The sequence below is a fragment of the Xenopus laevis genome, chromosome 5L (genome assembly GCF_017654675.1).
Source record: "Xenopus laevis strain J_2021 chromosome 5L, Xenopus_laevis_v10.1, whole genome shotgun sequence".
In the NCBI taxonomy this organism is placed as follows: domain Eukaryota; kingdom Metazoa; phylum Chordata; class Amphibia; order Anura; family Pipidae; genus Xenopus; species Xenopus laevis.
Genome location: NC_054379.1, coordinates 17,762,382 through 17,890,118, shown reverse-complemented (window position 1 = coordinate 17,890,118; position 127,737 = coordinate 17,762,382). Strand labels below are relative to the sequence as shown.

General features: G+C 41.2%; 3 protein-coding genes across 6 annotated transcripts; 2 read left to right on the top strand and 1 right to left on the bottom strand.

Moving 5' to 3' along the window:
* The first annotated feature begins 22,214 nt into the window (after nucleotides 1–22,214).
* On the top strand, nucleotides 22,215–25,297 carry lefty.L (left-right determination factor L homeolog). The gene is given in 4 exon segments (NM_001085745.1): nucleotides 22,215–22,549; nucleotides 23,091–23,334; nucleotides 23,660–23,899; nucleotides 24,259–25,297. Coding segments are annotated over 4 exon segments (1,101 nt in total). The 5' UTR covers nucleotides 22,215–22,269; the 3' UTR covers nucleotides 24,596–25,297.
* Nucleotides 25,298–34,967: 9,670 nt separating this feature from the next.
* Nucleotides 34,968–79,918, top strand: tmem63a.L (transmembrane protein 63A L homeolog). 4 transcript variants are annotated; one of them, XM_041562570.1, is made up of 24 exons: nucleotides 34,968–35,653; nucleotides 49,561–49,776; nucleotides 50,488–50,567; nucleotides 51,768–51,834; nucleotides 52,116–52,153; nucleotides 53,878–54,020; nucleotides 54,551–54,602; nucleotides 55,859–55,967; nucleotides 57,923–57,993; nucleotides 59,025–59,105; nucleotides 60,160–60,283; nucleotides 61,005–61,138; nucleotides 61,993–62,130; nucleotides 63,121–63,274; nucleotides 63,663–63,769; nucleotides 64,391–64,477; nucleotides 64,974–65,039; nucleotides 65,486–65,648; nucleotides 69,305–69,410; nucleotides 69,923–70,090; nucleotides 71,810–71,925; nucleotides 74,802–74,864; nucleotides 76,689–76,875; nucleotides 76,932–79,918. In XM_041562570.1, exons 2-23 carry the CDS (start codon nucleotides 49,585–49,587, stop codon nucleotides 76,839–76,841), a joined length of 2,412 nt encoding a protein of 803 aa, XP_041418504.1. In that variant the 5' UTR covers nucleotides 34,968–35,653; nucleotides 49,561–49,584; the 3' UTR covers nucleotides 76,842–76,875; nucleotides 76,932–79,918. The 4 variants fall into 4 exon arrangements, with proteins under 4 accessions (XP_041418504.1, XP_018118145.1, XP_018118144.1 ...); XM_018262656.2 differs by having other exon boundaries at nucleotides 34,969–35,653; nucleotides 76,689–79,918; XM_018262655.2 differs by lacking the exon at nucleotides 34,968–35,653 and adding an exon at nucleotides 45,459–45,645 and having other exon boundaries at nucleotides 76,689–79,918.
* A 9,602-nt stretch (nucleotides 79,919–89,520) lies between these two features.
* Nucleotides 89,521–110,486, bottom strand: ephx1.L (epoxide hydrolase 1, microsomal (xenobiotic) L homeolog). The gene is made up of 9 exons (XM_018261834.2): nucleotides 110,161–110,486; nucleotides 104,417–104,601; nucleotides 102,238–102,418; nucleotides 97,462–97,689; nucleotides 96,198–96,327; nucleotides 93,775–93,989; nucleotides 91,663–91,771; nucleotides 91,392–91,517; nucleotides 89,521–90,877 (listed from the first exon to the last, which is right to left on the bottom strand). Exons 2-9 carry the CDS (start codon nucleotides 104,594–104,596, stop codon nucleotides 90,676–90,678), a joined length of 1,371 nt encoding a protein of 456 aa, XP_018117323.1. The 5' UTR covers nucleotides 104,597–104,601; nucleotides 110,161–110,486; the 3' UTR covers nucleotides 89,521–90,675.
* Nucleotides 110,487–127,737: the final 17,251 nt, after the last annotated feature.

Below are 127,737 nucleotides of genomic sequence, written 5' to 3'. Positions count from 1 at the left end.
GAGCAACTGTTTTACTTCAGCTAAAATAATTTAAAATTTTAGGGTAAATGTTAGGAGGATTGACTTTGCACGTCACATCCTTTTCACGTGTTTAAATTTTGTTCACGGCTGTTTTTAATTATGCCTATAAGTATCCTCGGATACGAAACGCGTAAGGATCGTTTGTTTTGGCTGTTTCTTTAACAAAGGCTTTTAATAATATCGACTGGCTCTTGGAGTGCGTGCTTCTTTGCTATCTATCTTTACTTATAACTTTGCTATAAAGTATTTGCACAATGCTTTTACATTACCTGTCTGATGCCCCATGCTCCTGTATGAGGGGGCTGCCATATTTGTGCAGCAGGAATCCGTTGGCATTGGAAACTTTAAAGGAAAACTATACCCCCCAAACAATGTAGGTCTCTATAAAAAGATATTGCATAAAACAGCTCATATGTAAAATCCTGCTTCATGTAAATAAACCATTTTCATAATAATATACTTTTCTAGTAGTATGTGCCATTAGGTAATCATAAATAGAAAATTGCCATTTTAAAAAATAAGGGCTGCCCCCTGGGATCGTAGGATTCACTGCACTCACAAACATACCAACAAACCATACAAGTTAGGTCACATGAGCCAATTAACAGACAGAGTTGTGTCTTTTGCTTCCTCACTTCTTCCTGTTACAGTTAGAGTTGTAGTATTTCTGGTCAGGTGATCATCACATAATGGTGGCTCAAGGCAAGAGATGTAAAAGGGCAATATTTACTTAAATATATATTCCAGTTTGGTAAGATTCTTTAATATGCCACTTAATATAATATGAACTATCTGTTGCTTAAGTGTTCATTTTGGGGGTATAGTTTTCCTTTAACTGACAGGCTGAGATGGGACAGTGAAACAGTCAGGTTTAGGAACTTCAGCTAACAATAAATTACAAAAACAAATCTCTCCGCAACAAAACGATCAATATGACCTATAGGTAACTTTTAATATACTTTCATATTTTAAAAAGTAGTTTTTTAGTGTCATTATCACTTTAATGTGAAATCACGGGTATAAATGACATGTATCCGACTGTCGGATGGAAACCATGCACGTGTCATCCAATGGCGACGTATCAGCTGTATGCGCGCGGTGGAGTTCAGCCCTATGCGTGCACAGACTATAAGCATGCATGGAGCCAATTAATATGTATGCAATCATTTAGTATACATGCAGCCAATGAGCATACATGCAGAAAATGAGTATGTACACAGTCAATGAGTATATACCCAACCAATAAGTATGCATGAGGCTAATAACTATGTATACAACCAATTAGTGACTGCAGCCTATGAGCACACAGATAGTCAAAGATTTCACAACCAGTCTATAACACAGCTATGAGCATACAGCAAATAGGTATGCACGCAGCCAATTAGTATGAAAGCTGCCTAACTACTGCCCAGGCAGGGCACCCCACTGCAACTCCTCTAAATAAAGGAGTCTCCATACTTGCAGTTTATTTAGAGAGGCACGTGTTGATTGTTCATTCACCACTCTTCGGGATTAACTACATAGGGGCAATTACTCTCCCTCTCGTTAGGTTTGTTTAAGGCTTGTTATCTCCCCCCGTGCAAATGATCTGCTCTGATTTTTTTAGTTAATCACTTCAGCGCTGTTAACATCGTGTTAGGTAAACAGGCATCAGGGGGTTAATTAACACTGCCGTCTTATTATTTACCAGCACAGGTCTTATCAATATCAATTAGATACACCATGAGAAACGAGGGAAAAATAGGTAAAGACGTCCCACAGTCCATGTCTACTAAATGGGATAAATGTACGGCAGGACTTTTGGAGCAATCATGTTCATTTTGGTTTTCTGTGGTTAAAAAGAAATTAAAAGGAGTTGGACTTATTTTCTAATGTTGCCTTAGATGAGTGGCAGAAAGTATTCATTATATACAGCTAATGTTTAAACTTTATTTAGGGGTGAGTGGGCGAGGGTGCAGCAGTTCCTTGTGCATCATATTTGCCCAATTGTGCAAAAGGAACTACTACAATTGTCAAGTAGTCAAATAGTATTTCTGCCCAAGTCAATACTAGTTAGCAGCAGCAGTTCCTCGTGCACCACAGTGAAAGTATTGTCAAACCTCTGGAATATTGCATACTTGTCTTAGTGCAGCTAATAACCAGGGTTAGACTGGTCTGCGGGACACCGGGAAAAAACCTGGTGGGCCCAGACCCACTCCCCACGGCCACCTGAATTGTTGCACATCCATCAGAAGTTACGCACTGGCTGGTGGAAAGAGGTGAGGTGAGCAGGCCCCTGATGCGGCAGCCCCAGAACCCCGTAGTCTGTCTCTGCTAATAACAATAAAAATGAACCTCGTAGAACAGGGGTCCCCAACCTTTTTTAACCATGAGCCACATTCAAATGTAAAAACAGTTGGGGAGCAACACAAACATCCAAAACATCCTTGGGTGTAGAGTCCTGCGCGGGTCCATTTTTTGGAACCCATACCCGACTCTACCCGCAACCCGCATTCTTACCCGCTACTCGACCCGCAAGTACCTTATCCGCAACCTGCTGACCATCAAGAATCAGGACGTGCTGTCATTGTAAACTGGAAGTGACATCATTAGAAGTAGGAGTGATCAGAAAAAAGGAGTAAAAATCGATATTGTGAAGAACCGCCGACCCACATTTACCCGCACTCGGAACTTCTACCCGCAGGGTACCGCAGGTTTTTGCGGGTAACCCGCAGGTACCCGACCCTCTGCAGGACTCTACTTGGGGGTACCAAATAAAGGCAGTGCACCTGGTTTTTATTCAACCAAAACTTGCCTCCAAGTCAGGAATTGAATGATAAGCACCTGTTCTGCGAGCAACAGCCAAGTGGTTGGGGATTAACATGCTGCTCTCGAGCCACTGGTTGTGGACCACCACTTTAGAGAATGATCGGTTTCTTGGTTGCCAGGGAAAGTGACCCCTATAATAGAAAACAATAGACAACCCTCTTTATGGGGCTTCACTAGACTTGTATTTGAAAGGGATTCAAATACATCAATTTCCTCTTAATTGTACCTGGTTTGCTGTTCAAATCCAATAAGAATTATCCCCAAGGGCCCTGGGGGGAAATTGATATATTCTTAATCTTTGAATCCTTTTTAAAGGGGTGGTTCACCTTTAGGTTAATATTTAGTATGTTATAGAATGGCCAATTCTAAGCAACTGTTCAATTTGTCTTCTTTATTTTTGAATAATTTGCCTTCTTCTTCTGCCTCTTTCCAGCTTTCAAAAGGGGGGTCACTGACCCCGTCTAAAAGACAAATGCTATGTAAGGCTAAAAATGTATTATTATTGCTACATTTTATTACTTATCTTTCAATTCAGGCCTCTCCTATTCATAGTCCAGTCCCTACAATGTATGGTTGCTAGGGGAATTTGGACCCTAGCAACCAGACTGATGAAATTGCAACCTGAAGAGCTGCTGACTACAAAGCTAAATAACTCAAAAACCACAAATAATTTTAAAAAATGAAAACCAATTGCAAATTGATTTAGTGTATCGCTCTCTATATCAGGGGTGTCCAACTTTTGGGCATCCCTGGGCCACATTGGAATAAGAAAAATAGTTTGGGGCCACGTATGAAATACACAAACACTTTTGATTTGTAAAAGTAAAGAAAATACACAGAAAAGAACTACAGTATCAGTTGGATAACCAAATGGAGCTATACACTGGGACACCTGGATATTAAATAGACTTATTATTACATTATTATGATGTTTCCTCGGGAAGCGTTTCAAGCTGGGCCACATTCATATCCATCCTCGGGCCGCAGGTTGGACACCCCTGCTCTATATCATACGAAAAGCTAACTCAAAGGTGAGCAACCCCTTTAAATACAAGTCTAGTGTAACCACAAAAAGAAGGTTTTCTATTTTTCTTTGTTATATAGTTACATCCTACGTGATTATAGAATTTTAGGGTTACTTAAAATATGATATAGAAGAGTTCTGTTTAGCCTTTTCCCTTCTTTATTTTAAGGGTAAGTGATCCTGTCAATCACTTATTGTTATCAGTTGCAGTCTGGAAATGAAACAAAAGGAACACTAAAGAAAAATACACAATGCAAGTAGGGCACACCTGGCATTAAGCTTCTGCCATAGAAACAACCCGCAGGGCACTTTTGTTGTACCGTAATGGAGCTAAAATTTGCCCATGGCTGCTACTTACCTGCACACCCGCAATGCATGCTGAGATATGGTAGGCATGGGGGGCATTTTTATCATCTAGTAAAATCTAGAATGCTGCAGCAGGTGCAAACATTTGTATTGTTTCCCTTAGTTTGTGAGCTGTAGGAGCCCTCATGTGTTCCTGTTACTTGCCCATAGCAGGGGGTTTAGCCGATTTATAAATTGAGGAGCAAGGGTAGCACTAGACCTGAGTTATTCATTGAAACGCAGGTGGCCTGTCTCTGTATTGGGATGCCTCCCTGCCGAGCCAAGGGAAATAACCTAGGTGCGTGTGTGAATAGGAGCCGTGACTTGCATTTCTGTAACTATTGACATTGGCTTCTGTCCCACAGGGGTGCCCCCCATACTACTATGTACCCTGTACAGTTCATTCCAGCACCAGGAAGGTTAAGGAGATATTTGTGTTTATTTAAAATCCCAATTCCCCCTGCTTGTCCTGGCATTAAATTTGAATTATTCTCAGGCCTAAGCTCTTCCTTCCTCCCTTAATTCTTCCAGAAAACAGTCATTAGTATGTGCATCTCGTTTGCAGGTATGGCCCGGGACACACAGGAAAGCAAACACCATTAAAAGTATTTAAAGCCAATGCAAAACGTATGCCTGCTTGGATTGCACTGGGTAAGGCTGCTCACAGCAGAGCAAACAATTGTCAAGAGCACATTTAAAGAGCAGCTCAAAAAAACTCACTTTAAAAAATAACACAATGTATACTGCTGCCATAAGCCACATTAGCAACCGCAGTCTGAAATGTGTAATTATAGCTTCCTGCATAGCTGCCTATTACCTCTGGCAATGCCACCGACTATTGGTCATTGTATACAGAAGCTGTTCAAATAAAGTCTATTTCAGATAACAGTGAAAATAATATATCAGTTTATATCAGTCTACTGTATATATATATATATATATATATATATATATATATATATATATATATATATATATATATATATATATATATATATATATATGTCTGTATGTTCCTTACCTGATGGCACTGATCATTGGAGCCAGAGCAAGTTGCAAGATCTTCCCCAGATTTTTATTTCAGAGCAAAGCACAGCAAGACCCTGCATACAATTAATTCTTGGATTAAGTATTAAGGGGTGCGATTTTGTGCCCATTGGTACTTGTGCCCGTAAAATCTGCCTGCTATAGCAAGTAAAGGGATTTCCCCGAGTCTGCGGCATAACTAAAACATTTGTATTAAAGTTCTTTATAAATTGGAGGAAATTAAGATACCTAGAAATTAAAATTTTGAGTTTAAAATTTGCCAGTACTAAATCCTACCTGCTTCCTTTACAGCAGGTGCCTTCTCGTTGTTGAGCTCTTAAAGGGAAACTATACCCCCAAAATGAATACTTGAGCAACAGATAGTTTATATCAAATTAAGTGACATTTTAAAGAATCTTATCAAACCGGAATGTATATTTAAGTAAATATTGCCATTTTACATCTCTTGCCTTGAACCACCATTTGGTCTGTGTGCTGCCTCAGAGATCAACTGAACAGATTACTGCAGCTCTAACTGTAAGGGTCAGGCCACACGAGCAGATTCGGGGAGATTAGTCACCCCAACAACAAATCTCCTCTTCTTCAGGGCGACAATCTCCCCGAATTGCCTTATCCCTGCCCTCCACCGGCTAAAATGAAAATCGCCATGAGGGAATGCACACGCGGCACTTCGTTTTCCGAACTCGGCCGAAGTTTCCTCGTGAGGCAACTTTGGGCGACTTCAGAAAACTAAGCGCCGCGTGTGCATTGAACTGAGCATTTCAAGCTGGGCCACATTCATATCCATCCTCGGGCCGCAGGTTGGACACCCCTGCTCTACATCATACTAAAAACTAACTCAAAGGTGAGCAACCCCTTTAAATACAAGTCTAGTGTAACCACAAGAAGAAGGTTGTCTATTTTTCTCTGTTATATAGTTAAACTACATCCATACTTTACAAGTACATTAGAGGACATTATAGACAAATAGCAGGGGACCTTTTTACCCATAAAGTGGATCACCGTACCAGAGGCCTCCCCTTTAGACTAGAAGAAAAGAACTTTCATTTGAAGCAACGTAGGGGGTTCTTCACAGTCAGGACAGTGAGGTTGTGGAATGCACTGCCGGGTGATGTTGTGATGCTGATTCAGTTAATGCCTTTAAGAATGGCTTGGATGATTTTTTGGACAGACATAATATCAAAGGCTATTGTGATACTAAGCTCTATAGTTAGTATAGGTATGGGTATATAGAATTTATGTGAAAGTAGGGAGGGGTATGTGTATGGATGCTGGGTTTTCATTTGGAGGGGTTGAACTTGATGGACTTTGTCTTTTTTTCAACCCAATTTAACTATGTAACTATGTAACGTGATTATAGAATTTTAGGGTTAATTTAAATATGATATAGAAGAGTTCTGTCTAGCCTTTTCCGTTCTTTATTTTAAGGGTAAGTGATCCTGTCAATCAATTATTGTTATCAGTTGCAGTCTGGAAATGAAACAAAAGGAACACTAAAGAAAAATACACAATGCAAGTAGGGCACTTCTGCCATAGAAACAACCCGCAGGGCACTAATCTCCCCGAATCTGCTCATGTGGCCTGACCCTAACAGGAAGAAGTGTGGAAGCAAAAGACAGAACTCTGTCTGTTAATTGGCTCATGTGACCTAACATGTATGGTTTGTTTGTGTGCACCGTGAATCCTACAATCCCAGGGGGCGACTCTTAATTCTTAAAATGGCAATTTTCTATTTAGGATTACCTAATGGCACATACTATTAAAAAGTATATTATTATGAAAAAAGTTTATTTACATGAAGCAGGGTTTTACATATGAGCTGTTTTGTGCAATATGTTTTAATAGACACCTCATAGTTCGGGTATAGTTTCCCTTTAATTTAACTACATGTTAAGCCTGATAAGGAGAGGGTGGCCTATTATATAGTGAATAATGTAGCATCTATTCTAAAATATAAGGATATTATAAGTCATTGACGGGTTCTGTGACCATATAATGGCACAAGGCTGCAGGCTGAGTTATACAGGGAACTCTGAGTATCACTCATGTATTATAAGGGATAATGTACCTACTACTGTAAATGATAAGGATATTAGAAGTCACTGATGGGGTTCTGTGACCATATAAAGGCACAAGACTGCAGGCTGAGTTATACAGGGAACTCTGAGTATCACTCATGTATTATAAGGGATAATGTACCCCCTACTGTAAATGATAAGGATATTAGAAGTCATTGAGGGGTTGTGTGACCATATAAAGGCACAAGGCTGCAGGCTGAGTTATACAGGGAACTCTGAGTATCACTCATGTATTATAAGGGATAATGTACCCCCTACTGTAAATGATAAGGATATTAGAAGTCACTGAGGGGTTGTTCTGTGACAATATAAAGGCACAAGACTGCAGGCTGAGTTATACAGGGAACTCTGAGTATCACTCATGTATTATAAGGGATAATGTACCCCCTACTGTAAATGATGAGTCACAGAGGAGTTCCATGACAGTATAAAGGCACAAGGCAGGAGACTGAATGCTTTTATACAGGTCATGGAAAGCCAAAGTGACTGCCAAAGTGACTTCTAATATCCTCATATTTTATAACAGCCGTATGTTATGTTTTGGGTAGCCGAGGATGACAAAATTTCACTTAATATTTTAATGGTGTAAATAACTTGTGGATAACAGAATCTTTACTATGTTTTCACATTGCCTTTTACCTGCTGTTTCACTGAATTTGGTAAATTAACATTTACATATTTAGCTCTGGAAGGGCACTTAAAGGAGAAGGAAAGCTACGGAGGCATTTTATTGCCAATTGATTAGCTGCAATAGTGCAAGCTAGAATGCTTTATTTATTCTGTAGAATGTTTTACCATACCTGAGTAAAAAGCTCTAGAAACTCTCAGTTTTTTTTAGAATAGGAGCTGCAGTATTAACATGGTGTGACATCACTTCCTGCCTGAGTCTCTCCCTGCTCTGGGCTCAGATTACAGTAGAAAAGGGAGGGGGGCGGGGGAAGAGGAGCAAACTGAGCATGCTCTTGCCCAGGGCAATGAGGTTTAAGCTGAAGGCAGGAAGTCTGATACAGAAGCCCATGTGTACACAATAGAAGGAAAGAAATGCAGTGTTTCTTTTGACAGGGGACTCAGAGCAGCACTACTTTGGGGGTTCACTGGTATATTTAGATGGACCTTTCTGATAAGGCTTACTCAGTTTTAACCTTTCCTTCTCCTTTAAGGGCCCATATGGGCATTTCAGCCAGGTGTGTTCCCGTGCATTGGCTTATTAATGACTTACAGCACATGGGAACACAGACATTAACATAGCCCATTATTTTCTATGAAGGTTCTACTGACGCTGCTGAAATGATGAACACAGGTTAGACACATCATGTAGCATCTCAGCTGTATTTGGTCAGTCAGCAGGGCCCTGTCAGTACAACCAACTTGGAAAATAATGGATTCCCTTGACTCTTGTGTCCCCTTTTTTATGCACCCTACCGCATTGTGACACATATTTAAACACCCATGTGTAAGGGCCCTTAAGATCCTTGCCTGGACAGCTTATGTTTTTGACTGACTACAGGTTGGTTCTAATCTTGCCCATTGGCTACCAACATCAATTGGAATAGGTGATGTAAAACTCTGTGTATAGAATTTTATATTAATAAATTAAATAATGATATTGCAACCCCAAACTATAGGGTAGGGTTGCCACCCAGCCGGTATTTCCCCTGCCTAGCCAGCAAAACACCTGCCAAGGTGGTAAATTTGTAATACCCTTAACAAAACCCCTGACCAGCCCCCAATCCGCTTGAAACGTAACTTCTGGCCATCGTGTGATGTGGCTCCACCCCCTTTTACATCACAACATACTCCTTTTATGTCACACCCCACCCCTTTTGTTCCCGCCCCCACCACCAGCCGGCAGGTGGCAATCCTAACTGTCGGACTGTTACAAATTTTAGACAACAGGCCTGACCCCAAAAAATCTGCAGACTTCTGCTGTAGAGGACAGAGACATATTATGCACAATCAAAGTAGAGTATATAGTTATCTCTCAAACCTTCTGTACACCTGTGAACACAAACCTCAGCATAAGGGCCGCTGTCCCCATGTAAATTCCTAGTTGCCCCCCACAGTGCAAATAAATAATCCTCCCTAATGACTAGACTCAGCAAAGAGATCTGGATTTTATGGTTTAACAGCCTGGGCTCCTGACAAGTAAATAGGTTATTCCACTGGCTGCTCACTTCCTCCATGTAACTAGATTACAGTTACAATCCACATCCCTTATCTGCTGCTGATGCGAAGTCACAGCAACTGGCTATGAAGAGCTTACAATTCATAACTCTAGGTATGGCCACACGAGGAGATTCGGGGAGATTTTGTCGCCTGGCGACTAATCGCCTCGTCTTTTGCGCGACTATCTCTCGTAACTGCCTCGACGTTTTTCCCCATAGGCTAGAATGAAAAGTCGCCTGCGCTAATGCACACGCGGTGATGCGTTTTCTATAGTCGCATGAAGTTGCCTGAGGCATTTGTACTCTCTTGACCCTCCCAGTTCTTATATAAAATGTGCTGGCCCTGAGCAAGTAGTGAAAGCTTACGCAATATCCTGTCAGCCATCTTGTGGGCATGGCTAGGCCACTTTCCTCTCAGAATCATCTTGTTTTCAGAGTTGCTTAGAAATAGAAGTTTACATAAGAACAAAAATATTATTAAGAAATCTTTCAATCCAAAAACTATGGATTTGGTAGATTCCTATTTTCTTATAATAATGCTTTGCGAAACATTTGTAGAAAAAGTTATGTTCAAGTGGAGGTCTTTTTGATTTCACAAAACCAGCATTTCTCGTGCTTTCTACAACCATTGTGGCAGTGCACATAAAGTGCAAAGTGTGGGTGTCGCAGTCAGTCCTACCAAAAGGCATGGGCTCCAAAAATTCAGAAGCCCTAGGCCAAAATGCATTAAATGGGCTACCTTTACCTGAAGGATAGGGTAGGCCCAGGCCTGGACTGGCAATATTTGGATTCTGGCAAATGCCAGAGGGGCTGCCATAAGATGCCATAAAAAATAACTATTTAGTGGGCTGGTGGGGAGCTGATTGGGCCTCAGGTCCGACCTGATATTCACAATAGGCCCTGCCATTTCAGGTACACAGAGGCCCAATCAGCCCACAGAGAGGCCCAAACAGCCCCACCAGCCCACTAAATACTGACTTTCTATGGCACCTTATTGCAGCCCCCTCTGGCATTTGCTAGAACCCACAGATTGCCAGTCCGGGCCTGTTGGGCTTCTCTGTACTTGGAATGCCAGAGCCTATTTTGACTCCCAGTCCAAACCTGGGTAGGTCCCAAATCCCCTGGCACATAAGGCACAGATGTGGAGCAACTGTTCAGACTCTCCTTCGCCTCGCAGCTAGGGAGAGTCCCTTTAAAGGACAAGGAAAGCCATTTCTTACTTCCTGCATCATTTAAACAGCTAGCTCCTGCTCTAACAGATCTTTGTTTGTCAAAATACCTTTCGTAAACGAAAAAAATTAGCTCTGAATGTTTCCCCTTCCCCTAAGCGATCGAGTCCACCATCTTAAAATGATCTGCGCTTGTGCAATTTCCCCCACCCAGCTGTGCTTGCTCCAGAGTGTAAGATTGATCCTATATAAGAAAGTACGCTTGCAGCAAATACAATGTGCGCATACTCCTCATTCGAACCCTACCAATTATGCATCTTGGTCTTGGAAGCAGAGCGATGCAATTTGGGTAGCGCTTTCTCTATACTCATCGGTTTGGAGAAATCGGCAGCATCAGATCTACACGACTGCATTCTTCTTCAAATTTACAGCACTATCATCAAGAAGAGGCTTTGACACTGAAAAAAAACAAAGCCTGAAAAAATTGAGCGATTCGAGAAAAAATTGTGAACAAATTGTATGATTCGGATTTTCACTTGATTTTATCGAGTTTTTTTGATAATGTCAAACCGCAGATTCTCGTTTGATCAACTTTTTTAAATAAAATAATCAGATTCTAGTTTTGATAAATAAGTCGAAAAGGCCGAGAAGTGATTTTTCCACGTGAACCCCCCCAAAACTGCTGTAGGTTGTTTAGTTCAAGCATATGTAAATTGATTGTTAACTGGACTGTACCATGTGGAGAGTTGATGGGGTGCCAACATTACAGAATGGGAATACATGGCAGCCAGTCCCCACACTACAGGTGCTACATCCTGGAACCTTGCTTCATTAAATGTTATGGTTTGTACATTTTGTACATTACTTGCCATTATACGGCTGCAAATGGAGCTTTGAAAGAAGCTATTTGCATATCCTTTTGAAATGCCAAGTAGGGATAATTGAGTGAAAGCCCCATTAGAAAATCTTTGTTATTCAAGAGCATTAACTGCAATTCAGGTGTCAAGATGAGAACTGGTGTAACTTGCCTGGCAGTGTCTCATGCAAAAGCAGACTCTATAGGATCCCATTATTTAGACACAGTAGAACTGTGACCCTTTAATTCTTGTTAACAATAACTCTGCCTCCCCCCCCCAACTTAGTCTCATTATACCACTGACAGTTAGTTTATGTAAGGACAATTGGTTCAAAAGTAATAGCTGTCGATACAAAACAGCGCAGAGGTTCTGCTGCAAAAGTGCCTTTATTAACACGACATGTTTCGAGCACCAATGCTCTTTATCAAGTGTACACTTGATAAAGAGCATTGGTGCTCGAAACATATCGTGTTAATAAAGGCACTTTTGCAGCAGAACCTCTGCGCTGTTTTGTATCGACAGCTATTACTTTTGAACCACTATTACTGGCTTTGGATGGAAGCAAGGTGCTGCGATACTTAAATCAAATCACGGAGGAATAAGTACCAGTTCTTTACAATTTATGTAAGGACAACTAACTAAAGAAGTAGCTAGAAATGTTGTACATTATATTTTGTGCTTCTGTACCAGCCCAAGGCAACCACAGCCCTTTAGAAGTAAAGATCTGTGTCTCCAAAGATGCCCCAGTAGCTCCCCATCTTCTTTTCTGCTGATTCACTGCACATGCTCTGTGCTGCTGTCACTTACTGAGCTTAGGGTCCCACTCGTAATATACAGTACACATAGAATAGAAATGTCACAATATAAGGCTGATTAGTAATTAATACAGATAATTACTACATGGCAGCACAGAAACCAGTGCAATTAGCATCAGAATTTAATAATCAGTCCTGTAGCATCAGCTTATATTACAGGGGAAGCTCATTTTCTGCTGGATAATTAGTGACGAGCCCTAAGCTTAGCTTCTCAACAGCTGCTCAGAGCCCACTGAGCATGTGAGTGTCACAGACACTTTCCAAGATGGTGACTCCCTGTGACAAGTTTGAAGTCCTGGATCATTGCTGCTATTGACAAGCTGAAACTTTAGGCTGGTGCAATAAGTTCAGTATATAAAATACGGCATTTTTAGCCACATAAATTTTTAGGGTTTAGTTCTCCTTTTAAAGAATTGTTCAGTGTAAAAATAAAAACTGGGTAAATAGATAGGCTGTGCAAAATAAAAATGTTTCTAATATAGTTAGTTAGCCAAAAATGTAATGTATAAAGGCTGGAGTGACTGGATGTCTAACATAATAACCAGAAGACTACTTCCTGCTTTTCAGCTCTCTTGGTTTCCACTGAATCTGAGCTGAATGGTGAGGATCAATTGCAAACTCACTGAACAGTTATGTCCCATGTGCCTCCCCCTTCAAGTCGCTAAACAATATGGCACTTCCCATCCATTACTGATAAATACAACAGAGAAGAAATATTAACAACATATAGCTTAATGGCGACCACCATGCTCTATTTTTACGCAATATTTGAAACTCGAATGGAAAATACAAATAAAGCTGTGATGACATCACTATGATATGATGACATATTATGCAGCAGTTGAAAGGAATTGTGGGTGCAGATGCAGAAGTGTGGGATTATATTACATTACAGGGGATTGTGGGAATAGCATCATGCGTGTGATATGTGACCCCCTGCTGGGGCTGCTTGTAAAGGTGTCTGTGCCTATTCAATGCACTGGGTGTTCCTTTACATTAGTGCCAGATCAACATTAATACACATTAGAGAATCAGCCCTAATGAGGCCAAACAGACAGGCAGTTGCGTTAGATCTGCTCAATAGCCACAGTGAAGGCACTTGCGGATATTTAAAAAATTGTCCTTCCTGTGACCAAAGATTTCTCTTTCTATTTTTCTATAAAAAATCAATGCAATTCTTTAAAATTAAACTGAGGGGAGAGGGAATAACCTTGATACACACACATATATATATCCTTGAAAAAGGCCCTAATGTGACATGCACGTAATAAAAACAATTTGATTTATCACAGAGTGAAGTGTGGGTCTTTCAATAAATGTATGGCTTTAAAGTGCTGTAGAATAGGGCTACACTATATAAATGAACAATAATAATAGTAATATATAAGGACCTTGCTGACGTATTCACCCCCCATCTGTGCAGCATTCTCCATGTGTGACCACAAGGAGTGCTATTGCTATCAATTCTATTAGATATGCACCAATTCCACTATTTTGGGATTCGGCCGAACCCCTGAATCCTTTGTGAAAGATTCAGACGAATACCGAACCAAATCCAAATCCTAATTTGCATATGCAGATTAGGTGCAGGAAGGGAAAAGTGAACCACGCTCACAGCGTGCCATAAATATGTTTTACTTCCTTGTTTTGTGACAAAAAGTCACATGATTTTAATGATTCAGATACGATTTGGCCAGGCATGAGGATTCCGCTGAATCCAAATCCTGCTAAAAAAAAGGCAGAATAACGAACTGAATCCTCAATTAAGTGCATCCCTAATTCTATGACAGATTTTCAGAATACATCCTCCTCCCATATGTATGAATGAAGATAAAGAATGAGTATACTGTGGACACAATACTCTATGCCAGACATGTCCAAAATCAGGCCTGGGACCAAATGCAGCCCGTTTTCAAATTTACACTGGCCCTCAGCCTCCATCATGAAATTAATAATAATGTGGCCCGCCAGCACAGTGCAATCAGGAATCACCTAGCCGTAATATTTGGGCACATTAGTGAAATGATCTGCCCCTTTGTCTATACTGCTGCCTGTGTGCTGAAGGTGTTAGGTGATGCGCCGCTCTCACATACTTCTATAGGGCTGAACGTGTCAATAGACATACTGACGTGCCAGTACAATAAACTAAAGAAGTATGTGAGAGCAGCTCTGAATGGACGGCCCCTGCACATTTTCACCTGCCACCATCAGGGGGGCACAGGGGGTACAAGTGTACACGGCCCAGGTCTGAAGGGGGGCCCGGCAGTGCTGAACTTTCGAAAGAGCCAGGCCCCCCTTGACAGCGCCAAAGCCGCGCGTCTCCTTCCAAAGTCCCGAACAGCCAAAATGCAAAAGTGCTGAAAAAGCCGAACAGTCGAAGTCCCAAATACTCTGTAGGCCCCTGCCACCAATGTTTTTTTTTTTTAAATATTCTTTGGGGCCCCAATTTTTTTTTAACTTGTAAAGGGGGCCCTGGCGCCAATGTTTTTTTTAAAAATATTCTTTAGGGCCCCAATTTTTTTTTTAATTTGTAAGGGGGACCATGGCGCCCTGGTCCCTAATAGCTTTTTATAACTTGTGTGTTTGGGGGGTTACCTTTTTTAGCGCTGATCTCTGTGTGGTCTTTCAACTGTGATGTGGAGTGGGCGGGATCTGGGGTGGGGCTTGTGGGATGGGGTGGGCAGGGCCCAGGGGCCCCGAAAATTTTGTTGTACGGGGCCCCGTAATTTCTAACGGCGGCCCTGGCTCCCACACATATATATAAATACAAATATACAGAGAATGAACGTTCTGGGTCCAAGAGAGAGAGAGAAAATACATTTTTCTTGCATTATAAAAAAGATCTAGAATGCTGGGCACATTGATGACCAGCTATTTAGTATTACCCAGATGGGCTCTTAGGAAAATGAGACTTTCCAGTGTGTCCCATGAGCAGCGATGACAGGAAAACAGAGGGGATATCTCTGGAAAAGACAGTGAGATGATAAAGAGGAATGCAGCAGCAGCCAGATCTAAACATCCCCACTATATCCCCAAGCTGTTTCCCTGCCATATTTCAGTTTGTTCAGCCTATTTAATCTCCTGTCTGACAAGCTAAATGCAGCCAGTAGCCCCCAATACACAAACTGCACAAGGGCCCCTTTTACATTCCTGCCGGCTTGTTTGCATGACAAGCAGAGAAGGGCAAATCCAGCGATTGGAACACCACACTGTGAAAATTGCCCAATACACATCTTGCCTCTGCCTGGTCTGTTTGCTCAGTCATTTTATGCTATTTGTGGAGCCTATAAACCTGAATTACAATCCACAACCCTGGCCTACAGGAATAAAAGAACATACGTGATCTGGAACCAATAAGTCAGCCATTTAGCCCAGGCCCTGTGCCCCCAGAAAGGCAAACAGGGGGAAGTGCTAACAGAACAGTGTCCATATAGTTAATCGTCTGGATGAATCAGTCTGGGCTTTTCAAAAGGAGACCTACATTATACCAGTTACACAGCCTCCCCATTATAGGCAATCAACAACTGCTGTTTGATGGTCCTCTAGATCATCCTACGTTAAACCAATGACATGGCATCATCATAAATGGCATTTATCAATCCAATTAAGGTTATACCCTATAATATGTCATATCCAGAGGAGTAACTATAGAGGAAGCAGACCCAAATATTGCTGGGGGCCCAGGGGTATAAGAGCCAAGCGGGGCATTGACTCGGTTCAGATATGTGTTTATGAAAAATGTCTTATCTCCAGATTTATAATGTTCCTAATATCTGAGACAAATTGGTTGTGCACTCACTGAACATGCTATCTTTACATATTTGCGTTTACACCTATGAGTAGGAGTTTCCGAACTGTTTGCACCCTATGTATGCACAAATTAAAATGAACCAGTATTGTTTATTAATAAATAGGGCTGTTGCTCTTAATATCTGTGGAGCATCTCTGAGTGGAAATATATGCAAGTATGGGACCTGTTATCCAGAATGCTTGGGACCTGGGGTTTTCCAGATTATGGATCTTTCTGTAATTTGGATCTTTCTAAGTCTACTAGCAAATCATGTAAACATTATATATCCAATAGGCTGGTTTTGCTTCTAATAAGGATTAATTATATCTTAGTTTGGGTCAAGTACAACGTCCTGTTTTATTATTAAAGAGAACATGCAAATCATTTTTAAAAATTTGGATTATTTGGATAAAATGGGGTCTAGTGGAGACGGCCTTTCCATAATTCTGAGCTTTTTGGATAAGGGGTTTCTGGATAACGGATCCCATGCCTAGATATATTCATTCTCATATTGCATACTGGGACTATTCTATGCACCCAATGATTTCATATGGAGAATGAAAGTATGGGGAATGCCTCAGATAAGCCATATAGTAGATGCATGTATAATTGTAGGAATGCAGTAAAGGATGTTTGGTACTGACCAATGAAAGTGTAAAACGTAAAGGAAAAGAAGCGGATTGGATTGTGATGGGAAAAAAAATGACAGGGCCTAATGTATTGTGAGTGGTACAGATATTCCATATACACTATAATAATGAGAATTTATCCCACCCTGAGCTAAACTGACTTAATCACATATTTCTTAACGGAGCATCAGTCAGATCCCCCACTGGGCCCCCAGCTACCACTGTCTCTGCTGCCTCTTTTGTTATGCCCAAACCTATATGGACACAGGTGCAAATACCAATATTTAACTTGCTGTACTAGGTTGACCCATTACAATGTCCTGGCTCAGACGTCTGCATTTTAAACATTAAGGACCACAAGCCTACAGCTAGTTTGTTTGCTCTTTTTTTTGTGGATGGGCTATATAATGCAGAATAAAAAAAAATGTTCTTTTGCTTCCCTGTAAAGGGGCCAATGCTGGGGGGTCACAAAATAATTATCTAATATCTATCTATCTATCTATCTATCTATCTATCTATCTATCTATCGTCCATCTATTATCTATCCAATATCTATCAAATCTACAAATCATCACTCTCGTTTTATCTGTCTGACTATCTATCATCTAAAATTGTCTCACTATCAGTCTTTATAATCTATCTAATAACATGTGTCACAAATCCGGGCCTGCTAATATCCTCATATTTTTCAACAAGGGCTACTTTATTTATTAGAATACACAAGCTTTAGTGAGTCATATGACAGAAATGACATCACTACTCACCGTTTATAACTCATGACATTACGAGTCACCGTTTATAAGGATATAATTTACAAGATATTCATGGCTTTTGTGTATTTTATATATATATATATACGGTATATATACGGTATATATACGGTATATATATATATATATATATATATATATATAAGGTAGTTTGAAAGCCGGCACAACACGTCAAATAGTTATAGCTGCCTGGGTGCAAAAAGCCCAAAGGTTAGGTAGAACGGTAAAGAAGCTCGCACTCACAGGACTTGTCAAGATCAAAAATGGTGTTTATTTAGTATTTAGTATTAGTTGTTGTTTTTTACTAAATAAACACCATTTTTGATCTTGATAAGTCCTGTGAGTGCGAGCTTCTTTACCGTTCTATATATATATATATATATATATATATATATATATATATATATATATATATATATATATAGTCCAAATCCACGTGAACCATTTATCGAGAGTATATATTATTTATATATATATATGTATATATATAATATATACCATCTATCTATTATTATCATTTATTATGACAACTCCAATAGCTTTACAGTCTATTATGCTTTATGAGGCAACTTCAGAACCAAAGGCATCAAACACATACAGACCCAAGTAAATCAAACAGACAATGCCTTTGATTTTACTGTTTGATGTCCAGAGAACTCATTGATATCATCAATGTCTCTGATCCTATGGTGGCCTAACAAGTCCATATCTTAAATCCAAGATGGTGGCACACTATAATATAGGTATACCATGGTGAATAAAGGAATACTAAATGCAAATTATTTAACAGAGCCACTAGTAACATTCATGGAGATTCGATTATGGGTTTCATATATATATGCTTTAATTACTGCAGAGGCTAGCATGGCATGGGGGCTCAGAAAAGCCCAGGCTACAGGCACTCATATGTGGCTAACTTAGCAAGCACCGGCTTTAACTTGGGGAATCACTTGGGGAATCACTAGACAGATTTTGAAAGATGCAACTGAACCCAGAGGCCTGATAAGTCCCCACAGAAAACAAAACATATACAAAACAATTATAGTATAAAGGGACACTTGTACAATCGGACATAATGCCGTCTAGTGAATCTGATATGTGATGCCTATTGCACAGCAGCTCTATGACCCAACATATGGAACATATAAACATATGGAGACTGAATTTGTGGCTCCCAAAAAAAGCAGGTGCCACAAGCATTGTGTGGTCCGATATATTATGTGAACTACAACTCTGGCTTTTATTTGCTCACCACCACAATAACATAATCAATAAAATAAACCATATATGGATGTCAAGGTTTATGGGCAGTCGAGAAACAGGAAGTCCTGTGAATCACATACATCAGCGATATACCATACACTGAACAGGGAGGCAGACCCATTTATTTGCAGATAAATTATCCACTTCCTATCTTTACAAACCGCAGACTTGACAAGTCCCCCATAGAGTTAGCACTTCAGCCACTGCGTTAATAATAATTAAGCATGCATTGGGAAGTGCAGCAAATGGTAGTGTGGCTGGGAGTACTGGCAGACTAATGTCTGTGGATAGGGCATGGCATCCCCTAATAGTGAGTGGTACACCCCTCTGCAAGTCCCACCATGGAAAGCTGCACCAGGGAGAAGGTAGAGAGACTCCCACCCCGTGGCCCTGCTATTGTTTAAATCCCTAATGTACTATAATCCTTTACACTTAGAGAAAAATCTGTGTCCTTTATTCACACAGATCTGTAACCTGTAACAGCAGAACCGCCCAATGTAACACATTATCTTACTACTGGGATGCAGCTACACCCCGCCCCCCCCTCCCTTCCTGCCTTTCCTCACTTTTCTCTTGCAAAAAAATAATAAAATATTATATATATATATAAGGAACATGGAGGCACACTTACCAAACAAAACACAACATGGTAAAATGTGTACAAAATAACAACAAAAAAACAAACTCAACAGGCTCAGTTAGAGTAACTGATTTTTATAGAAAGCAAAAGAAAGTCCAACGTTTTAGATGAATCTATCTATCTATCAATCTATCTATCTATCTATCTATCTATCTATCTATCATCCTTTATCATAATGGCTATATCTATTCATATATATATATGTACGTATGTGTATATATATATATATATATATATATATATATATATATATATATATATATATATATATATATATATATATATATATATATATATATATATATATATATATATAGTTGCAGAGACAAAGCCGCACTCACAGGACTTATGAAACTATAGTCAATTTTATTGGCACGACTGACGTTTCGGTTGGATATTTCCGTGTAAGCTGGCGATTAACTTATTAAGCTACATTGTATAATGTTTGCTGACGAGCGCTGAAGTCCTGAAAACATACGGCCCCCAAAACACACAGGTTGTACGCTCTTAATAGATTTAATTATAATGAATTTTACACTAAGCAAAGGAGAATTGTAGAATTTATTGCATTAACAATTCGAGCGTGTTCGAGCGCGTTCAAACGGGAATAAATGGAGTCTATACCCCAGGCCCGGACTGGCAATCTATGGGTTCTGGCAAATGCCAGAGGGGCTGCTGTATGGTTCCATAGAAAGTTATCATATAGTGGGCTGGTAGGAGGCTGTTTTGGGCTGGTAGGGGGCTGTTTGGGCCTCTGTGTACTTGGAATGGCAGGGCCTATTTTGACTCCCAGTCCAGGCCTGCTATACCCTTACATATTCTCTATGTTTGTTACTTTGAAATTTTCAATGTTCTTTTTGTCCCGTTCTCTTATTTCCTTCTTGGACTATTTTTTGGTGTTTGATGTGATTTTTAAACAGTGCTGGGTCGCTTACTCTAGTGATCAGCACAATTTGTTGTTTTTTTGCTTTACACTGTATGTAGTTTTCACATTGTATGTATTTCTCACACGGAAGTATACCTTTCGGTATACACATCACATCACATCACTTCTTTGTTTTTTTCACTGGTTTCCTGCCACAATATATTTTTAAACCGGTGTTTTCAGTTCCGTTTCACTTTGAGAAAGGCTGGTGTTCCAGCCGAAATGTCAGTCGTGCCAATAAAATTGACTATAGTTTCATAAGTCCTGTGACTGCGGCTTTAAATTTCCTTTTGGAGGACAGCACCCAGGCATCCCTTACTATGATTTTGTGAGTGCTGATACCTACAGCTTTGATTTATATATATATATATATATATATATATATATATATATATATATATATATATATATATATATATATATATATATATATATACTCACACTCACAGGAATTATAAAGAAATAAAGTGTTTATTTGACAAAGACAACTAACGTTTCGGCTAGATTCAAGGCTAGGGATCTAGCGGAAACGTTAGTTGTCTTTGTCAAATAAACCCTTTTTTTGTTTATAAATCCTGTGAGTGCAACCTCTGTCGAGCCTGCATACAATTTTTCAAGCTTTGCTCCCAGGCACCTTATTCCTCTACACGTGTTGTGCCAGCATCCCACTACCTATAAATATATATACAGTATATCTATTGTCTTATCTATTGTCTATTATCTGGTACCTTTATCATAATGCCTATATCTGTCTGTCTGTCTATCTATCTATCTATCTATCTATCTATCTATCTATCTCTATCTCTATCTCTCTATCTATAATCTATCTATCTATCTATCTATCTATCTATCTATCTATCTATCTATCTATCTATCTATCTATCTATCTATCTATTATCTATCTATCTATCTATCTATCTATCTATCTATCTATCTATCATCTTTCAGTCATCCTGTTTTGTCTCTGTCTGTCTCTACCAATCACCTATCTACCTTTTTCACCCTGTCTATCATTCTTTATCACAATCTTATCAGTCTATATATTTCTATATTTCCATCTGTCCAGTCATTTATATATTTATCTGTTATCTATTTCAGTTTATAGTGATCCTTGGCATTAATTAAATTAACTCTGTTATACACATAAGCCAGACAGTGGCAGCTCCCTAAATCTCGCTGACATACCTTTATAGTGAACATAACATGTCTTGATTGTAAGCTCTTCTGAGTCAAATCTGTATGATCATTTACAAGATACTTATATTAATGTCTCTGCGGTCTGTTACCCTTTGCAAAAAATGCTACTGATCCACAGTCATCCACTGGCTACTTCATAATAATAGAATTGGTTGTGCACTGTCAGGAGTATAAATCAAGGGTATAGGGCATATTGCTACATTTTATTATAACTAGGTTAATATGCATCAATTTTTAATTAATACAGAAATAATTTAGCACTTATTCTGTGTGGCTTATTCTAAAAGCATAAAACATAGATATAAAGTATCATATTGTAACATTCTGTATGGGTAAACTTTACAATGCCAGCTCTATATTGATGCTATTATATTTTTCAAATTCAAACTGGGTATACATATTTTCATATTAATTAATAATACTTTTCGATTTATTGCTTAATATTTCAATATGCAATAAATCTATTGGATATTAAGGTAAGTGTGCTTATTATAGTGTATTAGTAGTCTGGGGGGGGGGAGAAAGGTACAGAAAGTGTCAGTCTTCTAATGGGAATGTTGTACTCCTTTTGTCTGAGTTGCACAATCTAGTTTGCATTATTGGTTCAGCCCAGTGGGGGGTGAAGTGGCTGCCATATAAGGGGCACGTTTTCAGGACTTTACAACAGATACCTTGAGGGAAGGAAGAAGTGATACGCACTTGCACCCTGTAGACTGTCACATCAGAATGGGTGTCACTACCAAATCTTTGAGGCTCTGCTTGATCTTCAGCACCCTGTGCCTGGCTGCCATCAATGGCTTCAACCCTGACAACATCAGAGATGCTCTGCTCAAAAAACTCAACCTCCAAGAGGTTCCCAAACTGGAGAAAAGAGACGTTGAGAACCTGGTGATCCCTAGGCACATCCAAGCCAAATACATGTCTATGCTGCACAGTCACAGAGAGAGGAAGAGGAGATCACTGCCCAGCTTGGCTGGCATCCTCAGGGGCATCTCAGGCAATGCAGGTACGACAAGCCCTCATTTCATCATTTTATTATGACAATAACACATTGCTAATTATAATATTAGTATAGTATTAATTATATTACACAATCGAAGTTCTTGATATTGATTGAGTGAGTGCGTTAGGGTTGTAGCTAGGGTTCCAGCCATTGTAGCCCCCGATTTATTCTTTATTGCCGGATACCCTCATGAATCATTTATCTGCCTGTCTGAAATTGAGGGAGTTTCCAGACAGGGGGTTATTTATAGTCTGGGGTATTAGTGAATTGCATAGGTGAATTTTGATATTTTGGCCTCTTGATGTTTACAGCCAGAATGCATTTTTTGTGTATAGGGGGATTTATTTTAATTGACCCTTTCATGTCTGGGATCCTGCTACCTGGAAGTCGTCAGTTGTTATGCTAATGCACATGTTGATGTTCCAGCAGTACAATAACTTGATCGCTCCACCCTGACTGTAGTGACTGGAGTTCATGACACATATATATGTAAACCATAATAATATTAATGAGTTTGCTAATCTCCTTGGTTTTTTTTCATTAGATATTTCTGGGGAGATTCTATACTCAGACTCCAGCAAGCAGACCATGGTCTTTGGAATGGAGTCCCGTATTCCAGAGAACAGTGAGGTGACCATGGCTGAACTCAAGCTCTTCAAGAAACCCCCTAAAATCATGAACGTCCCAGAGAGGAGATTCCACCGACCAGTCAGCAATGCCAGAGTCAGTGTGTATTATGTAGAGATATTGAAAGATGGGACCAACAGAACCTCCCTGGTGGACTCTAGGTAGGTAACCCAACCATAAACTATATCACATGTTTCTGAGATACTTGGTATCTTCCTGTAATCAAATCCATTTAAATATAATATTCATAATACTCTTTAGGATCAGCTGAAAGATAAAAAGGAGTTATCTTGGAAATGTGATCTTTTTACTACGCAGCTACTATGATTCTTTGATTCTGGTTGCTAAAATCAGATTCATTGTCCACATATATAAATTTCAGTGTTGTTCTTAGTATCTAGACCTAACAATATGTGATTGTTATGCTAATGAGACTGGGATTCTCAGGATGTTTAAAGAACTCATGTCCTCACTTAATATTTTCAGGCTTGTGCCAATTATGGAGTCAGGCTGGAGGAGCTTTGATGTGACCCAGGCTGTGCATTACTGGATGAAAAGTGGCGGACATTCATCGATGCACTTAGAGATCCACGTGGATGGTGAACGACATGGAAGTCATGCATCTGAGATGGCAAAAATGGTTCGTTTCACCACCCAGAGCCCATCAGACAACTCTCTGGGAAAACCAGAACTTGTCTTGTTCACTCTCAACCTTGATGAGCATGGGTAAGTCCCTTTTTAGTTACTTCTTCTTTGCCTTAAAGTTTCTTAGATATGACATGAGCTGATATGTTCAGACTGTCATCCACTGTTTTTGAACAGCACCCCCAAATGGACATGCTGAAGAAACGCAATGTCCTGTGCTAAGGGAAACACCATGATATATGTATAAATACAAATATACAGAGAATGAATGTCCTGTGCACACAATATAAGATTAAACCCCTTCAACTGATAATGAAGTTCTATTATTTATGGCCAGTTCCTATCATTAATAAATGAAATATGCAAACAGACTATGTAGAATAACATTAAAACCGATATAAAATGTAATTGTTCTGAACCAATTTTGCTTTTACTTGCAGGGCCCGTGGAGACTGTTCAGCATCAGGTGCTAAAAAAGACAACATCTGCTGCAGAGAGGAATATTTCATTAACTTTCGGGAGCTTACCTGGACACAGTACTGGATTATTGAGCCAGCAGGATATAATGCTTTTCGGTGCGCAGGAAGTTGCAAGCAACCAAAGTACCCCTTGTCTCATCACTATGGAGAGAGAATGTGCGCCGTGGTGGAAAGTGCCCCACTGCCCGTTATGTACCTGGTCAAAAAGGGAGACTACACGGAAATCGAAGTGGCAGAATTCCCCAATATGATTGTGGAAAAATGCGGTTGCACAATGGACAATATCGCTATAATATGAGGAATGGCAGCACTGAGTTCTTGCAGATCTGCTGTGTGTAGTACTTGCAAATGTGCTCTTAGTAAGCAGGCATGTCTGTAGTGCTGGCAGGAGCCCATTATATATAGTAGAACTGTGCACCTTTTGGCCTCTCCAGCTGTCAAAAGGGTGCTGGGAGTTGTGCTTTAACAGCAACTGAAGGGATGCCGTTTGGCCAAACGAATGTAATGTGTGCCCTACTATCACCATCTTGCCTTACTGACAAGTGTTACTACTATAGGTGCTGCTGCACATTAAAAAAAGTTGCCTTCCCCAGACTTTATCTGCTTCAAAGGGATGTGGAAGGCACAGGGCAGATGCCCCTGCTTGCACCCACCCTGATGAACGCTCTGTTAGTAACTGAACCATAAACCTATGGTTTAACCTAGTGCAAATATCACCGCTCCTTCTGGGAGTTTATAAAAGCAACGACAATTTCCGATCTCAGTGATCAGAATGGCAGAATGATAGAAGCATTTAGAGAAGCACTTACCTGTAAATAGACTGATATAGATATTTATCTCTCGTTGACTTGGCCACACTGCGGCATGGAGATGGCTCATAAAATATGAATTTGACAGAGGTATTTCTATTGGATGATCATTGCAGCATATTTTTTCAATTATATATATATATAAAGAAAACAGAAACTTTAATCAAACAATAAAGTTTGTGATGAAACTATTCAGTTTGTGTCTCGTGTGTGTTAAACTGTGACAAATATAAGCAGGGTCTCCTCTTCAATTTCTTTTCTGAGTATTAAATATATCATTGTGTGCACATACCACACTTCTTATGTACACAATTCCATTAATATACAAGTGTGAAAGCTGCCATATTGCTTTCCCTAGACAAGTACACTATGAGTGAATAATATACTGTGTGCCCAAAACTTTCCCTTCTCTGTATTTATACATAGGTTTGGGAGCTGTCACATTGTTTCCATTAGACAGTACAGTATAAGAGTGTGCCCAGAACATTCCTTCTATGTTTATATATATGAGCTGTTATATTGTATACTTACCCATTAAAGTATAAGCAGAATGATAACTCCCATTCATATAAATTACAATCTGGTTGTAGTAAAATAATATTCTATACACAAATAAGGTATTCCCTCCTATTTTACCATCATGTTAAGGTCAAAAATATGGAAGATAAACACACAGACTGGGTATAGGGGACACGTACTCTAATAAGTAAAATTGATCGGACTGCCCTTCTGAGCACTTTTGCTTTTTTTTTATACATTCTTTTTTTTTTAGATTTCATGAAATTAGTAATATTTTCACTGCTAAGGCCAGATGGGAAAAGTTGTGTGTGCCACTAGCCTAATATCATGATGGAGTTCCCTAAATGCCCCCTGCTTCTCTTGATGCTTTACTGCTCAGTTCTATTGTGATAGGAGTGATAGCACAGAGCAGGAAAGCATTGGGAGACGCTTCCTGCATCAGTAAATGAAGCTTTTGTTGTTCTGTCTGGCCTTTGTCTGGGCCAAACTGCAGGGGGCACTCACACCTTCCTCATATCTGTAGTGCAAAAAATGCTCATATCATGAAATCTAAGAAATTAGTAAATTGAAAAAGTGCTCAGAAGAAGTATACCATTACGTTATACATAGGATATGTATTCCCTTTAAAGAGGTTCACTTGGCCCCCATGAAACCCCAGCAATTGCACTGCAGAATATGTTGGCACTATAAAAATAAAGGATAATAACAATTCACAAATTTCAAACTGCAGTTCTTTAAATCTGTGGCGTGGTTTAGTAATTACCACTGTCCAATCAAATGTCTCTTGTGTAGCCTGGCAGTTATTTAAAGGGGACAGTCATATCCAATTTGATGGTTGTACAGTGGTTGGCTATGTGGATTCCTTACGGATTTAGTACATTTCATCAGATACAAAATAATAATAATTGCTAGCCTCACATTCCTCTAAATATTGTCCCTGTGGTCCTGTCTGTCAGGAATATTTATAGTATTTGTGCTCTTGTAACAGCTTTACAGCTTGGCTAATCCCTGGGCAAACACGGCTATTGAGCTGAGGGAGCAGCATGTGTAAAGTCCTCCCTCTATCTCATTGCTAGAGTAAATATCCATTCCACATCCCGGGCCTGGGACTCCGGACTCATCACTTCTGTGGGCTGTTGCAGTGAACTGTGCCAATGCCAGTGGGTTTAATAGGAAAACCCAGTAGTAATGCGTAACTTGGGACTGGTCAGCTGTGTAATGTACCCATCCTAATATAAGTCTTAAATATTAATATGCAGTAATTACACTCATCACAAACTGAGATAAAAATACGAAACAGTCCTGGTTTGTATTTACTCGCTAAGTGTTACCTCCTGTGTATCTCAGCCCCAGGAGCCCTTTTCACAGGATTTCAGAATATACTAATAACCAGCGTTGCTGCACAGTATCTAAACGTCCCCCACATCTCTCTCATGCCCCTTCCAGTCAGTGGTGTAACTAGAAGTTACTGGGCCCCACAGCAAATTAAATTTAGGGCCCCAACATATCCAGAGGTTGTCCTTTTTACCAATATATGTTGAAATAGTTATTCATTCATATTATTATAATCATCATTTAGGGCCTCATTAGGTCTGCTTCCTCTGGTGAGCCTACCATACCTTTTACTGCTTGGATCCGTATGTTTGAAAACTACATTATTGCTGCTGACCAAGGGGAAATTTCTGCTGCTAGAAAGCTTTACTTATTCACTGCCTGGGAGCAGAGGGGCAGCGTATATTGTATACATTACCATTACCTGATGAGACTTATGAAACTGCTCTTACTGCTATAAAGAACTTTTTCATGCCAAGAGTAAATGTGGTTGCTGAAAGATATAAATTCCGCCAACGTGGACAACGTAATGGCGAATCCACAGAACAATTTGTAGCAGCTTTGAGAGAGCCGGTTGTTACCTGTGAGTTTGGGAATCTAACAGATGAAATGCTAAGAGACCAAATAGTGAAAAAAACAAACTCACCTCGCATTAGAGAGAGACTGATCCTAGAGCAGGATTTAACCCTTGCAAAGGCTATTACAGTTGCTAGCCAAATTGAAACAGCAGTGGCAGAGGCTAAAATTCTCAGTCAGGGAACTGCTGGGAATGTACAGATTCTGAATTCAGCACTGTGGCCTAATAATGCACAGTCACAGGCAAAATACAGTGCTAAGGAAAGGGATTCGCCTACACTGCAAAACAGTGCAGCAAATACAAATAAAAAATACTGTTTTTCCTGTGGTTCAACACAACACACTGCAAATCATGTTACGTCTTGCAAAAGCTGAACAGTGCCGCAAATGCACAGAGTTCCTACATAACTACAGAGCAACGCACCATGCAACAACCCAATCATCTCCAGCTGAATTATTACATGGCAGACAGATTCGCACTAAGTTACATGTTACAGACATCAAACTTCCACAAAATACTGTGCCTACAAAATCATCTACTGCTGACATTGTGAAACGTCAACTGACAGAAAACGTGGTGCAAGAGAAGTGCACTTTCACCCTGGATCTTTAGTCAGAATTAAGAAACCAGGAATACTGAAACAAGGACAATCTAAATTTACTACACCACTTGAAGTGAGACGCTAGCGAGGACCATACACATATGAACTGTCTGATGGACGCATATGGAATGCAAGTCGTCTTGCTCCTTTTGGAAATTACTTTGGAGAAGCTCCATTTGATGAAGGACATTTTCCTACTCTTGATGTCAACTGCAATAGGCCTGAAGAAAGTGAACATATAAGGCTATAAGAAAACTGATGTGAAGGATGTATAATATTGCCTTAATATGTATACTGTTTTATTATTGCTGTTTATTACATTTGTCCAATTGCTTTCCTACTATAGGGGGAATATGTGGTTTTTAAACAAATGGTCTGCCGGTGTCACTGTGCACAGGACTTGTACTGTGCATACACAAGACTTTCTGTACAGCTTGAGAGTGTTAGAGTTTAAGCTTACTGTTGTGTAATGCCTGCATAACTCTGCTACTCTACTCATCCTCGGCTACCCAAAACATAACAGTATCCAGGCTCAGATTTGTGGAAAGGCCACAAAGGCCCGGGCCTAAGGAGGCATGTCACCCAGCCACATTGCGATGGGTTCCGAAGCACTGGGGACATGTGTACATAGCTCTTTAAATCTCCTGTGCACCAATTCCCATGCTCTGGACCCAACAAGATAAGACTTTGCTTGTGCATATGAATGGGGGAGGTGGAAGGGAGAAAGTGGGGTGACAAGTGGCCCCAGCCTAGGGACGCTCTATGAATAAATCTGGCCCTGCTAGTATCACCTCCAGCACCGGACATCTTTCTAGTGCCCCCTCCAGTGCCTCACATCTTCCCAGCACTCCCTCCATTGCCTCACATGTCCTCCCTTCAGTGCCCCATAGCTCCCTAGCCACCCCTTCAATGCCTCACATCTCTCTAGTGCCCTCCCCCCAGTGCCTCACATCTTCCATGTTCCCCCTCTAGTGCCTAACATCTTCTTAGTAGTGCCTTTTCCAGTGCCGACTTTGGAAAACAAAGCGCTTCCTAGTGCCATCCCGCCTGCGGTTTACATTCTAGCTAGCGGGAAGGCAGTTCGGGGAGATTAGTCACCCCATAGACAATAATGAGAATTGCCTCTGCTAAAACACACGTAGTGTTTTAGGAAAGCAAATTATCACTATTGTCTATTTTGTAGCCGCGACAAGAAGTTGCTACTAGTAGCTCTGTGTGTCTTCATAATAATACTCTATTTTGCTTCTCCGCTCCACCTTGTGGCACAATGTAGGAATTACTGCTTACTGATCCACTTGTGTGACAATCTATAACACAGGAACTAGAGGTGGAGAAAGAGGGGTGCTTGGGAGCAACCATAGTTGTGTAAATTGCCATTAGGCTAATAATAGGGAAAGGGGGTCTCCTATTTGCCTATACATATAAGAAGGTTAAATTATGGTTATCCAACTTCCTCCCTCTCATTAAAAATGATTGTATATTTTTTTTAGAAAGTGTTATATCCGTAGGCCTATTACATACCTCCTGCTGAACTGCTGATCCAAAGTCAGTCCAAAACCGTGGCCCCTGCCCGCTTATTTATTGCTTGACTCCACAATGGAATTCAGACTAGGCTTCCATTCCTGGACACACAAATGTAATGTTTTAGCAGTATTCTTATACTAATAAAGGGATAGCTCCCTGTCTCCAATGGATGCGCTTATGGCACTGCTTCTGCTCATGGCTGAAATAAGGCAACTTGATAAGTTCCAAATAAATAAAAGAATAAAGTACAGCAGGGCAGGGCTAAATGGGTACAAAGTTGGGCAATTATGTGTATAAAAACAATATAAAGTTTCTAACATTCATTTTAGACCCTGGAATACATTATATATCCACACTACACCCAACCATAACCCTAGTATTTGCACACATTCTAGGGCACACGCTAAGATTTGGGGAAATTTAGTCACTTTGTTTTCTGAAGTCGCCCAAAGTGGAAACTTCAGGCGACTTTGGAAAACGAAGCGCCCTGAATGCCATCCCGCTTTTGGGGATATTAGCCGCCCGAAGAATGGGCGATTTGTTACTAAGCGACTAAATCGCCCAGAATTTTAGCATGTGCCTTAACCCTAAGGCTTCCCCTGTCTGCTGTCCACATTACTACCACTAAACAAGTATAGGTAAGTACTTACTGGATAGAAGGTTAGATCTAGTCTTCTGTCCTCAAAGGCTTTCCAGTTAATTGTATGGAAATGAATGGGCCCTTCTGGTGTGTACAAATCTCACGCTGAGCAGGGTTTCTGTACATATGAAATTAAGAAAGAATCAATAAGTAGGTATCACGTCGGGGTATAAGAACTGTAGTTTCAGGTTGGGGGCATGACAGAGCTCATGCTAATTATATGTATAGCAGCAGATAAATATATAGATAATGAGACATGGGCAGAGCACTACAACCTTTGCCAAGAGACTGAGGGGGTGGTCTAGTGTTCTAGCCGCTGACCCGAAGGAGGGCAATTTTAAGTATCTGTAAATGAAAAATAATGAATTGTGTTAATTCCCACACTCCTTTGGGTGATTACACCATAACATTGGCCCAAATTTTGGTCTCTGGAGTTCTACTTCCATGGAAATAAGCAAAAAAAGTATAACCCTGCTTGTTTAATTTTATCTTGTTAGATGTGTAAAAAAAACAAGGAAAACTGTTTCTTATTGATGAATAAATATGTGGAATCAAAGGAATCTCATTCCACAGATGATTTCTATAACCAGGAACCTAATCAACGGAGAAAAGAAAGAATATGAGAATATTTAAGAAAATCCCTTCTTGTGCTGTTAGTATTCCCATTAACCTTTGTTTTTTGTCTGAGGTTAAGTGACCAAGATGTGCCTTTCACTGGTTGGGAACCTTCATATTTTATAACTGGTAAAGCCCATGTGCCTACGATTACTGTAAATATTGTATTCTTGGTAGGTTCTGTCCTTGGGTTTTTCTGTTGATAAGTGGCTACCAGGCCCAGATTTGTGGGCAGGCAACAAAGGACAGGGCCTAGGGTGGAAAGAATCTGGGGGCAGCATTGGGGCTGATTATTGGCCTGTGCTTTTCCACAGGCCAAAATCAGCCCCGTGTGGCATTTGGGGCGTACATCATCCCTTATTCTATAAGCCTTCAGCCTTATGCCTTTATATGGTCATAAAACCCCTCAATGACTTCTATTATCCTTATAATTTACAGTAGGGGGTACATTATCCCTTATAATACTCAGAGTTCCCTGTATAACTCAACCTTCAGCCTTGTGCCTTTATATGGTCACAGAACCCCTCAGTGACTTCTAATATCCTTATCATTTACTGTAGGGGGTACATTATCCCTTATAATACATTAGTGATACTCAGAGTTCCCTGTATAACTCAGCCTGCAGCCTTGTGTCTTTATATGGTCACAGAACCTCTCAGTGACTTCTAATATCCTTATCATTTACATTAGGGGGTACATTATCCCTTATAATACATGAGTGATACTCAGAGTTCCCTGTATAACTCAGCCTGCAGCCTTGTGCCTTTATATGGTCACAGAACCCTTCAGTGACATCTAATATCCATATACAGTAACTTATATATATTGCCTATATATTTCCCTTTTATCTAACTGTGCAAATAAGAACATTCTTTGCAGTGTTTAATCAAGGACTGGGAATGTACCATCAGCAAACTGGTTGTGTATTACAAGAGAACAGATTCTGATTCAGTGCTTGGTCTACCATTCCCTATCTACTGTGTTCTTTTGATCTCTGGGCTGACTATTTGTGTATTAGGCCTGGGAATAGCATGTAAACTGCAACCCAGACACACCCATTTGTCTGCCTCCATAGATCCAGTTCTGTCCCTTTCCACCCCCAATTGGGTACAGAATGTTGACACCACCATCTTCCTAATGAAAGGAGAGAGGCAGGAGATATCACACAGGAGCAGCAGCTGACTCAGAAGCTATATCTGGGGGGGGGGGGGGTTGTTAATTTACAAGATAACTGAGATGTCACAATAAGTAACTCAGATCCTGATCAGGTCTAGACAGGGGATAGGGAAGAAAACTGTTAAAATGTGCCACTTTCCCTAATCACTTACTAATTAATATATTTTACTTAAGGGCAATGGAATACAGAGCATTTTGTTGCCCAAACAATTTCTAGTTTGGCTAGCGGGCAGCAAAACATGTCCCTTCTCCCCATTCATTCCTATGCCAATCTCCTGCACCCTTGGGTGCACTCATGGGCCAAGTTATTATCATTCTTACTACTGTCTATGCCATACACACAAATACATTTGACTTATCAATTTTTTTTCATTCTTCCTTATAGCTTTTTTCCTTGGAGTGCCTCATTTTTTCTCCTGTTGCAAATAAATGCTGTGTGTCAGCAATGCACTGAAAAGTGCTGATTCATGTAGGAATTAGCCAATGAAAGCAGATAAAATCTGACTCACAGCATGAGTGTTTTGTAGCGCTGGGGAAAACCATTGAGTTGAGGAACTCCTGCATTATAAAACCAACAGATATATTATAGCCACACTGACAGACAGCTTTTAAAATTGATGCACTGGTACCATTCCCAGTAGCCAGGGTCATAGGGTTGGCAATTTGTCTCACCAGTATAACTAGAGAAGTGTAAAATACCCCTCAGGAGTCAACCCCAATCGAATGCCGCCTAGAGGTAAAAAGACTAACACCTCATGGACGTCTTAGATTCTGCATCATAAACGTATTTAAAGGGATCCTGTCATCGGAAAACATGTTTTTTTCAAAACGCATCAGTTAATAGTGCTACTCCAGCAGAATTCTGCACTGAATCCATTTCTCAAAAGAGCAAACAGATTTTTTTATATTCAATTTTGAAATCTGACATGGGGCTAGACATTTTGTCAATTTCCCAGCTGCCCCCAGTCATGTGACTTGTGCCTGCACTTTAGGAGAGAAATGCTTTCTGGCAGGCTGCTGTTTTTCCTTCTCAATGTAACTGAATGTGTCTCAGTGAGACATGGGTTTTTACTATTGAGTGTTGTTCTTAGATCTACCAGGCAGCTGTTATCATGTGTTAGGGAGCTGTTATCTTGTTACCTTCCCATTGTTCTTTTGTTTGGCTGCTGGGGGGGGGGAAGGGAGGGGGTGATATCATTCCAATTTGCAGTACAGCAGTAAAGAGTGATTGAAGTTTATCAGAGCACAAGTCACATGACTGGGGGCAGCTGGGAAATTGACAATATGTCTAGCCCCATGTCAGATTTCAAAATTCAAAATTTTGAGAAATGGATTTCAGTGCAGAATTCTGCTGGAGCAGCACTATTAACTGATTCTTTTTGAAAAAATGTTTTTTCCCATGACAGTATCCCTTTAAGTTTAAAGGGGTAGTTCACCTTCACTCAAAACTTAGGGGCAGATTTATAAAAAATTTCAAAATTCGAACATCAAATTTAAATACTTCGAATTCGAATATCGAATGCGAACTTTTTTCATCAAATTTGTGTATTCTGCGGCCAAAGTACGATTAAATCCTTTGAATCGAATGTTTTGAAGATTTTATCGTACGATTTTACTTCGACTTCAAAAAACTTAGAAAAATGCTGTAGGTCCCCATAGGCTAACATAGCACTTCGGCAGGTAACATCTTCTGCTGTTCGTATTCCAAAGACAAAATTTTGGAATAATTATAAGAATTTTGTACATCTAGCTATTGCTGCTACCCGTAAATCCATTTTTTTTATATTGGATCCAGGAAACTTCTCCAGATCTAAAGGTTATTTTATCCTATCTTAAGTCTCTCTGCATAGATGAAGCAATAGATTTTAGGTATGTTGGTTTTAGAGAAAATTTTATTGCGCTGTGGTCTCCCTATCTTAAAATTCTGGAGTCTGAAGATAGGGTTTATATAGAAAAAATGTATGAATAATTCTGGCGAAGACTCCTCTCTTGCTCATTGCAATTCCAAGATTGACTGAAGATGTGATCATTTTGTTTACTATTTGGGTAAATTCTTTTGGTTGGTAGAGAGTAAAATTTTATCTTACTTTATCTTATTTTATATCATTTTATTTTCATTGATGAATTTTGTTATTATCTTTATTTGATATTTGGTTATGAATGAATTGTTGTCTAATAATTCTCTTCTTATTATGAAATTGATGAATGTTTTGCTGAGTTATTGCTTTGCTGCTTTCTGTTCTTTTTGTTTATTCAAAAATGCCAATAAAAACAATTGGAAAAGAAAGACAGAGCAGTCAGCGAGTCTGTCTCACACAATTACCAGCAGGCCGCGGGGTTAAATAAATCCTGGGAGTTGTAGTTTCAGGGGGCAGAAGCTGGCAGGTATCAGGTACCCAGATCCAGGTGGTTTGGGAAAAGAAATCAATGGAATTGTAGTGATCGATTGCTGGTTTGTGGCAAGCATCATCAAGGCTGGATAGAGGGCTGTTGGGAGTTGTGGTACAAGGGAAGAGAGAGCTGACAAAGACTGGCATAACCATAGAACCAATATAGCAAGGACACTATGACTCCTGGGAAATGTAGTTGTATAACACAAGGATAAATAAACATATGCATCAGAGTGGCTGTGGAGACTGGAGAGAGGGATGCTGGGAGTTATATAGCATCAGAGTGGCTGTGGAGACTGGAGAGAGGGATGCTGGGAGTTATATAGCATCAGAGTGGCTGTGGAGACTGGAGAGAGGGATGCTGGGAGTTATATAGCATCAGAGTGGCTGTGGAGACTGGAGAGAGGGATGCTGGGAGTTATATAGCATCAGAGTGGCTGTGGAGACTGGAGAGAGGGATGCTGGGAGTTATATAACATCAGATTGGCTGTGGAGACTGGAGAGAGGGATGCTGGGAGTTATATAGCATCAGAGTGGCTGTGGAGACTGGAGAGAGGGATGCTGGGAGTTATATAGCATCAGAGTGGCTGTGGAGACTGGAGAGAGGGATGCTGGGAGTTATATAGCATCAGAGTGGAGAGGTGGAGAGGGAAGCTGTGAGTTATATAGTTGTATAGAGCAGCAGGATTGTCACCAGGGGCCATTACTGAGGAAAGAAATGCTGAAAGGCAAATACGAGGATCTATGTGTGCTCAGTCCATGGAAGAGGAGATTTGCAGAGAGTAAAGAGGCTACAGGATGACACATAACATCCCACACAGGCCGCACCTAATTTCTGAACTTCTGAGTTTCACTTCTCGCTAACAGACTCTGGCAGATTTGTGTCCAGAATGCCACGTAAAGGTCAGGATTGGCCTGAAGTCAAAACCACATGATTTACGCCCTCCCAGAGATCCGCGCGCTTCCTCTGAATCTGACAGGACACTAGTGCGCACGCGTAAATCTCGCAGGTGTTGAACTTTTAATACCCCGCCCCAGTGCCCTGTAGGTGAGAGAATCCAGACTAACTGCGAACTGACGGCTCTCCAGCACCTCGTCTCCTCCTTCCTCATGTTCCCCGGGATCCATCCACTGTGTGTTCCCTGTCTCCTCATAACCCCGCCCTTTACTCTGGTAAGAAGTTATGTCTGTGTATTTCATCTGTGGCACTGCTGTCTGTGGCCATCATAATAGTCTCTGGGAAGGGAGTGTGACTGTGGGATAGCAGATATAGTAGGGAGAGATGGTGTCTATAGTAACAGTGGGATAATAGTCTCTGGGAAGGGAGTGTGACTGTGGGATAGCAGGTATAGTAGGGAGAGATGGTGCCTATAGTAACAGTGGATAATAGTCTCTGGGAAGGGAGTGTGACTGTGGGATAGCAGGTATAGTAGGGAGAGATGGTGTCTATAGTAACAGTGGATAATAGTCTCTGGGAAGGGAGTGTGACTGTGGGATAGCAGATATAGTAGGGAGAGATGGTGTCTATAGTAACAGTGGGATAATAGTCTCTGGGAAGGGAGTGTGACTGTGGGATAGCAGGTATAGTAGGGAGAGATGGTGTCTATAGTAACAGTGGATAATAGTCTCTGGGAAGGGAGTGTGACTGTGGGATAGCAGGTATAGTAGGGAGAGATGGTGTCTATAGTAACAGTGGATAATAGTCTCTGGGAAGGGAGTGTGACTGTGGGATAGCAGGTATAGTAGGGAGAGATGGTGCCTATAGTAACAGTGGATAATAGTCTCTGGGAAGGGAATGTGACTGTGGGATAGCAGGTATAGTAGGGAGAGATGGTGCCTATAGTAACAGTGGATAATAGTCTCTGGGAAGGGAGTGTGACTGTGGGATAGCAGGTATAGTAGGGAGAGATGGTGCCTATAGTAACAGTGGGATAATAGTCTCTGGGAAGGGAGTGTGGCTGTGGGATAGCAGGTATAGTAGAGAGAGAAGGTGCCTATAGTAACAGTGGATAATAGTCTCTGGGAAGGGAGTGTGACTGTGGGATAGCAGGTATAGTAGGGAGAGATGGTGTCTATAGTAACAGTGGATAATAGTCTCTGGGAAGGGAGTGTGACTGTGGGATAGCAGGTATAGTAGGGAGAGATGGTGTCTATAGTAACAGTGGATAATAGTCTCTGGGAAGGGAGTGTGACTGTGGAATAACAGGTATAGTAGGGAGAGATGGTGTCTATAGTAACAGTGGATAATAGTCTCTGGGAAGGGAGTGTGACTGTGGGATAGCAGGTATAGTAGGGAGAGATGGTGTCTATAGTAACAGTGGATAATAGTCTCTGGGAAGGGAGTGTGACTGTGGGATAGCAGGTATAGTAGGGAGAAATGGTGCCTATAGTAACAGTGGGATAATAGTCTCTGGGAAGGGAGTGTGACTGTGGGATAGCAGGTATAGTAGGGAGAAATGGTGCCTATAGTAACAGTGGGATAATAGTCTCTGGGAAGGGAGTGTGACTGTGGGATAGCAGGTATAGTAGGGAGAGATGTTGCCTATAGTAACACTGGGAATAATAGTCTCTGGGAAGGGAGTGTGACTGTGGGATAGCAGGTATAGTAGGGAGAGATGGTGTCTATAGTAACAGTGGATAATAGTCTCTGGGAAGGGAGTGTGACTGTGGGATAGCAGGTATAGTAGGGAGAGATGGTGTCTATAGAAACAGTGGATAATAGTCTCTGGGAAGGGAGTGTGACTGTGGGATAGCAGGTATAGTAGGGAGAGATGGTGCCTATAGTAACAGTGGATAATAGTCTCTGGAAGGGAGTGTGACTGTGGGATAGCAGGTATAGTAGGGAGAGATGGTGCCTATAGTAACAGTGGGATAATAGTCTCTGGGAAGGGAGTGTGACTGTGGGATAGCAGGTATAGTAGGGAGAGATGGTGTCTATAGTAACAGTGGATAATAGTCTCTGGGAAGGGAGTGTGGCTGTGGGATAGCAGGTATAGTAGGGAGAGATGGTGTCTATAGTAACAGTGGATAATAGTTTCTGGGAAGGGAGTGTGACTGTGGGATAACAGGTATAGTAGGGAGAGATGGTGTCTATAGTAACAGTGGATAATAGTCTCTGGGAAGGGAGTGTGACTGTGGGATAGCAGGTATAGTAGGGAGAGATGGTGCCTATAGTAACAGTGGATAATAGTCTCTGGGAAGGGAGTGTGACTGTGGGATAGCAGGTATAGTAGGGAGAGATGGTGCCTATAGTAACAGTGGGATAATAGTCTCTGGGAAGGGAGTGTGACTGTGGGATAGCAGGTATAGTAGGGAGAGATGGTGCCTATAGTAACAGTGGGATAATAGTCTCTGGGAAGGGAGTGTGACTGTGGGTGTACATGTGAGCCTGACTGCAGCCTAAATCTAAACTATTACCAGAGGAAACTAGTAGCGTTACTCCCCGGTTATATAAAGCTGAAATAGTGAAAGAGGTTGTGGGTTGCACTTGCCTGAAGTTGACATACATGAATGAAACACAAACAAGACTGGTCACTAAAATATGTTCATTTGAATGGTTCTCTCAGACATGATATTAGGAATCAGATATTTTCACCTGTTTTTCTGTAATCACATAACCAGTGCCATGTACTGGCCTTTGTCCATTCAGACTTTGATGTTAAATTTAGGACGGCTTTTTTTGTTTGTCATTAACCCAGGAAGCTGCCCAGTTTAGTTTACTGTACCTATTGGAAAGTCAGTGTGTGCAGAGCTGCAGCTAGAATTGCAGATTTGAGTAAAAAAAAAATGTGAAGGGGCCCCGATGATGATGATGCCCTGTATATGTATCACTAACCCTCTTGCTATACACAGTATTGGAATATGTGGCGAAACTGTTCCAGCTGGAAAAAGAACGCAACGGGTATCATTTAACAATCTTATACAAACCACAATGAGCAACAGCCATCAGCAAACATTGGCTCTGGAACAGTGACGTGGTCCTTATCACAAAAGCAAGATTAAAGGGAAAGTGCTACCTGTAAATCAGCAGGGTTTGTCAACCCCCCGAACATTGTACCTGGAGTATTTCTACTAACTGCGCCTGATACATAAGGTGCCATAGTCAGTTATATTGGATTCACAATGGCTTCTGTTATCTGTGTATTGCTATCTAGCCTCTAGCTGACAGGAGAAATGCTGTGGGTTGTAGTTTAGTAATTTTTACTTTGTAAACTGCCTTGGGCAGGGACCTCCTTCTCTCCTTTGTATTGTAAACATGTGCGTTTCCATCTTTGTTACTTAGCATTTTCACCCCTATTTGTACTGGGTTTTTTTTTTTATATAAAGTGTATATCAGGCCTGGACTGGCATTCTGTGGATTCTGGCAAATGCCAAAGGGGCAGCTGTGAGATGCTATAGACAGGGGGCTGTTTGGGCCTCTGTGTAATTGTCATGCCATATTATATACAGCTATGGAATCCATTATCCAGAAACCCATTATCCAGAATAATCCAAATTGAAAAATGATTTCCTTTTTCTCTGTAATAATAGAACAGTACCTTGTACTTGATCCAAACTAAGATATAATTAATCCTTATTGGAAGCAAAACCAGCCTATTGGGTTTATTTAATGTTACATAATTTTCTAGTATATTTAAGTTATGTAGATTCAAATTAGAGAAAGATCCATTATTTTTGCTATGGCAATGTCTGGCCACTGAGCCATATTTACATTAGGAGATGCTATCATAGAGCAAACACTATATACTGTACATACCATTTAACAAGCACATTCCATAGTCGAGTTATTCCTTTACTAGCAGCTTAAGATAAAGTTATTGCTGCAAATTCCTTAGGATCTTTTGCTCTGGCTCAATCCTTTTGCCACAGATCCCTGTTATCTTCTGATCTGTTCAAGCCCCCTAATATTGATTATTATTATTATTAACATGTAATTTATATAGCGCCAACATATTTCGTAGCATTGTATTGATGTTCAATATTTGGTCAGAGCCGGCTTAGTAAGGCTCGAAACACGGTTACAAATAAATTAATATAATTTTGTATCAGCCATAAGGGGCTTATTTACAAATGTAGGGCAGTGTGCAAAATTCAGATGATAATCACAGCATTTTTACCCACAATTTACCATTTTACCCCATAATTCCCTTCTAAGTATGTGAATAGCATCACTTCTGGCTCATGTCATTAAATGGGTGGTTCACCTTTAATTTAACTTTTAGTATGCTATAGAATAGTCAATTCTAAGCAACTTTTCAGTTAGTCTATTTTTTATAGCTTTCTAATTATTTGCCCTTTTCTTCTGAATCTTTTCCGATTTCAAATGGGGGTCATTGACCCCAAATTAAAACAAATGCGCTGTAAGGCTACAAATGTATTGTAATTGCTACCTTTTATTACTCATCTTTCTATTAAGCCTCTCCTATTCAAATTCCTGTCTCTTATTTGAGTGCATGGTTGCTAGGGTAATTTGAACCCTAGTAACCAGATTGCTGGAATTGCAAACTGGAGAGCTGCTGAATGAAAAGCTAAATAACGCAAAAAACAAAAATAATTTAATGTGCACAATTGCAGGGTCACTTTAAGGCTGGGCTGTTACTAAAGGCTAGTTCCTCAACCCAAGGGAATGTTGCAACAATGTATTGTACCTATACTGATACAGCGTAGTATATTGTAACCCTTTCAGCACAACAGAATAAGGCAGAATAAGGTGGAAATTAATGTGTATACACACATTCTATCTCTGGTCATTGTATGACTGCTCACAGCTCCTATTCTCTGAACAGTCTGACTGCTGAAACGATGTAGCATGTAGTGTAGAGTGTATTTTGTCTGGATTTGATTGACCCATTAAGGATTCGGTTCAGGATTCAGCCAGGATTCGGCCTTTTTCAGCAAGATTTGGCCGAATCCTTGTGCCTGGCCGAACCGAATGGAAATCCTAATTTGCATATGTAAATTAGGGGCTGGTAGTAAAATCATGTGACTTTTCATCACAAAAGAAGAATTTTTTCCACTTTTTCATTCCCTGCCCCTAATTTGCATATGCAAATTCAGATTCAGTTTTCGGCTGAATCTTTCATCAAGGATTCGGGGATTCGACCGAATCCCAAATAGTGGATTCAGTGCATCCCTAAAATAAATAAATAAAATACACCATTACTCATGGGGGAATCAATGATAATTTCTCCTGTGTCCAGTGACCATTTGTGCAGTGGCGGAACTACCGGGGGAGCAGGGGGTGCGAGCGGGCCAGGGCCCGCACCCCCTCAGGGCCCCCCGGCAGTCAGTTCGCCGCTGAAAATGCGGCCGTACGGAGGGGGGCGGGGCCCGGCTGCGTGTCACGCACCAGGGCCCGCCCCCCTCTAGGATCGCTACTGGTTATAGGGGAGTGTGGCACAAGCCTGAGTGTTGGAAAGAATAAATCACATGGGTAGTGCCAGGTGTTTGTCTCAGGAGTTAGTTGTCCTTGGGATCATTTGCCAAGAACTGCTCCAGTAGATATCAAACCAGTCAGACTCACAGCTCTAGGGCAAACAAACCCAAAATATCTATATACAGTGCCCTAAGGGCAGAGACAGATGAGACGATTCGCGGAGATTCAGTCGCCCTGTCGACAAATCACACTCTTCTTCGGGCGACTAATCTCCCTGAACTGCCTTTCCATTGGCTACAATCTAAATCGCCGGGGGGATGGCACTCGGAGCACTTCGTTTTCCGAAGTTGCCCCAAGTTGCTTCACGAGGAAACTTCTTGCAACTTCGGAAAACGAAGTACTCCGAGTGCCATGCCGCCGGCGAATTAGACTCTAGCCGACGGGAAGGCAGTTCGGGGAGCTTAGTCACCCGAAGAAGATGCAATTTGTCAGTGCCATTCCGTCGGCAATTTAGATTCGAGCTGGCGGGTAGGAGAGTTGCCCGAAGATTAGTCGCCCGAAGAAGACGTGATTTGTCGCCGAGCGACTAATCTTCCTGAATCTCCATGTGTGTCTCTCTCTGCCCTAAAGCTGGGAATACAGGTATATCTGCCTATTTGGCAATTTCACCAAAGGAGTGGATCTTGGCCTAAGTTACCCACCCAAATTAGGCTCATTCATAAATGTGGCCTTCAGGGCAATGATCAGATCACAAGAGGTGCCCAATGCAATACGATGCCTCCTCAGAGATTATTGAAAGACAACAGCTTAAAGGGCTTCTATCTACCCCAATGTTTGCCCCACTCGAGCTGCAGGCTAGCACACCAGGAAGGGTATGGCTGTACCTAGCCACTGCCCCAGATCCCCACTATAAGGGGCAGGTTTATCAAAGGTTGAATTAAAAATTCAAATTTGAATTTTTTAGTTTTTTTTTTTTTTTTATCAAAACTGTCAAATTTGACTAGGGAGTTACTCAAATTCGATTAGAGTTTTTTAAAAAATTTGAATTAGATTTTCGAGATTTACCATACTCTAAACCCTAAAACCTAGCGAATTGCTAGCGAAAGTCAATGGGACACGTCCAGGGATCAATTTGGAGTTGTTTGCAGCCTTTCTGACATTCTGAATTTTTTCTCCAAAAAAACCTTAAATCAAGGTTTTTAAATTGTAATTGAATTCGATTAGAGTTTTCGGGTCGATTCTATTCACCCGACCTTTAAAAATTCGATTTTATTAATACATTTCGATTGGTCGAAATTTGAGTTTATGGGAGTTTTAAAAATTCACATGAATTCGAAATTTTACCCTTGATAAATGTGACTCTAATTGTCTAACAAGGCCTGCGCTTGTGCATATGTCATGATCTCTGACCATTTTATTAGTCACTAAAGTAATAGTTCCCTTGAAGCCTAGTGCACTGAGGGGATTGCAGAATGTATAAGGTATAGAAGTAGTTGCTTGTTTGTATGGCGCTATATATCCACATATGAGTGTGAGCTGCCATACTGCTTCTCATAGAAGGTACAGAGTAACAGTGCAGCTTATTGTTTGCCTTTAGTGTAAAACCTGTTGCTGTTGCTAGGCCTTGTTCTATATGACCTGGGCTGGGTCATACGTATCCGGACCACCGGTGATCCAATAACAGTATTTGCTAATCTGGTCCTGTGATTTATCTGTGAGTACAGAGAATGGTTTGTGTGATACCTGTGGCGTCCTCTGTAGTATCAGGCCTGGGGCCAATACCCAACCCACCTCAATGCCAGAGGCGGGCTCAGAAAGCATTCTTGGGCTGAAAAGCTCCTTTGACAGAGATTTCAGGAATTTACCATTGAAGTACAGGGGGATTCAGGAGGTTCTCTGCGGTTATGTGTTATAGGGGTTGTTCACCGTCAACACTTTTCCAGTTCAGTTGCTTTCAGATACTTCACCAGAAATAAAGATGTTTTTCAATTACTTTCTCTGTTTTATTTGTGACCGTTTTTTTTCTATTATTGAAATTGAAAAATTGAAAATGTCTTTCTAAAGCAGCGATGGGATGTGGGAGTAGCTGACTCAAATCCGTTCTCAATTTATCAACATAAGTTGATAAATGTTTATGTTTGGCCCTGCTGAACAGAATCCCTGAGTTTCATTAAAGGAGAAGGAAAAGCTAATATTTAAAAAAGCTTTATCAGAAAGTAGAGTCCTGCAATGGGTCAGGTACCCACGGGTTACCTGCATAAACCTGTGGTACCTCTACTTCCAATGATGTCACTTCCGGTTTACAATGACAGCACTTTCTGATTCTTGATGGTCAGCAGGTCTCGGGTGCGGATAAGGTACTTGCGGGTTGGTTCCGGTAGCGGGTCCAAGCGAGTAAGAATGCGAGTTGTGGGTCCGGGTTGCGGATTGCAGGTTGCGGGTATGGGTCGGGTACGGGTTCCAAAAAATGGACCCGCGCAGGACTCTATCAGAAAGGTCTATATAAATACATCAGTAAACCCTTTCCTTCTATTGTGTACACATGGGCTTCTGTATCAGACTTCCTGTTTTCAGCTTAAACCTCCAGGGCTAGGGCTTGAGCATGCTCAGTTTGCTCCTCTCCATCTCCCCCTCCCCCTCCCTTCTACTTCCTGCTGTAATCTGAGCCTAGAGCTAGAGTCTCAGGCAGCATGTGATATCACAACAAGCTAATATGGCTGCTGTTATCTTACACAAACAGAGAGAGCTTCTAGAGTTGTTAACTCAGGTATGGTAAAGCATTCTGTATAATAAATACAGTGTTATAGCTTGTACTATTGTGGCTAATCTATTGGCAATAAACTGCTTCGGTAGTTTTCCTTCTCCTTTAGGGTAAAGCCACACTGGGCGTTTTGGGGAGATTTGGTCGCCTCGTCTTTGCGGCGACCAATCTCCCCAAACGCCTTCCCTCACTCTGCACCAGCTGAAATGAAAAAAAACGCCGGCGCTAATCACACGCGACGGTTCGTTTACCGAAGTTGCCTCATGAGGCGACTTTGGAAAACTAATCGTCCGTGGCCAAGCGGTTGGGGACACCTGGTTTAGAGAGTCAGTCTGCTTTAGAAGGTGAACATTTTTACTTTACACTTCAATACTAGAAAAATGATCACACATAGAAAAAAGAAAGTCATTGGGAAAAGTCTTTATTTCTGAAACCAACTGAACTGAAAAAAGTGTTGGAAGATGAACAACCACCCCTTTAAAGGAGTATTCAACCCTAAACTTAAAAACCCTACCCTACATAGACCCCCCTCCCCGCAGCCTAAGTGTTACCCTGGACAAATGCCCCTAACAGATGCAGGCATCACAGTTCACAGACGCCATCATCAGGCGCTTCGGTAGTCTTTGCAATGAGACCGTCGCTTCGGTAATTTTTGTGAGTTTCGGCGCATGCGCAGTTGTCGCGAAACAGAAAATTACGAATTACGAAGACTATTGAAGCAGCTGAAGATGGCACCCGTGAACTCCGATGCCTGAATCTGTTAGGGGCATTTGCCCAGGGTAACACTTAGGCTTGAAAATTCTCCTTTAACTAATAATATGGCTAAAAATGACATATTTAATATAATAAAGTTATTGCACCAGCCTAAAGTTTCAGCTTGTCAATAGCAGCAATGATCCAGGACTTCAAACTTGTCACAGGGGGTCACCATCTTGGAAAGTGTCTGTGACACTCACATGCTCAGTGGGCTCTGAGCAGCTGTTGAGAATCTAAGTTTAGGGGACTTCGTAATTTTTCAAGAAGAAAATAAAGTTGGCCTGTAATCTTGCTATTTCCAACCAGTCTGCACAATGTGAGTCACTTTGGATTTCCAAAATTTCCTCGTGAGGCAACTTCGGAAAATGAAGCGATATGCATGCCATCCCGTCGTCGATTCACATTCTTGCCGGCAGGAAGGTATTTTGGGAGATTAGTCGCCCGCAGTAGAGGAAAGTTGTCGCTGGGTGACTAATCTCCCCATGTTACACCACCCTTAGGGGACAGTCTTGCCCTTGTGCCTTTTTTTTCTCAGACTTTCCTGGTCGTTCTTGCTATTGTTTTTTTTTCTTGGATAGTCCTTGCCAAACACAGGGGGCTGTTGTACTTGCAATTATGTTGCACTGTATTGCAACACGTAGCTTTGATATATTTTTGTCTTTTTAAATAAATACTATCCCTGTCACATCCCCCACCTGAATTTCTGGTAAATGCAACTGTGACTGGATCTTCAGTGCAAAACTGGATTGACCAGTTGGATTGCAGTTCTCAAGAGTAAAATGTGACATTTCCGCCATCGGAGAAAGATGATCTGATTATATATAAGCTATAACAGACATTGTTACTTGCAAGAGGGAGCCAGTCTGTCAGACTTGATGAATCGCTCACGATACACGTCCTATATCCGCAATGCATTCAGTTATTCTGTGCGTTACCCGTTGGCTGAGGAATATGAGATTCATGAATGCCATTGGCTATGAGAAATCTGACTTGTAGGGCTGTTGGGCAGGTTGTTCCAGGGCGGGGCATGGAATACAAAAAAAAAAAGGGGGGGGATAGGACACATTCTTCTTGGAATCTGGAATTACAGGATATTAGTAGATTTTCTGCACAACCAGAGCTTTTAAACAGCAAATGAATGGATTATTTGGCCAGTTTTGGCCAAAGTGGCTGATAGCTGCAGACCATTCTGTGGTTGGACCCCGTTGAGCTGATTTCTCCGTCTAACAAGGGCATGACTACCTGATGTGGTCGCTCAGAAGACAACTGAATGTAAGGGTCCAAGCCATTATTGGCCATTTTTTTTCATATTGTATCTGTACCCACCATTGGTCCCTGGGTCCTTCACACATGATTTTCTACTCCAATGATTATGGCAGCGGTTTCCAAACTGTGGGGCTGGTGCCCCAGGGATCAGGACGAGTGGCTGGGGGAATTAGCCTGATTAGCCCGAACTCCGGGCGACTTCGGGAAAACGCATTGCCGCGTGTGCTTTAGCGCAGGCAACTTTTAATTTTAGCCTATGGGAAAACACGCTGAGGCAGTTCGGGGAGATTGTCACTCAGAAGACGAGGTGATTAGTCGCCAGGTGACAAATTCTCCCTGAATCTCCTCGTGTGAACTCACCCTAAGGGAGAGAGTTTTGGGGACTGGGATGCCAGGGGCCCACCAGAAAGCCTTAGACTTTGGGCCCACCAGAAAACCTAAAACCGTGAGCCTGCCAGAAAACCTTAGACAGTGGATCTTTCCAAACTATTATTTCTCCTCTACTCACTCAACCTCTTTATTCTCCTAGTCTTTTATATCTACTTACAATATTCTCCCATTATTAAGCATGTTTCCCCATAAAGAAATAGGGAATGACCATGAAAAGGCCAAATGTTTAGAGACAAGAGGGACCACTAACACCTGAGCCCACCAGGAGTTTTCCTGGTATCTCGGTGGGCCAGTCCGACACTGCCTAAAAGCTCAACTTGGATTTGGGGTGTGTTCAGTGTTTCAAATGTTTTCTCATCTGTATCCTTATTATGAGCTAAGAGGGTCAGATGAAAAAGTCCCACAACAGCTGGAATAGGGTGTTATCCTTGCTCAGTGTGCCCCTTGGAACAAGGGCATACGGTAACTGTAGAGGAATTAGACCATGTGTCTGCTGGGAGTCCAATCTGGCCCTCAGATTATTTTGTTGGGCCAATTAACGTCTAGTTAAGCCCTGGCTGTTTGCGTTGTTATAGTGCATTCTCAAAACCATTTAGTATTAATGTACACCTGCTCGTGTGCAAGTGCTGAATATATATAAGGCTGTCTAAGAAACCCTATCACATGCGGAGTGATGAGAGGGAACAGTGGAAACCAGCAAACCCAAATATTGCTTTATGCGGCACATGACTTTAAGGAACAAACAAGATAAATTGCTTGGTGTAACTGAATAAAGCACATAAGCAACCATGCTTAAATGAACAGTAACATCAAAAAATTAAAGTATTTTTTAAAGTAATGAAAATATCATGTCCTTTTGACTGCACTGAGTACAACTGGTGTATTTGCTTCAAAGACACTACTATAGTTTATATAAACAAGCTGCTGTGTAGCCATGGTGCAGCCATTCAAAGCTGAAAAAGATGAAAAGACACAGGTTAAACAGTAGATAACAGATAAGCTCTGTAGGATACGATGGGATTCTTCAGAACTTTTATCTACTATATATCCTGTGCTTGAATGGCTGCCCCCATGGCTACACAGCAGCTTGTATATATAAACTATAGTAGTACTTATATGTTCTATGCTGTGTATCCTGTGCTTGAATGGCTGCCCCCATGGCTACACAGCAGCTTTTTTATATAAACTATAGTAGTACCTATCTGTTATCTACTGTGTATCCTGTGCTTATATGGCTGCCCCCATGGCTACACAGCAGCTTGTTTATATAAACTATAGTAGTACCTATCTGTTATCTACTGTGTATCCTGTGCTTATATGGCTGCCCCCATGGCTACACAGCAGCTTGTTTATATAAACTATAGTAGTACTTATATGTTATCTACTGTGTATCCTGTGCTTGAATGGCTGCCCCATGTCTTCACAGCAGCAGCTTGTTTATATAAACTTAATCGACACCAGAGGTCCCTTAGAATTGTCAGGGCTAAACCCCTGGGCGGAGCCAAAGCAGCAGTAAAGGGAGTGCCTGAACTGATGGCCGTTTAGGATAAAATTCAGTACATCTCTATCAAAACCACTTCCTTACATAGTAAAAGTGAGAGATCTATGATGATAAAACTAAACTGATGATATCCAGCAGTTATATGAGCAATTCTGAGCTGAAATCCTTCCTTTGTGCAACACTTTTACCCCAAAATCTATTAGTGTCATAGCACAGCACCATACCTCCCAACTGTCCCTTTTTCAGAGGGACAGTTCCTCTTTTGACAGCTCAACCCGCAGTACCTCATTTGTACTGGAAAGTCCCTCTTTTCTCTGCACTGAACAGCCAGAAAAAGAAACAAAGTTTCTCACTTAATTGGCTTTTAGCAGAGAGCCCAGAACAGCTAACAGGTGCAAATAAGATACTTTGTAACAAATTTGAGACACAAAAACACAGTTTAGATAAGGAGAAATATTTTCAAACTTTCATAACCTGCCAAATTTTGTAAAACAAACATGGTAAGTAGGGGGTGTGGCCACAGAAAGGGGTGTGGTCACAAAATTGGTGCGCTACATGCGGAAAAAAATTTTTTTGTCCCTCTTTTTACTTCCAAAATGTTGGGAGGTATGCAGCACTGTAATTCTTAGTGAGGCAATGAGTGGATTTGGACCACAGATTCTTACTGGGGCTGTAAATTAAATGCAAATCTCAAATGTTGTGTAACTTGGGGTACTTTGCTCCTCTCACTCCCGTGTAATCAGTCTGGGGAATTGCAGTACAAGTGCATGGGAGAGGGGTTTTTACTGGTCCCTCTATCTCTGCATCCACAGTGTCTGCTTCCCCTACAGTTGTGACACTTAGGGAGCTATTTACTAAAATCCAAATTTAGCAAAAAATTTTATCAAACAAATGTCCCATCCACTATGTAGCCTTATTTATCATTCAAATAACTCGAATAAATTGGATCAGGGGAAAACTCAATAGAATTGAGCGAAAACTAGAATCATACCATTTTGTCTGACTTTTTTTCCGGTTATTGTCGAAAACCCAGATTTTCAGAATTATCAGACTATTTCAGACTAAACACAGGTATCTTCAAATTGGGATAGGCACGTCTGCCATTGATTTATACAGGACCTCGGCAGGTTTGAGATGGCGGATTTTTAGATTCAGAGCAACGGGGTAGAATAAATAATAAAAATAATATATAATAAAAATTCAAGTTTTTTTTTTTTTTTTTTTTTGTATGAAAAATTTTTGTTTTTGCCCCAAAAAGCCCAACCAGAAAAATTTATATTTTAGTATATAACCCCCTTAATCTCCCTTTTTTCAGTCTGTTCTCTCAGATACTCCATTCCCTTCATTACCTTGGTAAATCTGCTTTGAACTTATTTCCATTTAAGCACTGGAGCCCAAAACTGCATTGCATTGTCCAGACGAGCCCTTACCAGTGCTTTGTATAGGGGACAAATTACTCTCCCCATTTAATACAGAATAGTGACCCTTAGTTTTGTAATGTATTACAATATAACTATACCAATACAAGTAGTCACTGTCATTATACACATAAGTTTTAAAATACTATACTTATTTTGGTTTATGCCACATTGTATAACTCAATCAGAGAAGGCAAACGGCACCTAAATAAAATAAAGCGCATTCTATTTTACACACCCACTCACCCAAAATTGAACATTGTTTTTTGAACCTATTTGACCCTATAGGGTTTGTGAAGTTGCTACGGTTGGTCTTGCTGTAGAGAAACTAACTCTATGCATTTGTTGATGCTGCAGAGTAAAGCAAGGGAGGGGTGCTATGCTCACATATGATAGTTGTTATCACATTACACAAGTATGCACGGCCCATTATATAGAGTAAAGGGAGTATGTCATTACAACCGAGGCTACTTATCATAGGGCTATAATTGAAAGCTTGGGGTTACTCATTAGTGAATAGACTCTATACTGTGTGGGGCAGAACAGTCTTCTCTTTGTCCCAAAACCCTTCATCATTCAGTTTCTAACAGCGGTTTCTTCCTCTCATTCCAGGTATCACCGGTCTCCTAACCCAGAATGGAGTTCCCTTCTTTCAAACTTGCCTCAAACGCCTCGTCCTCCTCCTACTGGATCAGTGGTCCCCTTTTTAACCAGTCCAATGATAGCGAGTCGACCTGTTTCAGCGGGCCTATGGGAAGCACGGTGCTGCAGGGGGTGACATTCGGAGGGATCCCTACAGTGTTGGTGCTGGACGTTGGCTGTTTTGTGGTAGGAATGGCTATTAAATCTGTTGGTTGAGCCCCTAACTCAATATCATTGCTCTTTAAAAGCCAAATTTCAAAAATGGATTTCCATGGCTCGTTTTTTGTGAAATAATAAAAGCTTCTTTATTTATTGTTATATTAATTGCATGTCAGCTTTGACACAGTGCACATTGTCATTACTACTGACCGGTTTCGTACCTCACGGTACTTCCTTAGAGTATACATTTTTTCACACAATACACAACTTTATAGCTAACCTTGATTACAGACAAATATCACACTCATTATCTTAAAGGGATATACCCTAGTTCTTATATCAATTTATTGTCACACTTCTCTATTTTAATTTTAACAAAAACATTTAAAAACAGATGAATGCTATAAACATCGTAGATCCATGTATGCTTTTCTGGCTAATGTTTGAATTACAGGGATGCTTTACATACACTCTTATATAGTACCTCTCACTATTGCAAGTTACAAGTTATCCCAATTAAATTTACCTATTTTTCTCTTATTCAGTATAGAATTTGATTTCGCAATCTTTATTGAGGCCCAAAGGCTTTTCTGTTTCTAAAGTAAACATCCACCATGCTCTTTAAAAGCCAAACTGATCCCTTTGCAGATGGTTAAATAGGAAAGTCATGTTATTTTCCAGGAGAAATGTAGAAATTGTATTGTACTGACTCCTTTTATATCTCCTTTCTCTACCCAGTTTCTGCTGTTGACATTTGCAAGTATACGGAGATATTTCTGGGATTATGGCAGAGTTGCCCTGGTGTATGATGCTGACAGGTATTTCAGTCCACAATCTACTGCATTAATGTAATCAGACATTTCTAAAATGTATTGGTTCTCTACACATGGGAGGCCAACCACAGGTCAAATACCTTTTCCCAACCTAGTCTTTCTGGTCCGTCATATATTTCTGTCTTGCTAAAACCATGACCGCTCTCTCATTCCTTTCTAATACAGGTATGGGATCCGTTATCAGGGAACCAGTTAACTAATTAATCCTTAGTGGAAGCAAAACCAGCCTGAGTTTTTTTTAAAGTTTATATGAATTTCTAGAAGACTTAGGTAAGGTATGAAGATCCAACTTATAGAAAGATCTGTTATCCGGAAAACCCCTGGTCCGGAGCATTTTGGATAACAGGTCCCATGCCTGTAATTGTTCTGATAAGGCACCTTCTTAATTAATATCTGAAAAACGTAATAAAGGCCACCCTATAAACTAGATAGTATGCTGAATGCCAGGCACTGGAAGTGAAAATAAAGCTCAGCAGGTTGTTGATTTATTATGTGTGGCTAGTGATACTCTATATTTTGTATCTTGCTGCTGCTTATTGCTCCTTCACTAGTAGCCTTCCTATTTTTGTAGCATAGTATACTTTTAAAGTGCCAAATGAAGTAAATGCACAGGGGTGCTCAGTGAAGGTGCAGCAGATCTGTGAAGGCCATAGTCAGGTGTCTATTGCTCCTGGGTGACCTGGATTAGACACGGATTAGACATGTGGATTCTATCTGCTGCTTGATATGAGCCTCAGTTAAACAGATTTGTTTAGCCTGTCCCAATGATAACTAAATGAGTCTAGCCCCAGATCATTAGATACTGCACTGTTTGGCTGTATTACAGACCATCCCACAGTCTCTCTCTCTTCTTTGTTTGTGAGCTACTGATTTTTATGTCCCTTTCCAATTTGGCATGCACGCCCGTAACCTACAGCAGACTATGGTTTAGGGGTAGAGGGTATAAGTGAGCTGGACTTGGAAGATATGTGTTAGCAGGGGTGTACATGGCAATCCGTACAATTGCCTCGTCCATTAATATTTCCAATAGGTTGCAGTTTCTCGTAACCCTGTCATAGCCTCACAGTTATCCTGGAGGAGTAGTAAATGTCCTGTAGTAATATTTACAGGTTTTGTGGGTTGATTGCTTGTTTGCTGACTGTGTAGATTTCTGTATAATGAGAGGCTGTGTATCATCCTTTCCAGCTCTCCGCACAACCGGTACCGGAGACTCTCCTCATCTTCCGGCAGCGAAGAACTTGAAAGGGACAATGTAAGTAATCAATAACTTTGGCTGTTTATATAGCTGAAACAGTTATAGCAAAACTGATAGAAGTTAATGTTCAAGCCTTTATTTGTTCAGGTCCTTCAGGGCCAACTGTAGTATTGCTGTGTGTAATGTCTTTATATGCTGCCTGCATGCTACAGTTAGTATGAGCATCTTTTAAATGGTTGACCCTTGTGGTCCCCAAACAATTGCAAATCAAAGTGAGAATATATGTACAAAAAAGGAGATGATTTCACATGATTTCCTTTGCACTTTTTTACTTCTAGGGTTTTTGCTACTGGGTGACTTCTACCTTTCAAATGAAGTAAGTCAGTAACTGTGTTTAATTTAACCCAAACCCAAGCTTTTGCAGCATTCTATAGAAAACAAATCATTTCTATGTATCCATAATGTATATCCCAGACAGCTACAGAACTCCATGGAACATATATGCCAGGGGGCTTGGGAAAGTGGGCTCTGTAAGGCTGCCTCTACTGATAAACATTGGTATTAGAGCTCCTGACAGTTTTTATTAGTACAGGTGTGGGATCTGTTATCAAAAATCCCATTATACAGATCCGAATTATGGGAAGGCCATTTCTCATTTTATCCAAATAATCCAAATTTTTAGAAATTGTTTCCTTTTTCTCTGTAATATAAAATAGTATCTTGTACTTGATCCCAACTAAGATATAATTAATCCTTATTGAGGCAAAACCAGCCTATTGGGTTTATTTATAAATGATTTTCTAGTAAAATTAAGGGATAAAAATCCAAATTATGGAAAGATCCATTATTTGGAAAACTCCAGGTCCTGAGAATTCTGGATAACGGGTCCCATACCTGTTTAGGCTAGTTTATAAATAATGCCTTTTCACTTTTTAAAGGAGTCATATTGTGTGAAAAACAAGAATGTGTCAAAGCATTTTGCTTGTTTAAATGCTGAAGGAAAGTGCTTGAAGTAGTGTTTTGGGCTGATTTATTGAAAATTTCTGCAAAAACCCTACTAGTCCTGCCCATATTGTCCGCGTCCTGTTGCCTCTTTTCCCAGGCTGTGCAGCAGATCAATGGGGAGCTTCAATAAAGGGGCTATTTTTAACGCTAATGATCATTTTTAGCTCAGATGTGGGGAAGATGCCACTCACTACCTCTCTTTCCAGCGCCACATAATCTGCCTGCTTATTGACCCTTTAATGTTGACCCTTTAAAGAGGCAGTTCACAGTTAACTTTTAGTTGACAGTGATATACTAAGACGATTTGCAATTGGTTTTCATTTTTTTATTTTCACAGCTCTCTTTCAGCAGCTATCTAGTTGCTAGGTCAAACTTATCATAGCAACCAGGCAGTGGCTTGAACGAGAGACTGAAATACTGTATGAATAGTAGGGGACTCAATAGAAACATAAGTATTAAAAAGTAGCAATAACATTGTAGCCTTACAGAACATTTTTTGTTCTGGGGCCAGTAACCCCTATTTGAGACCTGGAAAGAGGCAAAAGACAAAGGCAAATAATTCAGTTATACAGATACAGTAGCTGTAATATCGGCCATAAAGTAGGGCAGAACTGCTGCTTACAGTGGGGTTCAGATAGGATCTCTGCAGCCAATGGAACAGAATGCTCTGTTATACAGATAGCTAGAATCTCTGCCATAAAACAGGATGGGACTGCTGCTTACAATGGGGATCAGATAGGACCTGTGGAGCCACTGGGGCAGAATGCTCTGTTATACAGATAGTTAGAATCTCAGCCATAAAGCAGGGCAGGACTGTTGCTTACAATGGGGATCAGATAGGATCTGTGCAGCCACTGGGACAGAATGCTCTGTTATACAGATAGTTAGAATCTCAGCCATAAAGCAGGGCAGGACTGTTGCTTACAATGGGGATCAGATAGGATCTGTGCAGCCACTGGGACAGAATGCTCTGTTATACATATAGCTAGAATCGCAGCCATAAAGCAGGGCAGGACTGTTGCTTACAATGGATATCAAATTGCATCTGTCCAGAGTAATGTATGTGCTTCACTCTGTGTTCGTTTTGATTTTCAGTGATGAAGATATCTATGACAGATGTGGGGAAGATGCCACTCACTACCTCTCTTTCCAGCGCCACATAATCTGCCTGCTTATTATCGCCAGTATCCTCTCTGTGGCCGTCATCCTCCCAGTGAACTTGTCTGGAAATTTACTTGGTAAGGGCTGGAATTCCAGAAACAAAAATAGTGACATCTGTAATAAGGTTTACATTTTAGGCATTTTTGCTTGAAAAGTGAGCAGTCCTCTTAATCAGTCAAATTCTATCAGGATTCACTTATTATTCCAAGCATATTCTGTAGCTTTTTTGGGGTTTTTGCATTAAATTTTTATCGTGCATCCAAACTTTTAGGAAAATATTTGCATGAAACACACAAAACTCATCTTTTTGCAGGCTTTAGTTTCGGGTGACTGTGGCTGGTCAACTAAATGATAAGCAGGCGGCGCTGTTGTGTCAAAGTAATTTGATTAGCAACGTAAAAACTGCTAGTATTTTGATAACTAGAAAATAAATGAATGTGAAAGTGCAAAAGTGATTGCATTCATTTGTTTCGAGGATTTAGGTGTCCTTTAGGATAAATTTCTCATATTAAAGCATATGAACCAATTACATACAAATAAAACATTTAAAGCTAAGTACATTCAGACTGTTTGCAGTACAAGGCTGATATTTTGTTTGCATTTCAAGACAAGGACCCCATGAGCTTTGGGAGGACCACAGTCGCAAACCTCCAGCATCAGTGAGTAGAGGAACACATTTTCTTGGTTACAGGTCTGCTATGCCATATATATGCCATTTTTATAGGAATTCCCTGCATCTTCTGCACCAGCAAAACAGGGTCTGTCCAGCATCCTTGTCTGGACTAGAGCTAAACATGTCATCTCAGAAACATTTGTGGTTCAGGCTAGTCAGGGGTAATGAGAACCCAGAGTGTTAGGGTCTGGCCACACGGGCAGATTCGGGGAGATTAGTCGTCAGGGGACAAATCTCTTCTTCTTTGCGACGACTAATCTCCCCGATCTGCCTACCTCTGCCTTCCGCCGGCTAAAATGAAAATCGCCTGGGGGCAGGCACTCGGAGTGCTTCGTTTTCCAAAGTCGCCTGAAGTTTCCCCGTGAGGCAATTACGGCGACTTCGGAAAACGAAACGCTCCCAGTGCCTGCCCCCCGCCGATTTTCGATTTTCACATCTCAGGTCATTTTGCCTGGTCTTGTGCTTTCAGAAAGAGCCAGCACTTTAGTGTGAAACTGCTTTCTGGCAGGCTGTTGTTTCTCCTACTTACTGTAACTGAATGTGTCATAGTGGGACCTGGATTTTTATTCTTGAATGCTGTTCTTAGTACCAGGCAGCTGTTATCTTGTGTTAGGGAGCTGCTATCTGGTTACCTTCCCATTGTTCTGTTGTTAGGCTGCTGGGGGGGAAGGGGGTGATATCACTCCAACTTGCAGTACAGTAGTAAAGAGTGACTGAAGTTTATCAGAGCACAAGTCACATGACTGGGGGCAGCTGGGAAACTGACAATATGTCTAGCCCCATGTCAGATTTCAAAATTAAATATAAAAAAAAAAATCTGTTTGCTCTTTTGAGAAACGGATTTCAGTGCAGAATTCTGCTGGAGCAGAACTATTAACTGATTCATTTTGAAAAAAATTTTTTTTCACATGACCCTTTAAGTGTTTTGCTGAGCCAAATTTATACCCCAAGGATTTTAGATTTTATTTATTATATATTATTGAATACATCTTTTTTAATATCTTTTAGTGGATTGATATTGAGCAACACTCCTATAAGATTTAGCCTCAAAATATTCAGACCTTATTAACAGCTACCGGGGGGGGGGGGGGGGGGGGGGTCATAAACTACCGCTTTGGCTGCCCTCTAGTGGCAGGTATGTTATCTGTTTGTTCCTCTATAATAGTGTCTATGTAAAGCAATATATCTATTTTCTTTCTGTATCTGGTGCTTGGGAAATGACGTTCTAGAAATGTTTTTCAGTGATCGCCTCCTGTGGTTGCACACAGTGGTTGCAGTTGTTTATCTGATCCTTACTGTGGTTTTCATGCGCCATCACATTTCTGCTATTAAATACAAGGAGGAAAATATGGTAAGAACTCACTACACTGCAGGGGATAGGTGAAATGCCTGATGTCTGGTTTGCATTTCTCATTTCCTGTTTTCATTTCAAGTATCAAATTTAGCATAACTGTCATTTCCTATTTTTAGGGATGCACCGAATTCACTATTTTAGGATTTGCCTGAAACCTTTGTGAAAGATTTGGCCAAATACCAAACCAAATCTGAACCCTAATTTGCATATGTATATTAGGGGAGGAAGAGAACTGCACAGATAGGGGAACTATCGAAAATGAAAATTTAATATAAGCTTCAGCATACTGAAATTAGAGACTTTGTAAATACAATCAATTAAATATTCAGCATCGTTTCTGAAATAATCAAGTTTATATTTACTATCCCCCGCTTAGCATCTGTTTCTCTTCACTCTCTCTTTATGCAGCAGTTGGGTGTCAGTTAATCATTGACAGTTAGATCCAATATATCTTATAGGGGGGGGCTAGCAGATGAAAGATAAAAGTACTATCAAATAACTGATTCCAGTACAAACAAAATCTAACAAAATAATTGCCTTTTGCACAAATCCTGCATGTAGAGAGACATGATGTCTGGTGATTTTAATAGAGTGAGCTCTAATACATCTTCTAGGCAAAAGGAGCCCCCCTATAAGATATATTGGATCTAACTGTCGGTGAATATCTGACACCCAACTGCTGCATGAAGACAGAATGAAGAGAAACAGATGCTGAGAGAGGAATAGTGAAGATGAACTTGATTATTTCAGCAACATTGTTAATTGATTGTATGTATTTAGAAAGTTTCTTATTTTAGTATGCTGAATCTTATTAAATTTTAGTTTTTGCAATAGTTCCCATTTAACAAATTTTGAATTCCTTGTTTGTGTGACTAAAAAGTCACATGATTTTTTTGTATTCGGATTTGGTTCGGCCAGGCACTTGGATTCGGCCTAATCTGAATCCTGCTGAAAAGGACGAATCTTGGCCGAATCCCTAACCGAATCCTGGATTCAGCGCATCCCTACTTTCTATATCCGAGAATCTAAAGACATGGTCATAGTGCCAGTTCTCTGCTTATACTATGCAGCTATTTCCAGCCACACTGTATGATCATGATTTGATCACTCAAAAGGAGAGTTTATATTATCTTTATGTACTTTCACCTTATTTAGCTTTTTATTCCGCAGCAATCTAGTTGCTAGGGCCTAAATTACAATAGCAACCTTTCACCAATTTAAATAAAAGACTGGAATATTGAAAGGAGAGGGCCTGAATAGAAAGTTGAGTAATAAAAATATATATATTCAGAGTCAGATGAAGACGGCAAATAATTCATAAACTGTGAAAAAGAAAAAATGAAGGCCAAATGAAAAGTTGCTTAGTATTAGCCATTCTATAACATACTAAGAGTTAACTTAAAAGTTGAACCACCCCTTTAAGCATATTACAGTTACAGACCAGCAGCGTTGGTTCAGAAAGATTCCTCTTAGCTCTTTTCCTATATGTGAATATCTGTTTAGCTTAAAGAGATACTGACATCAGAAAATAACCTTTTTTATTATCTATCATAACATTGTCTTTGAATGCTATTTATAATTATGCCATAAAAGCATTTACCTGATGCTTTTACATTACCTTTCTTACTACCCTGTTCCTGTATGAGGGGGCTGCCATATTTGTGCAGCAGGAGTCCGTTAGTATTAGAAACTCTAACGGACCGGCTGAGATGGGACAGTCAGGTTGGCAAAACAGTCAGGTTTAGGAACTTCAAATAACAATTACTTACAGAAGCAAAACTATCATTGAAAATCGATGACCTATAGGTAACTTTTAATGTAGATTAATATTTTCAACAGCATATTTTTAACGTTAGTATCACTTTAAGTTAAGTCTACTGGAAGATGCTTGGAGTGCTTTGTCTTGACTATGCATTATACTATATTCCCAAAGACTAGTTTTTATTTCACAGGTGAAACAGACCCTTTTCATCACTAACCTGCCCAAGAACGTAGATAGAGAGACAATACGCCTTCACTTTAGGTAAGGAAAACTGTGAAATGAGATCTTTATGTACAATTTGTGTCTTTTTGTGAATGTACACCAGTACACAGACAACCCACACACATTAGTTAGTTGTTTTATAAGGCAATGGGCACACAGGCTGAAGACTCGGGCTGTTGTCAGCCTGCATATTTTTTGCAGGCTGAGAGAAGCAGATCTGCTCCCTGTCCCATCTCCATTGATTTGAATCTGATCTGGCTAAGCGATGATAGCAATTTGGATCCATTGCCCTGCTGCTCCCCTTGCCTTTTCAACGGAGGATGGATTTCGGTGCAAAATACAAAACATTGCATTTCAGTGCTGAAATCCGCTGCGTCTGCCAGCACCTGAGCGGAAACAATGCTTCTGGGTGCAGGCAGACCAGGAGCAGAAGAGTAGCTGGGCAGTGGATTCTCGGCCTTCAGAGAAACTCAGGCCGAGATCCACCAACATCTGTCCCTGACCCGGAGATGCCTTCTTTCGCATATTTGAGCTAACCTGTTTCAGCTCCACTGTGTGTGAGCGCACACAGGCTGATTGGAGTCAAATCAATGGAGCAGGGGCAGGGAGCGGATCCGCAGGGGCAGGGAGCGGATCCGCAGGGGCAGGGAGCATATCCGCAGGGGCAGGGAGCGGATCCGCAGGGGCAGGGAGCGGATCTGGAGGGGACAGGGAGCAGATCTGCTTCTTTGTCATGCAAAAATATGCAGGCTGACAACAGCCCCTGCTCCATTGATTTGATTTCAATCAGCCTGTGTGCCCATAGCCTTAAGGGGTAAATTTATAGCGCTGTCGGAATTGTTTGGTGCTGTGTTTTGGAGCAGGCTAGAGATTAAGAGGTTACTGTGTCCCTTTTTTAAATGTTAACACCACATTTTTTTTATCAGAAATTGACTCATACTGTATAAGGGTATTTCCATTTTTCTCTGTTGAGATTTCTCTGCGGATTATATCAATATTATTTAAACTAACATATCACAATTGCTTTAAACAAGTCTCTTAGCACCAAACATATTTTCCCTCTATCCTAGTGAGGCCTATCCCAGCTGCCAAGTGAAGGAGGTTCACCTATGCTATGATGTTGGAGACCTGATCCGTCTTTCCAAAGAGAGGTACTGCGAGGACATAAATAAAGGCAGTATTGCTCAAAAACTTACATTGATCTGCACAGCATTGTTGGGCAAAAGCCTAAACTCACAAAAGTCTTGCCCAAATATGATGTACCACCAGCCGGTCAGGTTTTTGCCCTGCCCAAGGCTCTATGTGGTGGCTGCAGCAACAAGAATAGTGTCACAGTTTGACATGAGCAGGAGCTGAGTGAGCGCATGGAACTTTTAACATTTAAGGCATTCTGTCATGGGAAATGTTTTTTTTTTCAAAATGCATCAATTAATAGTGTTGCTCCAGCAGAATTCTGCACTGAAATTAATATCATAAAAGAGCAAACAAAATTTTTAGTATTTAATTTTGAAATCTGACATGGGGCTTGACATATTGACATTTTCCCAGCTGCCCGTAGTCATGTGACTTGTGCTCTGATAAACTTCAGTCACTCTTTACTGCTGTACTGCAAGTTGGAGTGATATCACCCTCTACCTTTCCTCCCCAACAGCCTAACAACAGAACAATTCGAAGGTAACCAGATAGCAGCTCCCTAAAACAAGATAACAGCTGCCTGGTAAATCTAACAACACTCAATAGTAAAATCCAGGTCCCACTATGACTCCTTCAGTAACATTGAGTAGGAGAAACAACAGCCTGTCAGAAAGCAGTTCCATCCTAAAGTGCTGGCTCTTTCTGAAAGCACATGACCAGGCAAAATGACCTGAGATGCACCTACACACCAATATTACAACTAAAAAAATATATATAGTTGCTGGTTCAGGAATTAAATTTTATATTGTAGAGTGAATTACAATGTAATTTAGAAATAAAAACGACATTGTAAAAATCAGGACAGAATCCTTTTAAAAAGGGCTAAATTGATACTGTAAAAATAATTATATGTGTCCGTTTAGCGTCAAGGGCCCATAAACTTTATTCAGTCTATGCTGAACCCTAAGCTTTGTAGGTAAATAATAACCAATATATTGTTTACTTTTTTTCTCTTTGTAAATGAATGAATCTTTGCTTTTGTGACAATTACTTTTGGGGTTTTTTTTGTAGGAAAAAGGCAGAAAAAAACTTGGCATATTTTACAAATCTGCTTAACAAGACTGGGAAAAGAGTTTCAATAAACCCAAAGCCCTGCGGTCAATTCTGTTGCTGTGTTGTCCGTGGATGTGAAAGGGTTTGTACCTATTTATAATAAAATCCTTCAGAATGTAGCTTGCCTTGCCTCTCCAAAAAGAAATCAGCTGCTGTATATTAAAATACATACTAAATAAATGTATACTAAGGGGCAGATTTATCAAGGGTCGAAGTGAAAATTAGAATTTTTTAGTTTTTTTTTATGGCCAAAACTGTAAAATTTGACTAGGGAATTGTTAAAATTCGATTCGAGTTTTTTGTAAAAGATTCTAATTAGATTTTCAAGATTTATCATACACAGGCCCTTTAAGAACTCAATTTGACTATTCGCCACCTAAAACCTGCTGGATTGCTATTTTAGTCAATGGAAGACGTCCTGGGATCAATTTGGAGTTGTTTGCAGCCTTCCTGACTCAAGAATCGATTCAAGTTTTTAAAACTCAAATCAAATTCGATTCAAATTCGATTTCAGTTTTCGGGTCAATTCTATTCACCCGAGTTTCGAAAATTAGATTTTTTTTAATAAGTTTCGATTGGTCAAATTTTGAGTTTATGGGAGTTTTTAAAAACTCACCTGAACTTGAAATTCGACCTTTGATAAATGTGCCTCCCCATATGTATACTGTATTAAAATATGATTATAAGTTCTTCACACACATTTCACCCTCCTCCTCTGATAATGTTTCTATTACTACCAGGGTTTATATTTGGTTATATGACTACACTGTTCCCTCTTACTTACTCTGTCTGTTCCCATGCAGGAGGATGCTATTGAGTACTATTCTAAAGTTAGAGATAAAGTGATGGACGAGCTTGCAAGAAAGCAGGAGGTGGTTTACAGCGTTCCTCTGGGAATCGCATTTGTTACATTTGCAGACAAATCAATGTCAACTTTGTAAGTGCCATTTCATTTATTTATTTACAAAACACTTTAAGGGATACTGTCATGGGAAAAACATTTTTTTTTCAAAACGCATAAGTTAATGCATAAGTTCTGCTCCAGCTAGGGTTGCCACCCGGCCGGTAAAATACCTGTCGGGGCCGGTATTACAAATTTACCGGCAATGTAGTTGCCGGTAAATTTGTAATAGGATCAAAAGGAGCCCTCGGCCTGCCCCCAATCCCCTGCAACTTACCTTTTTCTTTGCCTCTTCTGGCATCCGCGGGTCTCCGTCACGTGGCCCCGCCCTTTTTGACGTCACGTCCCGCCCCTTTTGACGTCACACCCCTCCCATTTGAGGCCCCGCCCCCAGCAGCCGGTAAAATTTTTTATAAAAGGTGGCAACCCTAGCTCCAGCAGAATTCAGCACTGAAATCTGTTTCTCAAAAGAGCAAACAGATTTTTTTATATTTAATTTTGAAATCTGATATGAGGCTAGACATATTATGGGTTTCCCAGCTGACCCCAGTCATGTAGTTTGTGCTACAGTGCTCAGTACTGTACAGTAAATTGGAGTGATATCACTACCCTCCCTTCCCCCCAGCAGCCTAAAAACAGAACAATGGGAAGGTAACTAGATAGCAACTGCCTAAAACAAGATAACAGCTGCCTGGTAGATCTAAGAACAGCACACAATAGTAAAATCCAGGTCTCACTGAGACAGTGTAAACCGTGTAATCTAGAAATAAAAACGACATCATAAAAATCATGACAGAATCCCTTTAAATGACTCATTTGGATAAAAAGAGTGAGTAAAAGGGTTGAAATGCCTGATAGACGCATCACTTTGCCATGTTCCTCATTTCCAGTATTCTGAAAGATTTCAATGCTGTAAAATGCAGTGGAAACCCGTGTGCACACGAAACCCAGCCGTCCTCCTACAGCAAAGAGCTGGGCACATCCAAGTGGAGTGTGACCTATGCCACCTATCCAGAAAATATATGCTGGTGAGTTTTGATGCCAACTCTAGTTGTATTAGTAATGTAATAAATATATGTATAATAAATTGGTAATAGATTAAAATTGACCCATGGCACATGTGCGGTGAGGCTCTTCTACCTACCCCTGTTCAACGTGTCACTCTATTAACATAATTCACATACAGATATGAGACCTGTTATCCAGAATGCTCGGGACCTGAGGTGTTGAGGATAACGGATCTTTCTGTAATTTGGCTCTTCATACCTTAAAGGAACAGTAACATCAAAAAATGAAACTGTTTTAAAGTAATAAAAATATAATGCAGTGTTGCCCCGCACTAGTAAAACTTCTGTGTTTGCTTCAGAAACACTACTATTGTTTATATAAATACAGCTGCTGTGTAGTAATGGGGGCAGCCATTCAAAGGAGAAAAGGCTCAAGTTACACAGCAGACAGCAGATAAGCTCTGTAGAGCATAATTTTATCTGTTATCCACTATTTAACTTGTGCCATATTGCCTTTTTTCAATTTCCGCCATTGCTAAACAGCAGCTTGTTTATATGACTATAGTAGTGTTTCTGAAGCAAACAAATCAGTTTTACCAGTGCAGAGCAACAGTACATGATATTTTCATTACTATACAACACTTTTATTTTTTGGTGTTACTGTTGCTTAAGTAGTAGAAAATCATTAAATAAACCCAATAGGCTGGTTTTGCCTCCAATAAGGATTGATAATATCTTAGTTGGGATCAAGTACAAAGTATTGTTTTATTATTACAGAGAAAAAGGATATCCTTTGTAAAAAATATTATTATTTGTATAAAATGGAGTCTATAGGAGACACCCTTTCCGTAATTCGGAAATTTCTGGATAATGGGTTTCCGGATAACTGATGCCATACCTGTATAATAAAGCACTTTTTTTGTTTTTATATTAAATTAGCTGGCCCGGAAGTACTCCATCTTCGTTCATTTATCTTTTCATTCATTGTTTTATTTATTTTTCTCTTTAAAGGGGAAACCTCTCGTTACAGGGTGCAAAGTGGTGGGCCCGATGTTTGGGCATCAACTTTTCCCTCTTCATCGTTCTCTTCTTTCTAACAACACCTTCCATTATTATCTCGACCATGGACAAATTCAACGTCACCAAACCTATCCAGTCACTAAATGTAAGTACCTGCCATTTTTGCTTTAGGCAAAGCTGTTCTACGTTGTGTGACTGTTTTTCTCCTACTAACATGCCAGAAGTCCTCCTAAAAAAATAAGCCTCGATTATTCACTATTTTAGAAAAAGTTCAATTAATACAGAATTAGTGAATATCCTATGCATGGTCATGCTATATGATGAGTTTGTGCTTAAACTTTCCTTATCAACTAATTACTAATTTAGTGTCTTTTTGCCCTTTCACCCAGCTTTCAGTTAAGTGAGGAGGGTTATTTGTGGGATGTATCCAACTATAATCCACGTAAGAGAGGTTTTGCTATTTAAAAAGCAGCAGTGATACAATTTGAATTTCATAATGCCGCACAGCAATAACTTCGTACTTCTTTCTTCAGAACCCTGTGATCAGCCAGTTCTTCCCCACTCTCATGCTGTGGTCATTCTCAGCGCTGTTACCTACTATTGTATATTACTCCACAATAGTTGAGGCTCATTGGACTAAGTAAGTATTTAGTATGATTTAGTGGTGTAATTTTACACAGATATCTGCAAATACAGTCCCTCCTGTGCTATTTTCATTTCTACTGTCTTGTGCTCCTTCATAATGATTTTTGTAGCAAACCCACCATATTGAAGTCTTATCTCGTAAACTCTGCCTTTTTGGCATCACAAGATGAACAACTTGAAACAGCAGTAGTGAAACAGCAACACTTCATTTATATTTTTAGCTATGTCACAGCTGTAGGAAGGGTACCGGTGTTTAGCTGTAGTGCGATTTACCTTAGCAATTAGGCAGTGGTTTGAACAAGAGACTGTAATATGAATAGGAGAGTCTAAAGAGAAAGGTAAAATGATAAAATGTAGCAACACAGCTTTACAGAACAAGAGTTTTTTTTTCTGCCAGGGTCAGTGACCCCCATTTGAAATGCTGGGTAACCTTTTGCAGCAGCAGAAAAACTAAAGTGCATTGGTGTTCTGACCCATGACTAGTGACCCTTTTTGCATTATTTCCTATTTGTGCATAGGCTGTGACAATATGAGGTCATAAATCTTCCCTTATCTTGGTTCCCATCTCCAAATCCCTTTGCAATCAACATCTCATCTGACTCCTTGTCTCTAACAGATCTGCAGAGAACAGGATTATGATGCATAAAGTGTACATCTTCCTCATTTTCATGGTTCTCATCCTGCCGTCTCTAGGACTCACCAGGTAAGGAGCTTCTGACTGTTCTGCCTATGTGCTGTCTCAGCCAGGCAAAATGCTGGGTGGCAAGTCAAGTTGAATTAGTATGTATTACTTTATTCATTAGTTCCCCTTAACACACAGTGGCCAATGGCTTTATTAACACAATGCTAGGTCTTTAAGGAGCCAATAATAATCAATTTTACCCCACATGTGGCTGGACAATTTTCAGAAGTCCTTGGTTTGGTTGGTATAGCGAGTGAGCGTATCACAAGAGGTATTTGGAGGGTGTTGCTGGTTTAGCAGAAGTCACATTGCATATTGGTACATATTGTTTTCAGGTACAAGATGCAATTAAGTGAATATAAATAAAGCCATTTCTAAGCACCCTGCATCCTATAATGCCGTAGGTCTGCTGTAGTAGCCTGCAGATACACCAGCCCTGTCCATTTCCTCAGGTGCTTTGCTGATCTGGACCAAGATGTTAAATAAATCAAAGAATGCCACTTTTTTCTCCTTTCAGTTTAGACTTCTTTTTCCGCTGGCTGTTTGACAGAGCAGTGGATCTTCAAGGCCCCGTCAGGCTGGAGTAAGTAGTTTTCTTATTGAATCAGTCTATTTTTTTGTTGGGCTAGTAACTTACATAACTTGGAAATCTCAGTGACCTGGGTAGGATGAACTGTAAGCAGATGCACTATAACTTACCGAAACTCCGCTTGCGCTCCTCTTCAGAAAAGGCGATCCATCGTGCGGCTCTCGATTTCTCCTCCCTGCCTTCCTTATAGGAGATAGCCAGGGAGGAGAAATCGAGTGACGCATGATTGATCGTTGCCATGTTGCCTTTTCTGAAGAGGAGCGCAAGCAGAGTTTCGGTAAGTTATTTCTTAATAAAGACTTAGCGATTTAAAAGTTTCATGTGTATTTGTATACTAACGAATTAAAAAAAAAAATTGATGTTGTTGATCCTTTAAAAATCCCTTGACTTGCTCTAGTGAGTGAGCCTGTTTCTAACAGCTCCTTCTTATCTCCCTGCAGATGTGTATTTCTTCCTGATCAAGGGGCCTTCTTTGTGAATTATGTGATCGCTTCTGCTTTTATCGGCAATGGCATGGAGCTATTGCGCCTCCCGGGTCTTATCTTGTACACCATACGCATGATCATGGCCAAGTCTGCTGGGGAGAGGCGCAATATTAAACAGGTATAAATAAGCCTTGCAGTCACAATCATATTTCCTTTTTTTCCCCCCTTATTTTCAAAAATAAAAGGAAAAATTAAAACAAATAAAAACAAAACAATTATAAGTATCCAGGCCACATATACAGTACTTCAAATTACATGTAGCTGTTCCTTATCATGTACAATTGTACAGTGTATATAAATGTCCTTGCTGTAAAAAAATGTTGCCTACAGGTTATTTTCTGTTCTTATTCAATTTTTAAGAATAGAAGAGTAGCAATTTTAAAGGATACATTTTGTGTTAAAAAAATACGAATGTAGTGCGTTATACTCATTTAGATATAGAAGAATTATGCTTAAAAAAAGTAGTGTTTTGGGCTGATTTATTTAACTATTTGCAAAAACCCTACTAGCCCCGCAAACCTGTTCCAACTCTTGCTCCCTGAAATCCCAGGCTGTGCAGGGGAGCCGACGGCACTCAGCTCACTGCACTGTGGGACAGGAACCAATCAGCAACTAGCAGGACCTTATAGGGAACTGAAGCCTGTCTGTTCTTGTGTGACTGCAGGGCTGTGATTGGCTGTCCCCTCCTACTGTGCTTCCGGCAGGGACTGTTAGGACACGCCCACCCTTCATTTGAAACCGGGACAGGGACCAGTGAACATCTATAGGGAGTTCTAATAAAGGGGCTATTTTTAAAGGGGAACTCCAGCTTCCAAACCAAAATTTTATAAAGAGGCCCATATAACACAGAAACCCCTAATATACCCATCACAGTTACCTGTTTCTTCAATAAGTATGAATAAATGGCATTTTCTATACTGAAATCCAGCTGTTTAACAGTTCTTCTCTTTTTGCATCAATTGAAATCCTGGCGGGAAGAAGGGACCACTAAACAATGATGTTACAATTTGTAAAAACTTCTCCACAGCGTACAGACAACATGCAGGGACTACATAACCCACAATGCATTGCACTGTGATGTTCCGATCCTTATTGAAATCACAGGGAATTGTTGCATTTGGAGGATGCAGGCTGAGGACAGATGGCTGTTGATACAAAGTAACAGTAGTCAGCCAGCTCAGCAAAGTAGTCAGACAGATCAGCAGGAGAGCAGGAGGCTAGGCTTAGGGAACTGTCAGAAACCAATTAAAAAGTCTGCATATTTTTAAAATGATGTATATTGCTTGAAATTATGTTTTCTTTTCAAAAAGCTTAAGTTATGTTTTTGTGCATTTCTCCTGTAAAGATTATATTAATTTTTAGCACCATCTTAAAGCAACACCATATAGTTTATATAATTGCCTACAAAATTAGGGGTTTTTCATTATTCCTATATGTCTCCTTAAACCACATGTGGGGCAGGAGTTGGTATGGACAGGTGTAACTTTACAGGTGCTGAAGAAACGTTTTCTACTGAATCAGAATCAGCCTGTCTTTAATTGAGATAAGGGTATTGTAGAGGTTTTTGCTTGTTCCCATTCGTCAGAGGTAGGCTTAGGGCTGTGATAAGACCACCATTCCTCTGCTGATGTAAATGGTTTTGGACTTGTTAGCATCAGGTTCTGGTAAATTCTTGACAATTATCATACTCTGGGCCTTTAACTACTCGAATTTGACTATTGGCCACCTAAAACCTGCCGAGTTCATGTATAAGTCAATGGGAGAGGTCGAGGGACCAATATGGCAGACAGCACACTTAATTTGTTAAAGATTCTGTAGCTGCCCCTTAGAGGAGAAGGAAAGGCTAAAGGTGGCCATAGACACACAGATCCTATCGTAGGAATCGAGGATTTGTACGTTTTTCGGATCGTGTGTGGCGTGTGCCTTTTATTCTGATTAAAAAGGTGTATTCTTCTTGCTTAAAGGAGGGGCGGGTGATCCTTTAAGCTCGTCTGTACAGCACTTATGACCCTCTTGTATTCATTCTCCTTTTATAGACTTCTTCATGGCAATGATACATGAGGAGATTAGTCGCCCCGTTATTTATCTTCTCTAGTGCGCGAGACCTAATCACCTTCAGATGCTTTCCCAGCGGCTAACATGCACATCGCCGCTGGGGAAACATACACGACACAAAGTTGTGAGGAAACTTCATGCTACTTCGGAAAGTACCTTTGCCACGTATGTTCTGAGTTATGTTTAGGCTGTAGTTCCTTTAAAGGAGAAGGAAAACTACTGAAGCAGTTTATTGCCAATAGATTAGCCACAATAGTGCAAGCTATAACACTTTATTTATTCTGCAGCATGCTTTACCATAACATACCAAACAGCTCTAGAAACTCTCTGTTTAGGATAGCAACTGCGACATCACTTCCTGCCTGAGTTTCTCCCTGCTCACTCATAGCTCTGGGCTCAGATTACAGCAGGGAGGGGGGAGAGGAGCAAACTGAGCATGCTCAAGCCCTAGCCCTGGAAGTTTATGCTGAAAGAAGGAAGTCTGATACAGAAGCCCATGTGTACACAATAGAAGGAAAGAAATGCTGTGTTTCTTTTGACAGAGGACTCAGAGCAGCTTTACTTTGAGGGGTTACTGGTGTATTTATATAGACCTTTCTAATAATACTTACTTAATTTTACGGTGGCCATAGACGCAAAGATCCGCTCGTTTGGCAACATCTCCAAACAAGCGGTTCTTTCCCCGATATGCCATTAACGAGCATGGCTATATCGGGGGTAATCTGATTGTTCGCCGAACGATCAGATTACCATGTGCCATGGGCTACGGCTGGATCGGTTGGGTCAAAATCAAACCCGACCGATTGACCAAAAGACCGATCTCCGCCGGACGAAAGTTGTCGGCACACGCCACATACGATCCGAAAATCGGACGAATCCTCGATTCGTACGATAGGATCTGTGTGTCTATGGCCACCTTTAGCCTTTCCTTCTCCTCTAAGGGGCAGCTACAGAATCTTTAACAAATTAAGTGTGCTGTCTGCCATATTGTGCTTTCCCTTTTTTTTGTATGTGTCTGTGTCTCACTTTGTACCATTGATTATTTCTTTATGTGTGTAACCCATAGAGCTTTCCAGTCACACTTATAAATCATTTAAATAATAACATCTCTTTACAAAGAACAATTATTAGCCACTACAATTCAATGGATATTATGTAATACAGATGGTTCCCCTAACATTTGGAGGCACATTTATCAAAGGTCGAATTTCGAATTCATGTACGTTTTTTTAAACTCTTTTAAATTCGAATGTGTTATTTTAAAAAAAAAAAAATCTAAACTCGCACATATTTTACCGACTCGAAAACTCGAATCGAATTAGACTAAACTCGATTTGAATGTCAGGAAGGCTACTAATATGTCCTAATTGGTCCCTCGACCTCTCCCATTGACTTATACATGGACTCGGCAGGTTTTAGGTGGCTAATAGTCAAATTTGATTTCTTAAAGGCCCAGAGTATGATAATTCTCGAAATTCAAATTAAAACTCGAATCGAGTTTAGATAATTCACAATAGGAATTTGAGAGTTTTGACCATAAAATAAATTCGACCCTTGGTGTGATTGGCTGAAATTATTTGCCTGGGGGCTGAGCACAAACTGGTGATCACAGGGCTTTACTGGAAATCCTGTGAATTGTATGAAATCACTACATAAGTCCATCATCCGAGTGATGCAGTCTGGCTGGAGATGTTTTATGCTTTTGCCTTACCTTTGCAGAACCAAGCCTTCGAGTATGAATTTGGAGCAATGTACGCCTGGATGCTGTGCGTGTTCACTGTCGTCATGGCATACAGTATCACTTGCCCAATCATCGTACCCTTTGGTAAGTGTTAAAAGCTGTGGTGGCATCTGCTACTGTTCATGTTAGTACTCAGACTATGGATGTCTGGTTGACATGAATGTGAAGGTGTAAGTCCATGGAATCACAGTAACTTTTCCTTCGGAGTTTGGCTGAATGTACAATGCAGTCCTTAAAGGATAAGTAAACCTTTAGAATAAGTGAATGTGAAATTGGTGAGGGTGCACTTTTGCCATTTACATTCATTTTTTATTTTGATATTAAGGGAAATATTTAAAGGGATACTGTCATGGGGAAAAAAATGTTTTTTTTTCAAAATGAATCAGGTAATAGTGCTGCTCCTGCAGAATTCTGCGCTGAAATTCATTTCTCAAAAGAGCAAACAGATTTTTTTATATTCGATTTTGAAATCTGACAGGGGGCTAGACATATTGTCAAATTCCCAGCTGCCCCAGGTCATGTGACTCTCTCTAAATAATGGATTTTTTTGGTAGAAGATGCTTCTAGTTTTCTCACTAAACATGCTCTTTCCCCAGGGCTGATCTACCTGCTGCTGAAACATATGGTGGATAGGCACAACCTTTACTATGCCTACCTGCCCACCAAGCTGGATAAGAAAATTCACTTTTCTGCTGTGCGTCAGGCCCTGACAGCCCCCATTCTCTGCCTAATGTGGCTTTTCTTTTACTCCCTTTTGCGAATGGGTAAGTGATTTCTTATTTATCTAACATTTACTCACCGTGAAGAGGGGACGTTTAGCTGTAATATATGTTTAATGTGTTATGTGACCTATTCTAAGCAGTCTTTCAATTGGTCACTGGTCAGATTGCTGTGCAGCTTTATATTTATTGTTATTTTTAAATTTTTTGCTTATCTTCGTTTAATGATTTATCTCTCACTTTAAATTTCATATTGCTTCCTGGTTGCTATGGTAGTTTACCCCTCCGGCCAGAGGACTGTTTCAATTCCAGGCCTGAGAGCAGCAGGACAAAAACATCAAAAATTAAAAAACACCAAAAATATAGTAAGGAAGGCCACTTTTACCTTTATCAGAGTTCTGCTGTCTACACTATATAGCATGCATTTTCATTTTAAAGGAGAAGCAAACCCTAAAAAACAAATTAGGAGAAAAATGCCAAAATCTTACATACTGAAATTACTGCACCAGCCCAAAGTTTCAGAATCTCTATAACAGTAATGATTCAGGCCTTCAAAGTTGTGCATAGGGTTCCCCATAACAGTTTACATGCTCAGTGAGCTCTGGACTGCTGTAGAGAAATTAAGCTTAAAGGAACAGTTCAGTGTAAAAATAAAAACTGGTATAATATAATAGATTGGCTGTGCAAAATAAAAAATGTTTCTAATATAGTTAGTTAGACTGGTTAGTTGGACTGGTACAGAAGCCCAAAATATAATGTGCAGCATTAGCCTAGCCTACTTCTTTGTTAAGCTTCAGTTCTCCTTTAAGGAACAACCCTTTAAAAGGATAAATAAACCATTAATATAAGTGATTGTAAAATTGATGAGAGTGCTATTCTTAGCACTTTTGCAATGTACATTATTTTTTTTTTTAATTCTAAGATATTAAGGGATACATATACTGTTAATATGAATTAATTTTTGAATATGCAAGTTAGGGTTCATCTTTCACAGATGATTCGGGATTCAGCCAAATTCCAAAATCATGGATTTGGTGCATTCCTAATTAAAGGATACATGTACATGAATGAATTTTGTTAGGGAAAAAAATGTAAAATCTTTCTCAAATCTTTCCTAAGCAGAAGAACATCAGAGCAGCCTCTTTCTTTCTCCTGACAACTTCCTTGACTACTTGGTGGTCAGACTGGTCAGAAAATGACCAGCAGGTGGAGCTGCTGTAACAAAATTCATTTGTGAGACCAGTACATGTACCTTTAATTAAGGATGCACTGAATCCATGATTTTGGTATTTGGCCAAATCCTTCATGAAAATGTGTCCAAATCCGAACCCTAATTTGCATATTCAAATGACGGCCATGAAGAGCCAAAGAGGAACGTGTGTGCAGCGCGAAGTTACAAAAATTGTTTACTTCCTGGTTTGTGTGACGAAAAGTCACATGATTTTAAGGATTCAGGGCAGGTGATTGAATTCAGCCAAATCAGAATCCAGCTGAAAAGGCAGAATCCCTAACCGAATCCTGGATTCCTTTAATATCTTGGAATTAATGATAATGAATGTACATTGCAAAAAGTGCTCAGTCAGTTTTACTTTCACTTGTTTTAAAGGTTTACTTATCCTTTAAAAATGTAGGCATTGAAACATTACAGTTTGGGTTTATATGCAGAGACACCGGCACAATCTTATTATACCTCTGTGTGGAGGGACAAGTGAAAATCAGGCTGACATGCCAGTACTGGGCTAATTTGCTCTTTTATCTCTTTAGGATTCACGGCTCCATCAACACTATTCACCCTAATCATCCTGCTTATAACCATTTTGATCTGCCTGCTTTATACCTGTTTTGGCTGCTTCAGGCACCTGAACCCAATGAATTATAAGGTAAGTGTTATCTCTGTTCTGTTCTTTGTCATGTCCTGGGGGGGGGGATAGAATGATCCCAATTAATCCCTTTGTATTAGGCCTTTAAGTCTGGAAATGGAATATCCCGATACCTTCAGTGGTGAGAGTTCTGCTGTCATTTGTCTGCTCTGAATGATGTTTCTCATGTACAATAAATTCGTATAAAGTGATTCATTCTGTCATGATTTCTATGATATAGTTAAATGATTTATTTCTAAATGACACTGTTTACACTGCGAATAATTCACTCTACAATATAAAATTTAATTCCTGAACCAACAAGTGTATTTATTTTAGTTGTAATATTGGTGTGTAGGTGCATCTCAGGTCATTTTGCCTGGTCATGTGATTTCAGAAAGAGCCAGCACTTTAGGATGGACGTGCTTTCTGGCAGGCTGTTGTTTCTCCTTCTCAATGTAACTGAATGTGTCTCAGTGGGACCTGGCTTTTACTATTGAGTGCTGTTCTTAAGGTAGCCATAGACGCACAGATAATATCGTACAAAACTATATTTGGTGCATGTATGGTGGGAAAAGAGCCGATCGATATCGGTAGATCAGGCTGGACAGAACATTTTAAATTTGAAGGACCCAAACATCAGCCACGAGGAAACTTCAGCCAACTTTGGAAAACGAATTGATCCGAGTGCTATCCCGCCACCGATTTACATTTTAGCCAGCGGGGAGGCAGTTCGGGGAGATTAGTTTCCCCAAAGAAGAGGAGATTTGTGAGATTTGTGACCGTGTGCCCTAACCCTTAGATCTACCAGAAAGGGAGGGGATGATATCACTCCAACTTGCAGTTAAGAGTGACTGAAGTTTATCAGAGCACATGTCACATGACTGGGGCAGCTGGGAAACTGACCATATGTCTAGCTCCATGTCAGATTTCAAAAGTATTTCTGCCCCCTTTGTGGGCCTCTGGAAAGGAAAATTTCCGTGGGTCCTTAGAGTTCTACCTCCTTTGTGCTTACCACTCTGTATCACAGAAACATTTTTCCATTAACAAAATATATATAATTTCACTTATTAGTTAATCACTATGGGGCAGATTTATCAAAATATCAAATGAGTATTGATCAATGGGTGAAAGTTAGAGTTTACCATTTGATAAATACCATTCTAAAAATCCCATAGGAATAAATAGAAAGTGTGTGAGCTCTAATCTCATACAGGTATCAGATCTGTGATGTGGAAACCCATTATCCAGAAAGTCCCGAATTACGGAACGGCCATCTCTCATAGACTCGATTATAATCTAATCATTCAAATGTTTAAAATTGATTTCCTTTTCTCTGTAATAATAAAACAGTAGCTTGTACTTGATCCCAACTAAGATATAATTAATCCTTATTGGAAGCAAAACCAGCCTATTGGGTTTATTTAATGTTTACATGATTTTTTTTATTTAGTGAAGACAATCCTTCATATATTGTTTCATCTAGCAATGGGTGAATCTGTGCCAAAATTTGTGAACCGCATTGAAGTCAGCGAGCGTCAAAATAATTTTGACGCAAGCGACAATATTTTTATACGCACGACTATTTGGTCCAAATGCGTTAGTCATTGGGCGTCTGAATAATTTTTATGCACGTCATTTTTTATGTGTGTTGAGTTTTTTTGCTGGTGAATTGTCATCGCAGTTTCATGAATGAATTCACTTGTGGTGAAACGCGGAAATGTGCTGCAAATTCGTGTCTGGCGAATTTATTCGCCCATCACTAGTTTCATCTACTAAACACTTAATTTTGGACACACAGTAATATTTCAATACAGGTATGGGACCTGTTATCCAGAATGCTCGGAACCTGGGGTTTTCTGGATAACGGATCTTTCCGTAATTTGGGTCTTCATGCCTTAAGTCTACTAGAAATTCATTTAAACATTAAATAAACCCAATAGGCTGGTTTTGCTTCCAATAAGCATTAATGATATCTTAGTTTGGATCAAGTACAAGATACTGTTTTATTATTACGGCGAAAAAGGAAATCATTTTTAAAAATTTGGATAAAATGGAGTCTATGGGAGACAGCCATTCCGTAATTCTGAGCTTTCTGGATATCGGGTTTCCGGATAAGGGATCCTATACCTGTATTATATGTTATACTGCATTACCTTTATTCTGCCATTACTGTTATTGGTATTATTACTACATTTATCAATTGTACCGTATTCCTTTCCCTTTTTACAAATTAAGAAGTTAAAAGTCAAAAAATAAAAAAATAAAAAGATTTTTTAGTAGATTTAAGGTGTGGAGATCCAAATTACAGAAAGACCCCTTATCTGGAAAACCCCAGGTCCTGAGTATTCTGGATAACAGGTCCCATACCTACATTTTAATAAATCTACCCCTAAATCTGTGTTCTAGAACTACTAGTGTCTTTCTGTTATCACCTTTGGTATCTAAAGGTGGCCATACACGGAGAGATCCGCTCGTTTAGCGACATCGCCAAACGAGCTGATCTCTCCCCGATATGCCCACATTGAGGTGGGCAATATTGGGCTGATTCGATCATGGGCCCTAGGGCCCAACGATCGGATCAGTCGGATCGCATCAACGAACAGATGCGGCCGAAATCTGACGGGATTTTTAGTCCCATCCGTTCGAGGAGATCTCGATCGGGGAAGCCCGTCGGGGGGCCCCATACACGGGCCAATAAGCTGCCGACTCGGTCTGTCGGCAGCTTTTACCTTTACTCCCTTTAAAAACACCTGTCAGGTAATATCTGCTGTATCCAGTTGTCTGCTGCTTTGCGTACATATGGACAGCCCTACTTTATTAGAGAAAACAGATCAATGTTTGCTTGTTTATTTATGAAACTACATTAAATTTTTCTTGGCTTTTGTTTACTGCAGATAGAAGAAAGGTCAGGAGGGCAGACAGATACACCACAGGAGGGACAACCACGAAAAGCTGCTGTAAGTTTTGCTTTATACACTGCACCAATGGGAATAATTCAGGGTGTCTGAAAGCCAAAGCCTATCAGAACTCATTCGCTATTTAATTAGCTGATGCTTGCTTAGAAAACCTGATTCATCGTCATTCTTTATTTATATAGCACTAGGGTTGGCAACTTTTAAATGAATACTTACAGTGGGGGCAGTGACCTAAAGGGGGCGTGGCATATGTGATTATGATGTAGAGGGGGCGGGGTACTGCACACAATGGCCTGAGGATGAGTAATGGAGCGATCTTGAAGAAAAAAGATAAGTGTCGGGTAGATTAAGGACAGGCCAAGGGCAACTACATTGCGGGTAAATTTGTAATCCCGGCCCTGGCAGGTGTTTTACCGAGCAGATGGCAACCCTATGTAGCACCAGCACAGTTACACACTGCTTGACATGTATTTATAACAAACAGGGTACTCATGAAAATTTAATAAACAAGGGTTACAGGATAAAAATAGGATCCGTACACCCTAAAGATGTTCTGCAGCAGTTACTGGTCTCTGACATAACCCAGATCAAAAATTATACAATGGGACACAATTGCTTAGCAATGAACGTTAGAGCAATTCCACACACAGTTATTCCACACACAGTTATTCCCCAGCTGGTGGGGCAAAAATACACTCTGGGGCACATTTTTCAAGGGTAGAATTTTGTATCCATGCAAGTTTTTTAAAACTCTCATGAACTCAAAATTCGACCAATCGAAATTTATTAAAAGAATCAAATTTTCTAAACTCGGGTGAATAGGATCGACCCGAAAACTGGATTTTTTTTTTCTCTGAAAAATGTCAGGAAGGCTGCAAACAACTCCAAATTGATCCGTGGACGTCTCCCATGGACTAAAACATCAATTCTGCAGGTTTTAGGTGGCGAATAGTCGAATTTGAGTTCTTTAAAGGCCAGAGTATGATAAATCTCCAAAATTGAATTCAAATGTTTTTTTAAAAAATTTAACAATTCCCTTGTCAAATTTGACAGTTTTGGCCATAAAAAAACTCGAAAATTCTAATTTGAATTTTCAGTTCGATCCTTGATAATTCTGCCCATCAGAATTACCCATTCATACAGTTGCGACCTCACCCCTTTAAAACCGAACACATATGGAATCCACAGCCTGCATGGCTAATTATGTAAAATTGATGAGAGTGCTATTCGAAGTACTTTTGCAATTGACATTCATTATTTTTCTTTTTTTCCCAAGATATTAAGGGATACATGTACTGTTAATATGAATGAATTTTGTTACAACATCGCCACCTGCTGGTCATTTCCCACCAAGTACTCAATTAAGTTGTCAGGAGAAAGAAAGAGGCTGCTCTGATGTTCTTCTGCTTAGGAAAGATGTGAGAAAGGTTTCTAATTTTTTTTCTCTAAGCAGAAGAACATCAGAGCAGCTTCTTTCTTTCTCCTGACAACTTCATATTAACAGTATATGTATCCCTTAATAACTTGGGAAAAAAAGAAAATAAATAATCTAAAAACAAATGCTCTGTAAAGCTACAAATGTATTGTTATTGCTACTTTTTATTACTCCTCTTTCTATTCAAGCCTCTCCTATTCATATTCCAGTCTCTTATTTAAATCAGTGCATGGTTGCTAGGGGAATTTGGACCCTAGTCACTAGACTGCTGAAATTGAAGTGTTACTTAATAAAAAGCTAAATAACTCAAAAAACATAAATAGTAAAAAATGAAAACCAATTGCAAATTGTCTCAGAATATCACTCTCTATATCATACTAAAATTTAACTCAGAGGTGAACAACCCCTTTAAATCGGTTTTGTCTTTTTAGATGTACGTCCCTTATGTATTGCTCTCTGCACCCTCGGAACAAACAAAGTTGGGCAGTCAAGAGCACCAGACCTACGGGACCCTGGAAGCAACAGACACAGCGTTTTACACCGAGGACCACACAGCAACGCTTGTAGATTTCGAGGCCTCGTAAAAAAAGGGAGCAGTTGCAAGAAATCAACACAAGGGGGAGTCCTTGTAACTTACATTTAGTGTCCAACATGGAAAAGGAAGGAAGAAAGAGGGGAGAGATATTCTAAAAAGGATTCCGGATGCTGTGCAGCTGTCCCCTGAACAGCTGGCCCAGCTATAAAGCGCACATGTTGGAGGGCACAAGGGGGGGGGCATGGTTTTGTTAAGATTTCCGGAATGGTTGTGCACGTTCTTCTGATTCTGAACGGACCCTTCCATTCAATGCAATTTTTGTTTTGTTTTGTTGCCATTGATTTGGGCACACAGCTGTCCTGCTAAAAGGAGCTGCTTGTGTATTCAGAGTCCGGTTACTAGAAGATTCCCGCTATAGCCAAAACTGTCCTGCAAGGAATCGTGCATTTCCAAAAAGGACTGTGTGTGTGTGTGCCCCCTGCTCTGAATACACACAAAGCACAAATCCTGCATGTGCCAAAGAAAAGAATCCAAAACCTTTCTGCATTTCACTATAATATTTATGAACCTTTTAAAAGGAAATGTTATTTCTTCTGACTCTATCTTAAAAAAAAAAAAAAAACAACACTGTCCTTGGGCCCCAACAACAACATATAAATGTCTGCCTTTTACGTTGCCTTTTGGGGTGTTGACACAGGAGAACAGGAGGAAGATGATGGGTAACATGCTCAGACCTACCCATGCTTCTGATTGGTCTAACTGTGCTTCTAAGTTGTCTGCCTAATCAACTACTTTGCTGCTGATTGGTCTGAATGTGCTACTGATTGATGTGCTTTGATTGGTTAACCTATTTAGTTGATTTGCTGCTGACTGATTTGCATGTGATCCTCGCTGTTTTAGATTGAACCAAATATGCTGCTGCCTTGAAGTAGCTGGTGCTGATATTTTGATTTTGATGACCAGGGGGTTAGTGACCCTGTAGGGCAGATCGTGCCTTCGGGCAGAACTACATGGGCGATTCCCACGTTTTCGGCGGATCCGATACGCTGTGCCAAAATGACAGAAAATAAGGTAAGCAACAGCAATGTCATATGGTGTCGCAGCGTTCATTCGACATGACAAGACTGTCAGATGCAGACGCAGCATCCGACATTTCTATTTCTTACCTTATTTTCCATCGCATCCGATTTGACGCCTGCGTTTTAGTGCATCGGATCCGCTGACAATGCATGGAAATCGCCCATGTAGTTCTACCCTTAGACCCCCCCATTGCTGACCTGTCTATTCAATATTAGAATGCTCACTCATTCAAGCCCTGCCCATCTGGTATTTGGCAATACACACGGAGAGTTGGCATTGCACCATCCTGCACATATGCCCTGTCATATTTCCTGGCCACAGGGGGCTGGGCTGTTGCTTTCTGGATATGGCTTGTACCTCTATCACCAGACGTCTATTACTCAGGACCTTTGGCCTCCACTTTCCAAGCTGTACCAGCACCCCAACACAAGTATGAGATAGAGGATGTCCCCCATTCTAACACACCCTGTCTTTTAATTGGCTAATGCATGCTTACACCTCACCATCTATACAGTTAACAGATGCATCCCCATATGCTCATTAGAGTGCTCTGCAGCCATTCAGAATATAGCAGTGTATTTAAATAGTATGCATGTAGTGTGGCTAAAATCCACTCACACATTCCCAGCTGCAGACTTCATTAAAAAATAGCACAAAAACAACAAATAAAGTCTATAAAACTAGAGCCTGTGACCTGCTGATATCCTTATATTTCACACTAAATAATCTATTATTTTATGTTCTTGAAAAAGCGACTGTATATGACTGTATAATAATGTATGTACTGCAGTGCTGTTGCATTGTAGTTAATGGCAATATCATCATCATCATCATTTATTTATATAGCTCTGTCAAGATACGCAGTGCTTTACTGCAGTTATAGCAAACAGGGAATAAATGGTGGATAACAGACAAGGTTTACAGAGTACAATAGGGTTAGAAGGAACAAGAGATTAGAGTTTACAAACTAAAGGTTAGGGTACAATTGAGACATTAGGATTATATAAACACTTGGTCATTTTTAATACAGCAGTGATTAATTAAGGTACATCGAATAAGCCTCTTTAAACAGATGGGTCTTTAAGGAGCGCTTGAAAGTTTGGAAAGAAGGAGAAAGTCTGACAGCTCGGGGCGAAGTGAGGCGAAGATCAGAAGCAGCCCCTACTCAAATCTAAATATGCAGAGAAAGCACACAATAACATGTTACCCCCATATGTAATAAAAAGCACTACGTTTGCCCAGGAGCAGTAACCCATAGCAACCAATAAGGTGTTTGCTGCTAAACAGGTGACTAGTAAAAGCTACTTTCTGATTGGTTGCTATAGGTAACCGCTCCTGGGCAAACTTAGTGCCTTTTATTACATAACCCCCTATACTGACCCTGCACAGGAGTCAATTCCCATCAATGCTGCCCCTAAGGCATGTTCTAATTCAGTGGTCCCCCAGGGGGGCACAAGGGACACAGTGTAGTTGACTAAAGTGAGTATTTAGAATACTTTGTCCAGTGAGTAATTTCCTCCTAGTGATAGATTTGGCCCGGGCTTATCTCATGTCTGGGATTCTTGGCCGAGGGGCTGAGAGACAAACCCACAGAGATGGAACATTCCACATTCATTATTTTAGCAGCAGGGACCCTAACGAGGAGTTATCTTCCCCCCTGCCAAAGACAGTGAGCTTGACCTGAGGCTGATTCTCATTACTGATACAGACATAAATCTGTAGGGTGACTGAGCTGTCTATATGGGGCTGGGAAACAAACTCCCCTGGGTGCTGCTCATAATGGGACTCCTCAGGGTAGTAGTGATAGGTGGGAAGTGTTGGGTGAGATAGTCAGTAGAATAAACCTTTATATAGTGGCTCATACAAAGTCTGATTTCCCTTGGCCCTACCAGTCCTTAGGGTAGCCCTGCATATAGTTTGGGCTTTTCTGGCATTTAACAAGATCATATTTGTTTCCCATTGCTTTAAGTTTTAGGGGGGTGTTCCCGTTTAGGTAACTTTGTATAAGTTTTTAGATGGCTAATTCTAAACAGCTTTTCAACTGGTTTTCATGATCTGTTTATTGTTTTTGAATTATTTGCCTTCTTCTAACATCTTTCCAGCTTTCACATGGAGGTCTCCGTCCCCATATTAAAAAAAAACAAATGCTCTGTAAGGCATTTGTGACTATTTTTGACTCCTATATCTACTCAGGCCTCTCCTATTTATATTCCAAATCAATGCAATGCAATCAAATCAATTGCTTGGGGAATTTGGGCCCTTGCAAACAGATTGCTGAAATTACAAACTGGAGAGCTGCTAAATAAAAAGACAAATAAGTCACAAACCACAAATAATAAAAAAATAAAATCCAATTGCAAATTGTCTCATAATATCACTCTCTACATCATCATTTAAAGATGAACAACCCCCTTAAGCACCTACTGTATAATTATTAGCTTCTTTCTTTGGTTTCTTTTCCCTTTTATAAAGCAGGAAAAGTCCCCTAAGTTTAAAACTATGGCAGCATAGGTATCCCCTGTACTAAGCACAATTCAGCAGGAACAGCCCCTAAGTTTGCTCATAGTCTGTACAGAGAGATACCATAAAACTATGGCAGCATAGGTATTCCCCTGTACTAAGCACAATTCAGCAGGAACAGCCCCCTAAGTTTGCTCATAGCCTGTACAGAGAGATCCCATAAAACTATGGCAGCATAGGTATTCCCCTGTACTAAGCACAATTCAGCAGGAACAGACCCCTAATTTTGCTCATAGCCTGTACAGAGAGATACCATAAAACTATTGCAGCATAGGTATTCCCAGGGCAGCCATCAGGGGGGAGAGTTGTAAGGGGGGCCCTGGCCACGCCACACTTACTTGATTAGCCGGGCCCCCCATCTTTCTGAGAGCTGCTGACTTTGGGAAGGCATGGAGGTTTAAGGGGCCCTGGCCACCAATTTTCTTATAGAGTGGGGGGGGGGCCTGGCCACAAATTTTCCACAGTCAGGATCCACTCTGGGCCCATTATACTCCTCATTGTTACACCCCCAGCCTTGCAGGGTTCTTATTACAGTCTTTAAATATTCCAAGAAAGTCTGGGCCCTGACCTTAAACCCAACAAGCTCAAGGACATGTTCTAAATGGAGATACCCAAGGCACTGCAGGATATTTGGGCTTTGCACTGGTCTGAGGTAGAACTGCGATGTTCCAAACAGCCGCCCCTCCTATTCAGGTTAATGGGAAGTCCTCTGGTTATGGCAGGAATCAGCATTGTCTGACTGGCACCAGTTGGGACCACTGATCTTCTGGTGGTACCTACCTGATATCACCAGCTTCTCTCATAAACAGTATCTTCATCATTCATTTATGAGGGAAGCAATGCTAAATGGGTAAAAGAGACTTGGCCATTAGTGCACCATGGTGGTCAGATTGCTGCATTATATAGGCCACAAGGGAGGCTGAGACTTTTATATTACTGGAAATCCTCCCCTTATCGCAGGTTATTCTGAAGGAACCGCATGACATCACAATTTTCCCATAATTTCCCTATTGTAGTGTCACTTTGCAACAGCCGAATCAACTCCATTATAGCGTCACTGCTTTCTGCCAATGATATTACCCTGCTAAAGTCAGGAGCATCACTCTCTCACTGGCACCTACCTCCCTAGTGTTGTCTAGAGGAAAATAACAGAATATATGCCTTGGGCTCATTCACAGAGAGCCAATAGGAACCTCTCATTGCACAGAACAATGTGTTTATAGGAATGGAATGGGTGTTTTTTTTCATTGTGGTTCATTTTTTTGTAAAAATAATAATATTGTGCCTTTGTTTAGCCGCATGCTGTAGGTACATACATATACATACATATACATACATACATACATACATACATACATACATACATTACCACCCGAGCAGGCAGCACAGCTTTTTGTATGGGATATACCGGTAGTGCTACTATTTAAATAAACACAAGCAGCCTACAAACTGTGTGTGTGTGTAGATATATATATATAAATATATATGTGTGTGTGTATAATACCTTGTTTAGCACAGATTCACCCTAAAGGTCACTTTCTTTTCTTTATTTTTTGCTCCCCAGGTTCCATGAAAAATGATGGCGCTCCCACCCAGATTCATCTTTGCACAAACTGCCAATATCTCAGTCTTTCAGACCACAGCCTTCCCTATCCCTTTAATATTAATCCTGACGACGATTCAGAGAGAACCGAAACGCGTTGATGTAGGGTAGATTGTAATACTCACCCGTGAGTGCTCCTAACTATATCTATATATATATCTATATATATATATATCTATATATATATATCTATATATATATATATATATATATATATATATATATACTACTGTATATATATATATAGATATATATAAATATATAAATATATATATATATAAAACCCTGCCCTTTTCCTAATCGATTGTCTCTAGTCTGCCCCCTGCCTGCCATACTCAGTACTTTCATTCCTCCTACATCTCTCCCTGTCCCACTGTCCAGTGTCTTGTCCTTCTGTCCATGGCTGTTACTGACAACTCTGATTGGACGAGACTTTCTTCCAAATTAAACAAACATGACCCCCTGCTCCTCATCATCTAATTTAAAGGCTACACTGTGTTTTTATACTAAAATGTTTCCTTTTACTGGAACACTTTTGATAAATGACCCAAAACTGAGACTTACAGAATTCCTTGGATTCTGGAAACACACTCTTTCTGATTATTCATTTTTATGGGGATTATCTAGCAGTGGACTGGTTAATGGTGTGGTCCTTTGTTTCCATCATATCACTATGTCATTAATGGGGAGAAACAAAGGCGCAGCACCCGAGCAATTAGTCTGCAGCCTCCACCCAATTCCCATTCATTGCTCCTGATTCCAATGGGAAAGCACTCCCTGCATCTTCACTCCCTGCACCTTGTGTAGCCGCACTTATGGGGAACTTCGGTTAAATGCAACATAACGTCTAAGCAGATGGTAGTGGAGTTCACCTTAGAATTGTTATAATGAAAGTCTAAATCTCAACCCGGATAGAAATGCAGAATAAAGTGTAATATCATTCAAATAACTCAAAAAAGGGTAACTACAACATTATTATTATAATATATCTCTCTAAAGTAAACTTAGGTTAACCGCCATATGATGTAACTTGGTTCAGTCTGCTCTGCTGAGCACTTTTTTAATATACTGTATTTGTGTTGTTTAGGAAATGCAGATTGACCACTGGTGACCATGGGGTTCATTATGTATGCACATGGCTCATACAATCAGAAGCTTCTCTGGATACTGAATGCTTTGTCCTGAGATCTGGAAGGGTGGATCTATTTCCCTCTAAAACAAACCTCGGGTGGGTCATCATCACCTGACCTTATGGAAGTTGGCAGAGGGGCTAGTGTCAGAGAATGTAGAATGTACCAGCAGAGCCGACAGAGAAGTCTTAAGGTGGCCATAGATGTAGCAATTATGACCATTGATCATTCAATACAGAAATGTTAGAGCTGAATTGTCACATATACAGACAGAAACAATAGAATCCAGTCGCTGATGTTGTGGTGCCTTCAAAGGTGCCCGATCAAAATTTACCAGCCATACTTATTGATTAGCCGACTGATATCCAAGTCTTCTGCTTGTCTCCCACCATACACGCACTGAATATCGTACGAAAATTAATTATGTATGATATTATCAGTGTGTCTATGGCCACCTTTAGTTTAAAGTAGAATGCATCCCCCTAAATACGCCCTCCTCCCCCCTGGCCTACCTGGCACCCTGGGCAAATGCCCCTAACTTAATACTTACCCCTCCTTGCAAGTCCTGTCCAGCGGAGTTCACAGCAGTCGTCTTGTCTCCTTCCTGTAGTGATCGGCATTTTCGGGCGCATGAGCAGTTGGAGGAATCTTCTGTTGCGGAGATACTGTGGATGCACCGAAAGTCACAATATTTCCGTTTTTTTTATGTGGAAATGCGCAGTAGCTCCGCAACGGAAGATCCCTCCAACTGCGCATGTGCCCGAAAAATGCCGATCACTACAGGAAGGAGACAAGATGACTACTGTGAACTCCGCTGGACAGGACCTTCAAGGAGGGGTAAGTAGAAAGTTAGGGGCATTTGCCCAGGGTGCCAGGTAGGCCAGGGGGGAGGGGGCCTATTTAGGGAAGGGGGATGCAAATTAGGGGGTTGAATTATCCTTTAAAGTAGAGTGGGCCTGGGTCCTATTTCATCTACAAGCAATGGAATAACAGATTTCAGCTACAAGAGGACAAATAGGACAGGCAAATAGTATAACCATGCCCCCCCTCCCCAAAAAAACCCACAAAAATACTGACCAGTTGCAAAGTTGCTGTCATTACTTGAGTCTACAATACCAGCCAATATCTTATATCACCTTGTCCTTGAAACTGCAACTTTAATCAACTTCCAAATACACATTAACATTATTTGTATTTGTTTATTCCTTTCTGCACTCCTGGTTCTGACTCTTAATACAATGTTGCCAAAGCCAGTGCTCCATCAGCCAGTTCAAGTCTCTCAATCTGCTACATTGTTTCTAAAGTCAGAACCACCACTGCACAGAATAGCAAGGGGCAGAGGTATAATTGCGGTGACATTTACACATCACTTTTATAATCAGCATAGATGTGTAATGGCTGGATATCGTAAAGCGGCCGCAGACTGCATTGTAGTGAGGCTATCACAGACACGTTTAAAGGAACAGTAACATCCAAAAATTAAAATCATTTCAAGTAATGAAGATAATGATAGTGCCCTGCACTAGTACAATTGATGTGTTTGGTTCAGAAACACAACTATAGTTTATATAAACAAGCTGCTGTGTAGCGATGGGGGCAGCAATTCAAGCTGCTGAAAAAGGAGAAAAGGCAAAGGATACACAGCAGATAACAGATACGATCTGTAGTATACAATGGGATTCTTCACAACTTGTCTGTTATCTGCTATGTATCCTGTGCTTGAATGCTGCCCCCATGGCTACACAGCAGTTTGTTTATATAAACTATAGTAGTACTTATCTGTTATCTACTGTGTATCCTGTGCTTGAATGGCTGCCCCCATGGCTACACAGCAGCTTGTTTATATAAACTATAGTAGTTTCTGAAGCAAACGCACCAGTTTTAACAGTACATTATATTGTCATTCCTTTAAAACACTTTCATTTCTTGGTGTTACTGTTCCTTTAAATGGGAATATATAAGAATGCTGTGAGTTTCGGGGGAACAGATTTCCCTGGGAATCACTGGCCCAGTTTAGCCATAGAGCAGAGCTTGTTTCCAAGTGAAGGGAAAGTTCTATGTTTGTGTCAGTGAGTTCCCTCCCTGGGGAGCAGTTGAGTATAAAGCAGCTGGTTGTTGTGTTTGGGGTTTGCTGGCCGGACAGCTGCTTGGGAAACAAAGAACACAAGGCTCCGCCCTCACAACACTTGCTGCAGACTGTAAGGCATTGAGTCAGACACACAGCCCCATGGGAGGGGATTTCACCTGTTTTGTGTTGTCTGAGAATGTCTCTAATGTCATGCTGCTTTCTCTGCTCTCCTCCCGCCCCTTCTCTGGAGACACACAGAAAATTTCACATATAAAATAAGATCACATGACAAGTCAGACACGTGGCTTCTGCTTTATATAAACTCATCATTCCTATAATGACTTCTATTTTGATCTTGTCTAGAAATGCTGCACCTGGTTTCTGTACCAGTCCAAGCCCCCCCCCCCACCCTTTAGTAGGGAGATCTGCAGATGCCCCAGTAGCTCCCCATCTTCTTTTTTGCTGATTCACTGCACATGCTCTGTGCTGCTGTCACTTACCGAGCTTAGGGACCCACTCACAATATACAGTACAGTCATATGTAAAAGTTTGGGAACCAGTAGGTAACAGGTGTTTTTCTTGGAATGCAGTGTTCTTCTTCCGCCATGCAAAGTGCTTTTTGTTATATCCAAATAACTACATTTCTCTCATCAGTCCAAAGGACTTTGTCTCCAAAATGACTGTGGTTTGTTTAAATGAGCTTTTACATACAACAAGCGACTCTGTTTGTGGTGTTAGTGCAGAAAGGTCTTCTTTCTCATCACCCTGCCATACAGATGTTCTTTATGCAAATTGAGCTGAATTTGTAGAACGATGTACAGATACACCATCTGCAGCAAGATGTTCTTGCAGGTCTTTGGAGGTGATCTTTGGGTTGTTTGTAACCATTCTCACAATCCTCCTCATATGCTGCTCCTGTATTTTTATTGTCCTGCCAGAACTGGGTTTTACAGCAACTGTGCCTGTGGCCTTCCATTTCCTGATTCCATTCCTTACAGTTGAAACTGACAGTTTAAACCTCTGAGATAGCTTTTTGTAGCCTTCCCCTTAACCATGATACTGAACAATCTTTGTTTTCAGATCGTTTGAGAGTTGCTTTGAGGATCCCATGCTGTCACTCTTCAGAGGAGAGTCAAACAGAAGTACAACTTGCAATTGGTCACCTTAAATACCTTTTCTCATGATTGGACACACCTGCCTATGAAGTTCAATGGCTAATCCAACCAATTTGGTGTTGCCAGTTATCAGTATTGAGCAGTTACATGCATTCAAATGAGTAACATTACAAGGGTATCCACATTTTTGCACAGCCAGTTTTTCGCATTTGATTTAATTTCATACAACTGAATACTGCTTCACTAAAAATCTTTGTTCAGAAAACTCCCCAGTACTCAGATGTTCCTGGGAAATGAAAGACATACCACTGTTATCTTTTTTGCTGAAAGTGGAGTAAATTATTATGCAGGGTATGTATGCATGTATAATGCACAAGTCTATATATTATATATGTAACATTCACAAAACAAAGCTGATTAGGGGTTGTTTGCCTTTGAATTAACTTTTGGTGTGATGTAGAGAGTGATATTGAGACAATTTACAATTGTTTTTCATTTTTTATTATTTGTGGGTTTTGAGTTATTTAGCTTTTTATTCAGCAGCTCTCCCGTTTGCAATTTCAGTAATCTGATTGCTATGGTGTTATCCTGATTGCTAGTTGTGTAATAATAATAATAGTAATAATTACAATAAAATAGTAGCCTTATAGAATATTTGTTATTAGAAGGGGTCAGTGAAATTTGGTTTGAAAGCTGAAAAGAGTCAGAAGGTGGCAAATAATTCAAAAACTATATATAAAAAAAAAATGAAGGCCAATTGAAAAGATACTTAGAATTAGTGACAAGTTCCAGCATTAGACTCTCATGATGTTCACATAAACCAAATGAATGTATGAGAAGTGTTAGATATACTGGAAATACTGCACTGTAGTTTTTCGATTTCAAGATATAATAGTAATGTACCCCCTACTGTAAATGATAAGGATATTAGAAGTCACTGAGGGGTTCTGTGACCATATAAAGGCACAAGGCTGCAGGCTGAGTTATACAGGGAACTCTGAGTATCACTCATGTATTATAAGGGATAATGTAACCCCTACTGTAAATGATAAGGATATTAGAAGTCACTGAGGGGTTCTGTGACCATATAAAGGCACAAGGCTGCAGGCTGAGTTATACAGGGAACTCTGAGTATCACTCAGGTATTATAAGGGATAATGTACCCCCAACTGTAAATGATAAGGATATTAGAAGTCCCTGAGGGGTTCTGTGACCATATAAAGGCACAAGGCTGCAGGCTGAGTTATACAGGGAACTCTGAGTATCACTCATGTATTATAAGGGATAATGTACCCCCTACTGTAAATCAGAAGTCATTGAGAATTGCTGGATCATGTAGAACTGATGGATGTGCAGTTTGATATCTCATGTTCCAATACCATCTCACCCTTATTTGAGAATCAATATGATAAATTCTTCCTGTATGAAATTCCCTATGTTCCTATGCTGTGGATTTCACTATGTGATACAATGTCAGAGTTGTGTGGTTCAATTCCCCGGTTGCTGCCTTTGATTTATAGAGCTCAGAATAAAAGAGAGAGAATATTTTATGTAGAAAATAAAACCTATCAATCAAGTGAATGGAAACAATCACCTTGGCAAGTTCTCTCATCAAAGTCTTTAAAGCTCAGGCACATTATTCAGCAGGAGAGCAATTCCTAATGATATTCTATAAATAAACATTATTTCCTGCTCTGTTCAACTGAACCAGTGGTCAGACCCGAGCCCCTTCTTTATGTGCCATGTCTGTAGCAAACCAGAAAATCATAGATGGAGGGAATTTATTCTTTAAAGTAAGAGGCTGATATTATAATAATCTGTCCTTTCACATTGCTATTAAATATGGGCAATATCTACCTCTTATATTTTTGTATGATCAGTAGTGAGTCAGAAATGTATCACTTAACTATTCAAGCAGCACAGGGGCACTTACAGTAGCAACTCATGTAGTCTGATGGTGCCTATAGTAACAGTGGGACAATAGTCTGTGGGAAGGGAGTGTGACTGTGGGATAGCAGGTATAGTAGGGAGAGATGGTGTCTATAGGAACAGTGGATAATAGTCTCTGGGAAGGGAGTGTGACTGTGGGATAGCAGGTATAGTAGGGAGAGATGGTGTCTATAGTAACAGTGGATAATAGTCTCTGGGAAGGGAGTGTGACTGTGGGATAGCAGGTATAGTAGGGAGAGATGGTGCCTATAGTAACAGTGAGATAATAGTCTCTGGGAAGGGAGTGTGACTGTGGGATAGCAGGTATAGTAGGGAGAGATGATGCCTATAGTAACAGTGGGATAATAGTCTCTGGGAAGGGAGTGTGACTGTGGGATAGCAGGTATAGTAGGGAGAGATGGTGTCTATAGTAACAGTGGGATAATAGTCTCTGGGAAGGGAGACAGTATTTTATTTAATGCTCATATCAAATAAGATTCCTTTAATCCCACAGCAGTGCTAACACAGATATATGATTCTGTATTCATTATAATCAGTGATCATTAGGCATTTTTTGTAGCATTTATCCTATTAGATATCCCATTGTACCCTATGGGGTAACAGCTGCTACACTGGATTAGAAATTACTAGCGGATATCAGGCTGTGCTGGGGGTCAGAGGTTATAAGGGACAGGTGCACTAAACAGTTCTGAGGCCACTGGGGCAATTACTTAAATAAGTAGAAAAAGAAAGGACAGATAGAAGGTTACACAGGTCGGTCTCCAATTTCTGCTTTTAGACTCAGTATTTGGTGGCAGGTGACAGACAGAGATCAGGATAAAGTGTCACTGCTGCTTCTGAAGAGGAAAGTTCAGTGTCTGATTCAGTTTATTGTCTGGGACATAAACAATGACTGCAGTTCCCTGCTCTTACCACTAGAGGAGGCCAGTCAGCTGGGTTTGTAAAGCATTTTTACACTATAAGGACACACTATAGATACAGTGGGACAGTGCTGATCATTGCTAGGGTGTAGGATTGATTCCAGCAAGGGGGCTTGTAGGTCATTAATGGTAACCAAGTTAAAACAAGATCTTATAGACAAGAAAGTCTAAACGGAGGCACTAGGGAAATGTGCCAAACATGGGGTAAATTAAATACCTACACTTATACTGTATGCACAATTGTCTTCTGTGTATTCTATGGGATGGTGCAGATGATGAGCTTTCGGACACCCCCCCCCCAACCAGTCCTGACACAACAAGCTGACAATAAGCGCAACCATGTTGCTGTCAATACAAACCTTTATTTCATTATGAGAGATGCACACGGAGCAACAAGGAACTCTCTACAGAAAATACTAATTGCTCATTAGTCACTGGAATGTGCAGAGTTGCACTGAACTTTGGTGCAGACTTGGAATTGTGAGTTGGTCCCTCGGTTCAACCAGACACAAAGCCCAGTGACATCACAGAAGGGATCTAGGGGCCCTTTCCTCTAACATCAATTTTGCACCTTAATGATTCCATTTGTGATGTCTTGGGGGGCACAAGGGCTTTTTAATTTCTTCTAGGAAGTACTGCAGTGGAGGGGGGGAGGCCTGTACAACAAGCTGGTGTCGGTACGGGACTGTGAGTAGTGAATGTAGTAAGGCAAGCTGGTGTCAGGGGGTGGGTCTGTAACTGTGAGTAGTGCATGTAGTAAGGCAAGCTGGTGTCAGGGGGCAGGGCTGTTACTGTGAGTAGTGCATGTAGTAAGGCAAGTGTGCAGGGCTGCAACTGTGAGTAGTGCATGTAGTAAGGCAAGCTGGTGTCAGCGCTGTAACTGTGAGTAGTGCATGTAGTAAGGCAAGCTGGTGTCAGGGGGCAGGGCTGTTACTGTGAGTAGTGCATGTAGTAAGGCAAGTGTGCAGGGCTGTTACTGTGAGTAGTGCATGTAGTAAGGCAAGCTGGTGTCAGGGGGCAGGGCTGTTACTGTGAGTAGTGCATGTAGTAAGGCAAGTGTGCAGGGCTGCAACTGTGAGTAGTGCATGTAGTAAGGCAAGCTGGTGTCAGCGCTGTAACTGTGAGTAGTGCATATAGTAAAGCAAGCTGGTGTCAGACGACAGGGCTGTAACTGTGAGTAGTGCATATAGTAAAGCAAGCTGGTGTCAGACGACAGGGCTGTAACTGTGAGTAGTGCATATAGTAAAGCAAGCTGGTGTCAGGGGGCGGGTCTGGAACTGTGAGTAGTGCATGCAGTAAGCAAGTATCAATACAGAGTCATTAACATGAGAAAGCATGGCAGTACAGAGCAAGTATCAATTTCAGCTGTAGAAAATAGAGAAGCCCTAAGGGTAATTTATTGGATCAGGCCTAGTTACATTCTATAAAGCTGTGATTGTCTCTACTATCAGAACATGGACCCACTGCTTCTCAGAATGGGCTATATACACATCAGACCTATTTCCGCTGCACTTTCCCTACAAACTGCTGGATGTCCTTAGCCAGAAGTTCCGGCTCCTCAAAGGCTGCAAAATGGCCGCCCCTGGGCATGTAATTAAAGGAGACAATACTGAGGTATTTCTGCTTGGCCCAGAAGGGAGGGCAGTGCACCAGCTCATTGGGGAAGGAGGCGATGCCTGTGGGAACTGTCACTGGCACCCTGAAAAACAGAGACATCAGAAATCAAGTATATTTTCATTACAGTAACAGCAGCCATTGTATCAGGGACAGAGCTAACACTGGGGCATTTGAAATTTCCCATTGATCTATATTTGGTGCCCACGATTTATCAATTTTCAAATGGCTAAGATCATGTAAGTTGCCATCAGAACTTTCCAGCCCCTCCCTCGGTAAACTTCTACCAGTGTTCTAGTCCCACCCACTGCTTCGGCTACAGACGAGATACCCTGCTCCAACCCCCGTATATTCTAGTCCAACCCAATTCTACTCCCTGTATTATGTTGCTCTAGTTCAAACCACCAAAGTTCATGTCTCGTAGAACCTGTAACTGCCACTAAAGTCTTCTACTCCAGCCCACCACTAAAGTCACCATGCTCCTCCCCTATAAGTTGCCTAGAGTGTTCCAGTTTGGGTCCAATGTTTTAGTCCCATATTTCATGGAATCTGATGGAGACACAAGGGGGTAAAAAAAGATTGTGCCTTATTGTCCTTACTTGTCATGTTTGGCTGTTCCGACGCCCTTGCCAATTACCTCCTTGTAGAATCTCATAGAGGAAACAATGGAGCCCGACAGCCAGTAGATCATGACGTTGGTCAGTAGGTCATCCAATGAGAACTTCCTGCGAGGCAGACATATTTCTATATATTACTCATAACCCAATGCAATGATGACTGCAAATACACATCCCCTTCTGCCCCCACCCCACCCAAGGTACACCCAGTGCAAGGACATGACACCACCAGGACATGACTCCACTAGGTTACCTCTCAAGTCCTCCATCTTCATGATCCCGGAAGTCTGGGTCGGTCCATGTAGAGAACTTCTCCAGGATGTAGGCAGCAAGTCCAACTGGGGAGTTATTTAGGCCACAGCCTAGAGGGGGGGGGGCAGGACAGTTAGAAAGGAAAAAAAGCTGGTAACACTGCAGTGTTTTCAAGGCAGGTTTTAGGCACATATGTGGGCAGCTAACTGGTAGTTCCCAGAACTGTGGGTCTCGCTTGTCTATAGTGGTCAAGAGCCTTGGCCTGGTGGCTCAGCCTAAAGGGTAAGATTTGGAGAGAATGCCTATTTGTTCACCTAGATACACCTGGAATCCCCAGCTTGAAGCTTCAATTGGTTGAGATTTAGAATGAAGAGAAAAGACACCCTCTGTGAGAGTCCCTATTAGAAGGTGCCTCAAGAGCATTGGCTCCCAAACTGTAGGGCTGACCTGGAAAGGACTGGAGCAGTTCTAGTGGGGGTTCAGCTTGAAGGCCAATTTCAGCAACATTTGGTGACCATTTTACCATCTAGATATTCATGTAAGTTCATCATAAAGGGGAGATATAGTTCTTGAAATTGGAGTCAGGAGACTTCCCTGGGTTATAAAAAGCTGGGTTGGATTCTCAATGTGAAATGTGGATGTGGTGGTGCAAGTCCCAGAGAAAGGTCAAGTCAGGGTAGGGGTCCCTATAAGTGAGGTACTAGCCAGTGGGGGTTACACACTGCATGAGGACACACACATATCAACACAGTAGGCAATGAGCCCCAGCAATGAGAGTTAGTGGGTACAGTGGCTATCACCAGGGGTTCCAGAGCTGTTCTACAAACTCCAGGGGTTCCAGAGCTGCTCTACAAACTCCAGGGGTTCCAGAGCTGTTCTACAAACTCCAGGGGTTCCAGAGCTGCTCTACAAACTACTGGGGTTCCAGAGCTGCTCTACAAACTCCAGGGGTTCCAGGGCTGCTCTACAACACCAGAGGTTCCAAAGCTGCTCTACAACACCAGGGGTTCTAAAGCTGCTCTACAACTCCAGGGGTTCCAGAGCTGCTCTACAAACTTCATGGGGTTCCTGGGTGCAAAAGTGTAAAGTTGTACTGAAGATTAAAAAATAATTATATTTCTGGCAGGAGGCAATTTGGGGGGAGATTCTGTGTACATGCACTCACTCACACTCACTCACAACCACACACTCACTCACTCACAACCACACACACTCACATCATCATCATTTATTTATATAGCGCTGTCAAGATACGCAGTGCTTTACTCACATACACACACAAAGGTGCAGTATTGGCTGTGCTCACTGACTGATCTGGCTTTTTGCCCAATAATCTCATTAATAATTGATCTCAATTCAAACAGCATCTGCCTCTGTTCGGTGCCAAAGTTTCGTTAGGGGCAGATTTGCAATTAAAGGAAAGGTTCTTATCTTAGATCTGTAACTGCAAATGATCCCCCAAGAGAGAAAGAAAAAGTAGCTAATGATAAAGGAAAAAAGCCACAAAAGGACCCCTTTCACTGGTGATGGGAACATGATCATTTAGTTGTACGGGGGCCCCCAAAATGTCTGTCGGCAGCCCTGATGTATGATACGAGTGGGTTTGTATAACTGATTACCAGAGATATTTTGGAATTGCAGATGGCATTACAAAGCGCTGGGGTCCCTTACAGACAGGGGGGCTCATTTATCAACACTGGGCAAATTTGCCCATGGGCAGTTACCTATAGCAACCAATCAGTGATTAGCTTTTTAAAGCCATCTGCAAGTAGAACAATGAATGCAGCAATTTGATTGGTTGCCATGGGTTATTGCCCATGGGCAAATTTGCCCAGTGTTGATAAATGAAGCTTTCCATCTACCCCTCTCCTCATCCCATTGCATCAGGCGACACACAGCGATTGGTCAGTCAGAAGCAGAGGCTCAGCCTCCAGCCAACTGACCAATCATATTGCAGTATATTACAACCCGAAGAGTTGGACAAAGATTATTAAGCAGTTTCATTTACTAGAATAAAGGCAGCAGGGGCCCCTGGGATCCAATCAATCGGACTATTCCTAATAAAGTGAATCCAAAGCACAATGTGGCTTTAAATTAAGATCCCATTTCTCACCTGCGGTGTCAGGCTTGGTGGCCTGGAGGTGCATGTAGCCGCTCTCCTTCATTACATGGGACACAACCTTTTTAAAGAAGGGGAACAGCCTCCGAACATCTTCGTCTTGGAGCCCAAACAATCCCGGGAATCGCTGGCCCAGAACAACCGACAAGATTTGGGGAAGTTTTGTGGGGAAAGCTGCAGCCATATTTATGTGCAGTCCCTTCACCTGGCTACATGGGGAGAGGCAAAGGCAGATATTTATTAAAAACAAAACAAAACAAATGGGAGCGAATACATTACCTGTTAAAGGGCAACTAAAGCTTGACAATCAAGTTTTGCCCAGACGCTCTGATATTTTCACAACTCTTTAGTTTCCAAAAAAAAAGTATCTTTATGTATTAAAAACAAAAGCTTTCTACCCATTAGGTGCTGGTGTCATATTGGATTCCTTCACGCACAGCAAGTATTACGACACCCCCTTTATATTCTCTGCACACGCCCAGTTTTGCTGGCACCTCCCACTTGATTTAATACAGACACAAAGATGGAAAAAACATTTTCTGGTTGCCTGTTCAAAAAGCAAACCGCAGACTGGTTGCTATTAGTTACTCGACCCGGTGCCAACCAGTGCAACCTACCAGGATGTAACATGTGGAAATACCAGTGTGGCTTTATATTGGTATCTCCTCCCAACATTTTGGAAATAGAAAGAGGGACAAAAAGATTAGCGACATTTTTGACCACGCCCATTTTTGTGGCTACACCCCCTAATTACCATTTTCATTTTACAAAATTTGTCAGGTAATGAAAGTTTGAACTGGGTTTTTACGTGTTTTGCTAATGAAGGTGAATTGCCCTTTCAGCTGCAAGTCTCAGTTTACCCAAGAGATCTGCTTTTCTTAAATTGTTACAGTTGTTTCTTTGCTTATCTTAAATTGTTACAAAAGTATCCAAGTGCACCTGCTGAATGTTCTGGGCTCTCTGGCAAAAGCCAATTACGTTAGAAACTTTGTATCCTTTTCTGGCAGTTCAGTGCAGGAGATCAAAGAGAAAGTCGGGACATTTCAGTAACAATTCGTTACTGTCCCACAAAAAACGGGACAGTTGGGAGGTATGGATCCAAATGAGCAATACAGGTGGAACTCCGGATGAATTAGAAGAAGTTTATTGCAACATTAGGGTAACAGAATCACCTTACGCATTTCGGGAAACATTCCCTTAATGATAGGCATGCCTATAAACTCCTAATTTATCCGGAGTGCCGCCTGTATCGCTCATTTGGATGTATATCACAGATCACAGCTGGGTCGCTGGTTGCTGAGCACACAGAGTTTGTGGAGCTGATTGGAGGGACATTGAGTCGTGGTGGGGTGAGTCTTGAGCGGCCATATTCCCACTGAGTTTGGAGATAAAGCCAAAGGCAGATTCATTCTTCTTTGGACCCTGGGCTTTGCCCTGCACCCTCCCACCCCAAACCCAGTCCTGCTTCATTCACATGCCACTATGCCCATGTCCTGCCCCATCTGATGACACTGGGCCCAGATGGGCCATATGGGGATCCCCCCCAGTGAGCTCCTTCTATCCTTTCAGCCATCCCTCAAATGTAATGTAATAAAAAGCACAGTTTGCCCAGGAGCAGTTACCATAGCAACCAATAAACAACCGACTAGTAAATGCTACCTGCTGATTGGTTGCTATGTATATGTACTATATCAAGTGGGCAGAGTTTGGGTTGGTCGAGGGCATAAAAAAAATGGCCAGGCAGATTATGGTCTACAGGTGAACTATAACTACTTAGCAGACAGGGCTCAGCACCCAGGGCTCCAGACATGCCCTTTAGGGCAATGACACACGCTCAGATTCTGGGAGATTTAGTCACCCGACGATAAATCTCCTCTTCTTCAGGGCGACTAATCTCCCTGAACTGCCTCCCGTTGGCTAGAATCGAAATTGCCGGCAGGATGGCACGCGGAGCGCTTTGTTTTCCAAAGTCGCCCGAAGTTCGCTCGTGTGGCAACTTCGGAAAACGAAGCGCACCGATTGCCATCCTGCCAGCAACTAATCTCCCAAATCTGAGCGTCTGTCTCTGCTTTAGGTGCAGGGCCCCGGTAATTAAGTATTGTGAGGCATCTCATTAATGTCAGCAAAACTAAGAACTGTTGGTTCCTGTGGGGGGGAGGGGACAGGAATGGAGACAATGATGCACCTTTTAAATAAAATATTCAGCATGAGGAGCGTTCATTGGATTTAGCCCGGAGTTCAATCCTGGTCTGTGACTCCTGTGCCAATTCCTCGCTGCTTTTTGCATATCTCTGCACCGACCCTATTGTGAGATCTCTTAGGCACAGCCAAGCTATGGCTGAACAATCTACACATAGTGCTGCTAATAAATACTATTGACTTCCCAAAAATTGAAATTATTTGCCCCAGTTCCTTACTTTGGAGCGATCTGAGCAAGGTTTGTGCAGATCAAGGATCCCCAGTCTCCTCCCTGTGCGTAGAACTCCCGGAAGCCGAGTCTTCGCATCAATTTGTAGAAGATACGGGCAACTGCCACCGATTCACATCCTGTAGGGGGAGACACCGAGTCATCAGATCAATTCACCTCTGATGAAGCAAATGCTAGAAAAATAAACTCCCTTTGCTCTGATTTTGCAAGAATTGGTTAATGATCCTCATTCTGGGGTCAAATGACCCCCCTGCAGTTCTGTTCCAGTGACCCAGATGTAACAAGTAACAGAGTTAGTCTGGTTAATTTGTTCCTCTGGTTTGTTATTCTGATCTGCTTCTCCTCAATGAATAGGGCACCATCAATGTGTGACACAATAAGGGGGTTAGTTATCAAAGGTAGAATTTTAGAGGTTTTTCATACCTCAAATAAACTCACAAACTCAAATTTTCTCGAAATTAAGAAAAAACCTGAGTGGAAAAAACTACAGTTCAACGACCCGAAAAAGTGAGTTAATTGAGTTTTCCGTGGGAAAAAACTCAAATCGCTCAAATTAAACGAGTTTTCAGGCAAAACAATTAAAAAAAAACTCGAACATCATGAAGGCGATTAACATCATCCAATGGTTCAAGAGACATCTGTCATTGGCTCCTACATGACCTCAGCAGGTTTTAGATGGTGTATTTTCAGATTTGAGATATTTTCAGCTTCGGGGTGTAATAAATCTTGAAAAAAAATAGTTTTTATTATTATTACAAAAATACCCCAAAAAATAGCGTTTTGGACCTCAAAAAACTCGAATTTTTCTTGAAAACACAACTTGACCGTTGATAACTAGCCCCCTAAATGTTTGTATCTCATTCAACCTGCAAAACAAATCAATTGAGTTGCTACTTTATGACCTACGAGAAGACATGTGTAATAATTGTTGCTATTGTATATCAGAAATACACATTTTTGCTTCATCAGACCATACATTTCTGTCTTTGCTTGGTTAATAAATAGGGATGCACTATATTGGATTCAGACAAACCCCCGAATCCTTTGCGAAAGATTCGGGCAAAAACTGAACCGAATCCAAATCCTAATTTGCATATGTTTTGCATAAGTTTTATGACAAAAAGTCACTCGATTTCCCTCCCCGATTCAGTTCAGCTGGGCAGAAGGGTTCAAATCCGAATCCTGCTCAAAAAGGTGGAATCCTGGCCGAATCCTGGCAACAGGTGACCTTTAATTTTTTCCTTTGTCTGTACCTTGTTTGTGGGATGCCTCCGAGAAGCTGTAGCCAGGAATGGAAGGGCAGATGACCTCAAAGATGTACTCAGTGTCCAGCCCGTGGCTCCCTGGATCCGTCAGTAATGGGATAATCTTGTAGAACTCATAGAAAGATCCCGGCCAGCCATGAACCATTATAATGGGGATGGGAGTACGACCCTCGGGCAGGTGAGGAGGCTTCACGTGAACAAAGTGGATGTCAAGCCCTGTGGAAAAAGTTAATGTCACTTATAACATGATGGCTGAAATAACACAAGATTTGGGCATGAAAATATCACTCTATAGGCTCAATGGGATATTTCAAAGGTATATTGCCACGGGAAAACATGTTTTTTTCAAAATGAATCAGTTATTAGTGCTGCTCCAGCAGAATTCTGCTCTGAAATCCATTTTTCAAAAGAGCAAACTCATTTTTTTATATTTAATTTTGAAATCAGACATGAGGCTAGACATGTTGTCAGTTTCCCAGGTGTCCCCAGTCACTTCTGCTCTGATAAACTTCAAACACCCCTCTCCCTTCCCCTACAGCAGCAATCAGCAAAACAATGGGAAGGTAACCAGATAGCAGCTCCCTAACACAGATAACAGCTGCCTGGTCGATATAAGAACATCTCTCAATAATAAAAATCCAGGTCCCACTGCAACACATTCAGTTACATTGAGTAGGAGAAACAACAGCCTGCCAGAAAGCAGTTCCATCCTAAAGTGCTGGCTCTTTCTGAAAGCACATGAACAGGCAAAATGACCCGAGATGCACCTACACACCAATATAACAACTAAAAAAAATAATGAGGGCAGACACATTAGACAGCTTTAAGGCTTGTTCCGTATTCATCAAGGGAGGAAATGTCAGGCTGCTGCTCTTACTATTCACAGAACTGTTTAGTCCCAGGAACTGGTCATATTACAGTTTTGGACACTTTCCCCTGTGCCTTACAATATTTATGGTTCAATGTTCCAGGGGCCAAATGTCCACATGACTGACCCCTAACCCTGACACAACTGCAATCATTGAGCATCTCAGTCAGATTCCTCTGTGGCGCCACATGCATCTGGATCATGTTACTGTAAATACAAGCAGGGTTTTATGGGCAGTTTGAGCTCTAAAAACAACAAATGCAAAAACGTTGATTTAATCCAATGTTCTCTGCATTGTGCTGCTCACAGAACATGCCAGGGGGGCCTGGGTTCATTGTCATAAACCTAGAGGGTTCCCGACAAATAAAATGTGTGCTTCTTAACCCCTACACTGCCAGGAAACACTTATTTTTTTTTTAAAATTTGTTTTTATTAACTTTTTCAAAAAGACATACAAAAGTACAGAAGAAAACAAAAGAAAGTCTTACAATTGTCTACCTAGGGTAGTCAGAGGTTACATATTAGGTACAACAAAGCGATATGCCTGCATTTGCTTCATGAAGAGCAACCCAACCATGCCTAAGTCACTGCTTGAAATGAGTGAGTAGCAGTGTCAGGCAACTCAAGCCAAGGACCCCATATCTTTAGGAATTTTTCGGGACACCCTCTAGCTAAATACACAGCCTTCTGCAGGGGGAGAATTTCGTTTATTAATCGTTTCCATCGACTTAAAGAGGGGGGGCAAGTATCCTTCCAGGTCAGCAAAATGGCTTTCTTAGCATAATAGAGTAGTTGCAAATAAAATAATCTCTGGCAACGGGGAAAAGTAAGTGGTTCAGTGAGACCCATTAGACATAGCTCCGGGGAGCGAATATTCGGTAAGTCAAAGCTAGATTGAATATAATCTAGTACCGACCCCCAGTAACCTTGTATACTAGGGCATTCCCAGAACACATGGAAGAGAGTACCAACCTCCACACCACATTTGTAGCATGTGTCTGGTGTTCCCGGGTAAATCTTGGCAAGTCGTTGGGGGGTGAGATACACCCTGTTGAAAAATTTTATCTGTATCAGTCTATCCCTATTTGAAATGAAAAGTTCTGGAATCTGCTCTATGACACCCTTCCAAGCCTCCTCATCCATAGCTGGGATATCTACTTCCCATTTTAGGCGTAAACGTTCCACATGTGAGCCCGAGGATTTCTGTAAAATAGCGTAAATCCATGATATGGCTTTTTGGAGCCCTGGCTGCCGGAGATATCTTTCAAGCGTACATTGGTTTAAGTCTAAGGGACGGAACCGAAACTGGGCCTGAAAGGCATGGCGCAGTTGCAGATAGCGAAATATCATATTAGATGGTAGCTGATGCTCTGTTTTCAAGGTCTGGAAGGGTTTAAGCTGCCCTCTCTCTACAATATGGGTTAAGTATTTGATTCCCATAGACGCCCAAAGCCCAGAATCGGGAAGCCCCTTAAAATGTTGAAGTTTGGAGTTCTCCCATAAGGGGGTACCAGGCGACCAGGTATCTTGGCGTGGGTACATGCGCTTAATATATAGATTGAAAATTTTTATCACTGGGGTCATAGATGAAGTATGGGGAAAAGCGGAGTTCTCTCCTCTGTACAAATGATTTGCCAGGGCCTCAAGTGAGGTGGCACACGCCGCTTCCACCAAAAGGGCATGATTATTCATATCTACCGTCAGCCACCAGTGAGCATAAACCAGTTGTGAGGCGTGGTAATAAAGTAAAAAGTTTGGCAACGCCAGGCCTCCCCCTGATGTAGGGGACTGTAGGGCTGCTAGGCTGATACGGGGGGCTCGATTCTCCCAAAGAAAGGAGCTGGTTATTTTATCCAGTTGTTTGAACCAGCTTTGGGGTATATATGTTGGGGCATTATGTAACATATATAAAAATTTAGGCAGGAAAATCATTTTGACAAGGTTCGCCCTTCCCACTAGGGAGAGAGGAAGGTTGGCCCAGGTCGTAGTTTTCCTGCGGTATTCCTGTAAGACAGGGTCTAAGTTGTAGGGTATATATTCTTTGGGGTCTCTATGAATTATCACACCTAGATACTTAAAGGAGCTAGTCCATTGCAGAGGAGAGGGGGTTCGGGCCAGGGGTGGTATCTGATCGATTGGGAATATTGTAGATTTCTCCCAATTTACTCTAAGCCCAGAGTGAGCACCGAACTGGTCAACCACTTGCAGAAGCCTAGTTAGCGAGGCCCCCGGGTCTGCCAGATATACCAGCATATCATCGGCATACAAGGACACCTTCTCTTCCAGCTGACCTAATCTGAGACCAACTATGCCTGGATCTCTGCGAATCTGAACGGCCAGTGGTTCTATCGCTAACGCAAACAGAAGGGGGGAAAGAGGGCAGCCCTGCCTCGTGCCTCTATGTAGCTCAAACGGTTCTGAAAGGTAGTTGTTGCAGGAAACACTTATTAAAGGAAAAATGTACCCCCAAAATGAATATTCAAAGTGGACCTGTCACCCAGACATATAAAGCTGTATAATAAAAGTCCATTCCAATTAAACATGAAATCCAAATTATTTTTTATTTAAGCATCCATAGCTGTTGTAAAATCATTTAAAAATCTCAGCTGTCAATCAAATCTTGCCATCCCCTCCTCTATGCCTTAGGCAAGCAATTACTTTCACTTTCCATTCAGCACTTACTAGATGTCACTGCTCTCCCCACATTCCCTTTACCATTTAATTATGTAACCAGTGCATGGGGATGGACATCAGGTCCCCCATTCTGGTGCACAAACAAGATTCTGAGATGATACAAGGCTTGTCTTAATAACAGTGTCCACAAAATGGCTCCTGCCTGCTTGTTATAATTATGAATTCCCAGACGGAAGGAAACAAGATTCAAATAATTTTTACAGTGTAATTTAAGTTCCTTTTGCTTGACTAATGTCATAAAATAGGATTTTGAATTATTTTTTTGTGTGACAGGTCCCCTTTAAGCAACAGATTTTGTGATGGTCTGTGTGCTGCCTCAGAGATCACCTGACCAGAAATACTACAACTCTAACGGTAACAGGAAGAAGTGTGGAAGCAAAAGACAGAACTCTGTCTGTTATTTGGCTCATGTGATCTAACAAGTATGGTTTGTTTGTGTGCACCGTGAATCCTATGATCCCAGGGGGCGGCCCTTATTTTTTTAAAATGGCAGTTTTCAATTTATGGTTACCCAATGGCACATACTACTAAAAAAGTATATTATTATGAAAATGGTTTATTTATATGAAGCAGGGTTTTACATATGAGCTGTTTTATGCAATATCTTTTTATAGAGACCTACATTGTTCAGGGGGTATAGTTTTCCTTTAATAAGTAAATCTAAACAAGTAATACAACAACATTAAACACTATATAGATCAATTGAAAAGCAGTATCTGTCAGTGCTATTTTTCTGCACCACTAGTTCCGACTACTGAAACAATATAAAAGAAGTCAGCTCTCCTCAGGCCAAGATTCCAGCAATTCCTTAGCAGTTTAACGTTCAATTACAAGTCACAGATATCCCACGCGAGTGTTCTTGTCTTGTCCCCATTTATGAGAAATCGCTGCAGGGGACAAAGCGGCCCATGTGCCATTGCCCTTAGTCACATAGGCAAAAAGTGAATTACTATGTCAGTTGCAGTACCAGCTTTGACCTGTTTTAGTAATTACCTCCCTCTATAGGAAGCAATGGAACAGTGCCACCAGCAATAAGGTATGATAGTTTTAGTTCCCTCCGCCAGGTCTTTATGTCTTTGAAAAACACATGGGGCTGGTAAATACCCTCTAGGGCCTTTGCACAAAAACAAGAATTTTGCGGAAGGCATCAAAACACATACAGTTGTCCTTCCATAGATGAATGGGGCCAAGTTGTCACCTACCTTCAATTTTGGTTTTGAAATGTGGAAACTGGTTGAGAATATCCAGTTGTTTCCTCCAGCTAAAGCTATTTCTCCAATAGTCAACCACCTTCCTGAGATGGGTGGAGTTGAAGCCATAATTAAAGCGGCTGCCTTCCAGCGGCTCTGTGTATCGGGTATGTTCAATGCGATCAAATAAATCCTGCAAAACAAGTGAGCATATATGTACCGTCATGATTTTGCCACACAACCCCTCAGTGACTTTTAATATCCTTATAATTTACAGTAGGGGGTACATTATCCCTTATAATACATGAGTGATACTCAGAGTTCACTGTATAACTCAGCCTGCAGCCTTGTGCCTTTATATGGTCACAGAACAACCCCTCAGTGACTTCTAATATCCTTATCATTTACAGTAGGGGGTACATTATCCCTTATAATACATGAGTGATACTCAGAGTTCCCTGTATAACTCAGCCTGCAGCCTTATGCCTTTATATGGTCACAGAACCCCCTTGGGCTCTTCTGATATCCTAATTTACAGTAGGGGGTACATTATCCCTTATAATACATGGGGGTCACAGTGGAGGCAGTGTTTACAGGCGTGCCCCTCCCACTGTCACATTTCATGCTTTTATACAAATCAGGAGACACTGTGACGGCTTCTCACCCCAGGAATGTGGCCCTACAGCTTTTACTGAAATGCAACTTGCATTTGATGGTGAGAGTCATAATCCAGTTACAGTTGGATGACTGCAGGATAGAACCCCCCTATTGTTCGCTACAAGCTTTTTTTTTGTGGGGCGTGAATTATTTTGAAACATAGTATTATTATTATAGAACAGATGTGGGGGGCATCAGGTAACAATACTAATATTACTTGTGTATAAATCACACAGTATTCTGGGTTATAATGTCCCTGCAGTTAGTGCAACCCAATGCCACCGACAGACAGCAGATCCCCCCAGGATGACTCTGGGGAGCCAGACATTTGGGGAGCAGAGCAAGGGGTGCAGGCAACTCTATTCTGGGAAATAAAACCCAGCTCTCAAGTGGTGTCAGGCTGCCCAGGCAGGGAACAAACTGTCACATAAAGTGAGGGGGCAGTGGCACTGCTTTTGTTGTTCTGTTAGTAACAGATTTATATTGAAGGTCGTACTGAGCAAGACGGACAGTGGTTCCCATCAGAAAGACTAAACGAGGCCCATGGGAATTTCTGTAGCCATGGCACGGTGCCACAATGCTGTCATTAATAGAAGAACATGATGTTGCTGGCTGGGGGCAGGATCTGAGGCTGGAACGGACACTCTTTGTTTCTGTCTGAGTGGGCTGAGCCATTATTGCTCTGATGGGCCGACGGCATCCACAGGTCAAAAGGAACACGGCCCCCTAGCAGCCAAATCATCAGGGAAAGGGCACAAGCCTTGCTCCGTTCTACCAGGCAATAAGTGTATAGTTGCAATTTTACAGCTGGTTAGTATAACGGGCAGTTAAAGGAAAACTATACCCCCAAAATGAATTACTTAAGCAACTGATTATATCAAATTAAGTGACATATTAAAGAATCTCACCAAACTGGAATATAGTTATATATAGTTAAGTAAATATTTCCCTTTTACATCTCTTTCGTTGAGCCACCATTTTGTGATGGTCTGTGTGCTGCCTCAGAGATCCCCTGACCAGAAATACTGCAGCTCTAACTGTAACAGGAAGAAGTGTGGAAGCAAAAGACTGAAATATGTCTGTTAATTGGCTCATGTGACCAAACATGTATGGTTTGTTTGTGTGCAGCGTGAATCCTACGATCCCAGGGGGCGGCCCTTATTTTTTTTAAATTTTCTATTTATGATTACCCAATGGCACATACTACTAGAAAAGTATATAATTATGAAAATGGTTTGTTTCCATGAAGCAGGGTTTTACATATGAGCTGTTTTATGCAATATCTTTTTATTGAGACCTACATTGTTCGGGGGTATAGTTTTCCTTTAAGCAAAGCTAGATGCTACAGAATTAAGGCAGGCATGGTGCATTTGTGTTCTGGATACAGGAAAATGGAAATGTGCCCTAAAACCTAACAAGGTGCAGAGGTTGAACAAAGATGGGTCTCAAGTTTAATGGATGTACTTGGAGCTGTACTCCATAGGCCACATTCCCACCACTACTAAATATGACACTGATCAGAGAAAATTCCTACTTTTAACTCTTCATCCGTGGTTTCAATCTTGAATGGGTGGATTTCTTCATCCTCGTTGTCTGGTCGCAGGCCAGGGCCCCACCACCCGTCACCCATCTCTAAAGTCTCATTCTTCTTTCTAAAGATGAAGTGGTAGAGCAGCGCCGCCACACCAAGGGTTAAGAGCAGCTCGAGGAGCATGGTGCCTGTGGTAGAGGAGAAATAAAGCAAAAAGTCAGAGCCAGTGCAGTTCCAAGGCCGAGTGTTACCCCATACTGCTAAGACCTCTGCCTGCCCAGTGCCCTGCCACCTACACAACAAGCCTGACTATGCCCACAATTTGTCCTGTTTTTCCTGTTATGCCCAGACTCACTGGCCAACCAAATCCTTTGCAGTCAGAGGATCAGACCAACAAATCTGTCTGGTCTCCCCACTCCCACTGGCCCTAACAATGTCGGCACTGAAAAGGTTCAAAATCTGCCCAGGTCTAGTAACCCATAGCAACCAAGCTTGCTTTTAAACAGCTAACATGTAATTGCTACCTGCTGATTGGTTGCTAAGGGTTACTAAATCTTCAGCTTTTTGTAACATTGTGCCAATGTTCCTGGTTTTTAAATGGAATAAACATACTACAAATAAATACAATGCAGCCAACATGATTTTCAGGCAATGGCTATTACTATGGTTGCTAGAATCTCCCTGAGTCTAGCAACCAGGCAGTGGTTTGGCTGAAAGCCTGGAAAATGAATAAAAGTGGAACTCAACTGATAAACACTATAAATAAAACCAGGCCTGTTATAAATCTGCTTTGGGTTCAGTGACCCTAGCATTTAAACTGATGGTCTTGGGAAAGAGATATACTCCTTCAGTATATCAAGCTGGATAATTAGTGACGAGCCCTAAGCTTAGCTTCTCAACAGCTGCTCAGAGCCCACTGAGCATGTGAGTGTCACAGACACTTTCCAACATGGTGACCCCCTGTGACAAGTTTGAAGTCCTGGATCATTGCTGCTATTGACAAGCTGAAACTTTAGCCTCGTGCAATAAATTCACTATATAAAATATGGCATTTTTAGCTATATTCATTTTTAGGGTTTAGTTCTCCTTTAACAGTTCCTCTTTAAACAATGCAGACAGATGAAAACATGTGAAGCAGCCAAAATTCTTACTGTTTGTGTATTTCGGACTTTGATAAAATCTCGGCTCATTATAAGAAACAAAGACAGAACATACAAGGGTCGGACTTGGCACAGTTTACAGCAAAACCCTTACAGCACAGCCAGCAGGGTATATAGGCATAATAACATGGCCTTAACCAAAGAGGTCCTGCAGCCTGTACTGCTAGGAACATACATCCAATCCTGATCATATATTTAGATGATAGTATCCCTGTAAATTAACAGCAGGAGCTTTATATGTCAGAACCTGTGCAGCTCTATATGGTTAAGGCATAAAAGAGCCAAGTTTGCCCAGGCACAATGGAAATAACAACAGAAATCTGATTGGCCCGTGGTGTTCCTGGAATTACCAAGGGCTTTGTCTGTACATACAGCACCATGCAGCTGTCCTACAAGTCTGTGCGATTATCACAGGCAGAACATTGCTTCTATCTATGCATATCTGTGTTTATATATATATATATATATATATATATATAATACACAAAAGCCATGAATATCCTGTAAATTATATCCTTATAAACGGTGAGTTCTGATGTCATTTCTGTCACATGACTCATTGGAATTTGTGTATTATAATAAATAAAGTACCCCCAGTTGTAAAATATGAGGATATTAGAAGCTACCTCGGAGTTTCATGACCTGTATAAAAACACTCGGCCTTCAGCCTCGTGTTTTTATATGGTCATGAAACTCCTCTGTAACTTATAATATCCTTATATTTTACAAGAGGGGGTACTTTATTCACTATATATATATGGGTAGGTGCTGCCATATTCTTTCCCTTAGACAGTACAGTAAAAGGGTAATGTGTGTGTGTGTGGAGGACTCATTTAAACCCATGATTAGGAGATGCCATACAGCTTAACCTCTGAAGTCACAATAATGTTCTTTTGTTTCCAGCAGGAGAATGCAGAATGTTATAACATAAGGAAACAATATCTAAAATGATTTAAATAAACCCAAATTTTTCTCCCCCACAATCAGAAGCATTTGGGCAAAGCCTTCTCCTGGCATCCCAGTATGTGTGGCGCTTGCCGAATAAACCACATCAAAGGGACAATGGTTGGGATCTGATGTGATCTTTAGTATAATCACAGTAAGTGGAGCACAAACTATGGGGGTGGGGGGTTCCCACAAACATTGGAACTTCCCCAATACAAATGATCAGCCTCATCTGTGCAGATACATTCTGCAAGGTCAATGGCACACTGGACTGATTCAGCTTGTAGATAAACACACACCGACAATCAGCCCCTGCTCTTAAATTAGCACTGCATTCATCCAGAACCACTGCATCGGCTTGGGTGCTTATATATCCTTTTTAATTTACAGTAGGGGGTACATTATCTCTTATAATACATGAGTGATACTCAGAGTTCCCTGTATAACTCAGCCTGCAGCCTTGTGCCTTTATATGGTCACAGAACAACCCCTCAGTGACTTCTAATATCCTTATCATTTACAGTAGGGGGTACATTATCCCTTATAATACATGAGTGATACTCAAGAGTTCCCTGTATAACTCAGCCTGCAGCCTTGTGCCTTTATATGGTCACAGAACCCCTCAGTGACTCCATTGTTTCATTATGAACCAGAACCTCAATGAAAGCACTGAGATAACTGAAATGCGAGATCCGTGACCTGCGGCTGAACTGCACCCTCGTTACTCGAGTAATCTGTAAAGTAATAATAATAATCCTATTGTCTTCTGCTCTTAATGCTCCGACACAGACCCAAAGCCCATATACAGTTACACAGCAACAATAATACACAGAATAACTATGCAAACAGGTAAGGACCTATGTTTGGGAAAGCAGACAAGGGAATGGGCGCACTGGAACCAGAAAGAACAAGTCCTTTAAGGCCATTTAAAGGGGAAGTTGACATTTCACGCTTGAAAACTATAATTTGTCTTGGTATTTTTTATTGGTTGTGTACTAACGAATTTTTTTTAAAAAAAGATTTGATGTTACTAGTCCTCTAAACAGAGGCAGCTGCATTCTATTACAGTTGCAGTTGGTGTCCACTTATTTATTTTTATTAATAGTTTTTTTTTAATGTATTTGTTATGCACAGGAAAACTGCTTTGTGGTTGCTGGGGTCACTCCGGATCCCAAGAAGGATGAGCGTGAGAGTGGGGTAAAGCAGTATGGCAGCTTGTCAGCAGATAAAAGTTATAGCAGGAAGAAGACAGGCTCTTCAGATAAGCGCAGTGCGGACAGACATTCCGCCAGTTATCAGAGGTGGGAATGAGGGGGACGCGCTGCTGGGCTGCCAATATCAGCACACACACAGTGCATGGGGAATGTGAACACAGCCTTGAACTGGTTATAATACATGGCGCTGGGCCCAGTCCTTCTGCTGGGCTGCCCAATGTTCCCATGTAGCGGGTCAATGATTTCATATATCACACTATAAAGTGAATTAGCCCTTAAATATTCTGTAAGCACTGGGAACCCAACTGAGGCTCATTTACTGCAAAGATACAGAGTATGTTGCTGCAATTCTATATGCAGGGATGGGACCTGTTATCCAGAATGGTCGGGACCTGGAGCTTTCCGGATAATGGATCTTTCCATAATTTGGATCTTCATACCTTAAGTCTACTGGAAAATCTTTTAAACATTAAATAAACCCAATAGGCTGATTTTGCTTCCAATAAGGATTAATTATATCTTAGTTGGCATCAAGTACAAGTTACTGTTTTATTATTACAAAGAAAAAGGAAGTCGTTTTTTAAAAATTTGGACTATTTGGATAAAATGAAATCTATGGGAGACAGCCTTTCTGTAATTCAGAACTTTCTGGATAACCGGTTTCCGGATAATGGATCCCAGTTCTACTCCCTGCACCCTATCTGGCTACCAACAGGTAACTTTAAGTATGATGTAGAGAGTGATATTCTGAGACAATTTGCAATTGGTTATCATTTTTTACTACCGTATTTGTGGTTTTCAGATAATTAGCTTTTTATTTGGCAGTTTTCTAGTCTGCAGTTTCAGCAATCTGGTTGCTAGGGCTCGAGTTAGCCTAGCAAACATGCATTCATTTGAATAAGAGACTGGAATATGAATAGGAGAGGCCTGCATAGAAAGACGAGTAATAAAAAGTAGCAATAACAATACATTTGTAGCTTTACAGAGCATTTGTTTTATATGGGGTCAGTGACCCCCATTTGAAAGCTGGAAAAGAGTCAGAAGAAAAAGCCAAATAATTCAATGAAGACCAATTGTAAAGCAACTCAGAATTAGCCGTTCTATAACATACTTAAAGTTAGTTTGACGGTGAACCACCCCTTTAATAGGTGCGAAGATATAAATCAGCCTCCTCCTTGCTCTGCAATAACAATAATGGGCCTGACGTGACCAGGACTTATCGGTGCAACCCACATGGGGGTACTGATAAGAATACACTTACGCCTGTTCATAAAAAAAAAAAGAAAAAAAAAAAAAAAGAGACTCTCGCCTAAAAATATGTTGCCGTTCTCCAAACGAAAGTTTGACGTACTGTGTCATTGCTAAAATCTACATAGTACTTAATGGGGTGGGTCACCTTTACGATAACGTTTAGTATGTTATAGAATGGCTATTTCAATCTTTCAAACTTTTCAATCTGCCTTAATTTTTTCTGTTTTTTTATAGTTTTTTAATTATTTGCCTTCTTCTTCTGACGCTTTCAAATACGGGTCACTGACCCCATTTAAAAAAAAACAAATGCTTTGAAAGGCTACAAATGTATTGTTATTGCTACTTTTTATTACTCATCTTTGTTTCGGGCCTCTACAATTCCTATTCCAGTCTCTTATTCAAACAATGCATGGTTGCTAAGGTAGTTTGGACCCTAGAAACCAGGTTGATGAAAATGCAAACTGGAGAGCTGCTGAAAAAAAAGCTAAATAACTAAAAAAAAAACACAAATAATAAAAAATTAAAACCAATTGCAAATTGTCTCAGAATATCACTCTGTACATCATATTAAAAGTTAATTCAAAGGTGAACAGCCCCTTTAAAAGTAAAAACGAAGGAAATGTCCACTTTTAGTAGGAAATTCTCATTGGGAACAAGGCCAAAGCTCATGATATGGAGGGTCCCTGAACCCTGGGGAGGGTATCGTTGCCACCTGTACTGGCCATTGGGCTGATCCCAATTTTATTAATAGGGAAAAAAGATAAATATATAGGAAGGCCGGTATTTTTTTCAAGAAAAGGTGGTGACCCTAGAGGAGGGGGTCACACAGCTGCTGCAGAACTTCCATTGGGAAGCTGAGTTGGCAGAAGCAAAACATTAAACCCATTATCAACCAATCAGCGTTTGCAGCTCAGCTGTTTAAAGCAAAAACATCTAATTGGTTGCTATGGGTTACAAGACCCACTGCTGTGCCCCCAGCTGCTAAACTAGAAGTTCCGATGAGCTCAGTCTCTTGTGCTGGTTTCAGTTGGGTCGGGTAGAGACAGAAGAGTGAGAAGCCCCTTTAGTCTCCATAGCCACAAAGTGACCCGTTTAACCATCTGTAGGATCCCCCAATCTAAATGGAGCCGCTCCTTAGTGTTCTGCCCCAGTCAGTACTAAATATAAACGCAGTCACCTCTGGTCCCGGATCGTTGGCAATTTGATTCCGTACAACTTGTAGACGCTGCTACTTTCTGCAACTGCGATGTTTCCCCGCGCAATGCGTCTGCCCCGCAGGACTGGGGCTCCCAGACTGCTCCCCGACCCGCAGGACTGAGCGACTCCGACTGAGACGGATCAGACAGGCGACTCGGAGCTGCTGAGAGTCACACGGTGCGAGATGTCAGCCCCGAGCTCCGTATTACCAGTCACTCATTAGATGTTATTCAAGCAGCGCGGTGCGTGCTGGGAGCTGTAACCCTTCTGTGCAGCCACTAGGCAGCTCCCACCTCTCTCTGTGCAAAGGTTGTGAGAGCAAAGTCTCCTGAGATCATGGGAAATACAACGTGCTTTGCTCTATTACACACTGGGGAGGTTGCACCACACTCACACAACACTTCCCCCTCCTCCCAGTGGCTGTAAACTACAAGTCCCATGATCCTCTTGGAGCAAGGAAAGGGCAGCCTTTCAAAAGTTCCAAATTCAGCCACTTGTAAAGTATTTCAAGGGAGTGGGATCCTAGTCTGTGACCCTGAACCCATCCTGTATGGCACAGTTATAGCAATGCTGCCTTGATTAAATGCACCTTCAAGGGGTTGTTCACCTTTAAATTAACTTTTACTATAATGTAGCGAGTGATATTCTGAGACAATTTGCATTTGGTTTTTATCATTTGTGTTTTTTTGAGTTATTTATCTTTTTTTATTCATAAACTCTTCAGTTTGCAATTTCAGCAATCTGGTTGCTAGGGTCCAAATTACCATAGCAACCATGCAGTGATATGAATAAGAGACTGGCATATGAATAGGAGAGGGACTGAATAGAAAGAGGAGTAATAAAAAGTAGCAATAACAATACATTTGTAGCCTAAGGGCTCTTACTGACGAGCGGTTAAAGCTGCGCTCTCCTGCGTTCTGTTTTTCTGCGTTCAGCCGCAGGGGAGCGCAGGAATAGACGCATTTAGCTTTTTTCAATGGGGCTGTACACAGGAAAAATGCAGCATGTTGCGTCTCAACCTGCGTTCGGCGCCTACACGAGCCTGTGTGAGTACAGCCCCATTGAAAAAAGATAAATGCGTCTATTCCTGCGCTCTCCCCTGCGGCTGAACGCAGAAAAACGGAACACAGGGGAGCGCAGCTTCAACCGCTCGCCAGTAAGAGCCCTTACAGAGCATTTGTTGTTTTTTTTTTAGATGGGATCAGTGACCCCCATTTGAAAGCTGGAAAGAGTCAGAAGAAAAAGGCAAATAATTCAAAAATGTAAAAATAATGAAGACCAATTGAAAAGTTGCTTAGAATTCGCCATTCCGTAACATACTAAACTTTAACCTGAAGGTGAACCGCCCCTTTAATATTTAGGGCATTGATATATTAGGTCCCTAGGGTTGCCACCTCACCCGTTTAAAACCCAACACATTTGGAATCCACAGCCTGCCTGGCTAATTAGCAATTAATTTAGATGCATACTGCAGACTGAACTGATTCACGTGCAGCCATGCAGCATGCATCTTAATGAATTGCTAATTAGCCAGACAGGCTGTGGATTCCATATGTGTTGGGTTTTAAAGGGATTAGGTGGCAACCCTAGGGCCCCTTGTTATGCCCATGCTTTGCCCAGAATCTAACCCACTCCCTTCCTCCTATATTCACAACACCAATATGTTCTAATCTCTGCCCTTTGCACCATCACCTTTGCCCCATTCTTACATTTTATTGACAAAGGCAACAACTGTCATACAACTAAATCCCCATATCCACACTGGTTATTTCTGGGTGGGGCTGGCGTTAATATGAGCCCCCTGAGAAAGAAAGGAAGGAAACCCTGTATTCGTCTGACTGGCATTTAGTTAATAATACAGTAGGTTGCACCTGCTGACTCAATAGGCCGCTTGCACAAAGGGTTGGATATGGTTGCAGCGAGACATTGTATAATACACAGATTTCTTTGGAATGTTAATCTGACTGTCAGAACTGGGATTAGGGATCAAATGGGGAATTATTGGATCGGATTCACTGCCTGCCCCCCCTCCCCCAGCTGTAATGCCTTCCTCCGGCAGCGCCCATAGTGATGCCAGTGATTTAGCTACAACAAGAAATACTCATGACCCCCAATTCTCACTAGATTCTAAATGCCGGTGGATGTAAAGGGTAAGATTATTACCCCACAGCTAGGTGGCCCCAATATAATACAGGGGTTAAAGTGGACAAATAATGTATCTAGGTTAGTTCTCTCCTCCGTGCGAGGCACAGTGGGACATGATCAGTAGTCGGTGCAGCCATAAGTACAGAAATCTATTAGGGCCCCATTCTACTTGTTGCCAGCACCCGCCACCCTGGGGCCCCGTGTTTACTGAAGGTGACCCTGCCTGTCACTCTGTACTTTTTAGTTGCCTCAGTGGGGGTCATTTATCAACACTGGGCAAATTTGCCCATGGGCAGTTACACATAGCAACCAATCAGTGATTAGCTTTTTAAAACCAGCTGCAGGTGGAACAATGAATGCAATGATTTGATTGGTTACAACCCATGGGCAAATTTGCCCAGTGTTGATAAATGACCCCAAGAGTTTGTACAAAGGAAGTGCCTAGAAATGTTGTACTTTATATTTTGTGCTTCTGTACCAGCCTAAGGCAACCACAGCCCTTTAGCAGTAAAGATCTGTGTCTCCAAAGATGCCCCAGTAGCTCCCCGTCTTCTTTTCTGCTGATTCACTGCACATGCTCTGTGCTGCTGTCACTTACTGAGCTTAGGGACCCATTCACAATATACAGTACACATAGAATAGAAATGTCACAATATAAGGCTGATTAGTAATTAATACAGATAATTACTACATGGCAGCACAGAAACCAGTGCAATTAGCATCAGAATTTAATAATCAGCCCTGTAGCATCAGCTTATATTACAGCCAGGGAAGCTCATTTTCTGCTGGACAATTAGTGACGAGCCCTAAGCTTAGCTTCTCAACAGCCAATCAGAGCCCACTGAGCATGTGAGTGTCACAGACACTTTCCAAGATGGTGACCCCCTGTGACAAGTTTGAAGTCCTGGATCATTGCTGCTATTGACAAGCTGAAACTTTAGCCTCGTGCACTAAGTGCAGTATGTAAAATATGGTATTTTTAGCCACATTCATTTTTAGGGGTTAGTTCTCCTCTAAAGTACAGGGCAGGGTACAAAGCACAAGCAGTAACCCCCCTCCTGTATCTTGATAAAGAGGGAACCCGAGACTAAATTGCAATTACAACAACCAAATGATTCCTTTGGCCGGTTCCAAAGATCCAGCTCCCAGACCCACTGCTTTCCTGTAATCCAAACAGCATCAGGAAGAGGAATTAGGTGGAGGCCAGATACACAATGCCCCATTATTCTCCACCCCGTTCCGACTGTGCCACTTCCCTACACGCTAATGGGCATTAACTCTATACAGATTCATTCTCATTAAAGCAATATACTGACACCAGAAGTGCATGTAGAGATGCTCCTAGAAAGAGACGGTGCCAGAAGCAACCTGAATGCTCCGTATTTTGGAATGGGCGGGGCAAGAAAGAGGTGGTGGCGGACTACTTGCTGCAGAAAGGTGTTCCATTAAATGAGTGGTTCATATTTCACTTTTCACTTTTAATGTCATTTAGAGAATGATATTCTGAGATACTTTGCAGTTGATTTTCATTTTTTATTATTTGTGGTTTTTGAGTTATTTAGCTTTTTATTCCAGTTTGCAGTTTCAACAATCTGGTTGCTAGGGTCCAATTTACCCCAGCAACCATACACTGATTTAAAAAGGAGAGGGCCTGAATAGAAATATGAGCAATCACGTTAGGGTTGCCACCTGTCCGGACAGCCCAGGGTTTTGATTGACACAGCAATCGGCCAATCGCTGACCGATGCGTCATAACCTCGCCCCCTGATAACACAACCACTGCCATCTACAGTGGTGTGAAAAACTATTTGCCCCCTTCCTGATTTCTTATTCTTTTGCATGTTTGTCACACTTAAATGTTTCTGCTCATCAAAAACCGTTAACTATTAGTCAAAGATAACATAATTGAACACAAAATGCAGTTTTTAAATGAAGGTTTACGTTATTAAGGGAGAAAAAAGACTCCAAATCTACATGGGCCTGTGTGAAAAAGTGATTGCCCCCCTTGTTAAAAAATAACTTAACTGTGGTTTATCACACCTGAGTTCAACTTCTGTACTCACCCCCCCCCCGGCCTGATTACTGCCACACCTGTTTCAATCAAGAAATCACTTAAATAGGAGCTACCTGACACAGAGAAGTAGACCAAAAGCACCTCAAAAGCTAGACATCATGCCAAGATCCAAAGAAATTCAGGAACAAATGAGAACAAAAGTCATTGAGATCTATCAGTCTGGTAAAGGTTATAAAGTCATTTCTAAGGGCTCTTACTCACTGGCGTTTTGACCTGTGCTCCCCTGCGTTCCGTTTTTTGGCGTTCAGCCGCAGGGGAGCGCAGGAATAGACGCAAGTCATTATTTCAAATGGGGCTGTACTCACTCAGGCGCGTGTAGGCGCCAAACGCAGGTTCAGACGCAACATGCTGCATTTTTCCTGCGTTCGGCGCCTACACGCGCCTGAATGAGTACAGCCCCATTTGAAATAATGACTTGCGTCTATTCCTGCGCTCCCCTGCGGCTGAACGCCAAAAAACGGAACGCAGGGGAGCGCAGGTCAAAACGCCAGTGAGTAAGAGCCCTTAAGCTTTGGGACTCCAGCGAACCACAGTGAGAGCCGTTATCCACAAATGGCAAAAACATGGAACAGTGGTGAACCTTCCCAGGAGTGGCCGGCCGACCAAAATTACCCCAAGAGCGCAGAGACAACTCATCCGAGAGGCCACAAAAGACCCCAGGACAACATCTAAAGAACTGCAGGCCTCACTTGCCTCAATTAAGGTCAGTGTTCACGACTCCACCATAAGAAAGAGACTGGGCAAAAACGGCCTGCATGGCAGATTTCCAAGGCGCAAACCACTTTTAAGCAAAAAGAACATTAAGGCTCGTCTCAATTTTGCTAAAAAACATCTCAATGATTGCCAAGACTTTTGGGAAAATACCTTGTGGACCGACGAGACAAAAGTTGAACTTTTTGGAAGGTGCCGCGTCCCGTTACATCTGGCGTAAAAGTAACACAGCATTTCAGAAAAAGAACATCATACCAACAGTAAAATATGGTGGTGGTAGTGTGATGGTCTTGGCTTGTTTTGCTGCTTCAGGACCTGGAAGACTTGCTGTGATAGATGGAACCATGAATTCTACTGACTACCAAAAAATCCTGAAGGAGAATGTCCGGCCATCTGTTCATCAACTCAAGCTGAAGCGATCTTGGTGCTGCAGCAGGACAATGACCCAAAACACACCAGCAAATCCACCTCTGAATGGCTGAAGAAAAACAAAATGAAGACTTTGGAGTGGCCTAGTCAAAGTCCTGACCTGAATCCTATTGAGATGTTGTGGCATGACCTTAAAAAGGCGGTTCATGCTAGAAAACCCTCAAATAAAGCTGAATTACAACAATTCTGCAAAGATGAGTGGGCCAAAATTCCAGAGCGCTGTAAAAGACTCGCTGCAAGTTATTGCAAACGCTTGATTGCAGTTATTGCTGCTAAGGGTGGCCCAACCAGTTATTAGGTTCAGGGGGCAATTACTTTTTCACACAGGTTTGGATTTCTTTTCTCCCTAAATAATAAAAACCCTCATTTAAAAACTGCATTTTGTGTTTACTTGTGTTATCTTTGACTAATAGTTAAATGTGTTTGATGATCAGAAACATTTTGTGTGACAAACATGCAAAAGAATAAGAAATCAGGTAGGGGGCAGACAAATTGAAAAGTTGCTTAGAATTGGCCATTCTATAATGCACTAAAAGTGAACAACCCCTTTAAGCCATAACAGGACAATTTCTTCCAGCAAGAACCCAGAACTTCTTATCCAGCTGAAAGAAAGGCCCAGCTCTTCTGCACAAACTTTAGCACTGAAATCAATAGACCAGGCGACTTGCATTAATGGAATTGACTAGTAACATCTCAGCATTGTTCTTTGTTGGTTCTAGGGTAACAGGTTTTTTATTTTAATGGTAGTTATAATCAAATATAAATTATATGAGTGGTATATAAACAAACTGCTGTGTAGCCATGGGGGCAGCCATTCAAGCTGGAAAAAAGGAGACAAGGCACAGGATACACAGCCGATAACAGATACGACCCAGTCCAATACAATGGTGTTTTGCATAGAGCTGAATATGGATAGGAGAGGACATTACTAGAAAGATGAGCAATAAAATGAAGCAGTGATAATAAGTGTATAGCCTTACAGAGCATTTGATTTTTAGATGGGGGTCAGCGAGGCCCATCTGAAAGCTGGAAAGAAGTCAGAAGAAAAAGGCAAATAATTATAAAACTATAAAAAAAAAAATAATGAAAACCAATGGAAAAGTTGCTTAGAATTGGGCCCCCTGCTGCCCCCCCTGCTGCGATCACCCGAAAAAGGGAGGTTGCAGCAGGAATAAGGATCGCAGATCTGGCTGACGGGGCTAGGTTGCCACATTTTAGCCTGGTAGAGACCGGGCAGGGACCGTGATGTGGAGGGGGCGGGCAGTGACATTGGGGTGGGTGATGCAGTGATCAGCTGATCGTTATGTCTATCATAGAGAATTTTTCTAATTTGGAAAACTGTGCAGGAAAATTTGACCCGGGCAGCCCTTCAAAACCGGACAGGTGGCAACCCTAGACGGGGCCCACTGTGTTTTTTCCTGGTGTCCCGCACTGGCCCTTCTGGCAGTCCACGGGGGCCCCCCTCCCAACCTTCAAACGCAGCAGAAAACAGCTGGGAAGCCAGGTTTTTCCCAATGTCCCGCTTGCCCAGTCCGACCCTGGGCCCCAGCCTAACTTTGCACTTGAGGCACTAGACCCTACTCAGCGGTGTAACAACTCCGGGCCGGGCCCCCCCCCTCAATAGTTACGCCACGGACCCTAATTATTCTGCTTCCTGTCCCACTGGGTCCCTATCTGGGCGAGGTATCACCAAGGCAATGAACCTCCGCTGCTTAAAGGAGTTGTTAACCTTTAAATTAACTTTTAGTATGATGTAGAGAGTGATATTCTGAGACAATTTGCTATTGTTTTTTTATTTTTTATTATTTGTGGTTTTTGAGTTATTTAGATTTTTATTCAGCAGCTCTCCAATTTGGAATTCCAGCAATCTTGTTGCTATGGTCCAAATTACCCTAGCGACCATGCCCTGATTTGAATAAGAGATGGGAATATGAATAGGAGAGGCCTGAATAGAAAGATGAGTAATACAAAGTAGCAATAACATAAATTTGTAACCTTACAGAGCATTTGTTTTTAGATTGGGTCAGTGACCCCCATTTGAAAGCTGGAAAGATTCAGATGAAAAAGGCAAATAATTACAAAACTGTTTAAAATAAATATTGAAGACAAATTGAAAAGGTGCTTAGAATTGGTCATTCTATAACATAATAAAAGTTAAAAACTTAAAGGTGAACCATCCCTTTAACTGATTATCACTAACGCTTACCACCTGCAATGAGCTCCACAGAACTAACCTATCCCTATCTAACCTAACTAATTATTCACCTTGCTACCTCTCTGAGGCTCCATGATGTCATTCACTTCTTCTTCCCATCAGTCAAAGAGGAAGTCCCTGGTTCCTGCACTTCCTTTCTTTTCAAATTCTTTTTATTTAATGAATGAACTCTTTTTTGTTTTGCTTCTGCACTTCTTAACAAAGGCCCCTATAGGGAAATGCCCTTAGAGGCTGACCTTAAAGGAACTGTTCAGGGTAAAAATAAAAACTGTATAAATAGATTGTATGAGCCAAATAAAAATGTTTCTAATATAATTAGTTAGCCAAAAATTTAATGTATAAAGGTTGGAGTGACTGGATGTGTAACATAATAGCCAGAACACTACTCTCTTGGTCTCCACTGATTCGTTACCAGGCAGTAACCAATCAGTGACTTGAGGGGGAGAACATGGATCATAACTGTTGCTTTTGAATCTAAGCTGAATGCTGAGGATCAATTGCAAACTCACTGAACAGAAATGTCCCATGTGGCCCCCCTTATAGTCACTGACTAACTCAGAGTTATAGAGCTGAAGAGCAGGAAGTAGTGTTCTGGCTATTATGTTACACATCCAGTCACTCCAGCCTTTATACATTACATTTTTGGCTAACTAACTAAATTAGATACAATTTTTTTTTTCTCATAAAATCAATTTACCTAGTTTTTATTTGTACACTGAACTGTTCCTTTAAGGGTTGGTGCCATCTGCTGGCTGAAATAAATAAAAATTGCTTAATAATTTACATTACAAATAAAACATACATCATCTCCTTTCATCCAGAGACTGGTCCCATTGCATCTTGGAGTCGAGAAGGAATTTTTTCCCCTCTGAATCTTCAAATGGGTTTTTTTTTTTGCCTTCCTCTGGATCAACTGGCAGTTAGACAGGTTATATATAGACTTAAAAGGTTGAACTTGATGGACCTGTGTCTTTTTTTAACCTAACTTACTGTATTACTATGTTGCAGCCTACAGATTCTATCCATATCATACTTTTGATTCTTTGTGTTCCTGCCGGCTCTTCAAGTGTCTCTAAGTGGCAGAGCATAAAAGATTATAATTAATATGATCTATGCACTGAGTATGTACAATCTAACCACTCAGCACTACTTTCTGCACTTTCCGAATACCCTGTGCCTGTTTTAGGGCTCTTACAGACAAGCGTTTTTACCTGCGCTCCCCTGCGGTCCGTTTTTCTGCGTTCAGTCGCAGGGGAGCGCAGGGATAGACGCATTCCATTTTTTCAAATGGGGCTGTACTCACACAGGCGCGTGTAGGTGCCGAATGCAGGAAAAATGCAGCATGTTGCATCTTAACCTGCGTTCGGCGCCTGTGTGAGTACAGCCCCATTGGAAAAAATGTAATGCGTCTATCCCTGCACTCCCCTGCGACTGAACACTGAAAAACGGAACGCAGGGGAGCGCAGGTAAAAACGCTTGTCTGTAAGAGCCCTAAGACATAGATTAATAATTAGTATCAGGCAAATCCTTCCCATGAAGCTGAACCACATAAAGCACCAGCTGTTCTTAGTAGTTGGCCTCTAACTGAGGGTCATCAAGCTGTTTGACCATGTACTAGGCATCTGCATCCATCTGGGCAATGTTAGGGAAACTATTTGGGAATTTTGTGCCTTTTATATTGATGTCTGTCTTTATAATAGGGAAGCTTTGGCTAACCATGCATTGTCACGCCTCCTAAAATAAAGCTGTTGGGTAACAAGTATCCCCCAAGGCACCGTGGAAATATCTGATGACCATAAACACTTAGCAAAACCTCATTTCTCAGCACAGAGGCCCAGATAGGAAAAATAACACTTTATTGTTTCTGGATCATACGTGATACTGGATGCTAGATTCTGCATGCAAACACAGGAAAGCTGGAGCCGCCCACATGCTCTGCAATAATAAATACAACGGGACACGCCATGGACTTCCAGTTGCCCCTCCTATTTGCACCCAGGGGCTGCACAGTTTTGCAAACAACATGAACCCTGTACAGCATTATTGGCAGGTGGGTAGAAACACCCAGGGTGGGGGGGCGGCGCATTTATCAAGGGCTGCCATGCAGATCTTTAAAAACAACTTTTTGGGCAATCTGCCATGTTTGTTTCTCCCTGGAGCATGTAAAACACAAATCATTTTACTGTAGTGGTACTAATAGCAACAAATTAGCTCAATACAAAAAAAAACCACATCAATCAAGTTCAACTCACTGCTTATGTGATTCATATTTAACCTTCTCAAATCTCAGATGCCATATAATTTGTATGTAACCTTCCCTAATATCAAAGGGATATCCTCTGGGAAGGCCACCAAAGAGGAGGGGCCCTACAATAGGTCTGACCCACCACCCACACGTGGATCTGAGACTGTAGTCCATCACTAGTGTATAATGCTGGACAATGGGCTGTGATTTCTAACAACCATATTTCTGAAATATTTCTATGGTCAATTAAAAGTCTGGCAGGTGTCACCTGGGGATATACCCTTGTAGGAGCACACAACTGCAATTACTAGCTGCCTCCTAGCATTTGCTATAATAGGATTAGGAGCTACCCTTATTTGTGGGGTCCCTTTCCCCACTTCCACTAAGGTCCTGGCCTACCTTAGGGTCCAGGCTTCTCCTTTCTAAGGTTTCCTGTTTCAGACCATCCACATAGAAGGAAGAGCAGAAAATAGCAAATTCCCCAAAAAAAACATGTATTCAGAGTCTCCAACGTGGGCCAGCGGCACAACTTCGGAACATTGCCCTCCTGCCAAAAAATGTGCTGAGGGGGCCTGTGGCAAACAATCCCTCCTCCCCTGCCTCAGACAGTTCCTCTGTGTTTTAGGGCAGGACTTCACAGCCGATTTCGCAGCGATCCGACGTGCTGCGCAAAATCGCAGGCGTCACGTCGGATGCGATGTAATGGCAGTGTAGGATCGTGTCGCATTGTTGATGCGACGCAACACGACTGTCGGATGCAGACGCAGCGTGCAGCGTCTGCATCTGACAGTCGTGTCACATCAACAATGCGACACGATGCGACAATTGAATAACTTTGCGGTTTTGCGCAGCACGTCGGATCGCTGCGAAATCGGCTGTGAAGTCCTGCCCTAAGGGTACAAGTTGGATTGGGGGACTATGATGCAGCAAACCCCATGGTACAATTTTTTTGAAAACACGCCCACCCATTTTATTACAACACAACCCAGATGTGCCAGTATAATTATTATATAAAATGGATAATGAGAATATTAACCTCAGACATGTCAATTTAATTCCTAAGTAAAATGGATAATGGGCATATTAAACCTAGACGTTCTGGTAGAATACAATAGAAAATGAATAATCAGCATATTAACCCCAGACATACCAGTATAACTACTAGAGAAAATAAATAATCAGCATAATTACCCCAGACGTGCCAGTACACTAACTACATATTAACCCCAGCTGTGCCAGTATAATCACTGCAGAAATGGCCAATAAGCAATCCACCAATCACAGATATGTCAGTAGCATCAATGGAAAAATGTCCAATAAGCACTCGATTAACTCCACACATGCCAGTAAGATCAGTGGATGGATTGAAATCCCAGTAGTGAAGTTTTCCTGTTTCCTTGTGCAGCATGCAGGTTTTATATGGGATTGGCTCTTCATGATTGAGGGGCAACTTTAATAACATTTCCATTTGACACTTTAAGACAAAGTTGGTTCCCTTGTGTAAATCGACATTTGCTCCTGACACTTAATAATAAGTAGTGCAAATCTTGCTGCTGCCATTAGCCTCCCCGTGTTGTGATGTGGCATGGAACCCAAGGGGTTAAACTAATGAGAAAGGACGGTTCTGCTGGTATTAATATCACTGGCCTTCTGAACTCCATTTCAGCCTTGGCTTTCCCATCTCCTTCTGGGTTAATGGAAATGTGCTTCAATTTTTTAACGCCGGTGTCATGGCACATTCCCAGAATGCAGGACTCCCTCCGTGTCTGTGTAAAGTGCATTTACTAGTGATTAACAATGTCACTGGCCTTGTCTTTAGCAGAAGTGGCTGCTTCCCTCTCCATGACTGGGCTGCTGGGAATAAATGGCACGGGTCACTGAAAGCCAGCGCTTGGGATGTGAGCGGCACAAATCCAGAAAATGAGGAGCTGAGAGGTCAGCGTTTGAAGAAAACCAATGTAGAAAGTTCTCTTCCCTGTAAAGGGGGTGAGATGTGAATTGGAAACAAACACTCTCTCATTTCTGAATAAATGAATCACCTACCAGGGCTGTCTAAAGATGGGTGCAAATTGGGCAGCTGTTACTGCAGTGCAGTCATTTTCGGTCGTGTGTTGGGGTACGAGTAGATGGTGACGGCAGGACAAGATGGAGACAGTAGGGCAAAAGGGAGACTGTGAGTCAAGACAGAAACAGTAGGGAAAGATGGAGACAACAGGACAAGATGGAGACTGTGATTCAAGACAGAAACAGTAGGGCAAGATGGAGACAGTAGGGCAAGATGGAGACTGTGATTCAAGACAGAAACAGTAGGGCAAGATGGAGACTGTGATTCACAACAGAAACAGTAGGGCAAGATGGAGACATTAGGGCAATATGGAGACTGTGATTCAAGACAGAAACAGTAGGGCAAGATGGAGACATTAGGGCAAGATGGAGACATTAGGGCAAGATGGAGACTGTGATTCAAGACAGAAACAGTAGGGCAAGATGGAGACATTAGGGCAAGATGGAGACAGTAGGGCAAGATGGAGACTGTGATTCACAACAGAAACAGTAGGGCAAGATGGAGACATTAGGGCAAGATAGAGACTGTGATTCAAGACAGAAACAGTAGGGCAAGATGGAGACCTTAGGGCAAGATGGAGACAGTAGGGCAAAAGGGAGATTGTGAGTCAAGACAGAAACAGCAGGGCAAGATGGAGACAGTAGTGTATAAAGCTGGACAAAGGGCTGTGATTTCTAACAACCATATTTCTGAAATATTTCTATGGTCAATTAAAAGTCTGGCAGGTGTCACCTGGGGAACTAACAAACACCGCACCTTGTAGGAGCACACAACTGCTTTTACTAGCTGCCTCCTAGCATTTGCTATAATAGGATTAGGAGCTACCCTTATTTGTGAAAAGGGAGACTGTGAGTCAAGACACAAAACAGTAGGGTAAGATGGAGACAGAAAGGGTAAAATGGAAAATGCAGAGCAAGGTGGAGACAGTAGGGCAAGATGGAAACAGAACAGGAAATGTGGAGGCAGTAGGGCAAGAGGAAAACTGTGAGTCAAGACAGAAACAATAGGTTATGATGTAGACTATATGGCATGATGGTTACTGTAGGGATGAAGGCTGTCGGTGACTACTGTATAAATGCAAGAATTTGATATGTTTATGTTGGTTACCGCCCCTCTGAGCAAATCGGGGGGGGGGGGGGGGTTCTAGCATACCACTGATCTGCCCTGAATAAGCCCTGGTTCACACCAAACTTCCCACACTTCCAGGTTAGCAACACCTAACAAACCTTGACTTTCTCACATTAATATTTACACTTGCAATACTGTCCCCCTTTAAACTGGCTGGTGTATTTAATGATCAGTGTATGTCTATGTATGTCACACAGGGCCAGCCAATAAATGATTAGATATTATACTGTGGAGATGATTTATCCTTAATAGATCTACATGTTAGGCACAGTCACCAAAGGCTTCCATAGTTTTATGGTATCTCTCTGTACAGACTATGAGCAAACTTAGGGACTGTTCCTGCTGAATTGTGCTTAGTACAGGGGAATACCTATGCTGCCATAGTTTTATGGTATCTCTCTGTACAGACTATGAGCAAACTTAGGGGGCTGTTCCTGCTGAATTGTGCTTAGTACAGGGGAATACCTATGCTGCCATAGTTTTATGGTATCTCTCTGTACAGACTATGAGCAAACTTAGGGGGCTGTTCCTGCTGAATTGTGCTTAGTACAGGGGAATACCTATGCTGCCATAGTTTTATGGTATCTCTCTGTACAGACTATGAGCAAACTTAGGGGGCTGTTCCTGCTGAATTGTGCTTAGTACAGGGGAATACCTATGCTGCTATAGTTTTATGGTATCTCTCTGTACAGACTATGAGCAAACTTAGGGGGCTGTTCCTGCTGAATTGTGCTTAGTACAGGGGAATACCTATGCTGCCATAGTTTTATGGTATCTCTCTGTACAGACTATGAGCAAACTTAGGGGGCTGTTCCTGCTGAATTGTGCTTAGTACAGGGGAATACCTATACTGCCATAGTTTTATGGTATCTCTCTGTACAGACTATGAGCAAACTTAGGGGGCTGTTCCTGCTGAATTGTGCTTAGTACAGGGGAATACCTATGCTGCTATAGTTTTATGGTATCTCTCTGTACAGACTATGAGCAAACTTAGGGGGCTGTTCCTGCTGAATTGTGCTTAGTACAGGGGAATACCTATGCTGCCATAGTTTTATGGTATCTCTCTGTACAGACTATGAGCAAACTTAGGGGGCTGTTCCTGCTGAATTGTGCTTAGTACAGGGGAATACCTATACTGCCATAGTTTTATGGTATCTCTCTGTACAGACTATGAGCAAACTTAGGGGGCTGTTCCTGCTGAATTGTGCTTAGTACAGGGGAATACCTATGCTGCCATAGTTTTATGGTATCTCTCTGTACAGACTATGAGCAAACTTAGGGGGCTGTTCCTGCTGAATTGTGCTTAGTACAGGGGAATACCTATACTGCCATAGTTTTATGGTATCTCTCTGTACAGACTATGAGCAAACTTAGGGGGCTGTTCCTGCTGAATTGTGCTTAGTACAGGGGAATACCTATGCTGCCATAGTTTTATGGTATCTCTCTGTACAGACTATGAGCAAACTGAGGGGGCTGTTCCTGCTGAATTGTGCTTAGTACAGGGGAATACCTATGCTGCCATAGTTTTATGGTATCTCTCTGTACAGACTATGAGCAAACTTAGGGGGCTGTTCCTGCTGAATTGTGCTTAGTACAGGGGAATACCTATGCTGGTATATTTGTATGTTATGATGAGAGCCATTTCATGCAGTCACATTATGACATTACAGTTTTCATAAACATTGACAAAACAACATAAAAGTACTGTGATTTCTTCCCCGCACACAAAACCCAAAACGGATTCCTGCTGAACGCACACGCTGCGGTAATTTCTGTTTTGTCTTCAGTTTCTGTTCTCCCAGAGTATTTTCATTATGTTTGGAGTATCTTCCTGCTGACAGTACCGAGCATTCGGCAAGAACTGGAAATACCTTAATGTGTTTATTCAGATCAACTTGGATTCAACAATAAAGAGGAAAAGCAACATCAGGGCGTAAATTACCTGTAGCAAATGGGTCACATCCAAGTACAGGTATGAGTACAGAATGCTTGAGACATAAGGGGGTTTACAGATAAAGGACTTTTACACAATTTGGATCTTCATACCTTAAGTCTACTAGAAAATCATGTAAATATTTAAATAAACTCAGTTTTTGCTTCCAATAAGGATTAATTATATCTTAGTTGGGATCAAGTACAAGCTACTGTTTTATCATTACAGGTATGGGATCCGTTATCTGGAAACCCGCTATCCAGAAAGCGCCAAGTAACAGAAAGGCCTTCTCCCTTTTTATCCAAATTTTTAAAAAATGATTACCTTTTTCTCTGTAATAATAAAACAGTAACTTGTACTTAATCCCAGTACAATTAATCCTTATTGGAAGCAAAACATTTGTTGAATGTTTAAATGTTTTTCTAGTAGACTTAATGTATGAACAGCCAAATTATGGAAAGATCTGTTATCCGGAAAGCCCAGGTCCCGAGTATTCTGGATAACAGGTCCCGTATCTGTACCGCTATATCTCCAAGTAAAAATGGGAAACCAGAACCTGGGGGTGCCAATTTGATAGGAAACCCCCAAGGTGACTAATTACAGTAGAACTCCCATTTTACGTTTTTCAGGGGACCAGAAAATAATGTTGAAAAATCCAGGATAATGTAGAATCAGGGAAATGTATTGTGTATAATATATAGATGAGACCACAAAAGAACAATGTAAAATGAAGGAGATGAAGTATGAAATGAAGTAGCTCCACTGGGGGTCCCAATTTGTTACGCACCCCTCATTCCTTACATTATATTAATGTAAATGATTTGACTTCCTCTTCCATCTTTCAAATGGGGGTCACTGACCCCAGCATCCAAACAATAATATAGTTGTGTGAGTTTACAGTTTTATTATTATTTCTTCTTAACCCTTTTCGATTTCATCCCTCTCCTCTTTAATTTTTCAGTCTCTCATGCAAACCACTGCCTGGTTGCCAAGGAAAGACCCTAGCAACCAAATAGCTGCTGAAATTCCAAATTGCTGAACAAAAAGCTAAAGAAAAAAAAAAAAAAAAAAAAAAATGAAAACAGATTGCAACCAGGCTAATCAATGTCTATGACATGCTAAAATTTAAAGCTGTACAAACTCATTGAATTAACTTTTAGTAGGAGGCAGAATGAGATAGTCTGAGACAATCTGCAATTGGTTTTCATTTATATATACAAATTTTAATTTAGTTTTTTTCAGTACCTCTCCAGCTTGGACTTGGAAAGTTACAGTAACACCAAAAAAAAAAAAAAAAAAGGGGTGTTTTAAAGTAATGAAAGTAGTGTTCCTGAAGCAAACAGGACTTTTACCAATGCAGGCAACACTGTATTATATTTGTATTTCTTTAAAACACATATTTTTGATGTTATTGTTCCTTAAAGGCAGCCACCAGGCTACTCAATTGCATTTTACCCTGGCCTAAATATAAAGATAAGCAATAACAAGTAACAGTAAAATTGTAACCACCCAGAGCAATCAGTTTAAAATGCTAGGGTCAGTGACCCTTCCCCCCCATTAGCCCCTGAAACTGAACCAAGAAGCTGCTAAGAGGCCATTCTATAGCATACTAACATTTAATCAGAAAGTGAACCATCCCTTTAGGGTCAGGCCACACAGGGCGTTTTGGGGGAGATTTGGTCGCCTGGCGACTAATCGCCTCGTTTTTGCAGGGAGACCAATCTTTCCAAACGCCTTCCCTGAATCTGCGCCGGCTAAACTGAAAAAACGCCGGCACTAATCAAATGTGGCGGTTTGTTTTCCGAAGTCGCAGATGATCTGCAGACTTTCAGCTTTAATTAAATGGGTTGAAGAAAAAGATTGCATAAAAATGTGAGGAACTAAAGGTTTTTTTTTTTAACACAATCACTTCATTTCAGGGGCTCAAAAGTAATTGGACAATTGACTCAAAGGTTATTTCATGGGCAGGTGTGGGCAATGCATTAGTTATGTCATTATTAATGAAGCAAATAAAAGCCCTGGAGTTGATTTGAGGGGGGGGAGGGGTGCTTGTATGTGGAAGATTTTTCAGACAACATGCGGTCAAAGGAGCTCTCCATGCAGGTGAAACAAGCCATCCTTAGGGCTCTTACACATGAGCGTTCCGACCTGCGCTCCCTTTTTGTCGGCATTCAGCCGCAGCGGAGCGCAGGAATAGACGCATGTCATTATTTCAAATGGGGCTGTACTCACACAGGGGCGTGTAGGCGCCGAACGCAGGTTGAGACGCAACATGCTGCATTTTTCCTGCATTCAGCGCCTACACGCGCCTGTGTGAGTACAGCCCCATTTGAAATAATGACATGCGTCTATTCCTGCGCTCCGCTGCGGCTGAACGCCGAAAAACGGAACGCAGGTCAGAACGCTCATGTGTAAGAGCCCTTAGAAAGGCTTGCTTACAAACGCCTGATCCAGCATCTCACTCACACCTGCCTTCTTGACCCCCTGCAATATGGCTTCCGCCCAACACACTCAACTGAAACTTCACTCACCAAAGTAACCAATGATCTTCTACTGGCAAAGTCTAAAGGTCACTATTCCATACTAATCCTTCTATCTCTCTGCAGCCTTTG

Excerpts from the sequence above, each read along its gene's own strand:
- tmem63a.L (XM_041562570.1), top strand. The coding sequence starts at position 49,585 with ATGGAGTTCCCTTCTTTCAAACTTGCCTCAAACGCCTCGTCCTCCTCC. Across the intron at positions 57,994-59,024 it reads ACAATACGCCTTCACTTTAG|TGAGGCCTATCCCAGCTGCC; the intron begins GTAAGGAAAACT and ends CCTCTATCCTAG. Across the intron at positions 70,091-71,809 it reads TTACTCCCTTTTGCGAATGG|GATTCACGGCTCCATCAACA; the intron begins GTAAGTGATTTC and ends TTATCTCTTTAG.
- ephx1.L (XM_018261834.2), bottom strand. The coding sequence starts at position 104,596 with ATGCTCCTCGAGCTGCTCTTAACCCTTGGTGTGGCGGCGCTGCTCTAC. Across the intron at positions 93,990-96,197 it reads CTTGCTCAGATCGCTCCAAA|CCAGGTGAAGGGACTGCACA; the intron begins GTAAGGAACTGG and ends CTCCCCATGTAG. Across the intron at positions 91,518-91,662 it reads GAAGATGGAGGACTTGAGAG|GAAGTTCTCATTGGATGACC; the intron begins GTAACCTAGTGG and ends TCTGCCTCGCAG.